This window comes from Oryza glaberrima, chromosome 3 (genome assembly GCF_000147395.1).
Source record: "Oryza glaberrima chromosome 3, OglaRS2, whole genome shotgun sequence".
Lineage (NCBI taxonomy): Eukaryota > Viridiplantae > Streptophyta > Magnoliopsida > Poales > Poaceae > Oryza > Oryza glaberrima.
This window is the reverse complement of record NC_068328.1, coordinates 28,110,228-28,247,142: the sequence shown is the minus strand read 5'-3', so window position 1 is coordinate 28,247,142 and position 136,915 is coordinate 28,110,228. Positions and strand designations below refer to the sequence as shown.

The 136,915-nt window shown below is 42.5% G+C and overlaps 16 protein-coding genes and 1 pseudogene across 22 annotated transcripts; 11 read left to right on the top strand and 6 right to left on the bottom strand.

Moving 5' to 3' along the window:
- Nucleotides 1-2,959: 2,959 nt before the first annotated feature.
- LOC127765515 (probable serine/threonine protein kinase IREH1) lies at nt 2,960-14,844 on the top strand. Its single transcript, XM_052290429.1, has 18 exons — nt 2,960-3,786; nt 4,703-4,770; nt 4,884-5,069; nt 5,166-6,503; nt 7,306-7,478; nt 7,628-7,862; nt 9,474-9,566; nt 9,643-9,783; nt 9,859-9,951; nt 11,103-11,313; nt 11,396-11,481; nt 11,745-11,833; nt 12,624-12,675; nt 12,782-12,838; nt 12,926-13,099; nt 13,212-13,289; nt 14,195-14,360; nt 14,452-14,844. The coding sequence occupies exons 1-17, from the start codon at nt 3,144-3,146 to the stop codon at nt 14,276-14,278; spliced, it is 3,801 nt and encodes a 1,266-aa protein (XP_052146389.1). The 5' UTR covers nt 2,960-3,143; the 3' UTR covers nt 14,279-14,360; nt 14,452-14,844.
- Nucleotides 14,845-16,647: 1,803 nt separating this feature from the next.
- Nucleotides 16,648-18,777, bottom strand: LOC127765516 (DNA-directed RNA polymerase I subunit RPA12-like). Its single transcript, XM_052290430.1, has 5 exons — nt 18,596-18,777; nt 18,465-18,505; nt 17,341-17,427; nt 17,202-17,258; nt 16,648-17,102 (listed from the first exon to the last, which is right to left on the bottom strand). The coding sequence occupies exons 1-5, from the start codon at nt 18,711-18,713 to the stop codon at nt 17,025-17,027; spliced, it is 381 nt and encodes a 126-aa protein (XP_052146390.1). The 5' UTR covers nt 18,714-18,777; the 3' UTR covers nt 16,648-17,024.
- Nucleotides 18,778-19,250: 473 nt separating this feature from the next.
- Nucleotides 19,251-20,492, top strand: LOC127766391 (uncharacterized; annotated as a pseudogene).
- A 2,330-nt stretch (nt 20,493-22,822) lies between these two features.
- LOC127765535 (HMG-Y-related protein A-like) lies at nt 22,823-24,281 on the top strand. Its single transcript, XM_052290451.1, has 2 exons — nt 22,823-23,064; nt 23,168-24,281. Exons 1-2 carry the CDS (start codon nt 23,002-23,004, stop codon nt 23,801-23,803), a joined length of 699 nt encoding a protein of 232 aa, XP_052146411.1. The 5' UTR covers nt 22,823-23,001; the 3' UTR covers nt 23,804-24,281.
- A 4,905-nt stretch (nt 24,282-29,186) lies between these two features.
- Nucleotides 29,187-45,615, top strand: LOC127766808 (coatomer subunit alpha-1). 3 transcript variants are annotated; one of them, XM_052291959.1, is made up of 3 exons: nt 29,187-29,547; nt 30,134-30,628; nt 31,370-34,614. In XM_052291959.1, exons 1-3 carry the CDS (start codon nt 29,340-29,342, stop codon nt 34,321-34,323), a joined length of 3,657 nt encoding a protein of 1,218 aa, XP_052147919.1. In that variant the 5' UTR covers nt 29,187-29,339; the 3' UTR covers nt 34,324-34,614. The 3 variants fall into 3 exon arrangements, with proteins under 3 accessions (XP_052147919.1, XP_052147917.1, XP_052147916.1); XM_052291957.1 differs by lacking the exons at nt 30,134-30,628; nt 31,370-34,614 and adding exons at nt 41,495-41,989; nt 42,403-45,615 and having other exon boundaries at nt 29,188-29,547; XM_052291956.1 differs by lacking the exons at nt 29,187-29,547; nt 30,134-30,628; nt 31,370-34,614 and adding exons at nt 40,466-40,809; nt 41,495-41,989; nt 42,403-45,615.
- Nucleotides 45,616-48,765: 3,150 nt separating this feature from the next.
- Nucleotides 48,766-56,359, top strand: LOC127768690 (serine/threonine-protein kinase GRIK1-like). Its single transcript, XM_052294319.1, has 12 exons — nt 48,766-49,039; nt 49,689-50,103; nt 50,900-50,974; nt 51,050-51,094; nt 51,286-51,360; nt 52,400-52,487; nt 52,632-52,741; nt 53,960-54,055; nt 54,761-54,827; nt 55,250-55,365; nt 55,443-55,521; nt 55,646-56,359. The coding sequence occupies exons 2-12, from the start codon at nt 49,714-49,716 to the stop codon at nt 55,783-55,785; spliced, it is 1,281 nt and encodes a 426-aa protein (XP_052150279.1). The 5' UTR covers nt 48,766-49,039; nt 49,689-49,713; the 3' UTR covers nt 55,786-56,359.
- Nucleotides 56,360-59,601: 3,242 nt separating this feature from the next.
- LOC127767223 (phosphatidylinositol 4-kinase alpha 1) lies at nt 59,602-75,036 on the top strand. The gene is made up of 26 exons (XM_052292489.1): nt 59,602-60,426; nt 60,580-60,921; nt 61,014-61,175; nt 62,067-62,237; nt 62,371-62,529; nt 62,605-62,732; nt 62,863-63,169; nt 63,526-63,694; nt 64,279-64,496; nt 65,170-65,328; nt 65,415-65,597; nt 66,460-66,936; nt 67,011-67,370; nt 67,630-67,844; nt 68,216-68,393; nt 69,367-69,503; nt 69,588-69,741; nt 70,641-70,907; nt 71,055-71,132; nt 71,292-71,339; nt 72,060-72,232; nt 72,347-72,542; nt 72,781-72,921; nt 73,967-74,175; nt 74,253-74,414; nt 74,498-75,036. The coding sequence occupies exons 1-26, from the start codon at nt 59,674-59,676 to the stop codon at nt 74,754-74,756; spliced, it is 5,805 nt and encodes a 1,934-aa protein (XP_052148449.1). The 5' UTR covers nt 59,602-59,673; the 3' UTR covers nt 74,757-75,036.
- A 392-nt stretch (nt 75,037-75,428) lies between these two features.
- LOC127767224 (zinc finger protein CONSTANS-LIKE 16-like) lies at nt 75,429-78,169 on the bottom strand. The gene is made up of 2 exons (XM_052292490.1): nt 77,155-78,169; nt 75,429-76,444 (listed from the first exon to the last, which is right to left on the bottom strand). Exons 1-2 carry the CDS (start codon nt 78,106-78,108, stop codon nt 76,136-76,138), a joined length of 1,263 nt encoding a protein of 420 aa, XP_052148450.1. The 5' UTR covers nt 78,109-78,169; the 3' UTR covers nt 75,429-76,135.
- Nucleotides 78,170-85,778: 7,609 nt separating this feature from the next.
- On the bottom strand, nt 85,779-94,006 carry LOC127767767 (protein CASP). Its single transcript, XM_052293206.1, has 18 exons — nt 93,769-94,006; nt 92,822-93,111; nt 92,086-92,235; nt 91,284-91,372; nt 91,059-91,168; nt 90,860-90,954; nt 90,337-90,389; nt 89,960-90,125; nt 89,498-89,590; nt 89,067-89,195; nt 88,831-88,950; nt 88,557-88,637; nt 87,898-88,005; nt 87,462-87,605; nt 87,282-87,380; nt 87,121-87,200; nt 86,578-86,670; nt 85,779-86,504 (listed from the first exon to the last, which is right to left on the bottom strand). Exons 1-18 carry the CDS (start codon nt 93,902-93,904, stop codon nt 86,438-86,440), a joined length of 2,103 nt encoding a protein of 700 aa, XP_052149166.1. The 5' UTR covers nt 93,905-94,006; the 3' UTR covers nt 85,779-86,437.
- A 2,851-nt stretch (nt 94,007-96,857) lies between these two features.
- LOC127766536 (14-3-3-like protein GF14-F) lies at nt 96,858-100,731 on the bottom strand. Of its 3 annotated transcripts, XM_052291601.1 has the most exons (6): nt 100,523-100,726; nt 98,875-99,330; nt 98,703-98,781; nt 98,229-98,351; nt 97,401-97,517; nt 96,858-97,289 (listed from the first exon to the last, which is right to left on the bottom strand). In XM_052291601.1, exons 2-6 carry the CDS (start codon nt 99,279-99,281, stop codon nt 97,233-97,235), a joined length of 783 nt encoding a protein of 260 aa, XP_052147561.1. In that variant the 5' UTR covers nt 99,282-99,330; nt 100,523-100,726; the 3' UTR covers nt 96,858-97,232. The 3 variants fall into 3 exon arrangements, with proteins under 3 accessions (XP_052147561.1, XP_052147558.1, XP_052147560.1); XM_052291598.1 differs by having other exon boundaries at nt 96,858-97,517; nt 100,523-100,731; XM_052291600.1 differs by lacking the exon at nt 100,523-100,726 and adding an exon at nt 100,313-100,448 and having other exon boundaries at nt 96,858-97,517.
- A 6,734-nt stretch (nt 100,732-107,465) lies between these two features.
- Nucleotides 107,466-109,595, top strand: LOC127765792 (ACD11 homolog protein). Its single transcript, XM_052290751.1, has 4 exons — nt 107,466-108,025; nt 108,488-108,660; nt 109,009-109,154; nt 109,276-109,595. The coding sequence occupies exons 1-4, from the start codon at nt 107,753-107,755 to the stop codon at nt 109,380-109,382; spliced, it is 699 nt and encodes a 232-aa protein (XP_052146711.1). The 5' UTR covers nt 107,466-107,752; the 3' UTR covers nt 109,383-109,595.
- Nucleotides 109,596-112,498: 2,903 nt separating this feature from the next.
- Nucleotides 112,499-114,480, top strand: LOC127765548 (uncharacterized). The gene is made up of 2 exons (XM_052290464.1): nt 112,499-113,057; nt 113,995-114,480. Exons 1-2 carry the CDS (start codon nt 112,632-112,634, stop codon nt 114,166-114,168), a joined length of 600 nt encoding a protein of 199 aa, XP_052146424.1. The 5' UTR covers nt 112,499-112,631; the 3' UTR covers nt 114,169-114,480.
- A 684-nt stretch (nt 114,481-115,164) lies between these two features.
- LOC127768759 (uncharacterized) lies at nt 115,165-115,911 on the top strand. The gene has a single exon (XM_052294394.1). The coding sequence runs from the start codon at nt 115,165-115,167 to the stop codon at nt 115,579-115,581; it is 417 nt and encodes a 138-aa protein (XP_052150354.1). The 3' UTR covers nt 115,582-115,911.
- Nucleotides 115,912-116,017: 106 nt separating this feature from the next.
- LOC127765030 (heat shock 70 kDa protein BIP2) lies at nt 116,018-118,959 on the bottom strand. The gene is made up of 6 exons (XM_052289828.1): nt 118,819-118,959; nt 118,443-118,713; nt 118,112-118,326; nt 117,297-118,025; nt 117,073-117,227; nt 116,018-116,599 (listed from the first exon to the last, which is right to left on the bottom strand). The coding sequence occupies exons 1-6, from the start codon at nt 118,892-118,894 to the stop codon at nt 116,018-116,020; spliced, it is 2,028 nt and encodes a 675-aa protein (XP_052145788.1). The 5' UTR covers nt 118,895-118,959.
- A 2,920-nt stretch (nt 118,960-121,879) lies between these two features.
- LOC127765564 (serine/threonine-protein kinase prp4-like) lies at nt 121,880-127,854 on the top strand. 3 transcript variants are annotated; one of them, XM_052290484.1, is made up of 13 exons: nt 121,880-122,322; nt 123,236-124,140; nt 124,207-124,313; nt 124,683-124,877; nt 124,935-124,957; nt 125,064-125,126; nt 125,295-125,367; nt 125,472-125,628; nt 125,715-126,006; nt 126,190-126,304; nt 126,464-126,627; nt 126,779-126,853; nt 126,944-127,854. In XM_052290484.1, exons 2-13 carry the CDS (start codon nt 123,797-123,799, stop codon nt 127,130-127,132), a joined length of 1,797 nt encoding a protein of 598 aa, XP_052146444.1. In that variant the 5' UTR covers nt 121,880-122,322; nt 123,236-123,796; the 3' UTR covers nt 127,133-127,854. The 3 variants fall into 3 exon arrangements, with proteins under 3 accessions (XP_052146444.1, XP_052146443.1, XP_052146442.1); XM_052290483.1 differs by having other exon boundaries at nt 124,231-124,313; nt 124,683-124,957; XM_052290482.1 differs by having other exon boundaries at nt 124,683-124,957.
- A 1,449-nt stretch (nt 127,855-129,303) lies between these two features.
- On the top strand, nt 129,304-132,511 carry LOC127768743 (homologous-pairing protein 2 homolog). Its single transcript, XM_052294379.1, has 6 exons — nt 129,304-129,422; nt 129,591-129,616; nt 130,987-131,254; nt 131,353-131,423; nt 131,536-131,724; nt 131,925-132,511. The coding sequence occupies exons 1-6, from the start codon at nt 129,395-129,397 to the stop codon at nt 132,024-132,026; spliced, it is 684 nt and encodes a 227-aa protein (XP_052150339.1). The 5' UTR covers nt 129,304-129,394; the 3' UTR covers nt 132,027-132,511.
- On the bottom strand, nt 132,212-134,009 carry LOC127768742 (uncharacterized). The gene is made up of 3 exons (XM_052294378.1): nt 133,525-134,009; nt 133,216-133,387; nt 132,212-133,125 (listed from the first exon to the last, which is right to left on the bottom strand). Exons 1-3 carry the CDS (start codon nt 133,815-133,817, stop codon nt 132,523-132,525), a joined length of 1,068 nt encoding a protein of 355 aa, XP_052150338.1. The 5' UTR covers nt 133,818-134,009; the 3' UTR covers nt 132,212-132,522.
- Nucleotides 134,010-136,915: the final 2,906 nt, after the last annotated feature.

The window sequence follows — 136,915 nt, the reverse complement described above, 5'->3', positions numbered from 1 at the left end:
CATATCTACAAAGATCATTTGATTTCTATTCATGTTTACAAGGTTACCTAGATGTATTTCTCCTTGGTGGTAAGATGCATACAAGTTGAGATCAAAAGGAAGCACATGGTTGGCACCTCCTTGAAAATCACCTCCAGGAAGCTCATGGTTGGCACCTCCCTGGAGATCACCTCTAACCTGGTCATCCTCCTGATCAGCCACTGCTGTTTCTTCAGCCACTGCTTCATTGAGGTTAGGTATAGCATGTTCATCTCCATCATCTAATGCTATATTTAGATCTAAAGTCATGGATGTGTTTTTGCAGAGTTATGAAGGGATAAAGTGGGAAGGAAACTTGTATTTTTGCAGAGTTATGAAGTGATAAAGTGGGAGGGAAACTTCAGATTTGAAACTTGTAGGGTTTGTTGTGGTGGGGTGTGCTAAATTTGTATTACATCCCGCCAATGAAGTGGCGCTTAACTCTTCATTCAAATTATTTGGCACCTTGTCTCCCTGTGTCTCCATGTGTGTTTGAGTATGGAGTACTACTCATATTTTATTAATGTGTGGCAGTAGTAATAGTTTATTTGTACCTAATGATTGGATGTACTAGTACTAAGGTTAGTTTAGTCTTTTACTCTGTGTTCTAAAACTACCTTGGGCTTCCAGGAATCCCTTCTTCCTGGGACGGAGGGAGTAGATCTCAGCTCACACCGGTCCACCTTACCAAAATTAAAATAATTTTCAGATCTCCTAGAAAAGTAAAAGAGAAATTCTCTCTTTCCAAATTCAAACCATGGACCGGGAATCTTTGACTCTCCCAGACCGGGCCCTGAGCTGAGCATCAGCAGCACCACTGCACCAGTGAACAGGCTGACTAGCACAGGCTACCAGCAGCATGGCACTATGGCAGCATCTCGAATCCTCGATGCTGGAAACCAGAAACTCCCCCGGCCCCCACGCCGGAACAGCAAACCCACTCGTCAGGTCTCTCTCAATCCCGTCCACACAGCATACCGACGAATTGTCCCGAGTTGGATTCAAATGTACATTTCGAACTATACCCTTTCAAATGTATCATATTTTATTCAATATTACTACTACTCTGTCGTTTTAGATTTTTGACATTGTAATAGAGTATGATTGACAATTTGAATTATCTAGAGAAGCTGAAAATATTTAAAAAAAACATGATCCAATTTAAGAGCTAGAAATTGTAAGAGAAGTTACCATTACTAGAAACTCACTTACAATTTAAAGCATGATCCAATTTAAAGCGTACATATTTTATGTGATGTATAACTATACAATCTATTTAGAAAATAACTGAAAATTACAAGCTGAGGAACCTTTTTTTTTCATGTTTTTAGAGGCTATAGCTACCAACCAAACCAGCTAGCTTTTAGAATCTTCGTGTCCTCAAACATGATCCATATTTGACAGAAGAGTCCATTAACCCTATCGGGCCACATGCCATCATCTCTCTCCTCCCCCTTCTTCCTCCTCCCTCTCTCTCCATTATCTCTCCCTTTGTCTCCCCTTTTCCACCTTTGGCCGTATGCGAGGAGTAGGGCTGGAGCAGCGGCGGCGGCGCGGGTGTGCGAGGTTGGGAGGAGCCCCCTACCCAGCATCTCAGAGAGCAGCGCGAGTGTGGCGAGCTGGAGGCTGCGGGAGGTGTGGACGTGGATGGCGGAGCTGTAGAACATGGTGGTTGGGTCCAGCGTGAGGCGGAGGAGCGTGACGGCGAGGTCAAGTAGGCCGGATGCAGCATATGTGTGCTGCGGACGAAAGTCCACCGGCTGCTCCAACTCCTGCCCCTTGCAGACGGTCGAAGAGGAGAGAGAGGAAGGAGGAAAGAGGAGAGAGAGGATGATATGTGGGTCCTATTTTTTTGTGAATGACAAATGGGTCCCATATATATATTTTTTTAATTATAATAGAACCAAAGCGCCACGTCGACGCCACAGACCAAGTCAATACTGCCACGTTAGTGAAAACGCCCTCCAAAACTGCCGAGAGAGTTAAATTGCACCTGTTTTAATAGTTGGGGGTCGAGATATCCTGTATTATGTTTCAAGGGTACGAATCAGTTCGGTTAATGCATAAGAGTGAGAGATTAGAAGTGATTTATTCCACGCCTTTTTTTTTACAACAGACAACTTTCATTACCCAACCTGATAACCAAGCCAAAAACATTTAGGCCCTCTTTGTTTAGGCTTAGGCTTATTGGCCTAGACTTTTAAGTCAGCTTATTGGCTTATATGATTTATAAGCCGGTGGATTTAATGTCCTAAGTTTAGTAGTTGACTCATACATCTACCTCACATAAGCCAAAAAAGCTTCTCCAACCTAGCTTTTGGCTTAGGCCCTTTTGTTTAGGCTTAGGTTTATTGGCCTAGACTTTTAAGTCAGCTTATTAACTTATATGATTTATAAGCCAGTGGATTTAATGTCCTAAGTTTAGTGGTTGAGTCATACATCTACCTCACATAAGCCAAAAAAGCTTCTCCAACCTAGCTTTTGGCTTAATAGTGTTAGAGTGGCTTATGGCTTCAAAAAAGCCAAACGGAAAAGCTGCTTGTTTGTTTAGGCTTAGACTTTTCGACTTATAAGTTGGCTTATAAGCCTAAACAAAGAGGGCCTTATTCTACACCTATTGTGATGTGGAATAATTCTCCTCAAACCTCTCCAGTCCCCTTCAACTCCCTCCAAACCAAACAAGGCCGAAGGGAGTCAAAGTGGACTTATTTCCCCGCTGCAACGAACCCCCTCTCCTCCGGCCCACCAAAGCCACCACACTCCCTCGCTGACCCCAGTGGAGCTGCTGTAGCATTAGCATAGCCAGTAGCACTGTAGCTGACCCACTACTGCCCCAGTCAAGCCGCGGTCTCTCGCTCGCACCGTCCCACCCAGAGGCCCGAGCCGTGAGCCGCAAGGGAAGGGGAGGAGGAGGGAGAGCACGCGCCGCGCGCCCCGACCGACCGGCCGAGTCCTCCTCCTCGGCTTCTCTCCTCTCTCCTCTCTCTACATCTGCGGCCTTGTCCCCACTACCACGCTCTCCCTCTCTCTCTCTCTCTCTCTCTCCTTGTGGACTCGCAGTCTCGCTCGCTCGGCCGCCCCCACCACCTGTTCGACCGAACGCCTCCCCGGCGGGCGGCGAGGAGATGGTGTTCAAGGGGAGGTTCTTCTCGTCGCGGCACAAGTCGTCGGAGTCGTCGAGCCCCACGGACGGGAGCAACAGCCCGCGGACGCCCACCTCCGCGCCGCCCGCGGCGGGGTCGCCGGCGGCGGCGTCGTCGTCGTCGTCGTCCAGATCCGACAAGAAGAAGCCCAAATCGGAGACCCCCAGGAAGCGCGACAAGCTCTTCGGCGGCTCCGCGTCCGGGTCCGCCGCCTCCAAGGGCGGCGCGGGGGCGGCGCCTGCGTCGGCCTCGTCGAGCCCGTCGGCGGACGGGAGGAAGGCCGCCGCGGCGCAGCTTCGGGATGGGGGCGCGGGCGGGGCGTCGGCGGCGGCGCTGTCGCCCATCCTGGCGTCCTCGCTGGGCCTCAACCGGATCAAGACGAGATCCGGGCCCCTGCCGCAGGAGGGGCACCGCATCGCTGCCGCGCTCGGGAGCAGTAATCTATCGCGTGGGCAGGCGCAGGCGGACCCGTCGGCTGCATCGGCTGGCGGCGGCGGCGGCGGGAGGAAGGCTGGAAGCTCATGGGCAGATTCGACCAGTGGCAGCCGGGGGAAAGGGAAAGCGGCCGAACATCCAGCGCGGGGCGCCACAGCAACGAGCCTGGAAGGAAAGAGCTCTGCAAAAGGTTGTTGATCCTGCAAGCTGAACATCCTTTAAACTTGTTTTCCAGGTTTTTGCATCATGATCCTGCAAGCCGGCTACAGGTTTTTGGAAGATAGGGGGATTAGCTTATCATTGCCAAGCTCTTGAATTGATAGTAAGGGGAGAACAGCATTAAGCAATTCAATTCAAGCTCCCTTCAGAGCTTACCGTGTCGACGGTAGTTGTTAAAAACAGTAAAAACATAATAATTTCAACTTAGATGTGTTGAGTTATAAGGAGATTGGCGCCCATGATTTTCATTTTGCCGCATGGTGTCTAGATGCTAAACTTGGAACCACCGGTGCTAACGTAAGAATGATTCTTACCATTTAAGTAAGGAATGCCCGCCTAGTTATTAAAAGGTGTAGACAATTTAAATTCAAAGCTAGTAATTGGTTGCTATTTTTAGCAGTTGATCATAAGCTATTCCTGCGATTTCATGATTGAAGTTAATGTAATTGTGCGCACAGCTTCTAATTCTATATACACAGCTCATTGGATATATGACTGGAGTGAGGTGTTCATTTGACTTGTGGCAGATTACTTACTTAAATACCTGTTTATGTCTATCGGAGCTATATCCTTCAGTTTAATTTGCTAGTTCTTAAAAAAAACGAACTTCTTGGAGTCCGCAGCAAACTCTGTAGTAGTTTGCTGAGAAATGTTTTACTATAAAGATTCATATTGTTGCTACAACTGGCTGAATTTATTCTATAATATGTGCTTCCGGTGTTTAATAGTTTCTGCTCCTCTCATGTGAAAATGCATTTCTTTTTGTAGCCTTGTCCATAGCACATTCTACTTTATCCCATATAACAATAGCTAACAATGTATAATCTGTGTGTCTTTTTGTAACTTGAAAATCTGATATGTGTGTGCCCAATCTATCTCATACACAGTTAACCCGAATGCATTGCGGAACCATTCTGGAGATTTGAGGACTCCAACTCACATACCAGATAATGTGGTACTGATGCTTCTACAAGCCCATTTCACATTTTTAAATTAAACAAGCAATGACAAAACCATCTTTTGCTCTTTTCTTACTCCTCCTATCTGTACTGTCATCTTAATCCACAGTGTGCATATGATCCCTGTGAAACACCAAAGGAATCGGAATCTCCACGCTTTAAGGCCATCATGCAGGCTACCAGTGCTCCAAGGAAGAGAGTCCCTGCAGATATAAAAAGTTTTTCGCATGAGTTGAACTCCAAGGGGGTCCGACCATTCCCTTTTTGGAAGCCTCGGGGCATTTACAACTTGAAGGTATTCTCAATTCATGGTCTTCGTGGATAGTGATTAATGACCTTCATATTGCTATTTATGGAGCAAAATTAATCTTGTTTTCTGTCATCAACACAGGAGGTGTTAAAAGTTATTCAGGTGAGATTTGAGAAAGCAAAGGAGGAGGTAAATTCAGATTTGGCAGTATTTGCAGGAGACTTGGTTGGTGTAATGGAAAAGTATGCAGATTCTCATCCTGAGTGGAAGGAAACTTTGGAAGATTTGCTCATACTTGCACGTAGCTGCTGTGTAATGACACCGGGGGAGTTTTGGCTTCAATGTGAAGGCATAGTGCAAGATTTAGATGATCATCGTCAGGAGCTCCCAATGGGTGTGCTGAAGAAACTGTACACTCGGATGCTTTTTATCCTTACGAGATGTACAAGATTGCTTCAATTTCACAAAGAGAGTGGCTTTGCGGAGGATGAAGTTGTTATGGATCAACGTGATAAGATCATACAATCTGCTGATAGGCAGATATTGGCTCAACCAGGTGATGACACTACAACCAGAGGCAGCAAAAGTGATGTACGAAAATCGTACAGTCAAGAGCAACATAATTTAAAATGGAAGAGAAGCCAGGAGATAAAGCCTGTTAAGTTTCTTTCACCGCTTGATACAACAGATGTTAAAAAGGAGGTTGAGTCTCCAACCAGGGAGCGTATATCTTCCTGGAAACCTTTTCCATCACCTGTCCCAAAACCCCCTAAAGATCCTACCCCTATTAAAGAGGAATCACCTAATAAGAAAACAGATACACCCCCTGCAGTTAGTAGCCAGGCTGAATTGAACAGTCCAGTGGAATCTACATCACATCAATCTCTTCCTCCCAAGCATCAACACAAAACTTCATGGGGTCACTGGTCTGACCAGCCAAATATTTCTGAAGAAGGTTCAATAATGTGTCGCATATGTGAAGAATATGTCCCTACTCATTATGTAGAAAATCACTCAGCAATATGTGCAAGTGCTGACAGATGTGATCAAAAAGGTGTAAGCGTTGATGAACGTCTAATTAGAGTTGCTGAAGCACTTGAAAAGTTGGTAGAATCTTATACACAAAAAGACCTTCCAAATGCTGTTGGCAGTCCAGATGTTGCAAAAGTATCAAATTCAAGCATCAATGAAGAATCTGATGGCCCCTCTCCAAAGCTCTCTGATTGGTCTAGAAGAGGCTCAGCTGATATGCTTGACTACCTCCAGGAGGCTGATAGCACTATTTCACTGGATGACATAAAAAACCTTCCTTCCATGACATGTAAGACTCGTTTTGGGCCAAAATCTGATCATGGAATGGCTACATCTTCAGCAGGAAGTATGACCCCTAGATCTCCACTAACAACTCCAAGATCTAATCACATAGACATGCTTTTAGCTGGCCGAAGTGCAATTAATGAGAGCGATGATCTTCCTCAGGTAAGCTCTCTCAATCACACATACATACATACATTAGATAGTTGATTATTTTGCTAGGCTAAACTATAGAAAATAGTCGGTGTTTATTTTTGTACAAGGTACAATGTGCAAAGTGAGCAAAGCTATGGCCATGGTAAAATATTTTGTCTGTTTATGAAAATTTAGTTTCTCTTGTGCAGAATACGTTTGTTGAAAAGGAATGGTAATAATGCCACTATTTTCCCAATCAACTGCTGTGTCATGCGTATATATAATGGTTGGGTGGCTGGAACGAATGTGCCATGTATGATTGTGGGCTTAGCTGCCACTGCCACACGTTAGATGTCGGGCCGGATTGGTTCAGCTTTGCTGCTGCTGCACAGCCGCAGCACTATAGCAGCTTCATCACAAAACCTGTTATTGGTACTGTAGTTACAGCTGCAGCTGCAGCAAGCTATACCAATCAAGCCCTTCATTAGAGATGCTGTTAGTTGGTTAGTTTGCTTTGTTACCAAGTATACCTAGAGATGGTGCTGATTAGATGGCATCTACTATCTCCAATGTCTTAGCTGCACCTTTGGGAGCTCAAGGGGATTTGTTTTCTTTTAAGAATTAAGCAAGAAGAAAGATTAAAAAGTTCACTCCTGTCATGTTTACCTCCCTTTCCAAGCGGACTCCCCCCTTCACACTGGTCCTCAGTGTGGTATTTACCATATAATAATCTAGGTTAGGATCACTATGCATCATCTACCAGTAGTAAATGATTTTGTAATGTAATATAATGCAAGAAGTGCTGATTAACAGTGTCCTTCAATCTGTGCAGATTGTTGAACTTGCTGATATTGCGCGGTGCATTGCAACTACTCCTCTAGATGAAGAAAGGGCACTCTCCCTATTGGTTACCTGCATAGAAGATCTGCAAGAAATTGTCAATCGTAGGAAGCATGAGGCTCTCACGGTGCAGACATTTGGCACACGTATAGAAAAACTCCACCGGTGAGTCTCTGCTGAGTTCACTACACAAGTGGCTTATCTTAGTTGACATTATACTAAATAAGCACATGAAAATAATTCTTGCAGGTCACTTTTAGCACTTATATTAGTTTCCATTTGTAATTTCCCTTCACATTTATATAATTTCTTAGGGAGAAGTACCTACTGCTTTGTGATTCGGTTGATATGGACAAAGTTGATTCAGCGAGTACTGTAATGGATGAAGAAGATGATGTTGTCCGTAGCTTACGAGCTAGTCCTGTTCACCCAGTCAAGGATCGTACTTCGATTGATGACTTCGAAATCATTAAACCTATCAGCCGTGGAGCATTTGGACGTGTTTTCTTGGCCAAGAAAAGAACTACAGGAGACCTCTTTGCTATAAAGGTATTTGTTGCCATATATTTGTTCCCTTATGTACCCAGACTTGCTTTCCTTGGTTGTACCTGTAATGTTGTAGGCATTCTTGACCAAAAACCAAAAATATTGCTATATGACTATCTTTCAGACGCAAACCAGAATTTTAGCATGCAAAAAAGGGGAAAGGAAATTGCTTTTGATGTAAATATGTTGACTTGCCAGTCTTCTTCCCCAAAACTCAATAAAACACACTCAAGAATATTTGTTCTTGTCGATACTCGGCGGTAGTTTTGTTCAGTTGATAACCCCTGCCATTGTGATATTATTGCAATGATACTTTAGAAAGGGCCTTGAGGTTTTTCGTACATTTATGCATACCTTTCTAAACAACACATTTCTATGAGAACCACCAGCTGGAAGTCATTCATTATTTATTATCAAGGACCCCTTGTGATCAACATGACATGGTCAAATTATTGGATTGAAAACTTTTGCAAAAGAAAGGAAATACCTGTGGACCTTCAATGTTCAGAGAAGGAAGATTAGAGAGATGGTATTTCTCGCGTTTGCTTTTTTAATTTGCTCCCAGTTTGACTAGTTGACCACAAAAAAGATTAACACCTTGATATTTATAGTACACATCTTCATATTTGTAGTACACCTCTTCATATTTATAGTACTGTAGTACACTATCCATACTACAAAAACCTGGCTGTACCACTTGTTCCGCTGGTTCATTTGGTACATGTGGTCAATGTTACGAATTATATCACTTGTTCTAAAATTCATTCGAGAAAGAAACTGCACTCGATTTCATTAGTTAGGCATCCCTTGTTTTTTAATCAAATCTGCGTCTTGTTAGATAAGTAACTTATGTGATTACAGGATATGTTAAAATTATATGACTGTTTGCTTTTAAAAAGTTAACTAATATGGAGTCGGTTCCAATGGGATCCATTTAGTTGCTCCCGTTAAATCATTATGCTGTTTTGGCACTATCACATTTTGGTTCGATACCCTACCAAAAGTTTGGTAATGCCGTATCTTTGGCAACTTTTGGCACTACCACATTTTGGTAGGGTAGAGTTGGTAGGTTTGGTTTGGTGCCAATTTGTGCCAACAAGAGACAAATATATGGGCAATGCCAAAGTTTTGGTAGTGGCAAAATTTTGATGGTGTGTTTGCCTGTTTGGTTTGGTAGTTTTTGTTTTCTAGACTATGGTGTAGACTGGACATGATATTGGACTCTAAGTAGTTCTTTTTACCTGCATTAGTCTCCTTGATAGTCATAGCTTACTTATAAAAATGGGATCAGAATGACAGTGGAGCGGCCCATCATGTTCATGCTTTACTTGTGACAACTTGACCATCATAGGTTTTAGATTGAAGTGACTTTAGTTCACATGAATGATGAATTGACTCCTCACAAAAAAGGAAGTAATGATAAATTGGTATAGTAATTTTGGTTTTGCTGAGCACACAACACCTTGCCTCTGCTCAGCATGATAGCTCTAAGATGTAAAGCAATAGTTTGGGGGCTTGACTGCTAAACTCCCTTTATTATTAGCTTTTGTTTTTCGGTTTGGGATGGATGGGGCATCCATGTGGTCTAACAACAGTTGCTTACTTTTGAAACAGGTATTAAGGAAGGCAGATATGATTCGGAAAAATGCTGTTGAGAGTATATTGGCTGAACGTGATATCTTGATTACAGTGAGGAATCCTTTTGTGGTGAGTGAACTTGCAAATGCGACCCTTCATCATTGAAAGCTATACTGTGGTTCTGAATTGGTTATGTTCTTTTAAGGTTCGTTTCTTCTATTCTTTTACCTCCCGGGAAAATTTGTATCTAGTCATGGAGTACCTGAATGGAGGGGACCTGTATTCTCTACTGAGAAATTTAGGGTGCTTGGATGAAGATGTTGCTCGTATATACCTTGCAGAAGTTGTAAGTTTCTTTTACTAACAATTTATTTCTTCCATTTTCACTTTTCCTTTGTCTGATAATCATTTTATTCTGCAGGTGCTAGCTTTGGAATATTTGCACTCTATGCACATAGTTCATAGAGATCTTAAACCTGACAACTTATTGATAGCTCATGACGGGCATATAAAGGTATTTATGTGTGCGCATGATCGTTAAGTTTTCTCTCCATTTTTCTTGTTTTATGTTCAATGTTAGATACTCCCTCCTTCCAAAAGTCTAAGTCCTATTTCTTTTTGCACCAAGACCAATATGTAGTTAACTCATTCATCATGTGACAAAACCAATGAACATGCAACCTATAAGTACTAAAATGACTTCTTGGGTTCCGATAAAAAAATTAATATAGCATATAATGACTACAAATAGGACTTAGACTTTTGGAAAAACCAAAGAATGAAATAGGACTTAGACTTTTGGAAGGAGGGAGTACATGATAAACTAAAAAATCATTCACATGCCTCTCAAAGGTAAGCGCTTTTCTGTTCTCTGATGACTAGAAGATATATTCCTATTTTTGGTTCCAGCAACCAAATGAGATAGTGATGTAGCAGTTCATAGCAATTGCCACAATGGCATCATCTAGTGAGAGATAAAATAAACACATATCCTATGAGAGTTCTGAGGAGAATCAGTTTTTGGAGTTTTTAAACTTTTTGAGGTTTCAAACTGTGTTGTATCAATGTCACGAGTTAGCAAATTGGAAGGAGGAACTCGGCGAAGATTGTATTTGAAAGAGGTGATCGGACGTGGCCCTGGACCTCGACGGCGCGGCGGTGCCGTGATCCGCGACGCGCCCTTGAGGCAGGAACAATGAAATGAGATTGATCTCAAGTTCTGCTTGCATTAATCAACTTCCTTACAGCTTAATATACCCATCTAAGAGATAAGATCATAACAAATCATAGGGCTAAACTAACAAACCAATTTAGCTAAGAAAAAGGATGCTAACAAACTACTGTTCCGTATCTTGCTGTCGTCGCCGGCGCCGGACTTAGTGAGTAGTGACGTCCCCACATGACAATCAGGCAATGCATAAAAACTTTCATGTCATGACATGTTGGTTTCCACATAAATCAAATATATGCTGATTTCAGCTAGCTCTTTTCTAATTAAGTGAATCCATATCTTAATGAATTGATGATAATGCTACACATATTTCCTTCTGAGTTTTCATTTCATTTAACCTGTAATTCAGCAATAAATATTGTTTTCGTTCTTTTTCGAATATGTTCCTTTTTAATGCCTTCTATATGTCCTGCTTATCAATCTTAATTCTCCAGTTGACAGATTTTGGGTTGTCCAAGGTTGGTCTGATCAACAGCACGGATGATCTATCTGGTCCTGCTGTTAGCGGGTCTTCGTTGTATGGAGATGATGAACCTCAGATGAGCGAATTTGAGGAAATGGATCACCGAGCACGGAGACAAAAGCGCTCTGCTGTCGGAACTCCTGATTATTTAGCACCGGAAATCCTTTTGGGGACAGGACATGGTAAAATGCCCGACATAGTTTTCTTTCAACCTCTGCATTGTCTTCTTGTTTTGACTCTCTTGAGTACTGATTGTCCTTGCAGGTACTAGTGCTGATTGGTGGTCTGTGGGTGTTATACTTTTTGAATTAATTGTTGGAATACCTCCATTCAACGCAGAACACCCCCAGGTATCAGACTTTCATGTACTGAATATTTCTCTGCCATTTATGTGACGTTGAGTAAAGTTCTTTCATTAAGCATGCAAAGCTCCCGTTCAGATCTCTTGAGAATATGAGAGAAAGAGGTCTTCTAGAAAATACATGGGTTTTGGTCTGCTAGAAAACACATGGGTTTTCATCTATTTAATGCAAAATGTCGCTATATAAGTCAATGTTGTTTTTTGCTGTATTGAAACTGTGGCAACTTGACATTCTTGTTGTATTTGGTGTAGACAATTTTCGACAACATTCTGAACCGCAAAATACCTTGGCCACATGTCCCAGAAGAGATGAGTTCTGAAGCTCAGGATCTAATTGACAAGTAAGAAATGTTTCGAGTATTCTGAATACACAGTAACTCATGTTTCAGTCTTACAGGATTGCATGTTACTATTTCTTGCTTCCAAGTTTTAATGTGATAGATGATTATGCTAGATTGCACAGCTTTTACGTCACTTTTAGGGTCAATGGACCAATTATATAATAAATTGTTGTCTTTATACTGCATTTTCCTTTGTGTTATCCCAATGACAAGCATGCAATTTCTATACTAAAGTCAATAGGGTTTTTGCCATGATCATCACCATCAATAACAATTGAAGTGAGCTCCCTCATTTGTACTGTAAAATCACCACCCAAAAGTTGCTCGTATCAGCATTGTGAATTAATGTACGTCAGATTGTTAGCTGTATTATTCAGGTTCCAAATAACACAAATGAATGTTGGGATTAATTAGGATTTTGGGTCAAACTAGGCAGGGACACATCTGCTCTAAAATATTACATTTTCTTGCTTGATAACTTGGTACTCACTATATTTTATATTGCCATAGGTCAGTCCCTATCTTTTTTCCAGTTTCAGCTTATAGGGTAACAGTAGCACACTGCTATATTATATGTGTTCAGTTGTGTTCTATGGTTTATAGCATCTGTTTGCTCAAAGGTAGAACTGTTCAATATGATTTGTATTTTTGGAATCTTTACGCATGCAATTTAAGCAGATTATTACAATACTCCCTATCTACTTCATGCTCAATTTCAAAATCCTTTGTGAAGTTTATTGTGGTTATGTTTTTTATGTAACTAATGTGATATTATGACTGCTTTACCCAGATTATTGACAGAAGACCCTCACCAACGGCTAGGTGCAAATGGCGCCTCTGAGGTATTTTGACTTTTGAGGGTTTTAGAAACCTTCATCCGTTGTATGGATTATTCAAAACTTCTTATGATACATAAATGATTGATGCTTATAATCCTATTCCCTTCAGGTTAAGCAGCATCAATTTTTTAAAGACATTAGCTGGGATACCCTTGCTAGGCAAAAGGTGGGATATGGTTAACTATTTATTCTTTAAACATAGTTGCATCTCCATTGTAAAGGCGTACCGAGGATAACACGGAATCATATGCAGGCTGCCTTTGTCCCCTCCTCAGATAGTGCATTTGACACGAGCTACTTCACCAGCCGTTATTCTTGGAATCCATCGGACGAAAACATCTATGAAGCATACGAATTTGAGGATTCCAGTGATAATGGAAGCCTTAGTGGCAGCAGTAGCTGTGTGAGCAATCACCAAGATGATATGGTATGAATCATCAGCATTTATATAAGTAGAGGAAAAGAAAACTACAATTTGTTTGTCTGCCTTTTTATTCTTCAGTCATTTTACTAAACAATTGTGCAAATTGTGCAAATAGGGGGATGAGTCTAGTGGCTTCACTGAGTTTGAATCTAGCTCAAATGTCAACTATTCTTTCAGCAATTTCTCATTCAAGGTAAACCTACAGTTTCACATATTTATATCCTTAAAATAATTGAAGCATGATGGTGTTATCACGGTGGATAACCTATTCCTTTTTTTCTTTACAATTTCTCAGTCAAAGTAAGCCTACGGCTTCACAGTCCACCTATTTTGTTTCATGTTCATAATGTGATTGATTGAAGCATGAGTAACCATGATGGATCCTTTTTTAAAATGAACGTGTAATGTGTAATGCATGTCCTTCACTTACGGGCAGAAAAGTTTACCCACAGCTCCTTACATTTCCCTTGTATTTACTCACGAACAGGTCCTCAGTATTTGCATTACCAAGCAGTAATAACAGCTTTTTCAGTTACAATATGATTCAAATCATAGTAGTCACATCTCTACTTCGCTAGACACAGTACTGTAATATAGCTCAAACCATTGGAATAACTTCGCTAGATATTTAATGCTATTGGTATGAATCATACTAGTAATCCGTCAGTCAACTTATATGCTCACAACTTCACAAGCACGTGCTTTGTAAAATGTAGTTTGATGATTCCCTTGAATGTGGCAAAATTGTTCCACACAGTAAACGATAGTACAATGTTCATTATAAAATAGCACCTAGATCCTTGTGATACATAATCTAAAAATCCACTGAATATTTTATCACTGATGGCTCACTGACATGTGGGCCAGCGAGACAATGAGTGGAAAAAAGGAATTGGGCAAAGTGTCGACAAAGACAAACCAAAGTTCTTAGTGTCTAGCAGTCCAACAAAACAAATACATATTCTTTTTTATTCTCATTAAATTTGTGATGGTCACGTTTCATTGACAGTATCAATCCTTAAAAGTAGGGGTAGAAAACTTATTGTTAGCCCATTTGTGCCTATATTCTGCACACCGTTCTAACTTCTTTTGCTGCAGAATCTATCACAACTTGCCTCTATCAATTACGATTTGCTCACCAAAGGATTGAAGGATGATCCACCAACGAAATCTGAGACGTAGCAGTTCGTGTTATATCGGAATTTATTCATTTGAAGTAACCAAACAATTTACAAGGTGCTCGCGTGGTGTAGATCTTGTACATGTAAGTATTTCCAGTTCTTCTATGAGCAGTCAAATGTCATATTGTGATGCTGTTTCATGGTTTAATCCAGTAGTAACTACAAATGTTGCAGATGAAAGTGTGAGGCATGGGCTTGTTCCTATTGAGGTTGTTCCTACATTTCGCGGAGCCGAGTACAGTTTTGATGTTGCTTGTTTTCGAACAATTCCCGTGTCATCATCGATGAAACATCCTTGACCATAAGTTGGAATGCGTCACCTAGGAGCGCTGTTCTTTTCCCTTCTCTTACCGCACTTCATCGGCCTTGGGTGCCACCAAGATTTGGTCAAGGTTACTGTATGCAAATAGAACCCTTGAAGATGTAGATGGTCTGAGCAATTTTTCATTGTGGCATGTGATTGGGAATGACCGAATGAAGTTCCTGTCATCTCGGAGGTATCCCTGTACTCGGAACTATCAACACTTCAAAATACCATTCACTGGGTATAAATCTGGTTAAATAGCAGTGCTCAAATTTTCTCGGGGCAAGTATACTGCTCTGTTTGGTTCGCTTGGTTGGTCAATGGATTCACTGTATCTTTACCAATCGAGGGAACTCGGGAGACTGCGCGGTCTTGAGTTCTTTTCTCGTAGAGAATGGTGAATGCCTAAGTTTTGCAGTGGAGGTGACTATTACGTCTAATTTCATTCCTGTTAACAACCAATAAATTATGAGGTAATTTCATTCCTGTTAACAACCAATAAATTAAGAGGTAATATGTATAATATAGGTTTGCTACTACTCCCTCTGTCATATAATAATATAAGGGATTTTAAGTTTTTGCTTGCAACGTTTGACCATTCGTCTTATTCAAAATTTTTTAAAATTATTAATTATTTTATTTGTGACTTTTGATTATCTATAGTACTTTAAGCATAATTTTTCGTTTTTTATATTTACAAAAAGAATTTAAATAAGACAAGTGGTCAAATGTTGCAAGTAAAAAACTGAAAATCCCTTATATTATGGGACGAGGACGAAGGGAGCAACATACAACCCCTTGCCTCTAAGGCCTTTCACAGTGACCATCCACGTAGGAGATTCTCATACACGTACACAAATGCTGGGTCTCGCGATGCATTTCGCATCCCTACGGCAATCTGAAATGAGTATGCCTCGCCAAAATTTTAGTGTACAAGTGTTCAGTTTGCTGACCTTGTGTTCGTTTCGGATGGTTGGGAATCAAACTCCTCCGCACGAAAAACATAGCAATCAATTAGCACGTGATTATTTAGTTATTAGTTTTTTTTTAAAAAATAGAATAATATGATTTTTTTAAACAACTTTCATATAGAAACTTTTTATAAAAAACGCACCAAAATAGCAGTTTGAAAAGCGTGCGCGCGGAAAACGAGAAATAGGAGTTGGGAAAAGGGGAAACAAACTGAGCAAAATCTCAAATCCTTCTGAATTCTGATCACGCATGAGCATGACTCATCTGACCTCTTTGGCTCTTTACCACAATCTGCTTTAGCTAATACTACTCCCTCCGTTCCAAAATAAGTAGTTTTATACTATTCATGTTTAATGTTTGACCGTTTGCCTTATTTAAATTTTTTTATAATTAGTATTTTTATTGCTATTAGATGATAAAACATGAATAGTACTTTGTGACTAAATATTTTTAAATTTTTCAAATAAGACGGACGGTCAAACGTTGGGTACGAATATCAATGGCTGCACTTATTTTGGGACGGAGGTAGCACGAGTGCTCGGCACGGCATGAGCAACCAGAACGTGAACCAAACAAGCTGCAGTCTCGAGCTCAAGAACAAGATAGCCAGAAATTCATATAGACCATTAGACCAGGAATTGGGACTGCGAATTTGTCCCAGCTTCATCTCGAACTAGTTAAGAAAAAATTCTCCTTAAAAAAACTAATCACTGGATTTGATAACTTGGTCATAACCTGAAAGTCCCAACAGAAAATGATTTGAAACGACAACAGAAAACCTCTCAAGATGAGCTCTTACCGGGAGTCACAGCGCTACTGATACGCACCCATTTATCGCAAAATTTGGAATCCTGGTGCTGACAAGAGTACACCCCTCAAACTATACGAGCCTTTCTTATACACCTTTTCATTTGCAGTTAGCAAACAATGCCATATCTCCTAGAAGCTGAACATGTATGATTTATGGAACAGGTTGAAATGGCATAGGTTGAGGGCATAAAGGATTTGAGGGAAGTAAGAGAGCTCATATGAGCACCGTAAGGTCCAAAATGCAGTTTCAGGTTAATAATCTTTAGAAAACAGAAACACTTCGGTTATGTGCAATTAGCACCCGCGAAAAACAGCATGATTGAGGATTGGACATGTGGCCCAAAGTAATGTGATTCTTTAGGGTATGTTCTATACTACACTTTACCAAACTTCTTCTCCCTCGTTTTCCAAGCACATACAATGTTTTTGGCAAACTGCTAAACCATGCGTTAAAGTACTTAATTAATAATGCACTAATAAGCCACCCCATTTTCCATGCACGGGGAAGAGGTTCCTAAACCCTTCTCCCGAACACACCATTACTTGTCATAATTCAAGCAAAGGCATAAAAAAAATATTTCAAAATCACTTGTCATGTCAAAGCATGGCCATTTTTTAGACCACAATCGTAGAAGTGATCAAAAAGCTCATTCTAAGGTGACTACTGGTTCTCATTGAACTCATGCCTGCATTTTGCGCACTTATAGAAAACAGTTTGCCCCTCATCTGCTGACCGTAACTGCAATTACACATGTTTCATAAAGTAGTTAAGCATCAAAGCTAGAAAAAGGAAAATTAAGCTTATTGAACATCAAATGTTCAAGGATCGATAGCTGACCTGCTTGGTGTAATACTGAAGTTCAGGATTTTTGCATTTTTCACACTCTTTATTTACCTAATGCAGAAAAGGATTTATGAATATGTGCAGAACTACAAAATACTATCAGACTATATATTGATGAAAAAGCTTAACTTACTGTAGCTCTTTCGACAATTACGTCTTCCTCCTTCAGTGTTGTTTCAAGAATCACATATGGATCAAGTTTTAGCTCTCTTCTAATATCCTGTCAACAGCATGCAAAATGTCAACTACATATAAATAGCCATGGAAATCTTCTTTCATATCTGATATAAATGGTTGGGACAAGATTCAAGAAACCGCACAGTTCATTAAAAAGGCAGGACCTGTGGTCCATAAAATTAAAATGTTCATTTGGCACCTTTTAGGTGCTGTGTCTTTGTTAAGTACTATAAGTGTACAAGTATGGAGCATAGGACTTAATCAGAGACTCAGAGTAGCCTACAAATGCCAAGCCAGAAAATCACTATACATCTTACCTTGCTGCTCCATAAGATGTTTGCCTACAACTCATACTATTCCATTACCACAGTTGATTCATGCATGTGAAAGCATGAGGATATTGCCATTTGAGTCATCTCAGCACATAAAATAAAATCTCAGACCAATACTCCCTCCGTTTCGAAATATAAGGATTTCTAGGATTCAAATGTTGTACCACAATATAAGCATTTCTGCACTGATTCCCATCATTGATTCCCATCACTTCAATGATCTCAGAGCCAATCAGATGCTTCAGAAGGGAATCTAAGAAAATCAAAGTTCAAAAATTGACAACTGCAATGAATAAAGAAAAAAAAAATCTTTTGACCTAATCTTAGTAGAGTACTTGCTAAACAACCTAGAAATCCTTATATTTTGGAACAGAGGGAGTAGCTCCCAAGAGATGCATTGCATTATCCCAAGGAAGGCAGCATGGATATTTGTAAAACTAAAAATCTACTAAAGTGCACTGCCATGTAGATTCAATAATCACCAAGCCATTCCTCTATATGAAATACGATACTGAAGCACGACACAGTGAGACCGTCCTTTTACCTAAACCACAAGACTGGATTGCTCCACCGCACAACCATATATACTCCTCGCGTAAATCAAACTAAACTATATCTCCTAGGATTACTACACTGAATGAATCGCATTATGGATTTTAGATACTTGAGGGGAAACAAAATCGGTCGCGACTGAAACAGACGAGCCCAGGGTTTCGCGCGAGCTAGAGGGTAGAGCAATCGGCCGCACCTCAGCCGTGACCGTGTACCGCGTCTCCTTCCCTTCGATATCTGCGCCGTAAAAAAAGAGAACGAAGGCATCAGCCGCAAGAAGAACACAGCCCAGGGCTTTGCAGGGAGAGAGATGGGGAAGACGACGACCTTTGGCCTTGCGCTTGAAGCCGCAGAGGGGGCAGGAGGCGGAGCGGACGGAGTCGAATTTGAGGAGGGTGCCGCACACGCCGCAGAAGAGGAAGTCCCGCGCCTGCCAGAAGGCCATGCCGCCGCCGCCGCCGCCGCCGGCGAAGTGTTCCTTCTCCTCTAGTCTGTGGTTGGCTGGCGATGGTGGCTTGGGCCGATCAAAACGGCAGGCGTGTTTTAGGGTTTTTTTTCTAGGTGGGCTCGTGGGATGGGCTGATGGGCCTACGAACTCTTGTTTTTCTCGCCGAATTCTTTTGGGAAAAGTACACCGAAGGTCCCTCAACTTGTCAACGGGATAAAAAACATCTTGAACGGCAAATCCAGATATACGGTCTCTTAACTATACAAAACCAGAGGTGCTTCGGCGGTTTTGATCCCAGATTTGGCCTACGTGGTGGCTGAGTTAGCGTGGGACCCACGTGGGTCCCACATGTCAGTATCTCTTTTCCCTCCTCTCCCTTTTCTGCTGTCTCTCTCTCTCACACACTCTTCTCTCCGACGGCCGACGATGCAGCACGGGAGAAGGGGAGGGTGGCGGAAGGGCGAGGCGGCGGCGGCGGGTGAACGCGGTGGCGGGCTCGTCCTCCCCGATCTCACTCTCCGGCATGGGGAAAGGATGGCGCAGGCGGCGGACCGCGCGGGAGACCAGCGGCAGGCGGTCGTGGATGCGGCGCTCACGCGGGGCTGGGCTGGCCGCGCGGTCGTGGTTGGCGGCGGGTGAGGTGTTGGCGGCGAGTGCGCCCGGGAATCGATGGGGCAGAGGCGGCGGCGGTCGTGGTCCGCGAGTCCATGCAGCTGCGTTCGTTGTGGGGGATTGGATTCGGTCGTCAGCTGCGTTCGTTGCTTTGATCGAACCAAGGCCACGCGATTCCGTTCCGATCGACTTGTTCCATTTCATCTACTGTCTCAATCAGTTCAGTTGTTGAGGCGCATTTGATTTTTGATTTGGGTCGAAAATTTGATGGCTCAATCTGATCTGAGTTTTGGGATGGATGGATGGATGCGTGCAGGGCAACGGAGGACAGGGAGAGGAGGAGATGGTTGAGCCAGGGGAGCGCGGGAGGGGGAGTGGCGGCCTCCTCCGGGGTCGCCGTCAACATCACCACCGGGCCCATGACGGAGACGGAGGACGACATGGCCGTCGCCGAGGAGGAGGAGGTGGTGGCGGCGTCGGCGGAGACGGAGGAGCACGTGCAGCGCATCCTCCTCGCCATAGACGCCTTCACTCGCCAGGTCCACCTCTCTCCATTCATTGATTTCGCTATTTGTCATTCTGAATTTTTCATCGATCGATGAGATTGCAATGCCAATGCAGGTGTCGGAGATGCTGGAGGCGGGGCATGAGCTGTTCAAGAACCTCGCCGCGGACTTCGAGGATCGCCTCTGCTCGTAAGACCACCATCCATAGCCATGGCCATGGACACACACACCCGCTAATAAAATAATTGGTTTGGTTGGTTGCTTGATGACGAGCAGCATAATCAATCGATGCAATCTGGTTTGTTTGTGAATTTGGCGTGTGCAGGATCCACAAGGAGAGGAGAGGGTGGAGAGGTGGGAGGACGAGATCCGGGAGCTGCGCGCCCGTGACGTCGCCAATGAGCAGGCACGCTCCCTCCGCCGCCACCGCTCTCGCCTGCCGACGTCGCATCGTTCCAGCCCGCCGATGCCGCACCGCTCTCGCCCGCCGACGCCGCCTCTCCGCAACCGTGCTCGCCCGCCACCGTCGCCGCTTCGCCTGCTCTGGTCGCCATTCTGGTGCGGCGACGGCGCCCGGTTGAAGAGGTGCCCCTTGGGCCGCCCTGCGCCGTCGCCTCCGGCCGGCTTGCCCAGTCGCCAGAAGATAAGAGAAGAGTGAGAGAGAGAGGAGAAAGGGAGAGGGTGATGACGTGCCCAGCTGATATGTGGGGTCCACGTGGATCCCACGCTGACTCAGCCGCCAAGTAGACTAAAATAGGGATAAAAACCGCCGAAGGGCCTCTGATGACCGGTTTTGTATAGTTAAGGGACCCAGTATATTTGGTTTTACGGTTAAGGACGTTTTTAATCCCATTGCCAAGTCGAGGGACCTTCGGTGTACTTTTTCCAATCCTTTTCTCGCGCAGAACGCGGCCCACTGAAGTAATGGACTGCACGTTAAATAAATCTCTTTTTATCTTTTTACATGCGCATAGTTGTTTAAAAAAATGAAGAAAATAACCCCAGTAAATAAGCGCATCATTTTTATACTGCATCGGGAAAATGAGTTATTCTAATTTGTGACAGAATTAGCATTTGTTTCCAATAAATGAGTAGAAGCATTTATTTGGAAAGAGCAAACGGGGATTTAAAAAAAGTGAAATGACTAAAGTTTTTTTTATAATAATACGCACATGTAACATGGATATGCGTTCTCTAACACATTCTTTGCATAATAGACAAAGACTAACCATAAATCCCTAATCCCTAATGTGAGTAAAATACTATTAAAAACGCAGATTGTGTGCGAGTATCTATATATAAAACGGTATGAACAGAGTTGAAAAGGTCTAAAGATGTTCTTACACTTGGCATGAACATTCAAGGTTTTAGTTATAGTAAATATCATGGACATTCGGCTACCTATATCATGTTTGGTATAGATTCATATCTCAGATCCACAGAAAAAAATAAGTTTGCATGTTATAGATATTTAAAATTTTAAATTTCATTTGAAATGAAAGCAGAATGTTTTATTCAAATGTTATCAACGTAATCATAGTTCTAGATCTATGGATTTATTAAGTTAGATCAAGTTTTATAGTAGAGGCGGTGATCAGCTCTTATTTATCGATATTATATACTCTTAAATTTAAAAACTAACATATACATTATATTGCCTGTAGGACACTAGTCCCAATATATTTTTCACCAATCAATTTATCTCTTTCTCTATTATTTTTTAGAGTTTCTATGGAGGTTGTTCCTTGCATAAGAAGTGGATACTCTAGTCATCTCTCTATTCTTTTTCTCTCCTCCACGTTATTATCTAAGTTTACATGATATATTGGGCTTGTGTTTAGAGGCTTCTAGTACTTGCTCTTAGGAAAATCTAACTCAAAAATTTTTTGAATTTAAAGCTGTACAAAGAGAGCACCAGTTACCGCAAATTATGAGCCTCCGCTGATCAAAGTAAATAGGCACTCAAACGATATTGACCCATTCAGAGCTTAAAAGTTTTTTTAATAAAGAAACCAGAGATTAAATAAAATCCACTATTAGCCAAACTAGTAACAAAAAAAGGATCAACCAGCTGTTGCTACCACGCAACACCACCACCGTCACAAGTCACGTGAAAACGACCGCCAAACTCGCCAGCATCTGATGAGACTATCCTTTGCCCAGTTGACACTTTCACAAACCACAAACCAGATGCGACCATACGAGCCAATTAGCCAAACCACTTTACCACTCAAACAATGCTTATCACTGTATATATTAATCCTACTAGTATACTAATCACCAGCTCACTGAACCGAGCTGGCCGAACCAGCCCGATCAGACCGGAGTAAGACCGGAGACTAAGACCGGACTGAGAGGGTATGTTTGGAGAAGTTTTGGTAGCTGCAGTTTCTTCTAAAATCCTCAGCTGCTAGAGGCTCTCTCAAACAATTTAGATTCTTATTTAGATTTTAAAAAATTATAGTTGTAGAATCCATAAAATGAATTAGAAACTAGAAGAAGCTGAGTTTTCTAGCTCATCCAAATTATTACCAACTACTACATCCGTCATATTTTAAATGCAACCATAAGTTTCCGTACCTAACTTTTTATAATTAGTATTTTTATTATTATAAGATAATAAAATATGAATAGTACTTTATGCATGACTTATGTTTTTAATTTTTTTAAAAAATAAATAAGACGAGCGATCAAAGCTAGGTACAAGACTGCACGACAAAGGAGCTTCTCATCAGCTGTTTTTTTCTCTCTTTTAAATTGAGTTTTTTTAGTACATAGGGAGTATAATTTAAGCTTGCGAATAGACTAAGGGGCTGTTTGGGAGAGGGGCTAAACTCTCTCTCTCTCAAAAAAAAAAAAAAAAAGAAGTTCCTATCCCAAACACCCCCTAAACCGGACCGGAGTCACAGGAGGAGTAGAGCGTGCAGCCGCGACCGGTCGTCCGGCCCGGTACCACCCGACAGATTCCTTGTCTAAACTGTACTTGCATTCCATTCCCCCCCACATCCACAACCACAACCCCCCTTCTCCTCTCAGATCCGCGTCGCGGCGGCCCCAAATCCCACACGCGCACAGCGCAGCACCAACGCCGGAAGGAGACAGCGCCCCTCGCCCCCGCCACCCCAACCCTACGAGAGGGAGGGAGCCAGCCAGCCAGCCAGCCAGGCATGGCCACCTCCACTTCCACTGGCCACCGCGCCGCCGACCTCGTCCTCCCCTCCTACCCCGAGGCACGCTCTCTTTCTAAACCCTAGCTGTTCCTGGCCAGATGCCCAGATCTGTGGCGGAATTGACCGGGTTTCTTGGGTTGTCTTCTCCTTCTCTTTGCTGCAGATGATCGTGGAGGCGATCGCGTCGCTGGCGGAGGAGAACGGGTCTAGCCAGGCCGCCATCGCGCGCCGCATCGAGGCGGCCCGCGGCGGCGGCGGCCTCCTCCCGCCGTCGCACCCCGCGCTCGTCGCGGCGCACCTCTCCCGGATGTCAGCCGCCGGGGAGCTCGTCGCCGTCGCGGGTGGGAAGTACGCGCTCCGCCCGACTCCTCCGCCGCCGCCGCCGGCGGATCCGCCGGCGGCGGCGGTGGCGGAGGAGGAGGAGGAGGAGGAGGAGTTCCTCGCCGATGATGACTCGGCCGACGACTTACCGCCGCCTCCTCCGCCCAAGCGAGGCCGCGGCCGTCCCCCGAAGGTGCGCCCCCCGGGCTACCCGGCCGTACCCGCCGCCGCCGCACCCGTCCCCGTCCTCGTTGGTGCGCCGGTCGACGGCTCCGTCGCCGCCGCCGCCCCCGCCGTGCCGCGCCGGCGTGGCCGCCCGCCCAAGCCGCGGGACCCGCACGCGCCGCCCAAGATCCCACGCCCGCGAGGGCGCCCGCGCAAGAACCCTCTCCCGGAAGGGATGGTGCCGCCGCCGCCGACGCGCCCCGGCGCGACGGCCAAGCCGCGCCCGCAGTTCGCCGAGGTCGGCTTCGTGTGAGACGACGACGCCCAAGCCCAAGGCCGAAAGAGGAATCGCTAACATTTCACTCAAGTTTCCTGCTGCTGCTGCTGTTGTTTCATGTGGAGTTCTTTCTCCGTTCGTGTTGTTCTAATTCAGGGAGGAGCGTGTGTAGGTGCTGGACGATGACGATGACGGCGACGACGACGGCGATTGCCGGTTGCCGCCGGAGGTGGTGTGTTTTCAGTTCGTGGTGTTGCTGCTACCCTTTTGTCGCCGGAGCAGCCTTTGCTTCCCGGTGGTGTATCCTGTATCTGTTGTCACGCACGCCCAGAAATTGCAATGCAATTTTTAGTTGATCGTTTTGATTCGGGGGAGATACTGTCCGGGTTTGTGCTTCTTGTTTCAGTGTATGACTGTATTGATCATTGATCATTTTAGCTTCTGCCTAGATCTTTTGACATTGTAGTGGTTGATTTCAAGCAAGAACTGCAAAGGACTCACTGCTTCCCTGTTGTTTGCTGTTGTTCCTGCTGCAAAATTGATGATGGTCAATGCTCATTGTCTTCAGCTTGATCCATAAGGATGATCAATGCCCATCGTCTTCAGCTTGATCCCTCCTATGGAATAAGGATTTTCGGAGGATTTTCTCACGGGAATTGAACTAGTTCCGGTGAAAATCCTGTACAGTTACTAGCTTCCAAAGGTGACCCGAGTTTTGTTGATGAAGTGTTCCAATATCGTTGCTTAGCGTGTCTTGAGCTGTCAATCTATTCGTTTCGTCTCCTGGTAGAAATGTCTGAGCTGTTGGCGTGTGAAGTTACAGTGTGATGAACCGCGGATGTTACAGTTGGACTGTCGAAAGACCTGAACGCAATCTGCAGCATCAATCTGATAAATTCGGACAGACTTACGGACAAGAACACGACCGAAATCGCGGTCACTCGCTCGCTCGCCTGCTCGGCGACCAATTTTTCCACGCAAATTTCCTGTACCACAGACGATGCGGAGAATCTGAGAATGCGATGTCTCTCTCTCTCTCTCTCTTGCTTTTGGACCGAAACTGAGCGATCAGCCTGCTGACGCGGAGAAAGAAAGAAGGCCTCCTTCCATCCACGACGACAACGAGGAGGAGGATCTCAATCAGTTTCTCCAATCTCCACCGGATAAGATACATAACAATGGTGATGATGATGATCAAAGTTGTTGTGTGCTCATGTGCTGCCGGGTGATGGCGACACTGAAGACGAGGTCCTAGGTTCGTCATGGGCGTGCCTTCACGCAGCAGCAGCAGCTGTCGCAGGTGGAGGTAGGTAGGGTCCCTGGGCACTCGGGGGGCATCACACATTCACGGGTCTGTCTCACGCTTGCCTGTCAGGCTGTCACGCAAAAAAAAAAACTAAGATATATCTCCGTTTTAAAATAAATTAAACTAAGGATATATCAATATTTGTTATACTTTCTCTATTTCAAAAAATAAGTATTTATAGGGTTAATATAGATATTAAGAAAATATGTAAGAATGATTAGAGGAAGGGTGTAATTGGTTAAGAAGATAAAAATGGGTGAAAGAAAATGGTTGTGACTGATTGATAGGAGGAGATATGTGGAGAAATATCTTCATTTTACGACAAGGTACTGTTATAGAAATAACACATTATTTATTTTAGTGTAGTTTATTTCGGAACGGATGGATGGAGTGCTGGGCAAAATCTGTTCCAGCTGTTGATTATACTACTTGATTGTGTTTAGCTGATAAGTTCTCTCAGGGATTAGTCATCAGTGAGTGCTTCTTGCTGTGGGTAGGTGACTTTTGTTTATGGTGAAGTCGTAGCAGCCTTTGGAAACGGGCGAAGTTTGTTGGGAATTTTCAGGGGTGTTTGGCTGCATTCACAGGCTGTTACGTGCCCACGTCCATGTTCCTGCCGTTTCCGGAGGGGGCATGTGTTCAGAACGCTTCTCCTGGGCAGTACTCCGCCGCTGGATTAGGCTGCGTTCGGAAGCCTGGCTTCCCAACCCGGATGCGTTCACGGAACGGTCCATTAGCGTGTGATTAATTAAGTATTTGCTTTCGGAAGTCTGGCTTCCCAACCTGGATGTGTTCACGGAACGGTCTATTAGCATGTGATTAATTAAGTATTTGCTATTTTTAAAAAAACGAATCAATATGATTTTTTAAGCAACTTTCGTATTGAAGCTTTTTGAAAAAAAAACACCTTTTAGCAATTTGAAAAGCGTGCGTATGGAAAACGAGAAGAAGATGATGAGATTTTACGCCTAGTGTTGTGCTGTGCAACCGAGAGGAGGCTGGGCCTGGTGGATCTGTCTAAATGGAAAGGAACGTTGAACATGGTTTCGGAAATTCGGGTAGTGTATGACATATGATACTGTAAAAGGGTATTGACGGTTATCGTTTTTATGTAATTAATTAACTTCAATAAAATTTGTTATTATGTAAAAAATATTTAATGTTGTCAATTTCTTTTCTTGTTGAGTCGTCGATAGTCTTGGTTGTGAAGAGTCGAAGGACCATAGCATATTATGTGCTATGAAGTGAGTGTTTCGAGAGCCTGAAAGTTTCAGTATTAGAGTGAGATTTCATTGATCGAGGCGCGAAAACCAGACGGGATTTGAAATCCAATATTCGAGTTTAGATGACTTCTTTGCTTACAATGGATTGGGTCGAGGGGGATAACTTATCCGGTATTAAAAGTTTATGGTGAGAGATATCTGGTTTTTGGGTTTAGGGGGTAATTCGGTCAACCACGATAGTACGGGGTGGGTGAGGGGGTAATTCGTACTCTTTCCAAAGCTAATTGACCAGATGCGGTTTTTGACTTTTTTGACTATTTTTTTAATTTAGAAATTAAATATTCTCATCTCCGATTTCAGTTGATAGTTTTTTTAAATTTGAGTTGAATATTTTGAATTTTGGTATGAAAGTTTTCAAATTTTATTTGAACGTTCTGAATTGTAAGATGAAAGTTTTTAATTTTGATTTAAAAGTTTTCATACCTGAGTTGATATTTTTCAAATCTTGATCTGATTTTGTTTCAAATCCAAAAAGCTTTCAAAATTTTAGTTAAAAGTTTTTAAATTTGAGTTAAGGTTTAAAATCTTCACTTCAAAGTTTTTAAAACTAAGTTAAAAGTTTCAAATCTTGACTTGCAATTTTTTTAAACCTAAGGCCTGGTTTAGTTCCCAACTTTTTCTTCAAACTTCCAACTTTTACATCACATCAAAGCTTTCCTACACACAAACTTCTAACTTTTTCGTCACATCGTTCCAATTTTAGCTTATTTTATATATATATATATATATATATATATATATATATATATATATATATATATATATATATATATATATATATATATATATGTATGTATGTATGTATGTATGTATGTATGTATGTATAGTCCAAACTTCAAAGAGAGCAGCATGCAAGCAATTGCTAAAGTTGGGAAGTTAGTTTTCTTGACGTTGGGACGTTTGAACCTCCGTCACGACGCAAAACAACATGTCTAATTAAAGTCACTAATCCTAATCTTCTACACTGAAGCTTTGGTGTACCATCAAAAATCTGTCTTAAGAAATCATTGACACAACAGAAGCATAGGGTGTTTGCTTAATTTCTACTATACTTTCCAAACTTTTTAAAAGCAGCTGTTCAATCATGCCATGGTTTAATATTTACTATCTTGCCTAAGACGTGGCCACTCTTTAAACAAAATTTTGGCAAGATGGTGGGCTTATTTAGTTTGCTACCATGACAAAATATTAGCAATGTCAACACATGCAAATTTCAGTACTGCCAATTTGTTTTTATCTACTAATTGAATATATATGTTTTGCTACGGATAAAAGAAAATACATTACAATATTTTCTAAAATAAATTTTTCATGAAATGTGTTACTCATCCCTTTTCTATAGGAAATATTCCCCTTATTTTGATTTTATATATGGATATTGTCAACGGGGGATACCCGTAGACCAGATAAATAGGGTATTAGGGTATGTTGGTACGATGATCTACACGATACGACATCAAAACAGACAAAATACAATGATTATATTGGTTAAGGCCCCTCGTAAGATAATAACCCTAATTCAGTTTATATGGGATTGGTATGGAAGACCACAGAATACAGAGAGAACATACAAACTCGTTGAGACCGACGAGATCCTAGTCGAGATTGTTCGATGAGATCTCCCGGCGGCTTCGGCTTGGGTCCTTAGGCTTCGAAAACTATGGTCGGCGTGTTGGCGCTATGATTCGATAATCCCGAACCCCTTCAGGGGTATGCCTTTTATACCGTGGATTGCCTTAGTCTCCAAGTTGAACTCGGAGACAATGAACCCTGCACGATATAGAATAGTACTAGTCCTTCCCGAGTAGGACTCTAGTAGTCTCCAGCTCGTAAGGATATTTCCTATGATATTTTATATATGTCCTTATCGCGTATGGAAACATATCTTGGGATATGAGGTATACCGATCTAGTATACTTGGTTAATTGTAGGATACGAGATATGTCTTATCCGTAATCCTAACAGATATTCATTTAGATTTGATCGTTTCTTAATATTAATACATTTAATAAAGGGTATTTTGTAAAATTTATAATGAGAGTAGGTGATGTGGCAAGTTCACTACGACCACTAACTTTTTTAAAAGCAATATAGACATGTGTTATTGGAACACTTTAATAGCAAACCAAACATTAACCAAAGTGCTTTTTAATAGGAGCTAAAGTACTTTTAAGGTATCGATAATTTGGTAAGGCATATATTTTTTTTTAAACATAGTACAAACACAAGCATTTATAACGTGCACACGGCACTCACCTTACCTCTATGAGCACGTCCGAAAGATTGGGTCGGTAAGATTGACGAAGTCACCACGAGCATTTCGTTGTTGGCGGGTTCATTATCTATCACTGAAAAATAATAACTAGCCATAATTATAAGCACTAACGTCAAGACTAGGACTTAAACTTAGGGGGTTGGTTTTACCACAAGAAATTTAGCCGGTTGAACTACAATAATATCAAATCAAAATGGGCCAACTATACTAATATCAAATCAAAATGGGCCAACTACGCTGATATCAAATCAAAATGGGCCTCTAGCCAGTTTGATTGATACAACAAGCACTCTTTTCGTCCAAAAATAAATCAACATAGATTCAAAGTGGTATTTCACCCGATACCAACATACTGAGTGACATTTTATCCGGTGCATCATATTAAGTGGCATTTCATCGAATCCCCACGTATAGAGTGGCATATTGTCCGTTCTCTCGGTTCTGGTGTTTAGGAAAACAGGGAAATACATCCGCCGTTGATTGCACCTTGAACGGCTAAGATCGGAAGTGACTGCTTAAGTGGCAATCTCACAACCATGCCATCCTCTCTCTCTCTCTCTCCCCTCCCTCCACCCCGCCCCAGATCCAGCGCCTCCCCTCTCCTCCGCTCGCCTCCGCCTCCGGGGCTAGGGGTTCGCCTCCGCCGCCGCTGCCGCCGCGCCCGCCGTCGCCGGAGACGACGATCAGGGGCGGGAGGGCCAAGCGAAGATGCTGACCAAGTTCGAGACGAAGAGCAACCGGGTGAAGGGGCTGAGCTTCCACCCGCGGCGGCCATGGATCCTGGCCAGCCTCCACAGCGGGGTGATCCAGATGTGGGACTACCGCATGGGCACCCTCCTCGACCGCTTCGACGAGCACGACGGCCCCGTCCGCGGCGTCCACTTCCACGCCACGCAGCCGCTCTTCGTCTCCGGAGGTGAGTAGACCCGCTAGATCTCTCTCCCTCGCGGGGCGGCGGGCATGGGCTTCGTGGCGTGTTGCTTGTTTCGCTCGGATCCTGCCCTGGATCGGAGGACGTCTCGAGGCCTCTAGTTGTCTCTGTGATCCGATTAGATCGCGTTTGATTTGGAGTGGTGGTTGGTTGTCAAGGATCCTGGTTGGTGGGTTGGGTTAGTCGGATCTAGTGCTTGCGAGCTTTATCATATCTGCTTACGCTGAACTGTTCGGTGGATTGTTGGTTTGTAACCTTCAGGGGCCATTTGGTTCATGTTTATGACCAGCAGGATGGCAGGATCTCCATCGATTTTACAATCTTTTCATACATGAGAGTCGATCTATAGCTTTAACCGAAGAGTAGCAGCTTCCATGGTTGTATTTCTGATACCATAGCAATGGTGGGGTTGGCAATCATGGAACATTTGGATTGTTGGAACTTGAAACTAAGTCACACACCAGTTTCATCTGTATTGTTGGCATAACAGTGGCCCATATGATTTGGAACTGTCATAAAATAAGATCGAACAACTCCTGAACTCTTCTAAGTTTTCCGTGATGCATTGCAGGTGATGATTACAAGATTAAGGTATGGAATTACAAGACACACCGTTGCCTCTTCACGCTTCATGGCCACCTTGACTACATTCGCACGGTGCAATTCCACCACGAGTGCCCGTGGATCGTAAGTGCCAGTGATGACCAGACAATCCGGATCTGGAACTGGCAGTCACGCACATGTGTGGCTGTGCTCACTGGGCATAACCATTATGTCATGTGTGCATCTTTCCACCCTAAGGAGGATCTGGTTGTTTCAGCATCTCTTGATCAGACTGTCCGTGTCTGGGATATTAGTGCTTTGAGGAAGAAGTCAGTGTCACCTGCGGATGACATCCTGCGCCTCACCCAGATGAACACAGATCTGTTTGGAGGTGTTGACGCGGTTGTAAAATATGTGTTGGAAGGGCATGATCGTGGGGTCAACTGGGCTTCATTTCATCCCACGTTGCCACTAATTGTTTCTGGGGCAGATGATCGGCAAGTGAAGATATGGAGAATGAATGGTAATACTGCTACTACATCCTTTTTTTTTCCTTAGATAAACAACTTCATTATTTTTGTTTGCATCCATCATTTTTCATAGAACAGAGCTACAGAATTATGCATCTGCTTTTATTATGAATTATTTTGTGTTCCTTGATTTGTCTTTCTTTGACAGAAGAACTAATTAGCGTTTCCCCCATGTCTACATTAATCTGAACTAACTTGTCAGCAAACAAGCAGAATGCAAGAGATGTTTCCAGTTAGTAAACTAGTGCCAGTAGGACTAAAGGTGGTTATTGTTGCTGTATAGCACTTTACTTTTCTGTATATTGTTCAAACTTAAAAAAAATAAAAAGTATATGCATGCCAGCAATCAAAATATTTGAACTAGCTAAATAACCATGCATTGCTACTTGCTACAGGCAAGATGAATTGTACATGTGCTAATATTGTTTGAAACAAATGAATTATGAATTTTTCATTCAACACACCCTTCATCTTTGTTATTCTAGGTACAAGTAGCACTAATGATTTTTACATTACTCTACATATATATGTGTCAGTTTTACCACCGTAGACCTTTCTGTGATAAGCTTGATTTAGAGATGAGAATAAGATATTAACAAACTAAAGAACTTCAAGGAAGTAAAAAAGATGTGATGCAAACTTTGTGGGGTGTGGAACATTCACTTCCACTATCACCATTGCATTATTTAAAGGGATAATAGGTGATGCAATCTAAATGTGCTGTTTTTTGACAGACACCAAGGCTTGGGAAGTTGATACTTTGCGGGGGCACATGAATAACGTGTCCTGTGTGATGTTCCATGCAAAGCAAGACATCATAGTGTCCAACTCAGAGGACAAAAGCATTCGCATCTGGGATGCCACAAAGCGAACCGGTATTCAAACGTTCAGGCGGGAGCATGATCGTTTCTGGATTCTTTCTGCTCACCCTGAGATGAATCTTCTTGCCGCTGGTCATGACAGTGGTATGATTGTGTTTAAATTGGAGAGGGAACGTCCAGCTTTCTCTGTGAGTGGTGATACTGTTTTCTATGTGAAGGACCGTTTTCTTCGTTTTTTTGAATTCACCACACAGAAGGAAGTTCAGCTTGCTCCAATAAGAAGACCTGGATCAGTGAGCTTGAACCAGTCACCCAAGACACTATCTTACAGTCCAACTGAAAATGCTGTCCTGATTTGCTCTGATGTGGATGGAGGCTCATACGAACTCTACATTGTTCCCAAGGATTCTGCTGGCAGGGCTGACTATTTGCAGGATGCAAAGAAGGGAGCTGGTGGGTCAGCTGTTTTCGTGGCACGCAACAGGTTTGCAGTCCTTGAGAAGAGTAGCAATCAAGTTTTGGTGAGGAATCTTAAGAACGAAATTGTAAAGAAAAGCCCTCTTCCTATTGCCACGGATGCAATTTATTATGCTGGGACTGGTAGCTTGCTGTGCAAAGCCGAAGACCGAGTGACCATCTTTGATCTGCAGCAAAGGTTAATTCTTGGCGAGCTCCAGGCACCTTCTGTTAAATATGTTGTTTGGTCGAGTGATATGGAATCTGTCGCACTGCTGAGCAAGCATGCGGTGATTATAGCAAACAAGAAGCTCGTCCATCGCTGTACACTCCACGAAACCATTCGTGTGAAAAGTGGTGCCTGGGATGAGAATGGTGTGTTTATTTACACTACCCTGAATCATATCAAGTATTGCCTTCCCAATGGAGATAGTGGAATTATTAAAACCCTCGATGTTCCTATATACATAACAAGGGTTATTGGGAACAATATATTCTGTCTAGATCGTGATGGTAAGAACAAGCTGGTCACAGTTGATGCATCTGAGTACATTTTCAAGCTGGCCCTTCTACGCAAACGGTATGATCATGTGATGAGTATGATCAAGAATTCCCAGCTGTGTGGGCAAGCTGTGATTTCTTATTTACAACAGAAAGGCTTTCCAGAAGTTGCCCTCCACTTTGTGAAAGATGAGAAGACAAGATTTAACCTTGCTCTTGAGAGTGGTAACATCCAAATCGCAGTTGCTTCTGCAAAAGAGATTGATGACAAGGATCACTGGTACAGGTTGGGAATTGAGGCCCTGAGGCAGGGAAATGTTGGTATTGTGGAATATGCATACCAACGTACGAAGAATTTTGAGAGGCTTGCTTTCCTATATCTTATTACTGGTTACATGGACAAGGTGGGGTTCATGTGCAAAATTGCTGGACAGAACAATAACCTGATGGGTCAATTCCACAATGCTCTGTATCTTGGTGATGCTATGAAGAGAGTTGAGATCCTAGAGAATGCTGGACAGCTACCTCTTGCCTATATTACTGCTACCACCCATGGGCTCACAGAAATTGCTGATAGGCTTTCCGCTGAGCTGGGTGAAAATATTCCTTCTCTTCCTGAAGGAAAAGCTCGCTCTCTTTTGATCCCCCCTGCTCCTCTCACAGCCAGTGGTGATTGGCCATTGCTTCGGGTGATGCGTGGTATCTTTGAGGGTGGACTGGATGCTACTGGGAAGGCTGAACTTGAGGAAGACGATGAAGCTGCTGGTGCTGACTGGGGTGATGAGGACCTGGATATTGTTGATGCAAGCGAAGCGATGGCGAATGGTGGTGACGGTTTTGATGCTGAGGAGGGTGAAGCAAATGAGGAGGATGGCGAGGAAGGTGGTTGGGACCTAGAAGATCTGGAACTTCCGCCTGAAGCAGAGACCCCTAAAAATGCTGGCAATGCACGCTCAGCGGTCTTCGTTGCTCCTCCACCAGGCATGCCTGTCAGCCTGATTTGGACTCAGAAATCTTCTCTTGCTGGGGAGCATGCAGCAGCAGGGAACTTTGACACTGCAATGAGGTTGCTTAGTCGCCAGTTGGGCATAAAAAACTTTGCTCCCCTCAAGCCCCTGTTTCTTGATCTGCACATGGGCAGCCACTCATATCTTCGTGCACTTGCAACTGCCCCCATCATACCAGTTGCTGTTGAGAAAGGTTGGAGCGAGTCTGCAAGTCCTAATGTGAGAGGCCCTCCTGCACTTGTTTTCACCTTCCCACAAATGGAAGACAGACTCAAGGCTGCCTATAAGGCCACCACAGATGGTAAGTTCCCAGAAGCCCTGAGGCAGTTCCTTAGCATCTTGCATACCATCCCTCTTATCGTGGTAGACTCGAGGAGGGAAGTGGATGAAGTGAAAGAGTTGATCGAGATTGTGAGGGAGTATGTTCTTGGCCTGAGGATGGAACTTAAGAGGAAGGAGCTGAGAGATGATGTCAACCGCCAACAAGAATTGGCGGCTTACTTCACTAACTGCAAGCTTCAGAGAGTTCATATGAGGCTTGTGCTTGGAAGCGCTATGGGTCTGTGCTACAAGCAAAAGAACTTCGCTACTGCAGAGCACTTTGCAAGGATGCTTCTGGAGAACAACCCTAATGAGGCCCAGGCAAGGAGGGCTCGACAGGTGCAGCAGCAGTGCAGTGGCAAGAAGGATAGCTCTGAGCTGAACTATGACTACAGAAATCCATTTGTTGTCTGTGGCGCCACATATGTTCCAATCTACCGTGGCCAGAAGGATGTTTCCTGCCCGTACTGTGGATCCCGGTTTGTTACTTCGATCGAAGGGCAGCTTTGTACCATATGTGAGCTTGCCGTGGTTGGTGCAGATGCTTCAGGCCTCCTCTGCTCGCCCACACAGTTGAGATAAGTGGTGCTAAGGTAGAGCTCCCCTATTTTCTTTTAGTCTCTTAAAATTCTAGGGATTCTCTATCTCACATTTTAGCTGCATGTTTACTGATTGAGGAGTGTATACATGGTCGTGTTTTTGTATCTTCTCCCCCTCATTTCCCTCGATTTTTGTTTGCCTTGAGGCAGCTGTTACACTTGTCATATATGGACTTTTGATCATCTCATGGTGGCCTATGCGCCTACCCCTGGACAATTGATGTACCAATATTACTTTCACTCTTGGAAATTTTTTGTCGTGGTGTTACTTTCATTGTCATCCTATTGAGCTACTTTCTCGCATTATTTTGTTCATTCTGTTGCTTGTGATTGTCACCGTCCACGCTTGCTTTTGTTACACTGTGTGTTCACAATGTTGATCACCTTAAGATTGTTTGGTTAACAAAGAATTGTGATACTTGTTTATGCTCCTTTTAGGAGTAGCAAATGATCTGTGTGTTGTAAATCTTCAAGAGGGCTGTTCAGTTCCAAATTGGTTGTTCATTGCCAACTTTGGCCTAAACTAGGACCTGCAGGATTATAGTTTGTTAGGTGGTGTTTGGATCCAGGCAATATATCCTATGCACACAGGCCCTCACGTGCACACCAACTAAAAAATGTCACCAAAAAATTTAGAAAAAATCATACACATACTTTCAATTGTATTACACCTAGGGTTAAAATCTTAACGTCAAATTCATTATATTTTAGCCTAAAAAAAACAAAAAATCTGACAGTTTTAAGGTTGTAATTTTGTCAGAATTTTATCTTTTTTGTTATTCTCTATGTAGAATGAATTTGAAGATGCGACTTTGCACGTAGATGTAATACTATTGAAAGTACATGTATGAATTTTTCTAGAATTTTTTGTGATAATTTTTAGTTGGTGTACACGGTGTGTACACGCGAGGGCCTGTGTGCATGGGATACGCTCCCTTGGATCCAGGGACTTAACTTTAGTCCATGTATTTAGACACAATTTAGAGTATTAAATATAGACTACTTACAAAACTAATTACATAAATGAAAGCTAATTTGCGAGACAAATTTTTAAGCCTAATTAATTCATAATTAGAGAATATTTACTGTAGCATCACATAGGCTAATCATGGATTAATTAGGCTCAATAGATTCGTCTCGCGAATTAGTCCAAGATTATGGATGGGTTTTATTAATAGTCTACGTTTAATATTTATAATTAGTGTCCAAACATCCGATATAATATGGATTTAAAAGTTTTAGTACCATCTAACAGGTCCTTAGAACGTACTGCTGCAGTTCTATTTTTCGTTGCTTCTGCTGTGGCACAATAGAACAATGTCGTAGCCTGGACAGTGTTTTGAGCAGTAAACTATGCAATGCCATAGCATGTCATGTGTTAACTTCTGAGAAAAAGTTATATAGGTGAGAAAAAAAAATCCGGTGCTCCCAAGTAGGAGAGAGAACTTTACCCAAATGCTGGGAAAAGATTTCCCTTGTATTGTTGTCGCAGTGTAAACTTGGGTACTGGAAAAAAAAAACAGCAATTCTCCCCCAGCAAACTACCGTTGCACCTAAAAATGCACATATGTAATAGAAACTTATAATTATCATTGATCTAAAAATAAAAAAAATAAATGTATGAGATTTTTTCACGTCATCAAGAGTAAAAAATTTACACTCGGGTGCTATTTTTTGAATCCATCTAGGTTTCTACTGCTTATATGATTTACATTACATATTTTCCCATACTCCCTTCGTACTAAAATATAACCTCATATAGAATTCAAAAGTTATCTCAAATATAAAATTCAAAAGTTATCTCAAATGTAGCATATAACAACTTATAGAATTCAAGATTTGTCTCAAATATAGCAAAATAGTATTAGTAATAGGTTGTATTTTTTCTAGTAAGCTACCCATATTACCTAACTATTCCTTGTTTTAATTATAGTCAGTACATGCACATCATCTATCCTAAGATGGCAAATAAGTCTTTCTACCCTTCTCCTTAATATCTATCCTAAGATGGCAAATAAGTCTTTCTACCCTTCTCCTTAATAGCCATGTCAAGAGTTAAAATTCTCTATATTCTGAGATGGAGGGAGTAAATGACTAAAAAAACACTTTACATCCAAGGTATTGGGCATAGGCTTTTTGGGGGCAAAGTACAAATAGACACATTAAGTTCATGTTAGAAAAGTTAAAAATATATATAGATTGTCCTAACTGAAAAATATAGGCCTAGCTTTGTTCGGCGTCAAACCCCTATGCTCTTAGACGCGGTAATCATTCATTAGTGAACGGATAAATTCCTTCCATGCTACTGGAAATTTACCACATTTTAGTCTCTTGTTTGCTGCTTATTCTCTTATTAACAATGGATAGTGAGACAACTCTAACCAACTCCAACATGCACACAAAGAAATCAAGGAACACAGGCCACTATCTTCACTCCTTTGATAAATCAGCAAATCGGTGACCCTAACCTTAAAGGTGGTGCCATTGATTGCTTCATTGGCGAACTGGGAATCTTGCAAACGAAATAACCTCCAACAAGAGATGTAAAAAGAGCAAAAGAATTTAACCAAACCTGATTCAAGAAACATCATGGGAGAAATATCCTAGATTGATAATAGGAGGATGTAATTGGAATAAATCCTAAGATGGGTACCCTTTCCCTCGTCACCGCTCAGAATGCCGGGGACTGGACCGGGGAGGGGACGCATTTAGCTGCCTTAAAATGTTAAAACTCATTTTAATAGTTTATTTTGGTGCATATAAATGAAAATCAAAACATAGCATACGCAAATATAATAAATCAAACGTCTTTAATCCCAAACCATGCACCCACGTAACAACATTTTATGCAAATGAAATGCAAGGAAAAATATTTTTATCAAAGCAAAATTGATTTTCCTAATCACAAATAAATACTAAGTACATTTTAGTAAATCTTTAGATGTTATTATAATATACGAACAATACATAAAAATGTTAACACTCATGACTATTTTTCATACATGGAGGAAAGGTACAAAGCATGCTGGGGCCTGGGGCTAAGACAACTCGATCCGAAGTAAAACAAACAGACTTCACAAAAACATTTTATAATCTTTACCATTATTGTGATGCCCCAGCAACTCAGTCAAATTAGAATTTTAAACCAAGATCTAAACAAATAATCTTTTCCCACTTATTGTAGTTAAATCACCCATAAATAAACTGTGAAGACTTTTGGCAAAATACATCACATAGCCCGATGACCTTATAGAAAATATTATACTTCAATAAGATTAGCTTAACATGGATTAGAAACTTATTAAATTCTACCATTGAAATAGAAATTTAACTTCATTCAATTTGTTCATCATCGACGCAACATCCAAGAAGAAAATGAAGTAGTGAAAACTTCAAAATGATGTACATAAATTCATATGCGCTAAATTATTTTTGGTTTTTTTTTATTTTCCATTCATGATGACTTGGAAGTAGAGATGTCAATGGGGACCCGTGACCCGACACCCGACGGATTTTTACTCTATTAGGAGCTAATCATGTTCTAACTCTTATACCCATGGGTCTACTGACGGGCGAAAACTCTTAGCCGTTAGGCACATGGGTATGGTCCGTTCTTTACACGCCCGTACCCACCAACCCGTGGGCAAAAAAAACCCCCGTAGATTGAGCCTAAAATTTTGAGTAACATAGGTCTCAACGACTACTAAATCATAGCATAAAACTCCTTTCACCTCTTAAGCTTTGTTCTAGTCTAGTTATATGAAATTATTATTTGATTTTTTTTATTATGCAATGTGGTTGTAGAATTTTTTTACTCGCCTTTGAACACTCATCTCTCACCATATTTCTTTCTCGCTAATCGTTGAACGTATACGGTCCCTCTTGTGCCGACTAAGCCAAACCGACCAAATCTTTCAGGGCTGACCAAAGATTTCAAGCTATCAATCCTCCTAGCTCCTCCCTGATACCACGGTACCCCCGACAATCCCGTTCCATCACCACACGGCTTGAGGTCGCAATATTAGAGTAATGCCATGAAATGAGCTTGCAACCCTCGCATAAACCTTCCTGTTGCACTCCTTTTCCTCAACTCGCCCCATTCTATTCCAACTTGAGGGAGCTCATGGCTCTCTCTCTTGCCAGGAATAAAGGAGCCATCGTTGGTGCTGGTAAGCACAAGAGCCTATCACAACGTCCTCGGTGAAATCACCTTTCAACCATGTGCATCACCTTTTTCCCCATGTTGCACTGATCTCGTTTTCCCCTTCCCGAATAGCCGCGCCTATCAACATTGTTCGTATCGTTGCCGAAGCACCACTGCTACCTCCCGCCATCACTAAGTGCGGGAAAAGCCCTTCTAAGTGAGAAAATCCCTAGCCTGCTTACGGTTTCCCTATTCCCTATGCATGTAGTTGCTAGAGCTATTGCCGTTCTACCACCCGAGCACTGCCTACCCACCACCATAAGCATCATGGCCACAGCTTTTCAGGAGCTCGTCGCCCGTCGTCCTCTAGCCACTCTATGATGTGCCTACTGCACCCGAAGGGACCACGGAGGTCCCCTGGGCATGCCTTGGCTCTTGGCTGAGCGCGCCACTTATTACACTCCTCTTATTTGTGGTTGAAGATAAGGACCTATTCAAGATTTTTAGAAAGCTTAGGGACCAAGTTCCATAATATCTAGCCACTGACATGACATGTAGGCCCAAAGAGTTATATGCAAAGGTGTTAGTCATCTCTAATCGCTAGTCATTGATTACTGAAATTGAATTAGAGCCTAGATGCACTTTAAATTTCATGTGCTAGCTTTTTTATAGTAAATAAACTAGGTGGATATATCTATATATAAAGTATTATATAGATTTGGATGATAAACTGGAATATGTCATAGCGAGAGCATACCATGAATCACCAATTTAATTCATGAAGGCTTTCGTCCTCACAACCCATCTAGTCCCCCTTCCCTTCCCTATTGTCTTTAGCACCCTTGTCGATGGTGAGGAGGCCCTTCTATTTTGTTGTTAGGAATATTTTAGATTTGTTTTTCAAATAAAGTATTTACAAGATTAGATCTAATATAGTGATATACTGTCTAGGTCTTTTGTCCCTTCCATTTATGGAATTATGTTGTTTACCACCTTTAACCTTTTCTGATGTCTATCGTTTTCTCTTGGTTGTTGATGAAGACTCGGGAAGGATCGTCCATCAAGTTATCTTATTCCAATCGATAATGCACTTATTGATTCATCGGCGAAACAATTGCAGTAACCAACGCTCATTCCTATACTACTGTACCTGCCAAAATCGGCAAGTATTATGGTTGTGCTTGTTTGCTTGCATCTGTTGTGACATTTTAAGACATGGAAACTCTTTGTTCTACTAGCATAAGTATAAACCATGGTTATAACCCGCCTTATAAATTCCTTTTTTCTACTAGCATGGTTATAATTTTTTATATGATATATCCTGTTTTTTAAATATAAATGACATAACTACAAAAGGTAAGGCCTCTTGAAACAAAGGATTTATATAGAAATTTCATAGGATTTAAATCCTATAGGAAATTTTCCTATTTAGCCCTTTGATTCAAATAATTGAAGCTTTCCAAAACCTATGAAATTCCTATGGAATGACACATTGCATGTGGATTTTAGAGGAAATTTTTAGCAAGAGCTCCAACCTCTTGGAAAATGTCCTTTGAGTCTATCTCTCTCATTCGATTCATGCGTTTTTTTTCTGCGCTCTAATCAAACGACCATTCATGTGTATTGCAATCCTCTGTTTTACACTTCAATTCCTATCAGAATCCTGTCTTTTTTATATTCCTACATTTCTTTTAACCATGCGATTCAAACGGCCCTAAACCTTTTTTTTTTCTCTACTGCTACTGACAAGTCAAAAACGCTGCCTTCGTACTGAAGCTACAGTATTCATCAGGTACCTTACGGACCAAGCTGACTCACCCCTAAACAAGTCTACCCCAATCTGACAACCCGGCCACACCGGAACCAACGGCCCAGATCTCCCCGTCTCCAGAATCCAACGGCGGCCAAGCCTCCCACCACCTCACCACCGCGTCCGAAACCCAGATCTCTCCCCCCACTTCTTCCTCCTCCCACCCCGAGATCTCAAAAACACCTTCGTCCTCTCCACCCAACGCCATACCACCCCCCCCCTCCCCCCTCTCTCTCCTCCGCGCGCCTCAGCGGCGAGGGGTTTCGCCGCCGCCGCCGCCGTCGCGCCGGGGGGACGGCTAGAGAAGATGCTGACCAAGTTCGAGACGAAGAGCAACCGGGTGAAGGGGCTGAGCTTCCACCCGCGGCGGCCATGGATCCTGGCCAGCCTCCACAGCGGGGTGATCCAGATGTGGGACTACCGCATGGGCACCCTCCTCGACCGCTTCGACGAGCACGACGGCCCCGTCCGCGGCGTCCACTTCCACGCCACGCAGCCGCTCTTCGTCTCCGGAGGTAAACATCGATTCCTCCCTGCCTAGATCTCGCCCGCCTCGAGCATTTTTTTTTTCGCTGTGGTGGTTCGCCGCTCGCGGGGTCGGGTGTGGCGTCGACGCGTGTTTGGTCGAATCCTCCTTCTCGGATTTGGAGGACGTCTCGCGTGGCCGTTAGATTTCCGCGTGATCCATTTCATGGTGCAATGAGGACACTCGAGGTAGATACCACGCGTACATGGTTTGCGATTAGATCGCGTTTCGTGTACAGTGGTGGTTGTGCAAGTGATCCTCGTTGGTTGGATCTGGTGCTGGTTCTATTCTCTTAGCTTAAGATGAACTGTTTGGTGAATTGTTAGTTTGAAACCTTCATGTGACATTTTGTTTCTATTTATGACCGGGATCTCCATCGATTTTGCAATCCTTCCGTAGAAGAGATATGATAGGAAGTAGAATGAGTCGATGTGTAGCCCTCAACCAGAGAGAATCAGCTTTTGTAGTGTGAATCTGATACAAGTAGCAAGTTAGCGATGGCAAGGTGCCATCATGGACCTTTGGAATTTGTTGAAACCTGGACTTTGGGATCTGTTGAAACTTGAAACGAAGTCATACTGGTGTCCGGTCGTATTGCTCGGTGGACTAATATGATTGGGATGCGGAATGGTTGAACTTCTGAATTATTCTAAGATTGCTGTGATGCATTGCAGGTGATGATTACAAGATTAAGGTGTGGAATTACAAGACACATCGCTGCCTCTTCACACTTCACGGGCACCTTGACTATATTCGCACCGTGCAATTCCACCACGAATACCCATGGATAGTAAGTGCTAGTGATGACCAGACAATCCGGATCTGGAACTGGCAGTCACGCACATGTGTAGCTGTGCTGACTGGACATAACCACTATGTCATGTGCGCATCATTCCATCCCAAGGAGGACCTGGTTGTGTCAGCATCACTGGATCAGACTGTCCGTGTTTGGGATATTGGTGCTTTGAGGAAGAAGACGGTGTCACCTGCAGATGACATCCTGCGTCTCACCCAGATGAACACAGATCTGTTTGGAGGTGTTGATGCAGTTGTAAAATATGTGTTGGAAGGGCATGACCGTGGGGTGAACTGGGCATCATTTCACCCCACATTGCCACTCATTGTTTCCGGGGCAGATGACCGACAAGTGAAGCTATGGAGAATGAATGGTAATACTGCTACAAGGCCCTAAACTTTTCTATTACCATTTTCCATGGATAAACGCTTGCATATTTGTGTTTTTATTCATTTGTCCTTCCATATATTATTACTACAAACTATGGATTTGATTTTATTATGAATTCCTTTTGTTTTCTTCAATTTATCATACTTTCACAGAAGTAGTAATTACCGAACAAGCTGAATGCAAGAAACATGCTTCACAATTACTCAATTAGTAACTAGCTCCTGACCTCTAGTTTGTCACTTTGGTTGGAATGAAAGGTGGTCATTCTTGTTGCATAGCACTTCATTCTTCTGCATATTGCTAGACTGGCCAAACACAAAACTATATGCATATGCAGCAAACCGCTATTGAGGTATTTGAATTAATGTAATCTAAATGTGCTATTTTTTTGGACAGACACGAAGGCTTGGGAAGTTGATACTTTGCGGGGACACATGAATAATGTGTCATGCGTGATGTTCCATGCTAAGCAAGACATCATTGTGTCCAACTCAGAGGACAAAAGCATTCGCATCTGGGATGCCACAAAGCGAACCGGTATTCAAACGTTCAGGCGGGAACATGATCGTTTCTGGATTCTTTCTGCTCACCCTGAGATGAATCTTCTTGCCGCTGGTCATGACAGTGGTATGATTGTGTTTAAATTGGAGAGGGAACGTCCAGCTTTCTCTGTGAGTGGAGATACTGTTTTCTATGTGAAGGACCGTTTTCTTCGTTTTTTTGAATTCACCACACAGAAGGAAGTTCAGCTTGCTCCAATAAGAAGACCTGGATCAGTGAGCTTGAACCAGTCACCCAAGACACTATCTTGCAGTCCAACTGAAAATGCTGTCCTGATTTGCTCTGATGTGGATGGAGGCTCATACGAACTCTACATTGTTCCCAAGGATTCTGCTGGCAGGGCTGACTATTTGCAGGATGCAAAGAAGGGAGCTGGTGGGTCAGCTGTTTTCGTGGCACGCAACAGGTTTGCAGTCCTTGAGAAGAGTAGCAATCAAGTTTTGGTGAAGAATCTTAAGAATGAAATCGTAAAGAAAAGCCCTCTTCCTATTGCCACGGATGCAATTTATTATGCTGGGACTGGTAACTTGCTGTGCAAAGCCGAAGACCGAGTGACCATCTTTGATCTGCAGCAAAGGTTAATTCTTGGTGAGCTCCAGGCACCTTCTGTTAAATATGTTGTTTGGTCGAGTGATATGGAATCTGTCGCACTGCTGAGCAAGCATGCGGTGGTTATAGCAAACAAGAAGCTCGTCCATCGCTGTACACTCCACGAAACCATTCGTGTGAAAAGTGGTGCCTGGGATGAGAATGGTGTGTTTATTTACACTACCCTGAATCATATCAAGTATTGCCTTCCCAATGGAGATAGTGGGATTATTAAAACCCTCGATGTTCCTATATACATAACAAGGGTTATTGGGAACAATATATTCTGTCTAGATCGTGATGGTAAGAACAAGCTGGTCACAGTTGATGCATCTGAGTACATTTTCAAGCTGGCCCTTCTACGCAAACGGTATGATCATGTGATGAGTATGATCAAGAATTCCCAGCTGTGTGGGCAAGCTGTGATTTCTTATTTACAACAGAAAGGCTTTCCAGAAGTTGCCCTCCACTTTGTGAAAGATGAGAAGACAAGATTTAACCTTGCTCTTGAGAGTGGTAACATCCAAATCGCAGTTGCTTCTGCAAAAGAGATTGATGACAAGGATCACTGGTACAGGTTGGGAATTGAGGCCCTGAGGCAGGGAAATGTTGGTATTGTGGAATATGCATACCAACGTACGAAGAATTTTGAGAGGCTTGCTTTCCTATATCTTATTACTGGTTACATGGACAAGGTGGGGTTCATGTGCAAAATTGCTGGACAGAACAATAACCTGATGGGTCAATTCCACAATGCTCTGTATCTTGGTGATGCTTTGAAGAGAGTTGAGATCCTAGAGAATGCTGGACAGCTACCTCTTGCTTATATTACTGCTACCACCCATGGGCTCACAGAAATTGCTGATAGGCTTGCCGCTGAGCTGGGTGAAAATATTCCTTCTCTTCCTGAAGGAAAAGCTCGCTCTCTTTTGATCCCCCCTGCTCCTCTCACAGCCAGTGGTGATTGGCCATTGCTTAGGGTGATGCGTGGTATCTTTGAGGGTGGACTGGACGCTACTGGGAAGGCTGAACTTGAGGAAGACGATGAAGCTGCTGGTGCTGACTGGGGTGATGAGGACCTGGATATTGTTGATGCAAGCGAAGCGATGGCGAATGGTGGTGACGGTTTTGATGCTGAGGAGGGTGAAGCAAATGAGGAGGATGGCGAGGAAGGTGGTTGGGACCTAGAAGATCTGGAACTTCCGCCTGAAGCAGAGACCCCTAAAAATGCTGGCAATGCACGCTCAGCGGTCTTCGTTGCTCCTCCACCAGGCATGCCTGTCAGCCTGATTTGGACTCAGAAATCTTCTCTTGCTGGGGAGCATGCAGCAGCAGGGAACTTTGACACTGCAATGAGGTTGCTTAGTCGCCAGTTGGGCATAAAAAACTTTGCTCCCCTCAAGCCCCTGTTTCTTGATCTGCACATGGGCAGCCACTCATATCTTCGTGCACTTGCAACTGCCCCCATCATACCAGTTGCTGTTGAGAAAGGTTGGAGCGAGTCTGCAAGTCCTAATGTGAGAGGCCCTCCTGCACTTGTTTTCACCTTCCCACAAATGGAAGACAGACTCAAGGCTGCCTATAAGGCCACCACAGATGGTAAGTTCCCAGAAGCCCTGAGGCAGTTCCTTAGCATCTTGCATACCATCCCTCTTATCGTGGTAGACTCGAGGAGGGAAGTGGATGAAGTGAAAGAGTTGATCGAGATTGTGAGGGAGTATGTTCTTGGCCTGAGGATGGAACTTAAGAGGAAGGAGCTGAGAGATGATGTCAACCGCCAACAAGAATTGGCGGCTTACTTCACTAACTGCAAGCTTCAGAGAGTTCATATGAGGCTTGTGCTTGGAAGCGCTATGGGTCTGTGCTACAAGCAAAAGAACTTCGCTACTGCAGAGCACTTTGCAAGGATGCTTCTGGAGAACAACCCTAATGAGGCCCAGGCAAGGAGGGCTCGACAGGTGCAGCAGCAGTGCAGTGGCAAGAAGGATAGCTCTGAGCTGAACTATGACTACAGAAATCCATTTGTTGTCTGTGGCGCCACGTATGTTCCAATCTACCGTGGCCAGAAGGATGTTTCCTGCCCGTACTGTGGCTCCCGGTTTGTTCCTTCCATCGAAGGGCAGCTTTGTACCATATGTGAGCTTGCCGTGGTTGGTGCAGATGCTTCAGGCCTCCTCTGCTCCCCTACGCAGTCGAGATAAGCGTCGGTAGATATGCTCCCTTATATTCTTTCTAGTCTCTCTTAAGACTTCGCTATGATATATTTTACCAGGATGTTTACTGATTGTAAGGAATAAGTAGTGTTATACATGGTTGAGTTTTTGTTTCACTTTTTCTCCATTTCCCTTGATTTTTGTTTGCCTCGAGGCTGTTGTTACACTTGATACATGCTTGAGGACTTCTGATCAGCTCATGCAAATGCTATGCTCGGACGTTATGTACCAATGTTTGTTTCACTCATGTAAACATTCGGCGTCGTGTTAGTTACATTCATTAGTAACTATGAATGTAACAGTTGCCAATGACCAAGTTAACAAATTACGCTTAGTGTTGTAAATTTCAATCCAGACGTGTGTGGATTGTGCTCGGGCAAGAACAGTTGATTAGTGAATTTTGCAGTTATTGAGGATAAGAAATGGATCAGTTGTCCTCTTCTTTGGTAAAGAAAAGTCCCAAGAAGATAAAAACAGGTGCATAAATCTACATGTTTGGCTTACCGGCCCGTTGCATTTGGTCCAACAAAAATTAGTTTGCCAGTGACTACCATAGCAATTTTATTGGTATAATAATGCAGTACATATGCTTATTTACACAGATGGTTTTGAAAATTTGAATGGTTCATTCTCTTGTTATGACTAACCTTAGATTTGAGGCTTTGTTTTTAATTATTTACTGGATTGTTGAATGGGATTATTTGCTCCACACTAAAAAAGTACAGTTTCTACCAAAACTTTCTTTTATTATATTAATGAGACCACTTGATTTTGTTAGGTTTATTTATTAAAATATTTAATTTATTCCTATAATGAAGTAGATAATCCGTATAAATAATCTGCTTCATAATCTATTTCATATTGACCGTAGTCAGATTTCACTGAGACTACAAGAGTGCTATGCGTGCCCATTTTTCACCTGGTATTTACACATGTATTGTTTTGCCTGTGTATATATCAAATGCATGATGTGGTAATTGTATAGCATTGAGGTATTCATTCCGAGATAAATATAACAGTTTGATATGTTGATTACCTTAACTAGATTTTTTTTATCTGCCTATTATAGATTGTTATGCTGAGAGGATGGTTTTATGGTTGCTTATTTTTAAAGGTATAGAAGATTCAGTTGGGAGTCAATACCGTAATGCTTTGTTCATGGTTGATTGCCACCAATCTACGTTGGAGGAGAGTTGTACAACACAATACTTACGGGTTGGGTGCACCAAAGCAACCCGGGACTCTGGGGTCACTACAAAAGAGTTGGCGCTAAATTTGGATCAGCCTTTCTACTCCCTGCATCTACGTTGAGCAGGTATCTTTAGGTAACCGCACAATACCTAACCTAATTTATTGATAAGAGTGCTTATTATATGTTGATACCAGCAAGACCCAGCCAGATGATGATGTCTGCAGATTGGTAGTGAGAGGACTCTTAGTACCCGCAAAAAAAGGGCGCTGGTGAAAAAAACAATCATTTGATTTAGTTTCTTGCTCTCCCTTAGCAGCGGGAAAGGAGTCTATCTATCTGCCTTGTGACACAATCGATCTGAAGAACAATATGCGCAGAGCGCAGCCTTGCTTCTTCATGAGGTATTACAAGGATGACGACCACCTGGAATTACTCAATCAGCTTACTTGACGATAGGAAGTGATGGCAGACAGGATACATCACAAAGTAGCGTAGCAGGGAAAGAACTGAACAGAAGAGATCCGCTGCCTACTATACAAGACAAGTCCCCTTACTAAGTTTGCCTTACTCGAAAGAAGCACGAGCGTCACCCTAGCCAGCATTCTTTGGATTTAGTAGAATAAAAGCCATCTTACTCTTAGTAGAGCTCAATTCAATGCTCTAATAAAGCTTGCGAGAGCTGACCCATATCACATAGTTCCCGCAACTACGAAAGTTGCAAAAAAACAGCAGCGATACTACTGGAAAGTACAGTTTCAATATTGCCCATACGTAATCCTTTGTATAGACGTTGAGGTGGACGGACACTAAGATGGAATAGGCCCGCTAATATGCCCAATGTATCGCAGCAATATGATGAGTATCTTTTCAGGTAACAAACTATACTTCAAATAAAGCTAAGAAAATAAAAAGGGTTGCGCTAATGGCAAGGAGCAAGAAAAGGGGCTCGAAATCCAATAAATCAAATACCTCCTAGCTTCAACTTTGAGAGATAACTCTAGGGTAGGACGAAGACTGAGTTAAATTCAGCGGAAATGAAATAACATTCATGGATTGAGTTGAGGCAAAACCTCCTGCTCTCAAAAGTTTATGATTGAAATTAAACATCAAATTCCACTCATTTGCAGCTTAGGATCAAATAGACACAATAGTTTTAATCTAAACTCTTTGCGGATATAGGGAAGAGCCCATACACAACCCTTAAAAAATTGAGCGAGGCCACATCATATATTTAATTCAAAGCTGCATAAGGGACTAACAATGTGGAGAGATTGAGCGTGGGTTCTTAATGATTTCATTTTAGGAGTGAAGCCGTTGTTCCACTAAGGATGTGTTTAAACCATCCCTGGCGCTATTAAATTGGGTCGTAAACGTTTGAATTCTTTACTTTAGGCAAAAGGTGGTACACCTCACATGTTTTATCAAGTAAAGGTAATAAATAAACCGTATCTGCTGGCTAATCCCTATGTCTTGGTACTCTACTCTCCCATTTATATGATAGTGGTAATTATCACCGGAAGCAGGTGAAAGTTGTGAGTTGAGTAAGTCTTGGCAACAATGTTTTGCATAACTAAATACTAACATATTGTTTACTTATGTATTCCACCGCCAAAACACAATGACTTTGGATGCATAGGACGCCGAACGGTGTGAAGGAAAGGAGGCGGGGTCATGCTACTATTGGGCATGTTATCTATTGATCATGCTTACGTAACATTTATTTCAATTGTTTACTAGTTCAAAATTCATATATCAATATGAGCCATAGCACTGGAGTAGTTTTGAACCGAAGTACTACCTCCACCGTCCTAAAATAAATTCAATTTTATCTATTCCACACTTTAAAAAAAACAAAAGAACTAGATTACCCTCTATTTCGTTAAATTCCAATAAACAATATAGATCTGTCTAGTACTCTACTCTAATATAATAATTATTAAAAATAAATTTATTTTTAGTACAGTGAGCTGAAAATATTTTTAAGGCGGGGAGGGTTTACGAGCTCTTGCCCGAACGGTTGGCTCAGACGCACCCAAAATTACCAAAAAAACCGACAGAGCGGTCAGTCCCCCTCCGTGCGATCTCCTCTAACCAAACCCAACCCCCCCCCCCCCCCCCCCCCTCCCCCCAACCGTCAACAGCGACGGCGACGCCCCCACGTTCCCAACGCCCGCGCCCCCGCCCCCGCCGCGCCGGCCGCCAAACGCCCGAACACCCCCACATCTCGCGTCCAAAAAGCCGAACCCCCCACCCCTCGCGTGCCGCACCGTGCGTCCGTGCGTCGCGTGCGCCCTTCGCTAGTTCGATCCCCCCCACCACCTCCGCTCCGCTTTGCTTGCCACCACGGTCTCCCTCCCTCCCTCCCCTCTCCCATCCAAACCCCACAAAACCGCGACGAGGAGACCCCGCCGCGACGCAGCCGCAGCTCCGCAGGGGGGGAAGGAGCAACGCCGCCGCGGAGTCCCCTGCCACCCACGAGGTTCGTCCGATCTGCGCCCCACACACCCGCCGTCGTACATTCACGCTCGCCGGGTGCGGGGGTTTGGGTTAGAATAGGGGTAGGGTAGGGAAGGGAAGGCGTTGGTTTGGTCGCGGGGGGAGCAAGGTGGGGGTAGGCTGGGCGATTCACTATTCCGGTGATTATTCTGTTCTGCCCTAGGATCAACCGGGAGTCGGGACGGTTTTGGGCGGGGATCTGGTCACCTGGGTGCCTCGGGGGCGTGGGAGCTGGTGTTTTTAGCCCGCGTGCGGGTGGTACCAGCAGATACCTGCGTAGTCGTGTTGCTTAGGTGATTTCATCTCTGTGTTCATCTGATGTGAAATCCCAGGGATGTGTTTATCACCTCTTAACTTTGAATATACTAAAGTCTGTGATCAAGTGAGTTTTCCCGCGAGGAATTTGTGTTGTAGTCTTGACTTATTTGTAAGGGAATAAGCCTATGGTTTTACTGTGATGTGTGATCTGGTACAGTAGGTTGGTGTTGCGATAGCCAAATGATGCTAAGTAGAAGAGGAGTAGGCACTTCCCATTTTTGTTTGGTTTCACACCGAACCCTATTAACCGACATACTTCTCAATTCCTACTCTGATGGTGTTTCTTACTACTTCACCTGTTTTTGTTCTACTAGGGTTCCTGGTGCCTACTTGGTCTGAATGGCTGACCTGGCCGACATGGGCTGCTGTAGTTGTTTTGGCTTTTTAAGGAAGCCTAGGGTGTCTGTAAGTCGACCTCGTGACGCTGATGGCATCCTATCTGAAGACTTGTTGAACCATAAATCTGCGGAGGATCCTGATGGAAGCTTCTACACCGGGGATGATCCTGATAGAAGCTTCTACGACAGGGATGATCTCGATAGAAGCTTCTACAATGGCGATGACCCTGACAGAAGCTTCTATGATGGAGATGATCCTGATCATCTTTATGGAAGTGATGATGGGCAGCCAAGGAAGAGATCTGAAGATATTATACTGTCAAGGGCTCAGAATGGCTTTGCATGTAGAGAAAGCCTAGTTAAGGAGACTAAAAAAGTATTTCGCTCAGAGGTACTATCCTCTTAGATTTGAATTCTTTACCACTGTTATTCTATTTTCATTTCCATCTTTCATGCCCATATATAGAGGTATAGTCTTATCTAGTGCAGACTTCTTTTACAAGCTAGCCCGTGCATGAGAAACTGTCACACATGGACCATTGTATTAAAGACAAGGTTAGCTCAGCGGTTAGACTGCAAAATAGGTAAATGTCGTAGTTCAGTCTTGTTCGAGTGATTGGATCTCCATCATGCAGGAATGCAAATTTTGGCGCCTCTGCTAGGTTTTGAACATGGCATCTTCTACGACAACATCAATGCTAATGCCGCACATTATGCCACTTTCCTTTTGGAACAATTAATAATTAATCCATCCTTGTAGAATAACTGCCATTTGTCCTAATTTTGTGCGTCTGCTAGGATTAGAATGTGGGACCTCCTGCTAGGAAAGTGACAACCTGAAGCCCACTAACCAATCATGGAAAGTCTAGATTATTTGGTTGTTGCTATGTAGTATACGATTTTGGAACGATTGGTAATTAATCTATCCTTGTCGTTATATTATTTAGTAGAGTAACATTGTTTAACTTATTATAGAAAATTATAACTGTGTTATAAATGATCGGTTAAAACATCTTTTGCATTATACGTATAAGATGTAAACTTTAATTGTTTAAGGCGCCATGCTCAGATGATCTACTGTTTCAATCAATGTTGTCGTGACCTTTGCAAATCCATAAAGCTGTATGCGATCTATTACCTTTTTGCATTAAACAGTACAATAACTTTTTTCCTTTCGGCACATTTAGGATGAAAATGGCAGCAAGATGGTCAACCAATATGTCCACCTGGGGAAGATTGGTTCTGGAAGCTATGGCAAAGTGGTAAGATAGCTCACATTATGTTATGAAGTGACTTCCCACGGTAAATGTCTAAATCTTTTTTTTTTTGGCTTAAAGGTCTTATACCGAAGCATGAAAGATGGAAAGCTTTACGCAGTGAAGGTAGGGTTTTTCGCTGTCCTTATGTGCTGATTTCTTTATGTTAGTTACTAATTTTTATTTTTTGCTAGTCTGAGTAGTTGGTTTTACTCGTTCAGCACCATTATTCTTATGGTTACAAGGTTAAATTTATGTTGCGTGCACAGTGTCTGCATCTAACTGATGGAACTGTAGCCTTTGCCCTTCTATTGTAGGTTTTGAATAAATCTTACATGATGAAAGTACGTGTTGTGCGATCAGAAACTGCCATGACAGATGTTCTTCGGGAAGTGAGTAACTTTCTCAGTTTACTTGTGATTGTAATACATGTCTTTTTTTTCTTTTTTGTCATGACACGACTTAAGTGCTCTGGAAAAGTAGTGCTGCCCATTCAGCCCTTGACCCAGTTAAGATTTGGGTCAGTGTCTGCACATTCTATTTAAATGGGTAATATGTAAATGTGGTGATATAATTAGCATAGCTCTTGCACTCAATATGGACTTACATAAGTTTCTCAGTACAATAAATAACAAACCAACAAGCCCACTTAGTTCATGCACAATGCATTGTGCATTATTTTTGGCTATTTCTTAAGCTGGGTTTATCGTCTGGCTCATGTTGACTTGTTCACTCTTAAACTAGCCAGTTCAAACATGGTTTCTCCTGATCGAAATGGATGATTATAGAATTGTCTAAGGAAAAACAGTCTACCGGGAGGCTCACTTCAGGTCCTTTTTGGTCAAACTATTGGGCTGGGCTTGGTATGATAACCTTGGTTGTGTGCACTTTGAGGATGCATCGCTACCATAACATTGACACTATCGGGCCAACCACATACATAGTAACCAAGTTGTCATGGTCCGAAATCATGGTGGGTAAACACCACCAGAGGTTAGCTGGGGCGGCGATGGTTGCTGCAGATGAGGAGAGAACTTAGACTTAGATGATGAACATTAGGGAGAGACTATTAACGAATGGACATACAGCCCATCCTTATTTAAATAGGATGGCTTGACCTTGAAGGAGTTTATCTCTAAGATTTTATAAATAGCTAGCAAATCAATCTATTCTATACACCCATGTGAACAATAACCATGCGATACTGGACATGTCCATGTGCACCTCTTCCTCCTCCTTGGCCTAGGGCCTTGGCCCTGAGCCCAATACCCAAGTTGAGTTGATACAAGTTGAGTGTGCTCACTGATTTTGCTCTGTTCAGGACATGAACACAATAAAATAACTGGAATAAACTTTGCTTGCTTAAAGAATCTCTATGTACTGTTTAACGTCTCAATTATCTGACAGCATCACCTTTTGTATTGGTGACAGGTATCCATCATGAAAATGTTGGATCATCCTAATATAGTAAATCTCATTGAAGTGATTGATGACCCAAATGCAGATAAATTCTACATGGGTATGTAATGACATTCTCATTTTTTTTAAAAAAAATAGTTTCCTTTTGTTTAATTGTAGCATGAGATTTTTCTTGCTAACTTTTGAGCATCTTTATTTAATTCTCCATATTATTCTACCTAACATTGTCCATTGGTATTGCCAGTTCTTGAGTATGTTGAAGGAAAAATGGTCTGTGACAATGGTTTAGGAGAAGCTACCTCCAGAAATTACTTGCGCGACATAATCTCTGGTGTTATGTATCTTCATTCTCATGTAAGATTCAAATTTCCTTCACTAAAAGATCTGTTAAATTGTGGTGAACGCCATGCCATATATCAGAATCTACAGCCTATAAACACCAATTGTATATGGATCAAACTATTCATGGTACCATGAATAGTTTGATCCACTAGCAATCATATCAACTGGTCATATCAAAGGAAATTCAAATTTGCCAGTGTGTTCCACTAGCAGTCATATCAACTGGTCATATAATGATAGTTTCTCTGTACAAATATATTTAAGCAGCTTCAAGTTTGTATTGTGCAGATTAATGCAAGCAACATATTTTAACTTCCACATTTTCTAAAAAAGTCTTGCTTAAACTTGGTTAAATCGGTGACCAGGTTGAGCAGAGGTTGAGATCCACTGTTAAGTTATCGTTATTTGTACTATAGTCTTAGTCTATGCTTGTAGGCTGAAGTTCTAATTGCATGTTACTTTCCTTGTTCCTTTAGCTACTTAACTTTCTGTCTTTGAGGTAATTATTGCATTTGCATATGCCAACTTTTTTGGGCCCAGCTAAGTGGTACTATTTGAATGGTTATGGTTTCATAAAGAAAATATTAAATCCCATTTTAGTTCTAGATTAGGATTATTTGTGCCTACACACACATTTCTTCTCTTATCCATTGTTTGATTGTATTGGAAATTGAGTTCATTAGGACCATGGTTCAAGAAAGCACTAGGCGCTAGTTGGGCGGCTGGGGGGCGCCTAGTGCCTAATTGGCGCCAAGGCGGCGCCTAGGTCAGGTCAACTAGTCAAATCCAAAAAAATAGCAGGCATATTGCATAGAAATTAGACTATATAACACTAAAATAGCAAAAAAAAAAAAAACACTAGCCAAGTTAGCTCAGCTGCCTAATACACCATCGAATGCCTAATGGCGGCGGCTACCCGGCGCCTAGAGACGACTTTTAGAACACTGATTAGGACAGTGATATGCATATAAGAAATCTTAATTTATCCATGCTCTTATGTGCATAATGTATCTTGGTAACATGTTACTTGATTCCTTAACATCTGGCAATTCATTACTTCTTAAGTTGGTCCTTGTTGATGTTTCTATTTCCCCAATTTGTACACACTTCTATATTATAATCAGATACATGTTGCTCTAGTCACACATTTATCTACGTTATGCAGTCTGCACTGTGTTATGTGCTTCCTAACTCATCATGTCACTGAATGCTTCCTGTCATTATACGCAGAATATTATTCATGGTGATATCAAACCAGACAATTTGTTGGTCACAAGCACTGGCAGTGTGAAGATAGGGGATTTCAGTGTTAGTCAGATTTTTGAGGTGGGCCTTTATCCTCTAACCTCTGTATTGTAGTAATGAATGCTATTTTCCTTGTCATGGCATAAAGGGCTTTCAGTTGAATGGATCCCCAGAAAATTGTGTGCATCATGATTTAGACTGTAGACTGTATCAAAAATGCAATTTTGGGGCTCAATTTCTAAGACAAGCATTTTTTAATTCAAAAACCTCAAAAGATATTGTTCATTTCCTTCCATCCTGAATATTTTTAAGATTACTCAAGTAGATGATTGCATGCCACCTTTTTTAGTTAAGCAGGCCCATGACTTTATATAGTAAAACAGGATGGTTTCATACCACATTTGATTATCTTTAACTTGATACATGATCTTTTTTATTGTGTGCTAATGTAGAAATGCCTATTAACATGTACTCCCTCCGTCCCAAAATATAACAACTTTTAGCCCTCAGGATTTGTCCCAAAATATAACAACTTCTCCCCAACATTCTCTTCCCAACCAATCACAACCCTCCACCATTCATTTTTCCCACCTACCTCCACTACTCATCCAATCGCAACCCTCCACCATTCATTTCTACCTACTTTCTTAATAACCGTGTCTAACTCTAAAACTTCTTATATTATGGGACGGAGGGAGTAAGTGTTTTTAGGCAATTTCTTCGTACAATTGTGGAGTCTAATGGCTTAGTACTTTACTGATAAAGTGTTATGTGATTGTATTGCAGGATGATGATGATCTGCTTTGGAGGTCTCCAGGTACTCCTGTTTTCACTGCACCAGAATGCTGTCAAGGTACAACTGCCTACCTTTTATATTTGAGTACTAGTATTTACTGCGTGCAGAATCAGTTAGTCACCAAATTATGTGTATGAAGTTCAACAATTGCTAGATAGACAGCAGCTGTAGATGTTCCCCTTTTACTTGATTGCAGAATAGCAGATAAAGTAATCTGTTCTCGACAGAACACCCAACTGCAAACGGAATGAGTCCAACATAAATATGCAATTTAGATTTAGAATATGACAAACGAATTACTTAGATACTGCAACTTTAAGCGGCCAAAGCATGGCTATGAATGTTATGCCAATGATTAAAAACTAAAGAGGGCAAAGACCATGACTCTTTTGCCGTTGGCTCAAATTGCGACATATAGTCTTTGGCCATTGGTGCAGGCTAGCTAAATATGACCAACCTTTCAATCTAATTCACTTCAGGTTCAGCCTACCATGGTCGGGCAGCTGATACATGGGCAGTTGGCGTTACTCTGTATTGTATGATTACTGGTCACTATCCATTTCTAGGAGATACCTTACAGGAAACTTATGATAAGGTACAAAAATACCCCCCTTCCATTTCCTTTTGCTTTACCTTTTCATTCAACTCATTCAAGACATTGCTGTGGAATAGATTGTCAATGATCCGGTGCAGATACCTGACAACATGAACCCCCAACTTGCTGATTTGCTGGAAAGGCTTCTCTGCAAAGGTTCTTTTTTCAAAATAAACTGTTTCACCGCCTTATGATTCTGGCACATTTTGTGTCTTAGTGCCAGATATATTATTCTACTAATGAACATTCTCTTGTGTTTCCACATGTGGTTGTCTTGCAGATCCAGCAAATCGTATCACCCTGCAGGCTGTAGGTGAGCATCCTTGGGTTGCTGGGGACCAGGGGCCAGTTGTTGAATACTTCTGTAGATGTGGGTTTGGCCGAAGAAAGAGAGATGATCTTAAGGGAGAAGTACAATAGCAAAGGCTTGTTCACAGTTTATCATCCGATGGTTTACTGTAGATAGGCGATGAGTGTGGCTAAACAAAGAAAGTGAGATGATCGACAAACCGTGTTACTCTTTTTTGTGTTCTTCCTCCCTTTACCGATTGACCTGTTGGTTGCTCGCCTCACCACCTCTGCAAGTTTTGTTGCCGAACCGAGGGAGCCCCTGTTTCCATTTTTCTGTAGATCAATTTTGGCTGCTGCAACATGTAAGCTTTTTTCATTTGGTTGTTGAATCCAGTATAGCAACCATTCATAGAAAATATAGTGCAAAATTCTTTGTGAAGGCTGTAGTCGGTGTTAGCAATTCATGAGCACCGAGTACAGATGGGTGCAGGCTGATCTGCGGGTACCCTTAAAAGTGAGATTTAGTTTATTTTAGTTTTAGTTGAACTATGGTGGGTTGGAAGATGTGGCCAGCACCATCCTATATTAGATTTTACTTAGGACTCATCCATTCATGGTGAGTGAATCTCTTGTCAACGGAAATTGCTGTAAGTTACTGCATATTTTCCGTAAGGAAGCTTACTGCAATTACAGGCTTACAGCAGTTGATGTGTTTATGTGTGTAATTATGTATTATACACAGTATACACCAGTTAATGGAGAGGTAAGACGGCATACAATACACGCAGAATGGTGGCATCAACGCCAAGAGATCAGCCTTTTCAAAGTTGAAACCCAAGTTTAAATCGATGAGAACGAGCTTTGTTGCTTTGGCTTCCTCTTATATGCAATAGGAGTAAAGAAGATCTACCGATCGATTTTTAAGGTTCAAAGGATCTACTGAAATTACTTGGAACAATTGCTCTATCTAAGACATCGATGATACTACAAGGAAACGAGCAAGATCTGCTTTACAACTCACGTATAGATTTTATATTTGTTCAAACAAAATCTACAGTATAAATTTATCAACAAATCCATAATTACATATACGGTTAAGGATTTACTGCTGGCTTTCGTTTATTTAGACATATGTCAAGCAGATATAATTATAGATGTGTGTTGCGAATGAAGAGCCATGAACAATGTAATTGTAAACTAGAAAAAATGCTACGAAAATATCGTAGCTATTGTCTGCTTTTACCAGTTTTCACCGGAATATTTAAACTATTTTTCACTCTTAGATGTAAGTCTGTAACAATTAACTAAAACCAGACGTCATATATCCGAGAATGCTCAACGTGGGGCGCGCGGGGGGAGGGGAAAAAAATCGGTCGCTTCCCTCTCCCCCCATCACCCCCCATCACGTGCGCACCTGGGTCCCCACCACATATCCCCTGTCCCCACTTGCCACTTATCCACACACGCAACTCCATTGCAACAAATCACCCATATATTTTAGAAACCCTCTATTAAGGGAATTTGGTTTATTTTTTGTTCCACAAAAAATGTTTCACCTAGTGTACTCATAATGTTTCACTATGTATTGGTCTAATGTTGCAGTGAACTGAAATACTCCATTGCAACAAAAAAAAAACCTACATATTTTGAAACCCCCTATTAAGGGAATTCAATTTATTTTTTGTTCCACCGAAAAATATTTGATCTAGTATACTTATAATATTTCACTATGTATGGATCAAATGTTGCAGTAAACTGAAACATTCTTTCGCTATTTGCTGAAACATTGTTTTTATATAAGGTGAAACAACACCCAATTTAAATGAGTGAAACATTCCGATATATCTGGTGGAACATCGTGCAACATTTAAAAATAATTTAATAATAAACTATTTTTTTCCGTCGAAATATATCCATTTGTGGTCTTGTTTTGAAGATTTAATTGCAATAAATTTAATGGTGTAATCGGATCATGATTTGGATAAGTAATTTAAGAGAAAAATCAGTTTAAAATAGTTTTGCACGTAAATCGTGCGCTGACGTCAGCGCCCGATTTTTCTCCAAACCAATCGGGCGCCCGAGTCGTAGACTCGTCCTCATATATCAACACGTGTGTGACAAATGATTAAACATTAAATTTAAAATTGCAAATAGTTAAGGCCTTGTTTAGTTCCTATTTTTTTCCAAAAACATTATATTGAATCTTTGACACATGCATGAAGTATTAAATATAGATAAAAAAAACTAATTGCATAGTTTGCATGGAAATCACGAGACGTATCTTATGAGTATAATTAGTCTACGATTAGCCATAAGTGCTACAATAACCCACATGTGCTAATGACGGATTAATTAGGCTTAATAAATTCGTCTCGCGATTTCAGCATACCTCATCTCAGAGTTGACCTATGAAAAAGAAAGCTTCTATGAAAACATTCTCTATTTCCTTCCTCGATCTGATGCCTTTAGACCTTACTCGGATTCGCGGCTACTCCCCGAAAATGCCCCGCCCCTTGTTCGTTTGTCGTTGGGGATTCATTGCTCGTTCTGCGGTTATAAGTAACGTAGCCAGCCAAATTTCTAGAATAGGGCTGCGGGCAGGAGGGCGGCTGCGGCACAACCTGGGTGTGGAGACATGAATGAGTCGAACCCTATTCATCATGACGTAATGTCAAAGAAGTGGTTCGGCGAGGGGCTTTATGCTGATTCAAGGCCGAAGGACAAAGCTCTTCCTCTTCGTGCTTGTCCTAAATAATGATATTCACTGAGGTGTGCTGGCTCTGCTTCAATCCGTTTTCTTGCTCCATGCCATAGTACCAAAAGCTGTCTCTGATTTAAAAATCTAATTTGGAAAATTGGCTATGGAGATTTTGTGCGGTCAGAGATTCATACAGACACAAAGGGGCCCCCGTTGCTTGTTGGGCACTGAACACTTTTCAAGATCCGGTTTTGGTAGGACGAAGATTTTTCACTTTCGTGAAGGTCGTTCTGAGGTGGAATCGAACCCTCAATCTCCAAAATGGAATTGAAAAGCTCCAATTTAAATAATGGTACCGGGCCTAGGGAAGAATCATTCTTTGAATCATCCAGATCTATCAATTTGCGAATTCAATAAAAAACGGACTGATCCTCAGAATACACCATCATCTTTCGAAGTGCGCTGTTTCAACCCTTCCCGGTAAAATTAAAGTATCCGCTGATACCGGATCGAATCACGAAGAAACGGGAACAGCTTTCGCACTAGCAGAATGGGTACCACCGTCAAAACGGATTGAGAGGCCTGTTTAGTGAAACGAGAAGGCATGTTTGGCTGCCTTCGAAGGTAAGGTGATCTATCATGAGTGGGTCTAACGGGCTTTGTAGGGAGCACACAACTTCTCTTCTTCCCTCTCTAGAAAAGCTCCAACCGGATTCAAAGTAAGATGGTCGAAAGGAAAGGAAGAATAAGAAAAGGAAAAAAGCAATTTCGAGAGGAGAAGGACGAGCTATGAAATTAGTTTTTTTATTCGTGTCCGAAAACTTCTTCTGACATCCGATCAAACGTCCGATGTGAAACTTAAAAATTTGCATTTCGCGAACTAAACAAAGCCTAAATGTCCCGTTTTCACCGAGGGCAAACAGGCAACCAGTCTGGCTCCAGAGAAAACCTGGCATTTGCACGTTGGCATTGCCTGCTTGTCTCTCGCGGCCCTCGGCCCCTCTCACCCTGTCCCAACATTCCGCGGAGTAGAGTCAACCAAAAGAAAATTAAACAAAATAAAATAAATTACTCACCCAAATTACCCTCACCTTTGTCCTCTCCCCCCCTCTGGCTCCGCGAATTACTCTCGCGTCGGAAAAAGGACGGGGAGACCCTCCCCTCCTGTCCTCTCTCCGTCTCCGCTTCTCCGCCTCGTCCCCATCGCCTCGCCTTACCCCCCCCCCCCCCCCCCCCCCCCCCCAATCCCGATCTGCTGCTGCAGCGGCGACGACCTCCCCCCATGATCTGACCCCCGCCATTGCCGCCGCGGAACCCCCATGGAGGCGCTCAACGAGCTCTGCGACCTGGTGGCGGCGCACCCGGATCTCCTCCTCGCCGACAAGCTCGCCTGGCTCTCCTCCCGCTGCGGCGCCCCCCCGGCGTCGGCGTCGGCGTCCGCGCAGCGCGCGTCGCGGGCGCACCTCCACTCCCTCCTCGCCCTCGCGCGCCTCCTCCCCGCCGGCGCCGGGGCCGGATCCTCCCTGCCCGCGCCGCTCCTCGCGTTCCTCGCCTCCCACGCCTTCCTCTCGCCGTCGTTCTGGCCGCAGTCGTTCGCCCCGGCGCCCTTCCTCTCCAGGCTCCTCCCCTTTCTCGCCGCGGCGCCGACCTGCCCGGCGCTCTCGTCGGCGCTCTCCGCGGCGCTCCTCGCCGCGCTCGACGTCGCTGACCCGGCGTCCGCGCCCCTCGCCCGCGCGTTCCTCTCCGCCGCGGCGGCCAGCCCACCGACGCTCCTCCCCGCGGATGCCGCGCCCGTCGCCTCCCGGCTGCTCCTCGAGTTCGCGGGCTCTGAGGAGGCGCCGCCCAAGGCCAAGGGGAAGGGGGAGTACGCGGCGGGAGAGGAAAATGGAGGGGTCAGGGAGGTGGTGCAGAAGTTCGAGGAGGAGGAGGTGGAGGAGCTGGAGCGGAAGGAGGTCGCCTTCAGGCTCATCGTGCATATGTTGGGGGGCGAGGGTGGTCTGGAGTCCGATAATGTTGCCAAGGTCAGGAATGCCGCCGCAAAGCAGGTCCGGTCGCTCTCCGAATTCCTGAAGGTGAGACTAGAATGTGGATGACCCTTCGCGGTTCATGTGCACAACGGAGGTTCCTGCATTTGCATTCGCCGTGTACATGCTGGCGAGTTGGGTGTATTGTGTATGCTTACTTGCTGTTACCTCATGATTGATGTGATGGTTTGCACTCCGCAGATTAGGAAACGGGACTGGAGAGAGCAGGGGGCACAGCTAAAGACAAGGATAAATACCAAATTACTCTGTTGCCAGGCTGCGTTAGTGGTGCTGGTTCGGAGCGTTTCTGCCATGGATGTTGATAGCAAGGCTTCCAAGGATATGCTCCAGCAGACCCTAGCTTGGTTTATCGAGGCCACCAAGTCATGCATCCTCTCATCCTGGCGCAAACTGAAGATCTGCGAGGAGCTATTTTGCACGCTGCTCAATGGTATCAGCCAGATAACTGTCTCACGAGGGGGCCAACTCCTGCCAGTGCTGCTGATCCCTTTGAAACCTCTCGTCGTCAGCACTTGTTCCCAGGCATGTTCTTTTGCACCACTGTCGCTTGGACTCCTGAAATTTATGTGTTTATAGAGATGCTTTCTGATGTGAAACCGGCCACGTTGGTACAGGCTGACATGACAGGTAGTAGCCCTGGGGCTTTGTTCGATGCAGTGGTTAAGTTGAGCTGTGAAATTATAGAGTTTGGCTGGACAAAGGATAGGGCTCTGGTCGACACATTCATTATGCGGTTAGCTGCATATGTCCGTGAACGGAATGATTATGAGGAGGAGGTATTCCTTTATCCTTTTGGAAATTTTCTAGTTAAATAAGATTTGCTACAACACAAGTGTCATTATGCTGGGCACTAGATGAACATGTTGTACCATATATTAAGAAGCATTATATGAGCAATCTCACTATGTGTTATTCATGCATGTTTTATGAAAACACTGTTACTGTTTTTTTAAAAATAACTGCCAGTTAACGTATGAAAGTTATAGCTAAGTTTTTTTAATATATACTAGTACTTGATAGTTAGTACAGTTGCCACCACACTGAAAAAGCTTCAACATAAAAGCAGTTATTATCTACCTTACAATTGTTGAATGGAACATGCCCCAATTATTCCAACAATTATCACTTCAGCAGTCTTTCAACATGCTAAGTTACCATGATGCATCATTTTTAGAGAAAAGGCTTTACGCCCAGCTTTCATTAAAAAGCCAAATAGTTCATACACCATGATGCATCATTGGTAACCTTATAGGTTTGCTTTTTAATTTCATATGAGTAAGGCTGTAAGGGTGTAAGAGAAGATTAGCTTGGTCTTTCTATAAGCAATTTTCATCCATGATGCTGTGGTAAACTCATGATTATACTGTGAAACCAGAGATTCAGGTTAAAATCGGAGTGTTTCTTTTCCTTTTCGCATTCTCCAAAATAAAATTCTGACTGTTAACATCCTTTTATTTTATTGTAGTAAAAAAAATATGGAGTTTGATTATCAGAGAGCATTTCTGGCTACAAATATGTTGGCGTCATTTTCTTGCGGAATTCTAGTTGTTTATGAATATATGCCAATGTTCAAGTTAAACTTGCTTTTGCCTGCCTGCATACAAAGACAATCTTTTTTTAATTAGATTTTAGTTGCTGGTCGTTTTCTTGACCATGAATCCTTTCAGGATGGCAAAGAAAAAGACGCAGTTCCGGTGATGCGACTTAATGTTATCCGCCTTCTTGCTGAGTTATGTGTATGCTTGAAAAAATGGGAAGTTGTAGACATGATTTTGCCTCTTTTCATTGAACATTTAGAAGAGGGTGATGCTTCATCTCCAAGTTTATTGCGACTTCGGGTATGGAACTTCTGTATTGTACCCACTACCATATTTATTTTTGTTCCATATCTCTTGCTCTTAACAGTGTTCAAATTTAGTGGCATTGCTTGTGACTCTTAAACAAAAGCACCCTTTTTGTACTCTACTGCAGTTGTTAGATGCAATATCTCGTGTGGCATGCTTGGGTTTTGAAAAGTCATATCGTGAGAGCATTGTCTTGATGACAAGAAGCTATCTCGATAAGGTTAAAGCTGTAGGATCTGCAGAAAACAACACAGTGCCATCAGAAGCAACAACTGAGAGAATAGAGGTGTGTACTACATAAGAAACTTATTTTACAACTTGTGTTCCAATTTCCATGCTAACCGTGTCTACAAAATTCTAGACTCTTCCTGCAGGGTTTTTGCTTGTTGCTACTAATCTCACCAGCACAAAACTCAGGTCTGATTACCGTCATAGGCTATTATCTCTATGCTCAGATGTGGGCTTAGCTGCTGAGTCTAAAAGTGGGAGGTAACTTGCCATATTGTTGATATATATCGATTTCATGAGTTTTGATGTTAAAACTTGAATGATGTATTTTTATGTCTTAACTAATTAACTGCAGTACTGTGTGCTTAACATAATATTTCCTTTACTGCAGGAGTGGTGCTGATTTGATGGGTCCATTACTTCCTGCAGTTGCTGAAATATGTTCTGATTTTGACCCAGTTTCAACTGTTGAGCCATCATTATTGAAATTGTTCCGTAATTTGTGGTTCTACATTGTCTTGTTTGGACTAGCTCCTCCAATACAAAGCAATCAGACACCTGCAAAACCAGTTTCCACTTCATTGAACACTATGGAGAGCATCAGTGCTATAGCTCTTCAGGCTGTTTCTGGACCCTACATGTGGAATAGCGAATGGTGTGTAGCAGTGCAACGTATTGCACAAGGAACTCCACCACTGGTAGGTTGTTTGGGTCCATAGGGATGGAAAACAGATCGTTTCTTATGCAATAAGTAAATTCAAACTTGTTTTCATTCATTTCCTGGTACTAGAGAGCATATCTTATTATTGAAGAGGTACTTATAACATATTATTGAGTGTTATTAGTTTTAAAGCCTATTGATGTTTTACATAACAATGGATTAGAATTGTCTGATAACTACTGTCCTCAGTCATTCGCATATGTTTGTCTCTCCTTTCATGGAGAAGTTAACAGTTAGGATTCTTAACCCCCTGTTGATCATCCTGTGCTGATGGTTGGCTGTCTTACTTTCTTTAATACCTTGTATCTACCATGTTTGCTTTTCTCATTTCAGGTTGTCAGTTCAGTGAAATGGCTTGAAGATGAGCTAGAGTTAAATGCTCTCCATAACCCAGGTAGTCGCCGTGGCAATAGTAATGAAAAGGCTGCTGTTGGACAGAGAACTGCACTTTCTGCGGCTTTAGGAAGTCGAGTTGAGGTAGCAGCAATGACTACAATTTCAGGTCAACATTTATTCTCTGTCGAGTCATTCGCTGCTTATGCATTTGTTTATTTTGTCTCGCACAAATAAAATATTAACCTCCAATATAGTAAAATTAATGTAGAATTGCATTTAGGTCCTTAAAATTCACAATCATCTGGACAGTCCACTAGCAAAATGTCTTGTGCATGTCTACATAATAGTGACTAGTCCACTTACCAGAAAATGCTAATTTTATGAAAGTTTTTATCGAGAGATTTACATGTAAGATCTTCATATATCAACCTAAATATTTAAAAAGACATTGATACTCAAAAGTTTAAAGTTTGAGTGCATCTATGCCCAAGCCGACATGTATTTGTGACTGGCGGTAGTTCTTTTTGGCCTTGTGCAAGGATTAATTTGTAAAAGCTAGAATCTGCAGTTTTTGAAGAGAGAAGGATGAGATTATGAGAAAAATGTTCAATTTTCATTTTCATCATTAGAAGTTTAGAACTTAACTGGATTATTGGACTCACATACCAGTGGCTTTCTTTATGAAATGTTACATTAGATAAATGGAATTCTTTAAGTATGAAACTGATTTTCTTTTTGCTTTATTTTCAGGGGTTAAAGCTACATATCTCCTCGCAGTTGCTTTCCTTGAGATATTGCGCTTTAGCTGCAATGGCGGCATACTTTCAGCCACCTCTACATTGAATAAATCAAATAGTGCATTCAGTTGTGTGTTCGAATACCTGCTAACCCCGAACTTGACACCAGCAGTATCTCAGTGTTTGACTGCAGTTGTGCATAGAGCTTTTGAAACAGTGTTGTCATGGATGGTACAACTCACACTTCATCAATTTTTTGAGGATATAAGTCATGTATTTTTTGTCCTTTCATTATTGTGTTTAGCTATGTAGTACTGTAGTCCATTATCTCTACAATAGTTCCCTTTTATTGTTAATTCAACTCCTTGTGTAAAAAAGATACACAACTTCCTATTGTGATGAACCACACATTCTTTCCATTGTTTTGCAGCCTTGATCTCTTATGGCAGCACTAATATCTCCTTTTGCTTCAGATATGCCTGTTTGTACATAGGACTATTGTTGAGTAAGCTATAAATTGTAGCGAACATATATTCATTAGAAGTGTACAAACAGCTGCTTTCTTGATCTGCAAATAAAGATATTGTCTCCCACAAGGAAAGGCCTCATGCATTGATGGTGGGATGCTTTTGTTTTCCCCTGAGCAATATTAATGAAGCATCAACCAACAATAGCAATTTTATGTCCAATAATTGGAATCTGCTTTGCATCTTATTTCATACTTTAGGAGTGCTTTAAATTCTGTTTTGTGTAATCTCGAGTTACTTCATCATCCTTTTTTTTTTTTACTTTGCATTGTAGTCAGTTTGGTGATTATTGTTTGTATTGTCTTATTTTTCTAGAGCACATGATAAACTTCTAACTTGTAGATGTGCACTGGAACAATTACCCTTTTTGTGCCCAGGAGGATCGTATATGTGACATAGGAGAAGGAGCTGATATAAGGGAATCTGTTATTTCTGTTCATGCTTGCTTCCTTATAAAGAGCATGTCACAGAGGGATGAAAATGTTCGTGATGTGAGTGTCAAGCTGTTAACTCAGCTAAAGGAAAAGTTTCCACAGGTTTGCTTGGCTGCTTGATTTGGTGTCTCATGCGTTACTTTTTATTGATTTGAGACACACTGACACCTAGTATACTAAATTTTCAGGTCCTCTGGAACTCATCATGTGTAGATTTACTTCTAATATCTGTTCATAATGAGTTGACTTCTGGTCCAGTTAGCGATCCTGCTTGGGTTGCCACTGTACGCTCACTATATCAGAAGATTGCCAGGGAATGGATAACGAGTGCGCTTTCATATGCTCCATGTACAACTCAAGGCCTTATACAGGTTTAGCAAATATAATATTATTTTGTCTTATTTTGTCTAGTAGCATTGTTCTATGATGATGCATTTCTTGTTAGTAGATGGTTATTGTCCTGTCAATGATAAGGTTGCCTATTTCGCTTGTCTGATTAAGATTGAGATTGCTATCTCATAGGTTCTTTTTAACTTCGATTAGATGTTTGCACAGTGGTCACAGGTTCTTCAGAGTTCACAACCAAACTTGAAAAGATTTAAATGTCTGATTGGCAGTTTTTCTACAGGAATACTAAAGATGATTATGGTGATGCATTTCTTGTTAGTAGATGGTTATTGTCATGTTAATGATATACCTATCGCTTCGCTTGTCTGGTTAAGATTGAGATTGCTATCTCATAGGTTATTTTTAACTTCCATTAGATTTTTGCATAGTAGTCATAGGTTCTTCAGAGTTCCCAACCAAACTTGAAAGGATTTAAATGTCTGATTAGCAGTTTTTTATACGGGAATACTAATGAGAGTCAGTATGGTATAAACTAACCATTCAGTTGTACCACCAGAAAGAAATTACCGAAAAAAAATCCTCTAGGAGTGTCTACTGTTGTAAGTTTGTAACGACTGCGTCACTGGCCAGTAGGCTCATATTCATAACATATATTAATGAAAGCATGTCCATTGTTGTCATTCAGTGGTCAAATGATACACACATTTAAATGGTTGACTTAAAAAAGGCTCTGAGACAGCAGCAACTGCTGATCTTTCTGTAATTGTTTATTGCACAAACTTTGTTCCATAGGCACCTTCCTGTTGGCATCAAAAGTTATACTATTTGTTTTATTTTCACCCAAGTCCCATAATGATTGATAGGGGTTTTAATTGTAATGCTTAGGAAAATTTTTGCAAGCCAAGTGGAGCACAAAGATCACAACATACAGCAGATGTTGTATCACTTCTATCTGAAATACGTATTTGTAGTGGAAAGAATGATTGGAATGGCATCAGGACAGCCAATGTACCTGCAGTTATGGATTCTGCTGCAGCAGCATCAGGGGCCAAAAAAGAAGCACCTGACATCACCCTGGAAGTGCTGTCAACTGCAGTAGTGACTGCAACTGTTAAATGCAACCATGCAGGGGAGATTGCTGGTATGAGAAGGTTGTTCAGTTCTATGGGAGGCATGAACACGGGCATGTCCCCCCTTGGTATGCAGTCTGCACAGCCCAATCAATCATTTGATGAAGTTTTTCTGTCAAGATTTGTTCGTCTTCTTCAGGACTTCGTTGTTACGGCAGAGAAAAATCAAATAGATAATACAGTGTTCCGTGAAACTTGTTCTCAGTCTACAGCATTACTTCTTGATCATATGGTAAATTGTTTGAACATATTTCATAATACCTTATTATTGGTTATGATTGCATTTGCTAATGATGTAACACACAGGTGTCTGACTCTAGAGCAAATCTAGATGGATTTTCTCAGCTTATACGTCTTCTATGCTGGTGTCCTGCTTATATATGCACTCCTGATGCAATGGAGACTGGGATATTTATCTGGACCTGGCTAGTATCTGCAGCACCTTCCTTAGGTCCTCTTGTGCTTGCAGAACTTGTTGATGCATGGCTGTGGACAATAGATACAAAACGTGGTCTGTTTGCGTCAGATATGAATTACTGTGGCCCTGATGCAAAATTGAGGCCACATCTCATTTCTGGTGAGCCTGAGGCACCACCAGAAAAGGATCCAGTTGAAGCAATAATAGCCCATAGGCTCTGGCTTGGCTTCTTCATCGATCGGTTTGAGGTGATAATCACACTTTGTTTATTTTATGGATCTCATGCAATTTCTTTCTGCTTTTCTAGGATATTGGCATGCATGCAACCTAGCTTGTACAATTTATGTTTGCCTCTACTTAACACCCTAGACCACAAAACTGTCCACTTTACTCCCTGAACATTTAAGATCAGTGCATTGAACCCTAGGCTGGTTTTTAAGGCACTTTTGCCTCCAGGATAGACAACATGTCTAACTTACGATTACTCTGCAACAATTTTTTACTTAGGTGGTTCGGCATGATAGCATTGAGCAACTTCTACTTCTGGGTCGGATGTTGCAAGGGACAATGAAATCTGCTACTCATTTTTCTCACCATCCTGCTGCAACTGGCACTTTCTTCACTGCAATGCTCCTGGGGCTGAAATTTTGCTCATGCCAGTCTCAGTCTAACTTGCAGAAATGTAATATGGGACTTCAGTTATTAGAGGACAGGGTATACCGGTAATAATCACTCCAATACATATTTTTCATATTTAATACAATGCTCTCTTTCCATACTTCTGAACTATATTTGTACAATTATTTGTTACTTAAGAAATGTTGATACTTCAGGAAAAAACAAAATAAGAGTTACAGGTTGTACTGAAAATTAAGGTAGAATATTGATGCTCGAAATCAATTTCTTATTGTCAAGCATGATAATATGCATCGACCAATGATTTTTTTTGGTTATTCATCTATATCATTAAGAAGGAATGCATGTATATACATTTTTGCTTTACACTTTATTTGCTTGCATCTTCATTTTTTTGTGCCAGCTATAATATGTTATTACTTGTTAATATATTTTAGTAGTACATGTTTTGTTTCAGTGCTGCTTTGGGATGGTTTGCTTATGCACCTGAGTGGTATGAATCTCAAAACAAAAGTTTTGCTCAGAGAGAGGCCCAATCCGTGTCAATATTTGTCCATTGTCTACAAAATGAGCGCCCCAGTGGTTCTGCTGATTCTGCTCCGAAGTCACAGGGACGTGAAGGTGAACCCAATATGGTATGGTGCAACTTGCATCTTTGTTCCCTTTTTGTTTCTTTGCACTTACCCACCTAAATAACTATCAATTGTATGGCGTAGCTGGTTGGGTATGGTTCAAAGACCATGGGTAAGGGGCCATAGGGCTTGCCTCACATCTAGCTTCTGGCAAAGCTTCTCGCTGACGTGGTAGAGAGGTTGTCGGGCTTAGTTCAACTTCAGGTCTCATTGCTTAAACCACAATGGGAGTACATTCCTTTTATGGGAGATTCCCGTGATACAGTACACTTAAGAATACAATTTCAACTTCCCTTACAAGCCATATCTCGAAGACTAACTTCATATTAAACTGATAATTTTCCTAAGTAATTGATAGAGTACTGATTTAACTAACCCCTTTGTTAGGAAACTTATTTATTTATTCAAGGAAATAGGAAATGTAGTATGCTGGTATTTTTCATGCGCAGTACCAGCTACCATAATACTCCGTATAATTTATCGCCACTTGTTGACTGCTTACAGTACAGACCACTAGTGATGACTGTCATTGGTATGTGGATGAGGTCCAAGTATGTTGTGGCCTGGTGCCGTGAACCCATGGTGAGGAGATAGAGAAGAGATGAGTAACAGGCAGATAGAGAACAAGATAAACAGGGCTTGGCAAGAGGGGAAGATGCACAAGTGAGACGGAGAGAGATGGAGATAAATGGCATTTAGTTTGTTCTTCTATGGTTTAAACTGAAGGATAATGGCTTGATTCATAGGAGAGTCCTGATAACCAGTTGATTATTGAATCCAACTAATAGAGAACTAACAGGTAACCTAAGGGATGAATGTGCCTAGTCTGCTGACACATGCTGATGCCTAATGCTGCTGTCGCTGCCCTCCGTGTGCATTGACCTAAAATAATTGCCATGAAAATCACTTCTCATCCATCTTCACTAACTACTTTTAAAACTTTTCTCACCTTGTCGCTTCATTCATTTATTTGCAGCTGGATCAGATCCACCCTGTCTGGGGCTCAGTGGATAACTATACAACTGTACGGGAAAAGCGTAAACAATTACTTCTTATGCTTTCTCAGAATGAGGCAGACAGACTTGAAGTGTGGGCACAACCGATAAATACAAAGTAACTATGGTCGTGATTTTTTTTATTTATTCTTGACTGTGCTTTGAGTTCAAATTTACATGTATAGCATGTTATATATGGCAGAGATGCAGCAACATTTCGTGGTAAAATTAGCTCAGATAAATGGATTGATCATGCCAGAACTGCTTTTGCTGTTGATCCTCGAATTGCATTCTCAATGATTATGAGGTTTCCCACAAACTCGGCATTATCATCAGAAATTACACAATTGGTACAGGTATGGTTCTTGCTGCGTTCAGCTGCTACCTTCTCAGACAACAGTTTCTACCCATTTTTCCTTGTCATGCAAGTTCTGTTTCAAAATCTATTTATTCTTGTTTATCTTTAGGGGTGTTTTCAGGCTTTCAGCTACAGCAAGAGAACTCTTGGTGCATTTCTTCAATTAACTTTAATTCAATATGGCATCTTTATTTATATTTAGAATATATTAAGATGCCATCTTCGAGAATATTATAAAGTAATCTAAAAGATATAGCATCATAAATCCCCTTAAAGCAACCATGCAACCACATTGAGGACAGTAATTGGAGGTGTCAAAAATTATAATAATTTTAGGGTGCTATTACGGTATATTTTACCCCTATGGGCATGTCTACTGGTAAGTCGAAGAATGATATGACAACTGGCGCAGCTACGAGGGTTAAATAGTAATTCAGTCTATTGTTAAGAACGGTAGCTAATGTAACATACTATTGCTTTCCAATATTGCCAGTTTAATTTTTTTTAGTGATATTTTCAGAATGTAAGGGTAGAACCAAATCTTCTTTTGACAACAGTGTGTTGTGCAATGTTTGTTTATTTTTTATTTCTGCTATGTCTTACCTTAAATACTGGAATTTTGGAACTAGCGGATGCTCTCACTGTGTTGAACACTTGAACTTCCACTTGAACTCATGTAACCAAATAAACAGTATCTGAGTGTAGTAAAAGTCAGATTTTCTCCTGGCTTATTTTGTTAGAGTCGAGGTAGTAGGTGTATCTGCTGACTGAGTGATAGTGTTTTGTGTTTGATTTTTTTTCGTGTATTTCGTAAATTGTTCAACTGCTATTTTCTTTCAGTAAGAAGGGTGCCATATGCTGTTATGTCTTACCATGCTCTCTTGTCCTTCCTTGTAGACACATATATTGGAACTCCGTACAATTCCTGAAGCATTACCCTTTTTCATCACTCCAAAGGCAGTAGATGAAAATTCATCATTGTTACAGCAACTTCCACATTGGGCTCCATGCTCTGTTACACAAGCATTGGAGTTTCTTACCCCTCCTTATAAAGGACATCCCCGTGTTATGGCATATGTTCTTCGTGTCCTGGAGACTTACCCACCTGAGACTGTTACCTTCTTTATGCCACAGTTGGTACAGTCTCTCAGATATGATGATGATGTGAGAATTTCTTCCAGTGATATATATTTATTATGTTATGAATGCACCCTAGGAAAACATTTATTGCTTCAATCTGCACCCTTACTTTATTACTCGTAAAGAATGTAATGCATTCATCTCATTTTTTCTTGCCTTTGAACTTATCAGAAATTGGTTGAAGGATACTTGCTTGGAGCTGCTCGGAGAAGTAATATATTTGCTCATATTTTAATATGGCATCTGCAGGTAAATTTTATTTTATTTTTATTCTGTTATACCATGTTATCATATTCTACTCTATTCAAATGAAAAAAAACATGTTTCATTCTTCAATATATGCCTAGTGCGATGTTCGATAACTGAGTTATTTGAATATCTAATTGAGTTAGGAAATGTAAATTGCAGGGAGAATGTGTTCCCGATGAACCTGGGAAGGAAGCAGCTGCACCAAAGGTATCCATGTTTTAAGATTTATGTACCTTTGCTTCGACTTTCATATTCTGTTGCATCATCAACACCACCTTGAAAAAGAAACCATGTCTTTTTTTTTCTTGACCAAACATGTCATTCTATTATATCCCTTGTCTGAAAGTTTATTGAGAAGAGTGGTGCTTTTTAAAGACAAAGTCATATATCTTCATAAGTTAAAATTGAGTTATGTTTGTTTGATAAGGCACATGGCAATTACTTGTTGAAGCCTTTATGCCTTTTTAGTTTTTACCCCATTTTTTAACCTCACGGTGAAGCACCATTTTTCTTTCTTTTGGAACTCTTTTTTTTTTTTTTTGGTGATGGTAATTGATAATCTGAGTTTCCAGAAGTTTTCTAGCCCTTCATGGAACTGTACTATTGTTTCTGTTTGTATTAGTTCATTAATAAAGGGCTTGAACAATTAATTATGCATTATTCTTGTGCGTATGAAGAACTTCATATAATAGTATTACATTTAGACTTGCGGTAGGCATGATGCATTTGAAACATGAGATTATTTGTCCTTGTGCTTCTTGCCCTTCCAATGTGATGCTTTTCTGACTAAAATGGTAACTTTGACTTGTAATTTGTTCATATGAGATGTTTTATAAAACTGTGGCAATGTCATACAGTTTTGTTTCCTGCCCTCCTTCAAGCTCGAAGATATGCAATGTGGTGTTAATAGCTCCAATTATTTTTCAGGTCACTGCATTCCATTCCTTGCTTCCTGCCGTTAGGGAGAAAATTGTTGACGGTTTTACTCCAGAAGCTCGTGACATGTTTGAAAGAGAGTTCGAATTTTTTGACAAGGTCACCTCGATTTCTGGTGTTCTTTTTCCTCTTCCCAAAGAAGAGCGGCGAGCGGGTATTAAAAGGTACGAAGTAAAAACCACTGTAATGTTTCACTGGTATAATTTCAATATTCTCATGTGGGTTCCAATTAAATATGTCCTTATTAGTATCTCATTATCCTAAACTTGTCCTTGCAGGGAGCTGGAGAAGATTACTGTGCCAGGTGATGATCTGTACCTACCTACTGCAACAAACAAGTTTGTACGGGGCATTCAAGTAGACAGTGGCATTCCTCTCCAGTCTGCTGCTAAAGTTCCAATAATGATTACTTTCAATGTGGTTGATCGTGATGGGGACCCAAACGATGTGAAGCCACAGGCTTGCATTTTTAAGGTAAATATATCTTTTGCAGTGAAATCTCATGGTTGTAACCTATGGATATAATGAGTTTATCAGTCTCAATTCATGTTTACTATGGAATTTCAGTTCATAAATTAACTGAACATAAATTAAAACTTGCATTGGATAACTAAATCTATTGAAGGATGCAGCAAATGTGGCAGGAACCATCTTAGTGTCTAGCATCCAACGTGCTTCACAGTTGACATGGGCATTTTCTATGTTACAACAGGTTGGTGATGATTGTAGACAGGATGTGCTGGCACTCCAAGTTATTGCTCTTTTAAGGGACATATTTCAAGCTGTTGGATTAAACCTTTATCTCTTCCCATATGGTGTTTTACCCACTGGACCAGAGCGAGGCATAATTGAGGTAAGCATCCATCTGTAGTTATTTAGTTACTTGTATCTATATGGACTAGGGATCACTTATTACTGATCTTGAACAGCAGTTAATCGACATTTTATTACACCGTTATGTCATGTTTAGCAGTATAATAGTTATGTCATGTTTAGCAGTATAATATCCCTGCAAATGTGAATAGTGAATTCAACAAGAAAACTTTACTTTGTTATTACTCCCTCCGTCCCATAATATAGCTACCTTTCTAGTTCAAATTATGAGTATGTTATACTACCTCCGTTTTTTAATAGATGACGCCGTTGACTTTTTCTCACATGTTTGACCCTTCGTCTTATTCAAAAAATTTACGTAATTATAATTTATTTTGTTATGAGTTGTTTTATCATTCATAGTACTTTAAGTGTGATTTATATCTTATACATTTGCATAAAATTTTTGAATAAGACGAATGGTCAAACATGTAAGAAAAAGTCAACGGCGTCATCTATTAAAAAACGGAGGGAGTATTTGACAATAGAACAACTAAAATGAGCATGGTTCAAAACATGCTCTGGACTCTTTTCTCCAAATTTAATCAAGTGATCTCTAATGTCTAAGGGCCTGTTCACTTTGATGCCATTTTCAACCATACCATTTTTTTTTGGCAAAGTTGCCCAAAAAAATGTCTATATTTAGTTTGTTGCCAAATTTGGTAAATACATAAGAAATCCGGCCAAAATTTTGGCAAATGCCAAAATTTGGTAAGGTTTATTTTGGCTACAATCTGAACAGGCCCTAAGATTTTTTAAAAAAACAACTCTAACTCTGGTTTATTCTTGTATGTTTCCTTTTCTAGATATGTTTAGCGGCCCTTTGGAACATAGGAATTTTACAGGAATTAAACTATAAATAGTTTAAATGAAATATTTGGAGCTACCATTTTTTGACAAGTTGACACCTAAGTAATGAGTCAAGTCTACGTCTTTCATGACTGAGCAATTGTCGTTGTGTATTTGTTGTTTACCTGTTCTATTGGTTTCCTCTTGTCAACCTTCTTGATCTGACCACACTGCAGGTGGTACCAAATACTCGGAGTAGAAATCAAATGGGTGAAACAACTGATGGTGGTTTATTAGAGATATTTCAGCAAGACTATGGCCCTGTAGGTTCACCTTCTTTCGAAGCTGCTCGCGAAATGTTCATGATCAGTAGTGCTGGATATGCTGTTGCTAGCTTGCTTCTTCAGCCAAAGGATCGGCATAATGGCAATCTTCTCTTTGATAGGTACGATTTACTTTTCTGTCCTAATTGTAATGAGTAAACCTGGAATTACCTGGTTAATCATCATCTTGCTTGTGCAGCCACGGGAGACTAGTCCATATTGATTTTGGATTTATTTTGGAGATTTCGCCTGGAGGAAACATGGGGTTTGAAAGTGCACATTTCAAGTTAAGCCATGAGATGACTCAATTGCTTGATCCATCTGGAACAATGAAGAGTGACACTTGGAATCAGTTTCTGAGGTAAATATTTTCCATGCATTTTCTTCTAATTAACTAGAATTGGAGTTGTTGCACATGCTCTGAGTCAAGCATTGTTCTTTCAGATTGTGTGTCAAAGGGTACCTAGCAGGAAGGAGACACATGAATGGGATTATTACTACCGTTAATTTGATGGTGGACAGTGGCCTGCCTTGCTTTAGCAGGGGAGAACCTATCGCTAATCTGCGAAAACGTTTTCATCCAGAGATGAACGAGCGTGAGGCTGCTAATTTTATGGTCAGAACATGTGTGGATGCCTACAACAAATGGACTACCGCAGGGTACGACTTGATTCAATACTTGCAGCAGGGTATTGAGAAATAGTCTATTTCTCCTTTTGTAAATGGGGGGTCGTGTACATCAATTGTATGTAGCCACTAATTCTTTTATGTAGAATTATGTTGTTGAGCGGTTCATTGTATGGTAAGAACGGTGATTTCAAGCGACTCACAGAGGGTGTATCAGTGTAAGTTAAACAGTGCCTATTCATTTTTTTGTTCCTTTTGTAAGACAGCCGAGCTAGTAATTCTATTGGATCGCGTCTTACAGAACGAATGGGTCTTTGTATTGGCATGTGGAAGTATTGTTATCTTCTTTTCGCGAATATGTGAACATCTTTTTCACTATGAGACGGTATTATGCAATGTTAGCATGGGCATGTGGAGTCCTCTATATTGTTTGTTTTATATACAGCCTCAGGATAGATTTGCCAGGTAATGGAGAAGAATGTACGTTCGTACACCACATCATCACTGTGTGGTGATATCTGTAACGATGCAAATATAAAATGTGTTGCGAGTCGTAATTCCTAAATCATACTATATAACTACTCCACTTGGTGAATGGCAAAGTGAAAACGTCATGCTCAGTGTCTTCCCTGATCCCAGATATGTAAATATTGTTACGACTAACCAATTACGAATCTACCATACAGAACATAAGGATAGCAAATAATATAACAGACAAGATCAAATATTCAAATATAGATAGAAAGTATACACTATAAACATGTCTATAGTTTTTTTATCCAAAAATATTTAACACGTGATTACAACAGTTAGTGCCCTTGAGATCACCCAACAAACTAACAAAGCATTGGAAGGCATGCATACAAATAGAAGAACACTAGCCGTTTCCGCTTCAACATCCTCTAGTTACATACTTACATGCTTATAACTATTACAAGCTCCCATTGTAATTTCTCTACTTTGATCTTAAACACTGTATATATACCAGTATATACACATAGGCCTTTACATACATTGATCCGGGATCAAAATCTACAACCTTTATAATTAGCAGGATCTTTCTTACGGAAAACCAAGAAAGTACACATCCTAGCCTAGCTACCACACACATAACTTAACTACTTAATTTGCACATGAAATTGTGCACAAGTACACAACCGGCCGGCTGCTGCTTCAGTGCACATGCATGGTACATTTGGTACGTATAGTAGTGGTAGGGCGCCCTAATTCACAAAGATTAATTCTGCTCAAAACTAACACTACCCCCAAACAATTAAACCTGAAACCAACATGCTACTATCGATGATTCGACGAGTTTGTATGTTTGTATATATATAAATATATATATTTTTACTTATTATTGGATCACGCAAACGGCTATCGCTAGCATGCATGCATGCATGTAGCTAGACGACGCGCGCATGCGCATCGGAAGCCGATCGAGAGCGGTAGCTCTCAAAAACGGTAGCGCCCGTGCGCGGCGCGCGGCGCGAGCATCATCGGCACCGGCGGCAGAGCGCGCGGCGGCGGCGGCGGCGGATGCTGGTGCCTGGGCAGCGGGAGCGGCGGCAGCGCGGCGGCGCGCTTGACGAACCTGCCCTTCATCCGCGGCCGCTTCTCGGCGTTGAGCTTGCGCACCTCGTACCGGATCTTCTTGGCGAACAGCCGCGTCCGCCGCTTCTCCCTGTACCGCGACACCCGCGCCTCCCTCTCGCCGCCGGTCACCGCCGTCACCGCCGCGCCGAGCCCTCCCCGGCTTCCAGCCTGCACGCACGCATAGGATAGTTCAGAACAGTACACAAGCTAGGTCGTGAAGAAAATGGCAGAAAGAGGAAAGTGCTTTTCACCATCTAATAAATAGTTATAAAAATATTAATAAAATAGATTAATTTTAAATATTTCACTTTATAAACATACAGTTTAAATTCAGCTTCTATAAATTTTAACAAACATTAAAAAATATAATTGCAGATGTACGAACTATTTTCAGTTTGATTGGTTCCTTTTGTTGCAATTGTAAAAGTTAAGCCTTGTATGCTTGTGGAGGTGATACATTTCATATTAATATATGTTATCATTTTTTTAAAAAAAATAATAACTATTTACTCCATCCGTTTTAAAACATAAGTATTTTTATACTTCAACACGGTCGTCGAGATATTACTTTGATCAACAATATCTACAAAGCTAGGATGTTATAAATAATAAATAAAAAGAGTCATATATTATGATAGTTTGTTTAATAATACATCCAGTAACATCAAATTTACAGGATCGATCTTTTTTTAATTATTTTTTTTAATATAAATAGTTAAAATTTAAAAACATTGGCTTAACACTATTTTAAAAATTCTTATATTATTGAGCCGGAGGGAGTAGGTAATATGCAAGAAAGGAGCTAAGATGGAGATGTCCATCGAGAGATGAAAATCCAATTCCGGCAGAAAGCTAGAGATCTCTGCGTGAGAGCTTACCGGGAAGTCCGGCCATGACTCGCCGGGATCGAAGCGAGGGCGCTCGCCGTGGAACCACGGCGAGGTTCCGTCGCGGGCCCACGATTCGATGACGCCCTCGTAGTCGAGCTTGAGTATCATCTCCGGCCGCTTCCTCTTCCTGTCCTCCCGCTCCGGCGCCGGCGCCGGCGAGATGGAGGCGAAGTCCATGTCCATGTCCAGGTCCAGTTTCACGTGAGGCTTCTCGTCGTCCAAGAAGCCCAGATCGTCGAACCCCTCGTCGACTCCCATGAGGAGGCTCTCCATGTCCGCCGCGAAGCTGGCGAGCTCCATGTCCGGCACGTCGAAGCCGGAGAGGCCGTCCGCCTCCACCGAGCCGGAGGCGAACTCCGGCGACGGCTCCGAGAACGGCACGACGCGTGCGGGCTTCTGCTCGATCTGCTGCTCCTCGTCGTCGGCCGCCACGGGGTTGTAGAGCTCGGCGAGCATGGGGTCGAACACGGGGACGCGGTACAGCAGGTCCTCGTCGTCTTCTTCCCCGACGTCGTGGTCGGTGTCGCCCACGATCCCGGACCCCTCGGCCTCGAGGTCCGGGACCGCCGACGCCGCCGCCTCGGCCATCGTCGCGGCGGAGGCGTCGTGCTTGCCGCCTCCCCCGGGCTTGGTCCGGGGCGTGCGCGGCCGCCGCTTGAGCCCATACAGCCACGCCGGCGCGTCGGGGTCGTCTGATCCGGCACGTGGAGCGGCCGCCGAGCGAGGGGAGGATGCCAGCGAGGACGACGCCGACGGGAGGCGCACGCGGTGGTGCCGCCGCGCCAGCGGGTTCGCCGAGTGCACGGACGCGTCGCACGCCTGGCACAGGAACGCGTCGTCCGCGGGGCAGTGCCACCGAGCCCGCCGCCGCATGCACCCGTCGCACGCCCGCGCCGTGCGCGCCCCCAGCGCCGCGCCCGTCGCCGCGGCGGCGCTCGCCATTCCGTCGAACACCCTGCCTACCCAAACAACACAACACTTTTCGCGGTTAACAAAAAAAAATGGGAACAGTAGTGTAAGGGCGAGCGCCCGAGCCGTTTCCTTTATAAAATCGCGGACTCGGGTCCTGACCCCCCCGGGCCCACACGTCAGCGACAGTGCGGGTCGGCTGACAGGGAGGTGGGGCCCGTGAACACGCTTTTGCGTCACGTGGCGGGACGGGGGGAGGAGGTGGGGCCCGGGAGGACGGTTATCTGGAAGGTGATTGGCTGGCGGGGGGCGCGGAATCCGGAGGGGCGGAATGCCATTGGGCGGGCTGTCACGCCGTGGGATTTCCGGTGGGGGCCACCCGAGGGGATGGGCACGAGGCGAGAGAGGATTACTACGAGAGGAGGTTCGTGTTAACTCTGTGATCTCCTTGGGTTGGTGACTCATCCATCAGCGAATAAAAGAAAAAAAACTCATATATCGGAGCTATAATCACCAATAATCTTATGGAGTAGTTATTAATTAAGGGGTAATGCATATAACACATTGCCTCCACTCGAATACTACATCTGTTTTTTAATAGATGGCGTTGTTAATTTTTACTCCCTCTCCCAAAAAAGGTAACATAGGTGGTGATTTGACATCACCTAGGACAATGAATCTGGAAGGTTGCCTTTTTTTTGACAGAGTGAGTAGATCATTTGATTTAAATGATCACATAATTTTTTTAATAAGACGGATAATCTAATGTATATACCCAAAATTCAATGGTGTTATCTATTAAAAAACAGAGGTAGTACAACATAATAATTTTATTTATTTATTTGCTTTTAAATCATGGCGTTTAAAAGATTCGTTTCACAATTTACACGCAAACCGTGTAATTGGTTTTTTTTTACATTTAATATTCTATGTATGTGTCTAAACATTCGATGTGATGGGTGAAAAGTTTTTATTTTAGAAACTAAAGAAGGCCTTAATTATACGTGATAATCCTGAGTCTTGTGCTTAAATGCTCATGGTACTTGTTCTCACAGGCGGTAGCCCGACAAGCGTAGGATGCCATGATTGATCTGTATCTTTCGAAACAGTATTTCTGAACAGTGTTTGTCTGTTTGATCGAGCTGATGCCAAATGGAATGGAAATTAATTTAACTATCATTTTGTATAAGACAGTAGACTACGCCTATCCGCACGCGTGCTGTACATAAATCATGGATAATGGTGCCTTGTCAACTGGTCATCTCAGTTTTGTGAGAATATTGTAGTAGGTCGATAAAAACGCCTGAAGCGTACTCTATATCAAACAGCGGGATTGATTGTGATGTATTGGGTAGAATATACATGATGGTTGTTTAATTTTTACCAGAACATAAATTCAAATGTTTTATTTAGATATATGTCCATAAGTTTATCCAACTTCTACGCTTTAGGATACATACATGGTAATTTTGAGCTTGGCGACCTACTTGGGAATTAACTGAGATGAACCATGGCAGTGATCGTGGGTATATGACTCTATCTACTATGTTTAAATCCTAACTAGAAAATGAGCGTGCATGTTGGCACGCATGCTAATTTAGCCTCTAATATTTCATTTAGATATTATTTGGAATATGGGATTTATTTATAGCAATTAGTGTAAAGATTTATATCAAGTATATGCAAATATCTTACATGGAAAGTATCCTTTAGTGTGTTCTAGATAAGTTTGTAGAACACCCAAGAATAACATATATCATGCTATAGAATAATATTGTTTTAAGTTTTAACTTATCAGTGGTGAAGATGATATTTTAATATATAGAAAGGCGTATTTCCTGAATATTCTACATTGCTTTTGTACTTTGTAAAGTTTAGCACCTAAGCTGTTGTGATTAGAATAAAATAGTTTTTATTATATACTTGATTTCTATTTTTTTAAAAAAAATGTTTTACTTTTTTTAAGAAATACATGATAACTTGTTGGAATCTCTCCTTTTTTTGGGGGAAATCTCTCATTTACTTTCTAAGAAGTTAAATTTGCAGATGCGATAGAAAAAATATATATTTATATCCTCAGCTCTTGTATTTGAACCGTCTATATTGAAATTTAATTTTTATATATAATTAATTTGTTTATTGCTTTTCTTCGTACAAGTTACCGGTTTAGTTTATGCAAATGCATGTGACAATATGTGAGCTTACTGCATGGTTGGCTCGGTCGGCATAGTGCAAAAGCACTGCAATTGCCCATGAACCAATGTGGGCAAGCGAGACGTCTAGAAAGTGCATTATTTTTACGCGAGAGGCTCACACCATTACTCCCAGTTATTCCTGAATGGTAACAGAGGCATGCATGCTGCAAGCACGGAGTTTATGCTACGCCTGTTGTCTAAATGGTGGAGAGACACGTGGCAGTAAATAAACGGATAAAAGATGGACCAATCAGCTGGCAAGGAGATTAGCCAGCTTTAGATATATCAATATATAGATGATCCATATTACTTATATATAGGTGCATTTTCAATAGAGATTTAATGAGAATAGAGTTTTTTGCGAGGAAATGAGAATAGAGATTTGTTAGTCTTCACCATCTCTCGAAATGTGCATATGCACTTGTTGGTGTCTGAAATGTGCATACGCACACGCTCATCCGCATGTGTCCCCTAACAAGTCATACTATGGCAGCTGTACATTGATGAATAAGTTAAATAACAATTCTACCCCAAAAATGGTACTATGGCATCTTACAAGGAGAGTCAAAACGAGAAAGTGGGATAGCTGTCAGGACAATCATATTTATTTGTAAATGTGAAAATGGGTATGAGCTATATCGTCTGATAGCATTATTTGACGTTCTAGACAAAGGATTAATCAGCTTTGTTCTTCCAAAAATATATTTTTAAGTTATAATTCAAAGAAACTTCATTGATCATATGGAACAACTGAAGGGGAATTTTTACCCATTCCTGATTCCCACCCACAACCTGCTGCTAGCAAGGCAGCAGGGCTATCTCCCAGCCTATTTCGTTTCATTTTTTTTAGTTATTTGCCTTTTCGGTATACTGGGAGGTTAAGAGAACGTTTTGATGAGCCTCAGATTACTTTACCTGGATCAAATACAGTTTTCTAGGCATATAAATAATTTATATCGATTAGTTGTTTATCAGTTGGAGCAACTATGTCGCTGATATATGTGTAAAAAACGATACCAACAATGACCATAGATTGGAGAAAATATTTTTATTTTGCTACCATGTATGATGATTTTCTTAAAATCTCGTTACAACACACAGACATTTAGCTAGTCAATTATATTTTTTTATTAGGGGAGGAGGGGGGGAGGCTGTGGTATAAACAACTTTTTAGCTAAAAGAAAATTTGTAACTTTAGGAGAAAATATGGCTGTAGTTTTCGGAATTACTAATTAAGGTACAATTCAGAGATCCATATATCTTTGGTAATCCAAAAGGAATTCCGAGATCTTTCTAAAAGTAAAGGAGTATTGTTCTTATTGAAAAATCACATGAAAATCAGCAAGAAAGCTCTGCTCCGTGCGTGCTCCCTCTCGCTCGCGCGCGCGCTCTCTCTCTCTCGGTCTGGTATAAAAATTGATAATAATAAGCTACCTATTTTTACTTTTTTTAATGAAAAAGGCAACAATTACCTATCTAATAGGGCGAATTTCCTCATTAATTGCCAATGGCATGACTCTCTTGGGTGTTCCTATCATACAAGGTCGGCATCTGCTCGCAGACAACACAAATTCGCAAAACTGACACCGATCGATGTGCGCATGAAAGGTCCTCTCATGCGAGAATAATTTTTGTGGAGAATAATTGGCTGGTGAGAATAATTATTGTGGAGAGAGTTGCTCTCCTACATATATTTGAATGTAACTAACTGTGACTTTGTTACACCATATATATACATATTATTCTAACATGAAAAAAAATATATATGTGTGGAGCGTGAGACACTGCCAAGCTAGGTTCACAAAGTGTGAGTGCTTCGACTCCTTGGGCTTGAGGAGATGCATAAGGCACGTATACTATATCCATGAACTTCAGCCGATGGCCTTGGAAGATGTGGCTGTTCCTGATCAGCGATGGACTGATGATGTGGCACGCCAGGTAAGCAGTAGATCTTTGATATGCTATCGACACATGGGTCCTAACAAAGCCAGTTGTTAGATCCTAACCTCACGTATAGAGCAAGTCATGAGGCATGGGATATGGGCAAAGTAGATAGCATGCCGTATGCAACGTCAGCATATCCCTAGAGTGGGTGTTAACTAGGAGTAATTGACACAGCTACTAAATAATAGTATACGAGATGTGCTTCTATGCTCTTCAAAGAAAAAATTGCACAATTTTTAAAGATGAAAGGATAGTATAAACATCATTCAGAAAGGGCAATTTCATCCTTGAGAGGCAGTTAATCTCCGATCCTAAAAGTCTAGAAGCCACACCAAAGCTCACCGGCAACTTGTTCTGCTCGCCGCCGTCACAAACTGAAAGCCACTAAACAACAACCGCGATCACCATTGCATTTGCATCGCATCACAAACACAAATCGTTCATCACTTGAAACAGCATCAAAAGTTATAAGCCGATCTGTTTTTTTTATTTATAGCCTCTGCATCAAACCTGAGAGAACTGGCTGAATTACTTAATCGTGATGCTATTGATTAAAGCAACCAAATCAGATATGATAATGGATCTGCTCAGTGTTGGGATCAGGCTGCAGTGCAGTCCTAACCACGATGACATAATCACGGGCAAGCAGCTTCATCGAGAGGACCAAAGTAGATACTGGCGTCTACGACAACTTTGTTCGGGGGTAACGCCGCCATGGCGATTTTGACAAAATGGTCGAGTGATGGCGCTGGAGGTGGAGAAGAACGGCGGGAGAGAGGGGCGGTGATACAGGGTAATTTTCTCCAAAGACAAAAATGCCCTTGTTAAAACGGTTTAGGCTATTGAAGTACTTCTAATCTAAACCTCTCATCTTCTTTAAAAATTGTGCAATTTTTTCTTTGAAGAGCATAGAAGCACATCTCATAGTATACTCTTTTGAGTAATTCTAGCATAAATTGTATCGCTGGTACGTGAACTTGCGAGGTGAGTGTGATTTAGTATATGGAATTTGTAAATTACTCATTTTAATGTATAAACTTGTCTGGTCCATATAAACCAAAGCAAAAACATGTCGTAACTAATTTCACTAAGTTGGATGCAGATGGATGTTATGTAGGCTCGAATTTCAAGATGATGTTAGTAGATATGCATATCAAACATATAACAAGCCATGTTAATTATACATATTAAAAATGTATATAAAGGGGATATGTAATGGATACGAAATAATATAAGAACAAATTAAGTACAGTGTAAATGTTAATTATTTGCACATACGACATGTCTCATGCTCTCAAATGTGTGTAACATTCTATAATCAGACTAGCTATATAATACATCGTTTTACAAATGTTCGCACGCAAAAGAAAAGTTTATGCATCATAATGTTTATAAGTTGAGTGAAGTGCACGAGCGGTCCCTAAACTTGTACGGATATGTCATCTAGGTCCATAGACTCTCAAAATACATTTTTAGCTCTTTAAACTTGTCATAAGTGTCATATAGGTTCAAATGGGCTCCAACCCGCTCCATGAGACAGCGTGACATGTCATGGTGACGCTTAAGTGTCAGCGGAATCCACATATTAGTCACATAGAAAAAAATAAAAATTATAAAGAGAGGAGAGAGGAGAAAATTATGTTTTTAATTTTGAAAAATAAATAAATAAAGAGAGGAGAAAATTATGTTCTTAATTTTTCTATATATGATTGACATATGGGTTCTACTAACACGTATGCACCATCATGGCATGCTACATCAACACACGGAGTGGGTTGGAGCCCATTTAGAATTATATGGTACCCAAGACAAATTGAGAGACCCAAAAATACATTTTGGGAGTTCAGAAGCCTAGGTAACACACCCACACACGTTTAGAGACTGTTTGTGTACTTCTCTCGTAAGTTTGTGTACTAAATTGCATCCACTTGACAAGTTCGTATATCGTTAACACGGTCTACTCGTAAATGTAAGGCATATCATGGAGACACTTTTTAACCTATTAAATAGTATGACTTTTGAAAAAAAAATATTCATCAGTATAGAACCTTTTTATATCAACTTTGTAGTGCCTAAACTCAGTTTTATCCATCACCAATCATCCATCAACAAAACGCCGTTAGAAGTTGATAGCTGAACTATTTGCAGGGTGATAAGCAACGAGATTCTTTCTTAGCAAAAATGCTCACATAAGTCGCTCACCAAATCAGTGATGTTCAGACATCCCCTCAACCTCAAGTGCGTACGGCCGGTGAAAATCAACACACATTCCACACACAGTGATACTACAGCTGACGTGTCGAGCATAGCTGCAGGGGCTCTCCTTCGTCCGGGCCCCACAGGGGAGAGCCACACCAGCTCGACTCGACGGATAGCCACAGCGCCAGATCGCGCCCGACGGCGACACCCTCCACCTCCGCGGGCGACGTGGCCGGATCCGCCCCATGCGACGCGCCTGTGGCCCGTACGCGACCGCCGCGCGCCCCGCGATGCGGCCGGGCGGCCCCACCCGCGCGCTCTGTGCCGCCGGGAGAGAGAGCCAGGCGAGGCCGCGGCGAGCTCGGCTGTCGGCAGCCTCGCCGTTGTGGCTTTGCCGCCGCGGTGAAGGACAAGTCCGGTCCTTTTCCCGGCTCTTGCAGTCTTGCTGCTACTGTGGCTAATGAGTTATCCTATTGGAAAACAATAGTGATGCGGTGTTGTTGTCGTGGATTTAAAAATATTAGGCATAAGTAAATGAGTTTTTAATAGAAATTCAATGAGATCATGGTTGTATCGATGGTTTTTATCTCTTAAAGCATATGTTAGAGGACTTATTTATGAGGGGGTGTGTGATGTTCCCTGTACAGTGGTGTGCGCAAGTGTACATCTACAGTGTAATCGAAAAAAGAAAATGAGTTATCCTCTAGACTCACCTGCGATGTGATCCCTACGGTCGGCAGCAAAAAGGGCGAAGCACCCGTTTAGATGGGACTAAAACTTTTTAATCCCTATCACATCAAATGTTTGGACACTAATTATAAATATTAAATGTAGACTATTAATAAAACCCATCCATAATCTTGGACTAATTCGCGAAATGAATTTATTGAGCCTAATTAATACATGATTAGCCTATGTGATGCTACAGTAAACATTCTCTAATTATAGATTAATTAGGCTTAAAAAATTTATCTCACGAATTAGTTTTCATTTATGTAATTAGTTTTGTAAGTAGTCTTTATTTAATACTACCTCCGTTTTTTAATAGATAACGCCGTTGACTTTTTCTCACATGTTTGACCATTCGTCTTATTCAAAAAAATTTACGTAATTATAATTTATTTTGTTATGAGTTGTTTTATCACTCATGGTACTTTAAGTGTGATTTATATCTTATACATTTGCATAAATTTTTTGAATAAGACGAATGGTCAAATATGTGAGAAAAAGTCAACGACGTTATCTATTAAAAAATTAGAGGGAGTACTCTAAATTAGTGTCTAAATATAGAGACTTAGTTAAGTCCCTGATCCAAACCCCACCGAAATGAGAAAAAAGGAAAAGTTAGTTTTTACATGTTTTTTTGCTTGTTTTTCTCTTCTTTTTTTTGGGTTAGTTCGAGAGAGCCAGCAGCTCGAGAGAACAGAATTAATGATTGGTGTGGCGAAGACAAGCAAATATACTGTCGATAATGTGACTTTGGACAAGTTGTGTAGTACTGTGTTTGGTGAATCCTGTTCAGGCAAAGCTCATCAGGTCTGGTTTGTAGTTTTCGGAGTAAGGAGCATTAGAGCTGAACCACTAATTCCTCTAAAAAGAATTAGACCACTAGAATTGTAGTGGATGTTCTAAGCATTAAAATTTTTCATTTGAAAATGGTAGTGACAACTTTGATTTCATTACTCAAGTTGTTTGACTTTATCCTTTTGGCATTTGTACAACCATCATTATCAGGCGTGCATTCATTTTACCCACAGAATTGACAATTAGTGATACAACAGTTTACATAATAACGGCTCAAACGCACGACCACGCCTCATCCTGTCATTTCCCATCCACCCCGTCTCCATATCTGGAAAATTTTTATCTACAGAAAACGTATTCAGACGTCTAATGGACATAAAGAATACATGTCAACTATGGCTTCAGTCATATGGTCCTATGCAAAGATTTCCTGAGATCAAACCCCAGATTTTGGTTTTCAGCGTGATGAAGTGATAATACCAGACACATGGAACTTCCATTTAGAGCGCATGTGGTAGCGTCTGATTGCCAGCGTCCAAGATGATTTCATCATTTGCAGGTGTTGTGCTGTGCAAATATTCCATGTTAGCCCATGCTCAGGAACAGAGTTTAAAATTTTGAAAAGGCGATGCATGCATACCTGAGATAGCTCAAAGCTGACATTCTGTACAGCAATGTAAATACAAGGAGATGTAATCCAATAGTGTAGAAGAATATAAATGTCCGGGCATATCTGTGAATACAAATAGAAAAGATGTTACATAAGCTACTTGTCATTCCGCTACATGGATAAGTTTAAAAAAAAAAGGAAAAGTGAACGAAAACTCAACCAGCAGATCTGTTATGCATTATGACAGATTGATAGGTGTTTCCTGGTCCTCCAGAAAAGAATTACTCTCCCATTAAACGGCTAACATTAATAAGAAGCGGCTGGTTTAAACATGCTACCAGGGAGAGTGTCGTTTGCATGGCCGCAAGGCACATTAACTAGACTCATAAGTCCTAACATCATTAAACACAAGATCATAATATTTGGTATGGTCGAAACATAGAAGTTTGCCATGAATAGCTCTAACTAGTGTTTACCAGTTATCATCAAAGATCAGTATGTGCCATGAAAAGGAAGAGGCAAAGCCTGAAATTGAACCCAAAGAAAAAAAGGGAGAAAACGATGGTGTCATACTTGTTACCAAGGAGAAAACGTCCACTGCTAAGAGTGATTTTGTCTCTTAAACCAAGTTCCTTGTACCGTTGATCCTTTTCCTGGATATGGAATTAAATGTATGTATAAGCTATAGAGTAACGTATATAACACGTTCTCATAAAACGTAAACGTTTTGTTACCTTCTTTGAAAAAGCAGCAAAAGGATTTATGTCATCCTCATACATTTTCTTGTACTTCGTCTCAACATCTGAAGAACCACTTTCAACATCTTCTGCATACTGCAAAACACAATGTAACAAAGGTCAAAAGCTAGAATGCTGTGGATTTTGCTATTTTCCCTTGTAAGGATGTGTATAAACCTTCTTTGGTCCTCTGGAAACAATCTTCTCATGGCTGTAGTCCTGCACGTAACGAATCTTCCCATACAGTTGAACATTATCTGCTTTAGTTTTTTCCAATTCTACAACTAGCATTTCATACTTCTCTTTTAGTCTTCTTAGTTCCTAGGAGACACAAAATGGCAATAAGTCAAAACAAAACAAAACAAAGAGGCACATAGATAAAAATGAAATCATAAATAAACATATACAAATCCCCACTTCAAAGAAAAATCAAGGGCATGACCCTCTCATCTCGCTATCCATTAATATAGTAAAAAGGACAACAGATCGAAAAGACTAAAAGAAATTAGCACATCATGTCATTTCACATCTAATTCACATGAGAACTACACTATCATCGTTGCTCTAAATTGTAAACTGGTACAGTCCCTTTTCAAAATTTCATGAAATATACCTCCTCAGTTTCACGTAGACGTGTACGGAAACGATCCCTCTGATTGCAAATGACCTTAAGCATGGAACTTTGGTCTTGGTCTTGTGGTGCATGCCTTGGATCAGTACCCTGAAAATATGTATTAACAAGGGAGTGAAGGCTATTCTATTATAGCAACTAACTGAAAATAACACATGTTTGCTACGAATTGGGAATGAATAGAGAAGGAAATTTTTAGCGCATTTTGTCTAAGTATGGCAAAACAAGGCTACTATAGTTTGTTAGCTTGATTATTGACTTGGAAAGGCAAGACAGGATTTTTAGATTAAAGCATAAGTTTACAAACCAATAGTTACGAAAATAGTGTATACAAAAGACCAGTGATTAATCCATACGTCAGATAAAGAGGTTTAGTACAGCATCTCTGTACACTGACAACATTCATGGTAAATCCAGATCTTTATGACAGCTTCAAGATGTATATAAGAATTTAAAATTGAACTTTTCAATTGAGTTTCTCTTGCATGTTTTGTCCACTGCTGAGTTAAAGCAGGCATTATACATCATATAATAAACAAATATGGTGCTTTGAGGATGGGATTTGGTAGTTTGTATTCCAAAACAAACTTCAACCAGCACAAGCTTTAAACAAATAAGATACTGAACAACCTGGAAATTACCTCTGCTACTTCATTTGAGCCAATTTCTTGAAGATCCCAATCATTCAGAAGTGAAGTCCTCCTATCAGTTGAACTATAGCCCTGCAATAAAGCTAATATATATTAGTTGCATGTCCTTCAGAAGATGAAACTAAAATAATAAATCATTTGGTTTTTCATTTTCTGAATTGTGAGATTACATAATTGTAACAGTATGAATCATGATTCAAATTGACATATTATACTAAAATGGTAAAGTACTATATCCATAAGGATCAATTGCTACTGATTAAACCTTTAGTATGTCATCCTCGAGTTTCAAAATCAACTTCTGCTGCTCTTCAGCCTTTGCAGTTAGCTCAGCAATCTTTTTTTCAGCCTCCTCAAGAAGATTTGACTTCTCTGATATTTTGACCTTCAAGGTATAAGAACATGGCTAGTCAGAACAGAGAAACAAGTTCACCTTGCATTTCTGTATGCACGAGGAATCGCCTAGATGCATTTTAGTATCCAAACTAAAGGCCAACCAACCTTCAGCTGTGTTAGTTCATGCTCCATTTTACGGTTCTTATCAAGAAGCAAAGCTTCCAACTTGCTCATTTCTTCACCATTTGTTGCTAGCTCCCAATCTTCAGCTTCAATGGAGTTGTACCCTACAGCCTGGTATGTCATCAGGAATAAGCATAACAAGGGGGAGAGAGGTCTTCGTAGAGAAATGATGGAAAAGAACATAATGCTACCACGAAGATATTATTTTAGGATCACCACCTGTACAACATGATGAGGGTACTACTTACACAGCTACAGGAAGCAACATAGGAAAGCAGAAATCATGTACAGTTCAGATTTGCAATTACATTAAATGGGCATGCAATGAGTGCAGAACCAACTGGTGGATGTAATACAGGTACTACAGAAAATATCATAAAGAATTTCATGGCATGAGTATTTTCTCTAAATACCTGCAAAATCTGAACCTTTTTCTTGAGATCATCTACTAGTCTTCTTGTTGGTCTTTCTTGAAGTTCTTTCTTCAACTCTGTCAGAGCATTTTCCTACAGATTGGAAGTTAATTAGCAAAGTAAAATAGTGGGTAACAAACAGTTGCAAAGAAAGAAATCATTCCAAATAATATATGCATGGTTTTGATGCTTCAATCCACACCAAAAATGTGACTAATAAATATAATGGTACATTCTATAAAACCCACACATAACAATTGAGGCTAGCATAATAGAAATCGATAGTGATAGAAGCAAAGAAATTAACCTATATTCAACAAAATTTCGACAACGGATTGTGATAAATGAGTAATAGACAGGTAAATGATCGCTTTAAAGTTGTTTTCTACTACAGTCCTGCCATGAGTTATTTCAAGAAACAGTTATCGACTTTACACAGTAAGGTCTTTTGATGACGAGTACCTTCTCACTGAGCAAAGCAGTCAACTTTTTCAGTTCATTAACATGTGTTTCTCTCTCAGAAGATAAAGTACTTTCCATACTACGCAGTTCTGCATTCAGCTCTGAGATGATCTTCTCCTTGGCATTCAAGGAACTCTCAAGTATATCACTTGAGTCCACGTAGTCACTGTAGAATAACATGATTCAGACAATAAGTTCAGCATTTACTTTTGGGTAAGCACAGAAAAAAACAAATAAAATGCTAATAAACAGCAATACTGGTGAAAGGCGCGAGCCACGTGTTACTAATATATGAATTATGGATGCTGACAAATCTACACTTTCGAAATCAATAAGGCTTAATACATCATATATATGGAAAATGCAAATAAACTAACCTACTATTGGTTGCATCTTCATTTGTTGTTTGCAATTGAGATCGTAAATCACCCTGCAGGAAAACAATAAAGGCATAAAACATGGTATTCCAGATCAGACGCTGGCAAGCAATAGCTGTGCAAACTACAGCTACAGTCTCATGTAAGTCCCGCAACTTCTTTCTGATGTAGATATTCTAGATATTTCATTGTCCAATTCCCTAATTTGGTTTACTTAGTAACTCTACTAGTTTTATGCGATTGATTTTCTGATATAAAATTAGACAGTAATTTCAATAATGTTATGTATACCAAATGTCTTAAAAGATTTCTTAATGCAGGAATTGCATGAATCAAGAACCTGTATATGGTTCAATTGCAAAGGTTCAGTGATGATAGAACTTAGTAACATCCATGTATTTGGTTATTGGTAATAATGGTCATTGCATGATTTGTAGAAAACAGATAGCACTGTTATCAATGTTATGTTCAAATATTTGTCTAGTCAAACACATTAAGCTCGCATTTCAAAACAAAAGGCTACCTTTTCTCTCTCAAGACTAACTAAACGTGCTTGGGCCCGTTCAACTTCATCCAACAGAAGATTGACTTCAGTTTCCTTTGCAGCCCGGTCCTCCTCTGAAAGAAACATGATACTTCATCACAACAGCGAAACCTTTGAACATGTTTCTCCCATCAAGTCACAAAGACCTTCAAGGTTACACAGTTGTAATAAAAGTAACCTGATTGAGTACGAAGCTCAAACAATTGACTTTGTGCTGATTCATGTAGCTTCTGCATATTCTTTACACTTTCTGTGGCTTGTCTTAGCTGGTCCTGCAATGCCCGCTCCCTACAACCATGAAAAACTAAAGGTAAAAAAAATATGCTTCAGACAAAAAAAAAAGCATTGGAAACATGATGATCATAGAGCAGTTATATTTCTAGTTACCATTAATTCACAGTACCTGTCTTTCAGGGCTTCAAGAGTTTTCTGGCTATCTTCTGCCAAACTCCTCTGCTTCATTTCAACCATCTCTCTGACTTTTTCCTCCATCTAAAATTATTAAATAGAAGAAAGAATATTGCAAAAAGAAAAGAAGAACTTGAGAACAATGGAAGTTTGGCGTTTGAAATAAATTGGAAGAAATCAGCAGGAATTTAATGAAGAAAAGTTATTGGGCCAATAATAATTATCCGCAACACACATATTTGAAAAAAAAATATTTCACTCTTCATACAAATTAAATAACATAGAAACATTTTTATTATTTTCGATCGATTGTGTTATGCTCAGAAATACATTATTAGTAGGTCAGAATGTCAGGAGAACAAAAACATACTTATGTAAAATAGAGACATGTTTATCGCATAATTTTGATTGACTGTGTTATGCTCAGAAGTACATTATTAATAGGTCAGAATATCAGCAGAACAAAAACATACTTATATTGCTATTAGGTAAAATATTCATTTCTGTCTCTAGAATGTAGAATCTATGCAAAAGAATAGCTAAAATATTGCTCATTGTGAGTTTCTGAAACTAGATTTAAAATAATTTCTACAGATAAAGGTTCCAAATTGTCAGAAAAATGGACTACCATTCAAAGGTATACAGTATGTGGATATAATAAGTCACTATTTACGAGTGAAAAAACAATAGTATCCGACGAACTTATCTTTTTTTACTTCCTTCATGGAAAGAACAAGAAATAGACTTAATTCTAGCTAAGAAAAGAGAGCAAGCAACTGAGTAGAATCAGAACAGACCTGTTGTTCTAGTTGGCGGTTTCGCTCCTCAAGTCGCCTAATTGTTGCTTGTTGGTTCTTTAGGTGGGCGGCTTCTGCCCGGTACTCTTCAAGCTCAAGTTTCATCTTCCGATTTTCAGTCTCCAGTTCAGATAGTTTCTGATCTTGCTCCTGAATGGATTGGATGATAAACAGGACAGGTTGGGGAGAAATGTCAGTGCCATAAAATAATTGAAGCCTATCTATTATACTGAAAGCACCTAAAGTTAGAAATATCTTGCTTTGTTACACGAAATTGCAGTACAAAACAATGAAGTTGAAAGCTCTCCTCTGGAAGCACTTAAAGTTGAGACATCTGGCTTTGTTATACAAAATTGCAGTATCCGGCTTTGTAATTTCAACAATTTACTACTTCTACTATGCTGGAGCAAACTAACTGTTATCTATATTTTGCAATCTGACAAAATTACTATTATAGTTTCAAATTAGTAACTGGACATATTATTGCAACAACTTGCTCAGTTGTACATAGTTACAGAACAATAAGAGTTACTATAACCATTTATGTCACATACAACTACAACTACAATTCTTCAGGCATGTACTTAGGCGTCAATAGGAAATAACAAGATGGAAACTGGCTAAAACAAACAAGGCAAAATGTTAAGCATTGGTGGAAATTTGTGGTTTTGGCAAAAATACTAAGGCGGAAGGGGGGATTAGAAATAAGCTACAGTAGATGATAGATAGAACATACAGCCATAGAAGCAAGAGCTGGGTATGGATCAGGGGCTTCATAGAGCTTCTGGTAGATGTTGAGAAATGCATTTTCTCCAAATTTTGCTCTCTTTGTGAGATTATCAACTTCCTCTTGATAACTCTTCAGCAAAGAATTGAATAAACTAAGCTTATCATCTGAAGACGCCTTCTTGAAATCCCTAGTGCTCTCAGCAAGCCGGCGTCTGTTTTTCTGGCTGGTCTCTTGATTCTCTGCAATCTTTAAACCCTGCTCATCCAAACCACCTCTTTCCTTCTCCAGATCAAAGTCTAAAGTGCAAAGTAAGCAAGAGTCAGATAATCCGCAATAGATAGCATATAACGTTTACATTGTATCAACCTTCATCGACATGCAAGAGAACTTAACAAACTCGCCGTGATTTTCTCCTATAGTGCACGGCCATTCATACTCGGTAGTTATTTCACATTATAAGTCCCTAACAGAAACTACAGTTAGCAGGAAAGCAGCATGCTACCCTCACAAATCATACCTACTAACCTCTTAACATTAAGCAAATGGTGAAAGGCTACATTCATAACTAACTCATTGTACAAAGGCTGTTGCTAGATCGAATGGCTATACAGAACTAGTTTAGGATGATAACTGCATCCTCAAAGCCTATGCTACTGAAATTGCTTCCCACACTTATTGTTAAGCATATCGCAAGTCTTACTCTAATTGAGGAAGTAGAGAGCGCAAATGCTAGCAATAGATTGGAACGGAAGCGCCAATGTAGGCCAACATTTCACCGAGATTAAGATCCCTCCACTTGCGATCAGTAACAAACCCAGACAAATTCTTCTAGAGTCGTGGCAATCACTATCCCCGAAAGCTTGAACGGGAGACGACCCAATCCAACCCAGTCCACCGGTCTCACCAACTCAAACCATCATCATCGCGAGGGGGCGAGTAAGACCAGGGCGGACCTTTCCAGAAGCTGGAGACGACGGCGAGCGGCGACGACATCGCCGCTGCGGCGGCGGCCGACGAGGAAGGGGGCGGGGGAGGCGGCGGCGGCGGCGGCGAGCGGTCGCGCTCCGCCGCGGCCGGCGAGGCCTCCATGGGGCTCGTGGGATCTGGGCGTCCGGATCTGCGCGGGATCCGGTGGGGCGGGCGGCGACGGCGAAGCGATGCGATATCGCGATCTGCTTGCTGCGCGAAGTCCGAAGTGGTTTTGGCGCAGTTGGTGCAGCGAGCCTGGTCTGGTGCGTGCGTCCGGGCCAAACCCGTTGGTTCGGTGGTTCCACCGCAACGCGTCAGTGGCGTACGTTCTGGGCGTGGCTTCTCCCTTCTCAAGCTAAACGAAAGTTGTCCCCTTTTTTATGGGGGAAATAATAAGAAACTGATTGAAGATAAACTCACGACGCAGAAAATAAGAAAGACATTAGTATGGTTAATTAAGTTATAATTTTTAAAAGCTTGAAAATTTGATTTATTTGATATTTTTAAAGCAACTTCTATATAAAAAGTTTTCACACAAAATGCACCGTTTAGCGATATGAAAATCATGGTAATGAGAACAGAGATAAAACATACATCTTATTCAGAAAAGAACGATGCCAAATTTGAGTTGGATTTTGAGATACAAAGTTTTTGTGATTGGAGTTGAGATATCAACATTATGAGCCGATACTTTCTATGGTTCTAAGTTGAAAGTTTGTTTCATATCTTGAAGAGGATTTATTTTTTTTGCAATTTCAATTGAAACTTGAGGTCATTAGTGGAATATTGGGCATTTGAATTGTATGATTGGAATTTTTTGGAAAAATGAACTGAAATTTCTCATATCTAGTCGATAGATCTCCAACCAGCTTACACCGTCATGCAAAGTAGGGCACTCACCATGAACTAAGAGTAAAATGCTCTCTAAATAGAATATTATAGTAAAATAAGAAACAATCTTCTCTTTTACCTATATATCCTTCACACTCCTATGGTAAGAAGATAAAAACACGAATGCTGAGGAGAAGAGGAGAAAAAGAGATACGGGGTTTCCTTTTGGATATGGGAGTAGGTCTTTAATACACTGACGGACATGATATTTGTACAACAACACTTAAAACCCGTGGCATGAGAGCAATTAGGCAAAATCCAACATTTTAATAATTGAAGTAGTATTTGTTCGAAAACTATGTATATGACTTTCGACAGAAAAGCTCTCCAAAAACTTTCAGATGTAATTATACTATAAAGTAGTGTAGTTATAACTATGTTAAGTACAGAGGAGTAGTATATACCACACCTAAAATTGAATATATAAAATGTTATTTGGCTACTCTCCACCTATTCGAGGGCTGGATCTTCACTCGTATAGGTTCAAGACGTCGGCGAAAACAAATTCTTTGATATACAGTTCTCTAATTTTGAGTGGCTGACATGCATACGAGCCTCACAACCAAAAGGTCAAGTGATCCAGAAGAATCATCCACCACCGGCAGCCATAGCTATGTGATGGTGTGAATACTTTGAATCCCCATCTCCCCAATTTCGTAAGGAAAGGAAGCAGCCATGGTTATGGCGGTGACTTGACAATAGCGTTACGATGAGTCCAATTGTGGGTGAGGGCACGAGACATGTCTCGTTCGGTTCTTTGGCTAACTTGTTCGATCAGGTTGTGGGATCAGTTTATCAGAGGAGACAGAATTAAGCGAGCAATGAGCTTAATAATCATGTGACTAAATTGAATGTTTGGCTTGATAGAAGTTCAATGATTTGGTTTAACTGAAACTAGGGCTCTGGTGGAACTCTGTCTACATAAAATGAATAAATAGTAAATATTGGTTGTCAATAAGAGCAAATCCTCTATTCCTCCTACGTAGTTTTAACCCATTAGAGCATTAACTCATGTAAACTTATCATACAAGAAGTCACATCACCTATAAATATAGACTATTAGATTATATCATTTCTCTTATTTGAGCCATCCTAGCTGTTTGATGAGCCATACACCCATAGTGCATTTGGCGTGAGAAGCAACTAAACATTTTTATGCACTTGATATTCACAACCTGATTATATTTAGATATATATGTTTGGTATTTTTATTTCTGTAAACTAAAAGTTATGAAGATGTTTATAACCATAAAGTCTCACGGCAACGCATGGGGTATGAACTAGTACTACAATATAATCATTAACAGCGTACGACTCATCATGTTTGTGATTCAACCTGAAACGAAGCAAGAAGCATAAGAAAAATTCAATCTCATACAATAGCTATGTCAATGGAGGTAAGAGAAGACGAGAGGCTATCAGGGAAGAGGTGTAGGATTGGGTATGGGATCGACGCTTCTGCTTGGAGCAATTGAGCAAAAACAACCATCGCCATCGTCATGATTTTATATGCATTTTATTCAAGTGCTTCCTAGCTGATATATAGATCCGATTAGCCTAAAGGTAGAGACTCGAAATTTTATTATTTATTTGTCTTTGCAATTTTAAAAATAATCCCTCTAAAAACTTATTTCTAAAATTTAAATCTTTTTGTAACGCCAAACCACCTAACATGACAAAATAATAGTCATGTCACCCGTAATATGATAATTTTATGATGCCACGCCAACCATAGTGGCACGACGAAACAATAAAATAATAGTCATGTCACCTGTAATATGATAATTTTATGATGCCACGCCAACCATAGTGGCACGACGAAACAACGTTATCAGGCTAGCCAAATCAGGTGTGATCAAATAACGTATTTACTAGCTGGCATGGTAGCATTACTTTGCCATGCCAAAAGAGCTCTATTTGAAAATAAGTTTTAGGGGAGTTTATTTTTAAAATAAAAAAAGTTAAAAGATCGACTCCTCCCACCGAAAGCCTCCGGGCTGCTGAGATGACAGATTTGTAAGCTTGGCATCCTGCGTCAGGGGGCCAAATGTATTTATGGGTATATTTAGATAAACTGTGTTTATGGTTGTATTTAGATAAACTGAAGAGTTCATGGGTCAAATGAACTAGCCTTCAAAATAACATTGACCCTTGGACGGACAGGATGCCGCCAATCCAAACATCATCTCAACTCTCATGACAATAAGAAAAGCACGAATTCCAACGTGTCCACATCGAGCTTACAAATAAAGGACATGCAATGCCTGGCCTGTATTCTCAATCATAACCAGCCCATGGAAAACGCTAATACAGCGATACTAATAATGTGCTGCAAATACAGGAAGTGGTTGAAAGTTGCTAATTAACTAGTAAATAAGTCACGGAAGCAATGTAGTGCACATAAACTGTGTCCACTGGGAACTTCAGCTCGACACATTTTGACATACGCAGCCCTAATCTTATGATTCCACATAGCAATTGATCCTAGTACATCTTATGATCCAGTAATACAGCAGGTAGCTGAGTAAATGGACTCAGAAATAGACTTCAGGACAGATTAGTGGCCCTCTCCTTCAGGCTTCGCTGCTTCCTTGATCTCGTCACCACCATCCTCCTGAAGGGAGAGAACAGAGGAACATAAGATTAGATGCCAGAAAATCGTTTTGATAACAATTACAGTATAAATGAATGAAAGGAAAAATAATAAGCATATTAGAGCAAATACCGCATTGTCAGAGGTCCAGAGAGTCAGATTGTCACGAAGAAGTTGCATGATCAAGGTGCTGTCCTTGTAAGACTCCTCGCCAAGAGTGTCCAGTTCAGCAATAGCATCGTCGAACGCCTAAAATAAAGACATGAAGTTAGCATCTTTCAGTATATTCCTAGACAAGAGGGCATCAGACTTTACCAAGTGAGAAAACAAGCTCTAGTTTCAAGGGACACGAAGCTTTAATTGGTGATCTTTCAGATTTTTTTTTTAAAAAGCAGTATTATCCGGATCAAAGCTAGGGGACAAAACAATTCAGATATGAACAGAAATTTATTGACAGGATCAACATTTTTCACAGAGGTAACTAGATGAAAAACTGAAGGATTAGCCCGTTCAGTATGTTAATTTGAGCAGTAGCTAATTTAATGTGATGTGCTAAAAACTAGAAAAAGCATGCAACAAACTAGAAGAAACATGGAACACACGCAGCGGAGTAGATAAATACATACTGAAAACAAATCAAGAGGGCGCATCACAGCTGATCTGAATGCATAATAAAACACAGTGAACGGCATTCTTAAGGTTGAACAGAATACAAAGACAGAAGATTTACTTTACTTAGTAACAGGCATACTATAAGCAATCATCAGTTATTTTCCCTCAATTTACCAAACAAAATTAAATTCTATGCTTGCACGTGAATTTTGCTACATAAAAAAAATGCATAACTATTCATGAAAAACTAGCAATCAAGCACCTTCAGTTTCAAATATTCAGGTTATTAAGTAATACAAGACACCAAGAAGATACAAACTTCAAAAGGGAAAAAAATGAAAAACTAACCTGCTTTGCAAGGTTGCAAGCACGGTCTGGTGAGTTCAGGATCTCATAGTAGAACACTGAGAAGTTCAGTGCAAGTCCAAGCCTTATCGGGTGAGTTGTAGGCAGGTCAGCGAGTGCAATATCCTAAAAAGCAATCAAGTGTCATCGTGTGCAGTTTCTGCTGATAAATATGCATCAAAATCCATGAAGCTGCAATAAATAACTCAACGTTGCCACATGATACATGCCATAAATAGCAGCGTATGTCTCAAACATGAGCAAATATGCATCCCATAAATGAAAATTGAACATATAAAATAAATCAAGACTGGAAGTATTTTCCTACAGTGAAGAAGATACAGCATGGAGGATAAAAAATCACTGGTAGGAATGACATAAAAATATCAGAACTTATAAAGCTACTCCAAGAAAAATATAATGATATAGCAAACTAAATATCACCGCTATACACCGCAAAAGTACACGGAGGCCAACCTGGGCAGACTTGTATGCCAGAAGAGTGTTCTCAGCTGCTTCCTTCCTCTCAGCTCCTGACTTAAACTCAGCAAGGTACCTATACATTCAAAACCAGAAAATAAACCTTAGGAAACACAAAAAAGGTAAACTGTTAGATACTGCTAATTCCTGAAACACCAGAAATCAATACCTGTGGTAGTCACCCTTCATTTTCAGGTAGAACACCTTGGACTCTGCAGCAGTGGCAGATGGGACAAGGTGGGAATCCAGAAGCTTAAGGATACCATCACAGATCTTGCTGAGCTCAGTTTCAATCCTGCTACGGTACTCCTTAATTGATGCAACATATGCCTCATTCCCACGGCTCTCCTCCTTCTGCTCAATAGAAGAGATGATCCTCCACGATGCCCTCCGAGCACCAATCACGTTCTTGTAAGCCACAGAAAGCAGGTTCCGCTCCTCAACGGTGAGCTCACCAACATCAGCGGTCTTTGCCACCTTCTCCATGAATTCGACCATTTCCTCGTAACGCTCAGCCTGCTCGGCAAGCTTTGCCATGTACACATTCTCCTCACGCGATGCCTCAGCAGGCGACATTTTTCCTCTCCTTTGTTCTTCAACGCAAACTTAGTCTGACCTTGTGCACCTGCTAATAATGCATATCAGCACTTACACAGATACAACCTACTATATCACTTGTGGACCATTTACAAGAACATATACGGTTCTCGGAAAACTAGCCCAAGTGGAGATAAGCATAATAGACACCATCCACCCAAGGAACAATGGATGAAACCCAAGAAGATCATACAAATCACACGACTTTGCCAGATTCCAACCAAGTGGATGGCACATCATTTTCCCAATTAGACAACAAGCGCGAGCCTTTTCCATGAACGAAAGGAATCATTCTCAGGCAACTAAATATTCTAGTCCATCCCCCTTTCACTAGAGTACTTTCTCCATTTTATTTTCTTACTTTTCGAGTGATTCCGTCAGACAAATCAACAAGAAAGTGGCTGCCAAACCAGTGATCTAGTCCAATACCACCAGACCTCAAGCTAAGAAAACGACAGCGCCACTGCTGCTTCTTCCACAGAAGAGCAAGCAGACAGACTAACAGTTCAAAACAACATGAACAGCAGCGAAATGACTAGATCTGCAGTTCAACGGAGGCATACTGCATCTAATAGGTAAAAAAAAAAAACGATAGATCGATGAACCGAATTAGCTCGAAAGGGGAACAGCTATGCGTGCATATTTCGTGTGAATAATCAAATACAGGCTTCCTCCACGCAGATCTCGAGTCTTCACTACAGTCCCCAACACGATCTCCAGTAAACATGGCAAGAAAATAAAACGAGGTGTGTTTAGTTCCAAAGTTTTTTTCCAAACTTCTAACTTTTCCCATCACATCAACCTGTCATACATACACAAACTTTCAATCACATCGTTCCAATTTTCAACCAAACTTACAACTTCGGCGTGAACTAAACACAGCCACATCTCACAGTCACCAAGAACCCTAAACTTTCGCATCAGATCTGACCTCGAACCCCACACAGCCATACCCTCCAACCCTAGATCTAACACGATTCCAAACAAAAACAACAGCTGCAGATCCGTACCGAGCAATCTCAAATCGAAGTGCAACTGCGGGAAAGATCAAGAACGAACACTCCCCCTCCTTCTCCTCACCCCTCGGATTCACGCAACCACCAACCAACCAACCAACCACCAACTCCCCCAAATCCCAGCAACCGTAAAGGTAGCAAAAAAATAAAAAGCGAGACAAGCAAAAAAAGAAAAAAGAAAAAGGGGGGGAGAGAAGAGATCACCTTTCCTCCTCCTTCCCCCTCGCGCTTTCCCTCTGCTCTCCTCACGAGCTCGCTCTTCCCAACCCGCGCGGGATTTGTTCGCTGCGGCTGTGGGAGTCCGGGGAGATCGGGGGGAAGAGCGGGTAAAAGAGGCGAGGAGCGGAGGAGCGGAGGGAGTGGAGACCGGAGAGAGAGAGAGAGGGTGGGAGAAAAGAAAAAATTAGAAAGCGACGGGTGCGGCTCCTCGGGAAGCTCGCCTGGCCTCTCCTTGGCGCGGCCCCGGCCAATGGTGAGCCGACGCGTGGCGATGCGCGGTCAAACCGGGGAGTCCGCGCGAGGAGAAGAGGGGGGCTGCGTGGGATGGGCGCAGTGGACCGGTGGGGAGGGAGGGGGCACGTGGCAAGGCGCCATTGGACCGGCCGGGCTCTGGCTGGCTGCCCCGGCGGCTTTGACCTGGAGGGGTGGGGGTGGCTGCGGCCTACGGACCGGGGAGGGAACCGTGCGCCGATCGCGTCACGTGGTATGCGCGGCTAAACAAGTGCACCGACCGTGTACCAGCATACTAGTAGTATAAAAACCACTGTTAATTTTTTAAAAAAAACACATTATAAACCCAAAGACATGACGGACATATCGTTATTGACGGGTACCTCGTTTATTACTGAAAGAATAATTAGCCATAAATACGGGTACTAACATCAACTGTCAAGTCTAGAATTTCAATCCATGTAGGCTAGTGCCACAACAAGGATCTAACTAGTCGAGCTACACTCACTTTGTTACTGTTAGATTTGGGTTAAGAGAAACTCGTAAAGGTGCACCTTTGTAACAAGAGAAAATTAAATTGTTTTTTGAAGAGTTTTTGAAGAGTTGGATTCTAATATGCTCCTTTGGAACAAAGGTATATAGATTCATTTGGAATTTCTATGTAATAGGACATTTCATATGAAAACTTTCACTTGTCTTTTATTTCTATATCCGAATTCAATGGGCGTATGACATTTTATCCATGCGCATTTATGTTTTTTTGATTTTACAATCTTGCATTTCAAAGGATCATGGAATGTCTGAACTCTGAAGAAAATAAGTCATCAAAATATAGTACTCATTTGGAACAAAAGGGTTTTAAATGTTTTGTCGCAGGAATCTGCAGTACTTCATTCATGTGTAATTAATCAGAGGCGCGGAAATTTGTGAACGAGATTTCTGTTTGAGTTTGCCAGGAAATCGGCAAATGAAAGAAACCTGTAGCAGAAGTAACCTTTGGAGAGTACCATACAGTGGAGTATTGAGAAATTCTTCGTATGCTAATATTTTTTCCTAATTAATGGCAGCGTGTTTGAGAAGGTATGAATTTGTGCTTCTCTTTTTCTTTTTATTTTCATGGTAGTACTGTAGTGCTATAATTCTAGTAGTAGTACATACTTATATGCATTAGTATGTCTGACTTATAAACCATTTGTATCCGTTTATAAGAAGATGCAGAATGTTTTTAGACTATTAAACGGTTGCTTAGATCTATTGAGGCCAAATTGTCATATGCACAACTCTCGGCCCAATCTGAGAAAGCAACTCTAGATTTCAAACCCACCAGGAGGCAGCGAGGCGAGAGGGTGTCGATGGCCCAAAAAGCGTCATCATGCAGTCCCATTATCAGGACTCTGGTTTTTCGGTTTTCTGAGTTGTGACTGGCTGACTGCTCTGAAAGTCGAAACAAAAACCACACGCTATTGATTGTCTTTGTCAAAGTAACGATTAAAATGTATGCTGTTTTTACATTCGAAAATATTTTCATAAAGGAAAATTCATGTCTAAAATACGTACTTTTGAAATATGAAAACGACATACATTTTGAAAAAAAAAAAGGCTAAAATGACGGAAGTATATATTTGATAGAAGATGTACGCTCCCTCCGTCTCATAAAAACAAAACTAATACTGTAAATCTAAATAAAAGTTTGTGTCATACTATAGTTTTGTATTAGAGATAGAGAGAGAGCACTTACTATCAAGAACCGTGGCAATTGGCATGGCTCACCTCCCAGTCTCCCAGCAGAATTCCCCTCATTTTGTCGAGGTGAGTTGGACACACTTGACGATAGTCTCAAACTCCCAATGCTCCAACTAAAGTATTCAGATCCTGACCAGTATCCCCAATTAAAATGTTTTTATAGTATAATAATATTATATGGCTTGCATGTTTGTAAGGCAATGTTAATAATGAGTGTGATGAAATTGTTTGTGCATATTCTCTTCATTCTATAAAAACCACTTCTAACACGTCAAATAAGTACCTTTAAAGATGTTTTTGCCAGTACTTTGGTACGCCATCCGTGAATAAGTCGTTTTTTAAGTTTGTTCGATTTTAGAAATACAGATCCGTATTTAAATCAGTTTTAAATTCGTTCGCTTTTAAAAATATAGAAGGAATCGTATAATCTCTTTTAAAAAACTCGCATACTAAGTTAAGACGATCGGACTCCTAATTACATCTCATGATATATATATATATATATATATATATATATATATATATATATATATATATATATATATATATATATATATATATATCCAAACGAGTTATCACAATATATTTCACCTTAACTATAACAATAATAAGATTAAAATAATTTTCACCCGTTGTGACGCACAAGTATTTTTTCTAATCTAATAAAAAAATTCAGGTAGAAAATCTCCCCCGATGAACTTTCTAAAAAAATGTCAAACAAGAAATTGTTTTTTTATATAAAAAGTATGGAGTACAGGTGAGCACAAGTGCACAACAGTCAACGTGCAAGCGCTAGCTAGCGTTCAATTTCAAACAAACAGCGTCGAATAGCACGTATACGTATACTGTATACATCGTGACCGGGGAGGTAAATGTGGTTGATGACAGTTTGACACTTTCGGTTGCCGACTTGCCGTGTTGCGTGGTTCGAATTTCGATGCCTCGACGGCACGGCGCTGGGGCGCGTGGCAACGCGTGGATGTACGTATATATTCCCCTCCATCTAAAAATTACATATTTCTTCATTAAAACAAATATCTCGCTCGCATATACTTTCTCCGTCTCTAAAGTCGTTAACTTTTTTAAACATGTTTGACCGTTCGTCTTATTTAAAAAATTTAAGTAATTATTATTTTTTTCCTATCATTTGATTCATGGTTAAATATATTTTTATATATACATGTAGTTTTACATATTTTATAAAAATTTTTAATATGACGAGCGGTCAAACATGTTTAAAAAAGTCAACGGCGTTAAATATTTAAAGACGGGGGAGTAATAAAGAAAACAAAATTGTACATAAATGTAAAAAACAAGTAATAAAATAAATAACTGTACAAGTTTCGATCAATAATTTAATAGCACTATTAAACGAAATGGAAAGATGATTTTTTTAAACACATTTTCTTATCTAAGTCTCGAATACACAAAAACCACATAAATGACCATCTCATTTTATATAGAAACAGAAAAATGAAATATGCTTATGCTTAAGGTTTTCTTTATGAAGGAAGCACTACAATTCACTCCCGGCAAATATTTCCGATTTGGAGTTCCGTTCACTGCTGGAGAAACCATATTTGCTGGGTTGGCCAAAAATCACATTAGTCTCGGTTCCTATGGTAACCGGACTAAAAAAACTCCAAAGGGACTATATGATACCAACCGGTTCAACGGCCTGTCAAGGGGCTAAGGATCTTTAGTCCCGGTTGGCACCAACCGGGACAAAAGATCCTCACTTTAGTCTCGGTTGGTAACACCAACCGGGATTAAAGATTATTTAAATCTTTAGTTTCGATTGGTGTATCCAACTGATACCAAAAATTTAAAAACAAAACCGTTGCCGCTCACCTCTCACTCACCCTTATCTTCTCGGAATCCACTGCGCGCGCCTCCCACACTCTATCTCTCCCTTATCTCCTCCACTCCTCCCTTTCCTCCGCTCTCGCGGGCGTCGGCAGCGGCGGTGGCTCCCCTGCCCTCCTCTCCTTCCCCTCTCGTGGGCCACGGCGGCGGCAGCGGGCGGTGGTAGCGACCCCCTTGCCATCTCCCCCCTCCCCCCTTCCCCCCTCGAGGGCCGCGGCGGTGGCGGCGGGCGTCGGCAGCGACAGTGCCCCCTACCCTCCTCCCCTTCCCCTCTCACGGGCCGCGGCGGCGGCGGCGGGCGGTGTCGCCCTCCCCTCCGTCGGATCTGATGGGAGGGGAGGTACCAGGCGGCGGCACACGAGGGGGGTGGGCGGCGGCAGGCGGCCTGTGAATTTGTGACTTTAGATGTTTTTAGATGAACATTTTTTCATATGTTTTGTGAATCTGTTGTTGTGTCTATTTGATCAGTAAATTTTTTTTATTTGAACTATGATGTTCGATCTATGAATTTGAGTATGTGATGTTCGATTTGTGAGTTTGTGAATTTGATATGTGAATTTAAGAAAAAACAATGAAAAAAAATCTTGATATGTGAATTTGTGATGTTCATTCGATGGAAACAGCAAAAAAAAACAATAAAAAAAAGAAAAAAACCATCAATATGCACGTGGTGCTACCATTTTAGTCCATCAACCGCCAATCGGGACTAAAGATAATCCCAGTTATTTCACTTGGTTCTCGGATTCGTGGTCCCGGTTTGCAACTCGGAACTAATAAAAGGGTTACAAAACGGAACTGATGAGGCATTCTCTTCTCCTGATTTTGTTTCATGCTCCTATTTTGCTTGTTTCAAACTGGGTCTAAAGCACCCCGATGTGAATCACCACTAAACAAAAAGCATATGCGGTCTGAATTTTGCTTCATAGCTAAACCAAACTTAAAAAATAGAACAAATAACCTGTTCATCGATATTTGAATTCGTACCGCTCAATAACAGTTGCCCAGAATTTTTCGCAATAATGCGCAGCATGTGCAGCTGTACACTACCAGCTCATCGACAGTTTAGACGGTTGTGCTTTTCGCGGTGTCACTGGGCCTCGCGCGTGAGCATTCCAGCGTGCAAGTTGCGGTTGCGTCGGAAAAATCATACGACGGCGCCTGCCCGAAGATGCGAAATGTTCAAGAGTTTTTAAGCATTCCGAAACCGATAGGTAGCAAAAAGAAATCCAGGTCGTTGCGAAGCTCTCGAGCATTAAGAAATGCCTGAATCTTCACCTGTTATATCATGTTGTTTTTCATTATTTCGGGTCGTTTTCTTGACTCGTAATCATTTTTGTACACGACAATGATATATCCAGACTGTTTTAGTGGTGCTTCACAACGAGGCGCAGGAGGAGCCGGACCCGTTCTGAAGTTCTGGCACGGTTCCATAAAACTACATTTTTAGTGTAACACATATAATGATTAGTAGTACTGTCTACTGCCTGTTTAGCATTGCTTTCATGCTGGAACGAGTACTCTTGTTTGTTTGTTTTTTCCTTAATATTTTTGGGGGAACGAGTACATTCACGAACATAAGGGGGAGTTTAAATTCAGGCATGTAAAATTTTAGCATATCTGTATAGGGTGGTCGGACACTAATAAAAAAACTAATTATAGAATTCGTCAGTAAATCGTGAGACAAATTTATTAAGCCTAATTAACCCATCATTAGCAAATGTTTACTGTAGCACAACATTATTAAATCATGGAGCAATTAGGCTTAAAAGATTCGTCTCACAAATTAGTAGTAAACTATTCAATTAGTTATTATTTTAGTCTATGTTTAATATCTCATATAGGTGTTTAAACGTTTGATGTGATAGAGTGAAAAAATTTGAAATAGGATCTAGACAGGGCCATAAACATATAAAGGTTTTTGCGCAATCAGAGAAGTATATTCGCTTTGATGCTCCTAGATTACTTTGGGTACAGGTCATGGCTCACACGGTTACACTAGTCAAGGTCACTTTAGGAAGAAGCTCCCAGATGCATCTCCGATTCTCCGTGCTTTATTCAACGGTCAATTCCGGCTCAATGCAAACATCTTCGGAAGCTTCCCTTAGTTTTTTCTTTACTCGTAGAAAAATATGAGTAGCAGTAGTAACAAATTAAGGTCATATACTCTCCTACATTGAAATTAGTGTTTCGATTTTAACCATTAATACATTTAAAATGATTAACTAAAATTCTTGAAAGTTTTATTTATGCTATAATTTATATTGTTAATGCATATCCCCTCTTTTTTGCATAACGTTCAAACAGTCATGAAAAATTTAAAAAGAAACAAAATAAATTAATATATAATATATCGCTTTATAAACATGCAAGGTAAAAATAGAAAAAAATTTGTATATACTGTTTACATATAAATTTGTTCTTTTTATTACAACTCAAATATTATAAATCTGAACTTATATATTTATAAAATGATATATTTAATATTTATTTATCATGTTAATTTTAAATTTTTAAAATTGTTTGAATAATGCGAAAAAGAACGGTGGATATCACATTAAGAAATATTTTTTTCTCAATCTAAGTATATAGTGCTATAAAACTTCTACATAGAAGATGGGTGATAAAGGGCCTGTTCACTTTGATGCCAAAAAAAACTTACCAAATTTTGGTAATGCCAAAATTTAGTTGCCAAAAATTTGGTAACTTGCCAAATTTTAGCAAGATTTCTTATATAGTTATCAAAATTTGGCAGCAAATTAAATGTAGCCATTTTTTTGGCAACTATATCAAAACTTGATAAGGTTGAAAATGTCATTAAAGTGAACATGCCCCAAATGTTAAAAACTGGATAGTAAGGAGTGACAAGTATATGAAAGGCAATGCTTCCCTTTTGTAAGAACATGCACTTTATATTTTTGTGTAAAATTTGCCGACCCCGTGACTTTTGTGTGTTCAACTCTTCACATTTCGCTGGCTGACTCCACCTCGTGCACTCGTGCTCGTGGCACGTACTCCTATATCCCAGCACGAATCTTGACGCTGATGCCTATATAAAGGAAGCGTCCGATCTGCCGACCAGCTCGCCCCCTGTTGTTCCATTCCTCCTCGTCTCCCACACGGGCAAAGAGATTCTCCATTTCTCCCGGCTTCCTCTTCTCCTCCTCCTATACATAGGCGTCGCCGCGTACGCCATTGCCAGCCTCGTCCCAATCCCACCACCTGCGCCACGCGCGCGCGCGTCCTTCGGGCACCCTCGCACCGCACCGTCCGTTGGCGCGCGGTTGGTGGGGCGGTGGTGGTGGTGGTGCCTTGGCTAGTTTGGCCGGCGCGCGCGGGGAGGGAGGGAGGGAAGGAGGGAAGGAGAGGAGGAAGAGGATGCTCGGGTTCAGGTCGCAGACGCCGTGGTCGGGGGCGGGGGCGGAGCCGATTTGCGGCGACGCGGCGGCGGCCGTGGTGGCGGCGCGGAAGGGGATGGAGACGCCGCTGACGGCGGTGGCGGAGGCGTTCGAGGAGCTGGCCCGGAGGATGGAGGCCGACGGCGGGGAGCTCCGCCTCGGGCCCTTCGGCGACACGTGCGCGCTCGTCTCCGTCCTCTTCAGCTGCCTCGGCATGGCCTTCAGGTTCGCCGAGATCGAGTACGTCGCCAAGGTAAACCCTCGTCCATCCCCCACACCGCTCTCGATCTCGTTCGTGGTTGTTGTTCTTGGTAATTTTATTGTCTTTCTCATTCTTTATTTTGTCTCTTGGATCTCTTCATCACAACGCATCAAGAAATTTCGCTTTTGACTCTGGTTAAATTTCGATTTATTCCTGTTTGATCCCCTGTTCCCCATTAGATCTTGCAGCGTTCACCTCCTACCCCTGAATTGGAATATTCCTTTTCCGTTATTTTCTTGCGCTAGAAAAGCAAACCAAGAAAGGAAAAAAAAACCGAAACTTCTCAACGATGCTCCATGAAAACGCGTTTGCGACTTTGCGTCTTTCTTTCTTTCTTTTTTCTGATTGGCCACGAAGAATTCTTGTGGCGGCAAGAAATGTACTTGTGGCGGCAAGAAATGTACTAACGGCGATTTCCCTTGTGAATGACCAATCCTGCTGCTGCTGCTGCAGGTGAACGACCTCATCGGAGCGGCGAAGTCGTACGGCACGCTGAACGACATCCTGGACAAAGACGTCGAGAACGACTGCGTCAAGAAGCAGGGCAGCCACTCCCGCAACCTGCGCAGGGTCCGCCTCGGCCTCGGCCTCATCAAGGTTCTCTTCGAGCAGTTCCTCTCCACCCAGTACGTCGCCTCCCTCTCACCCAAGCACACCATATTTTTTTTCAATTCGAAATGAAATCTGAAGCATATCAGGCGATTCCAGGACAGTCTGAAACTTGTCTCGTACCAATAAATATTCATCAACTTGTTCATTGTGCCTTTTGTCCTCCTCTGAGGCAAGGCTAGCCGGCGACAATTGTTAGTACTACATATACATTCAGATTCAGCCGATGGTGGCTAAGTTGGTAGAATTATTGGCCAGTTGGCATCCGTAACTCATATAAGACACAGTTGACAGGTAGTTCTGTTCTGCTCTAATGGACGACAGCTTACGGCCTTTCTGGCATTCATTTTTTTTCTTTTCTGCAGGGAATGTTCGCTGTATGATGCTGCTACGACAGCTTACGGGCAGGTTTGCGCGCCGTTTCACAGCTGGGCGGTCAGGAAGGCTGTTGGTGCTGGGATGTACACTCTTCCAAGCAGGGAGCAGCTGATCGTGAGGCTCAACGAAACTGGTACGCAAAAATGCGACATCCCTGAATGTTGTTTGTCAGGAATTTAAATGAGTATTTCTCCTTTGGGTGAAGATCTTTCTGCGTTCTTGTGATTTTAAATGGTGCTGTGTTGCTACTGCAGATTGCTCCGTGCAGAAGGAGATGAGGAGATACATCGATGCCTCTAGCCCTATCATAGACTACATCGACAACCTTTTCCTCTCGAGGAGCATTAGCCTAGACTGGTGAAACTGAACTGGAGTTCATATTTGCAGCTGCTGACAAAGCTGTCGTTGATGCCATTGTTTTGTTCTTTTCATAGCTATTATGTAGCCTTGGGTGTGGTTGTCTGGTGGATGCTCACCCTGACTCCCTTCGCAGAGTCATGTGTAATGTTTAACTGTATGGTGATTCAGTACGATCATGGATAACCTGTTTTGCCAGCGATTGGGCACAGAGAAATGGTGGTTGGATGGTGCTATGTGAAAATTATGTGTGTTGCGATGATCTCTTTTTAAATTAAGTGGTATTTGAGAAACTATTGATGCCTTTTTTTTTTCTTGAAGAAGTTTATCTAAATCTTATCATAAACGTCAAATATACCAGAGACAAAAATATATATTATCAGGGCATCAAACTAAAATATTATCATGTCTAGGGCTTCTTTGGAACACATTATTTTCATAGAAAATTCGTAGGATTAAATTCCTATAGGAATTTTTCCGAGCCCTTCCATTTGGAGGATTTGCTAGAAAAATTGCATATGAATCCTTTTTTCCTCTATATTTTGGGGAATTTCAAACATGAGCCCAAACCTCTTGGTTTTGGTTTCCTTTTGGAAGTCCAATGCATCATCTCTCCTTTCAAGTCTAATCTTGATAATATTCTTCCTCTAAAATTCCTACAATACATGTTCGACATATTCTTGTGGATTACATATATTATCACTTTCTATTCCTACATTTTTAAATTATTGCAATTTAAAGGAGCCCTTAGAATCACAATTTTTTATAATCATTCTTCCAATCATGATTATAAAAAATATAAGCACAAATATAATTAGAACGATTTAATACGTCCCTCACCCCCCTCGCGGGCCGCATCAACAGTAGTAAAGGAGGGAGCGTGTCGAGGGGAGAGAGGGAGAACAGGAGAGGAGTGAGAAGAGGAGAGGAGAAATCGGTGGTAAATGGTTCACTGGCTGGTTAGGAAGTGACAACCCGCGCTTCCTCCTTGTGGCATGATACCTGATACCTAGTACTTGGCACCTGATACCTATGGGTATCGGCTGATACCTGGCTATCAAGTCTGATACCAGTGGGTATCAGGCTTGATACCTCGAGGTATCAAGGATATACCCGAGGTATCATGCTTGATACCTAGTACCTGACACCTGAGGTATCAGGCCTGGTACCCGGTATTAACTGAGGATGACGTACCTACAAACAATGGAGACGAGCAGCGAGGAGCACAATGCGGCAAGCTCGAGACGCGTAGGAAGCACCTTGTCGTCAGTGCCCTGGTCCTCGCACTACAACAAAACAACCCAACGGAGACATTTTATTTGTAAGATAGAGACGTTTTATTTCGTCTCCCACAGATAACTGAGACGCTTTTATAAAGCGTCGTAGGATCGTCTCTGTTTGCACTGTCTCAAAATTATGGAGACGTTTTTTAAAGCGTACCTATATTATTTAAGACGTTGCTAGAGACGTGTAAATTGCATCTCTACAAAATATAGAGACGCTTTTATATAGGCACGCACATCTTAATATATTTGATATTAACGCTTTCATCTGGGCTTGAACACAGCACCTGCAGGTTGCAAAGTTCATGCACTAACCAAGTCATTAACGTGAACAATCTTGAAGGTAAATAGATAGTTTTTTTTATATTGCAACTCAAACAAGCGTCCTGTAGCAGATACTCGTCTTTTTTATAATGGTATTTGATGATGACGATTAGGAACAATATGTTTATTTTCTTCTTTCTCTATATAAATAATTATATATTATCTAATAACGATGACACGGATATAATAAAAACGTCTCAAAACTAATTTCTACACATGAGACGTTCCAAAACGTCTCAATATTCCTCTCTAAACGATTTAATTTTGTGCTAACCTGTAAAGCATCTTAAACTATGTCCTCAACTAATAAAGCGTCTCAAACATCGTCTCTATTTCAATTTTACTTATAAAAGAGAGACGACTAATAGAATGACTTAAGTGAAACGTCTTCAAACAATGGTTTTGTTGTAGTGTCGTCCCCCTCACTCTCAGCCTTGCATTCTCCCCTCTTCTCCGTCCTCAACGAAGACAACGCCGATCTTGCTGTCGCAATGACCTTCCGCTTGCTGACGTCACCAATTTCCCGATGGCCCCATGACCTCGCCGATCTCTCTCACCGATGTCCAATCTGGTGTATGAAGGGGGGAGGAGGATGAAGGACGCCTTAGGGTTAGGAACGACGTCAATTGGTTCTCCGGTGACCGGACATGGGATCGATGTGGGTTGGAGGAGTCGGGGAAGGGAGGGAGGTGGAGGATGGCGATCAGCTCAGGGAAAGATGGGGAAGAAAACGGATCTGAGAAATGGATCTAGGAAAACAGTCGTGCTCTATTATATTGAGTCATTCCGTTAGAACGGGAGACAGTTCTATAGTTTTTCTGGTATATTTAAGGAAGGAAGAATGAACTCTTCAACGTAAGCACTATATTTATATTATGATAATAAATCTATCCTCTCCAATCATAAATCCTTGATGTTTTGAATTAGGTCTAGTCAAACTCTAAAATTTTTAACCACTAATGAATTTTACAGTAGTTTAAAAACATAAAAATAACATGTTAGATTTGTTTATTGAAAAATATTTCTATTGGGCCATCTTACAAACTTATTGCATTAAACAAACCTATTTTGATAAAAAAATTGCTACATCCGTTTCATATTATAATTCGTTTTAACTTTTTTTTTAAAAGTCAAGTTTCTTTAGCTTTGATCAATGTTAGATTTAATAAAATTGATTTGGTGGTATATATATATATATTTTTTTCTATAAACCTGCTAGAAGTTTTAAGAAGAATGGTTTAAAAATAAGGCAAAATGACTTATAATATAAAATAGTGAGAGTACTTTAATTATACAAGTACCTAAATCACCGAATGTCATATAATTTTCTCTCTTTTGAAATGGAGTACCAGACAAAACTAGCTCATGATTTTTTTTCGGCGAAATCTAACGCAGTAACACCCGAGTTTCTTTATGGCTTTTAGCGCTCCTGCTACACGACTGAAACGATGAAAAACGAAAAATTGAGAAGCGGAACTAGAAAACAAAAGGAGAAAAAGAAAAAAAATGAAAATCTTATCTCATCTCCCTCCCACTCCCAGCCCTCACAGATCCTGAGAAGCGTCGACAGCCAGTAGGAAGAGGAGTTGCTCGCAGCAGCAGCTCCAGCCTCTCGAGCCTCCACGTCACATCGCCGGCGCCGGCTCATGTCTCTCCTCACCTCGCCCACGCCGTTCGGAGGCGCGGCCGTCCGCCGCCGCGCCCCTCCCGCTTCCGCCGCCGCGGCGACCCGGCTCGACCTCCCGCTGGTGGGCAGCCGGGCCGCGCTGCACGTGGCGCGCGCGCGCAGAGGCGGCGTCTCGTCCCGCACGCAGCGGCGCCTGGAGGAGCGCGGCAAGAATAAGCGCCGGGGAGGCGGTAGCGTCACGGCGCCCGCGCCGCCCGACATGGACGAGGACGCCGCCGCCGGGGAAGGGGTGGACTGGGAAGGGGAGCCGCTGGGGTTCGAGGTGTCGACGACGCCGATGCCCGAGCTGCCGGACCCGGAGAAGCCCGACTTCTGGGAGGGGCCCCAGTGGGACGCCCTCGGCTTCTTCGTGCAGTACATGTGGGCGTTCGGCGTCTTCTTCGGCGTGAGCACCTCCTCCTCCTCCTCCTCCTCCTCCATTACTTTGCCGCTTTACTGCAGTTGATGCGTTTTGTGCACTGCTGTTGGGAAACTAGTAACTTGTTATCAGTAATCCATGCTCAAGTGCTCAGAAGTAAATCTTTAGCTTGGTGCAGTTAGTGAAACTTAGATTTCAGCTAATTGATACGCTTCTATTCTGAAACTTCAAAATGTGCAATTGTGCAAAAAGGAAATCTGCATGCGACAAAACCTTCGATAATGGAAGTACAACTTCCGGACAAGCCCTTCAATGTGATGAGAAGAGATGCCATGGCACTGTCCGGGGCTGAAGTTACAAGTTTCAAATTTTAGAGTGATTGTATGAGCTTGATGTTCCAACTAAACTATAGAGTATCAGACATCATACTCATTCAAATTCATTTACGGTCATTCATATGTAAGATTTGATCTTTAATATATTGACGCACAAAGCTTTTGCGCCTTCTAAAAATATATATAGGATTTGATCGCATTGCTTGTTAGCACTTAGCACACTGATTACTTGCCACAAGTGATTCCATTGCAGTGTCTAGTCATCTAGTGGATGGAAAAGAAAGTGTGTGTTGCTCGGTTGCTGAATACATTTATTTCAATAGTGGAAATAAATCAGCCGCTGAATACATGAAGTTATTTCTTTACATGCTATTTAGCAAGACATCATCTGACATTTCTTAATTGAGTTAAACTGATGATAGCACCTGGTGCTTTTTCATTGACACGCATCAGTTCAACATTATTCTCAGCATGTCTCCGCCTGATCTGCAGAGATAACTTTGCATGCCATTCCATCCTCTTACCATCAATTGATCGATTATATTCATGTTATCTCTCGAGAACCTGATAAAATTACAATTGTATGTTGGTTCTCACTTTGTATCTGTTGACCTTGCATACTTTTGCAGCTGGTTGCATGTGGGTTCGCTGTGGCAACGTATAACGAAGGAGCGACAGACTTCAGAGAAACTCCTTCCTACAAGGAATCGGTCCAAACACAGGAGTTCCCGGAAGAGTCAGAATCATCAGGCTCTGATGTGTTTGAAGGTAACCCAACCGAGGTGGCACCGGCTCTTGATTAGGACGTCGGGAAGACATCGGAAATGGAAAAATGAAGGTTGGCTATTGGAGCTATAGGGTTCTACAAGTCAGCAAGACATGTACGTGATGGTACAAGAACAAGATTCACTCAGCTGGAAAGGGGTAGTTTTTATGATAATTAGCTGGCGATTATTGTGTACTAAATTTCCCCTGGATGATCCTATGTTGGAGATCAGAAAACAAGAATATAGATGATAGCGGTATGAAATTCAGCAGTGGGTTTTATTCATACTTGTTGTGCCTGAATGATTTGCATACTTCAACTGAAAGGGGCTCAGTCAACGAAGCATGTATACTCTGTAGTCTCTCCAGATTTTTTTTAAAAAATGTCGATTTAGAAAAAAAAATTGTTTTAGACGAGAACACGGTATCCTAAAAATGACTCTGAATATATGTAGAGCTATTAATAAATATATATGATTATACTGAAGTAATTTTCAAGATTAATCTATACATATTATCCTATGTTTTTAAAGTAGATATTATTTATAGACAATTTTTAAATGTTTAATATAGTTTAAAAGATAATTATTTTCAAAGTAATTTCCTACTAATTATCGAAAGAATCTGGCAAATCTCCTTCTATACGAAGTGCTTCCGCAGCCGCTGTAGTCACCTGCAGAATCCAATGCAACATTTCGGCGACAGCAACAAAGCAGTCTCGGTTTCTGTTTCATTTCTTGCGAATTCAAGAACTGCATCAGTTTTCAGTCCGTGCGGCTCGTGTATTGCGCGTATCGACTACTACCAAACTCCCAACCAGTAATGAATTGCATCACCCAGTTACCCCATGAGACCGAGGATCACCGGGAGCAGAGTTAATTCCCGCCAACGCAGGCAACCGTAAAGCTGACGACGAGGGACACAAACACGCATGAGAACGCTGCTCTTCTCCATTCCCAGGCTATTGGCTTTACTTTTCATGACCCGGCAAGCCGAAAGACGGCGAGGCGCGCGCTAGCTGCGTCACGCGATCCATGGCGCGGTGGTTGCGCACGAGAAAGCTAACGCGTGGCGAACCTGTATATGTAGTGGGGCGCCGGCCGCCGCCGCCGCCGAGACGCCCGGGAAGAGCAGCCGAACACACGCTGCTGCGACTCCTCTGTGGCGGCTGCGCGCGCTCGCTCGCTGTGACGACGATGATCGCGGAGAGCGCGGCGCAGGTGGTGTCCCTGCTGGCTCCCCTGCTCGTCGTGGTGCTCGTCGCGGCGGTGCTCGCGTCGGCGTCGGGGGCTGGGAGCGCGCGGGAACGGGAGGAGGCCGAGGCGGAGGCGGAGGCGCGGGCAAGGGAGTGGGCGTGGTTCGTGTTCGGCCCGGAGGCCGACGACGAGCGCGCGCCCCCGCCGCCGAGCCGCCGGGTCCTCGTGGTGGCGCGCCATGACGGGTGCGGTTGAGCACGCGACGCGAGTTGCCTTGGCCACGCGGCCGCAGATGCATATCTGTAGATGTCGGTGTGCGTGAGTACGTCCTCGTCATCTCGTGTGTCGGATCGAGTATTACGGATCCAAGATTGTTGCAACTTGCTGGCGTGTTAGCTCGAGCAAGTTAGCTAATTGTATTACGTGGGCCCGTGTAAGTGTAGGAGCAAACACAAAGTTATCGTAGTGGGAGGCTTGCATTTCGTTGATCCTCTAGCTGATGAACAGCTTAGAGACTTAGATAGGGATACCTCAAAATTTGTCCATTGATGCATTTCAGATAAGATTAATGGTAATTAAAACACAAAAAAGATTAGTGTCTAATGATAAGAGATTAAGAGATCCTTTTACACTTCACAACATCTTTCCTTTCTGAAGTGGCGGACACTATACATGGAGCGGCGAAAATGCTCTACAGCTCATTCACGTCGTCGTCGTCTCCGGCGCCGGCCGACGCGTCGCCGCTCTTCTCGTAGACCTGCTTGATGATCGGGCCGCACACCTGCTCCACCTCCTTCAGCTTCTCCTCGTAGTCCTCCTTCTCCGCCGTCCGTGCGCCGCCGTCGTTGTCCTCCAGCCACTCCAGAGCCTCCGTCAGCGCGGACTCCATCCTCTCCCTGTCGTCGTCGCCGATCTTGCCGGCCATGCCGCCGTCCCGCACGGCGCTCCGCATGCGGTACACGTAGTTCTCGAGGCGGTTGCGCGCGTCGACGCGCTCCCGGACGCGGCGGTCCTCCTCCGCGAACTCCTCGGCCTCGCGCACCATCCGGTCGATCTCTTCCTGGCTGAGCCGGCCCTTGTCGTTGGTGATGGTGATCGACTTGGACCGCCCCGCCGCCTTGTCCGACGCCGTCACGTGCAGGATGCCGTTCTCGTCGACCTCGAACGTCACCTCGATCTGCGGCACGCCGCGCGGCGCCGGCGCAATCCCGGATAGGTCGAACCGCCCCAGCTCGCGGCAGTCCTTCGTCAAGCTCCGCTCGCCCTCGAAAACCTGAAAAAGAAATTCAGAGCTTCGTCAGTCTCAAGAACTGAAGAATCAATGTTACCAGGGGGATGGATTCTAATAGCTCGAGTGGACGTCCACCCGTTTATTATATGTCAACTAAATGGCTACGAAAATTTTTTAAAAAAATTAGCAAGATAGATTAATATGTAATATATCACTCCACAAACATGCATGTTAAAATTCAACTTCTACAAGTTATAACAAAAATAATAAATTTAACTGTAAATATACATATAGTAATTTGAGTTTTGTTTGTTATTTTTATTACAATCTGTAGAAGTTGAATTTTAACTTGCATGTTTGTGGATTGATACATTACATATTGATCTATCTTTTTTATATTTTTTTAATTTTTTTCATAACCATTTAGATAACATGCAATAAACGGGTGGACATCCACTAGAGTTAAAATAGTTTCCCATGTTATCAGGTCAATGCACGAGCTGAAATGTGCTTACCTTGATCGAGACCGTGGTCTGGTGATCCTCGTAGGTCGTGAAGACCTGCGACTTCTTCACCGGGATCCTCGTGTTCCGGGGGATCAGCTTGGTCATCACGCCACCGGCGGTCTCGATCCCGAGCGTCAATGGCGTCACGTCGAGCAGCAAGATGTCTGGTCACCAAGAACAGCAATGTGTGTGACCAGCCGAACACGCTGGTAATTCAAACGCATTTGCGTTACCTTTGGTCTCGGCGCCGCCCTCGCCGCTGATGATGCTGCCCTGGACGGCGGCGCCATAGGCGACAGCCTCGTCGGGGTTGATCCCCTTGGTTGGCTCCTTGCCGTCGAACATCTCCTTGAGGAGCTCCTGCACCTTGGGGATCCTGGTGCTGCCGCCGACGAGGACGATCTCGTCGATGTCGGACTTCTTGAGCTTGGCGTCGGCGATGGCCTTCCGGACAGGTCCCAGCGTCTTCTTGAACAGGTCCATGTTGAGCTCCTCGAACTTGGCCCTCGTCAGCGTCTCCGAGAAGTCGACGCCGTCGAACAGCGCCTCGATCTCGACGCGGACCTGGTGCTGGCTGCTGAGCGCGCGCTTGGCGCGCTCGCACTCGCGGCGGAGCTTGCCGAGCGCGCGGCCGTCGCCGCCGATGTCCCTGCCGTGCCGCCGCTTGACGAGGCGGATGAAGTGGTCCATGACGCGGCGGTCGAAGTCCTCGCCGCCGAGGTGCGTGTCGCCGCTGGTGGCGAGCACCTCGAACACGCCGTGGTCGAGGCTCAGCACGCTCACGTCGAACGTCCCGCCGCCGAGGTCGTACACCAGCACGTTCGTCATCTCCCCCGCCCCCTTCCTGTCGAGCCCGTACGCGATCGCCGCCGCCGTCGGCTCGTTGATGATCCGCGGCACGTTCAGCCCGGCGATCGTGCCGGCGTCCTTGGTCGCCTGCCTCTGCGCGTCGTTGAAGTACGCTGCAAATCAAGCAGAGCACACTTAGCATAAGTCGTCGTCGTCGTCAACCTCTGGAGCGGCGGCCAGAAGCTTTCGCATTACAAACCAGGCACGGTGACGACGGCGTCGGTGACGCGCTGGCCGAGGTAGGACTCGGCGGTCTCCTTCATCTTGGCGAGGATCATGGCGCTGATCTCCTCGGGGCTGAACACCTTCACCTCGCCGGCCTTGACCCGCACCTCGACGTACGGCTTCCCGCCCTTGTCCACCACCTTGTACGGGAGATACTTCACGTCTCGCTGCACCTCCTCGTCGTCGAACCTGCCGGCGACAGGCCGGAAAAATCCACCCAAATCAATCAATCAACCACGGCTAGCTTCTCCATTTGCATCGAGAGAGCTCAGGAAGAAGAAGAAAAGCTAGTGAGGAACATTTACCTACGGCCGATGAGGCGCTTGATGTCGAAGATGGTGCGGTCCGGGTTGAGCGCCGCCTGGTTCTTGGCGGCCTCGCCGACGAGGCGCTCGTCGTCGGTGAACGCCACCCACGACGGCGTGATTCGGTTGCCCTGGTCGTTGGCGACGATGTCCACGTGGCTGTTCCGGTACACCCCCACGCACGAGTAGGTCGTTCCGAGGTCGATGCCGATCACCGGCCCTTTCGTCTTCCTCCCTCCCTTCGCCCCATCTGCAACTCCGCACAAACACCCTACAGGAACCAAAAAAAAAAAAAAGAAGTAAAAAACCGATCAAATTTGAGCACATTGCAAATTTTGAAAACAAATCAAACCAAGCATCATTCCATGGTGCTTACCTGAACAGAGGAGTACGAACGCTGCGACGATTAAAGCAGATTGCTTATCTCTCGCCATGTTTCTTGCTCTGCTCATGCAACACTTGTCTCTACGATGTGCGATTTGGTGAAGCTGTGTAATGGAGTATCTAGTCGGTCTTAGGCCTGGAGAATGATCGTGATCGGTCGATGCTTGCTGTACATGCGGGGGGCTTAAATAGGTTCTGGATTATGGTGAGGAGATCGGTGTAGGACTCGCCAGAGTGTTCTGGCCCTGTACGAGCTCCACATCACAAGGCACCGTGAAAACGGTCCACGTGAGGGGTCCAATCGTGGGTGGACACGTAGCGGGGTGGTCTTGGTCTTGGTTTGGTCAGGTCCGGCGATCTAGCCAGAACGTTCGTGTCGCGAGTCACCGACAACTGGAGAAAGAAGGTACAGGTAAAAATGTTTGGGCCGTCATGGCATGGGCTGTTCAGTGGGTTGGGCTGGATGGTCTGCCTTACTGGGCCAAGGATTTTAGACCGTGGAAAGGAAGGAATAAGTTCACTTTGGGTCCCTCTATTTGTCACCCAGTCTGATTTTCGTCCCTTGATCACAAAACCGGGTACAACAAGTCCCCCAACTTACGAAACCGTTTAAATAAGGTCCCTCGGAAGAATTTGACCCTGGTTTTGGCTGAGGTGGCGCCTACGTGGCTAATTTGACTCGGTCTTCATCTGACGTGGCATTGACGTGACGCTTATGTGGCAATTTGATCCGAAAAATATTAAAAACTATGGGATCCACATGCCAGTTTCACACACAATAATTTAAAAAATGGTGGGGCCCACGTGGACCCCACCTGTCATCCTCACTACCCTCTCTCTCTATATCCTCTCTCCTTCCTCTCTCTCTCCTCTTCTCCGCCGCCTTCTTCTCCATCGCTTCGCCACTATCCGTGTCGCCGCCGCCGACCACCCAAACACCCTCCGCGCACCGGGATGGCATCGCCGAGTGCCTCTACACCACGCTCGTCGTCCTCCAGCCGCCGCTCCACAAGCCACCTACCGCCTCTCAAGTCTCTGCTCCGTCGCCGCCCCTGTGCGCCTTCCGCCGCCACTCACCATTCTCAGGGAGAGAGAGGGGGGATAGAGAGAAGAGGAAGGAGAGAGGATAGAGAGAGAGGGATAGAGAGAAGGGGATAGCGAGCACTGCGCCGGAGAAGAAGGTGGCGGCGGGCCGCGGCAGCGCCCCGGGCGGACCCAACAAGGAAGTCTTCCTCCTCCTCGTCGCTGGACTGCACGAAAGCGAGGCGACGAGGCCGAATATGGCGAGCATCTCGGCAAGCAGCGCCTTGGGCCTCCCCATGGCGGCCTACACGAATGCCACCGCCGTGGTGCTGTTCGATGACGCGGCGTCCCTCCACCCCACTGCAGCGTCCGCCACCGCTAAGACGGCGTCCCCGACGGCAGTGAAGGTGGCCGCCACGGCCCTCTCGACGGCTGCTCTGATGGCGCAGAGGAGGAGGCAGCTGAGGTAGCCCGAGAGCTGGACCAGCATGAGCAGGAGCACGACAGCCATGGCGGCGCCCTTGAACACCACCGCGGACGAGTAGGTGATCACCGTGCTTAGCCCTGTGATGAACAGCTTCGCCATGGCCATTGCCATCGATCGCCTCTTGTCTCTGTTGTTCTTTTGCCTGAACACGACATGTTCTTGAGATTTTTTGATGAAAATTTGTTGAACACATAATGTATGTTCTTGAGATTGAGCAGGGAGAAGAGATCAAAGAGGAAGAGATATGAATTTGTTTGGTCGATTGGTTGTGCCATCGATTTGGTTGCCACTTTGAGTGGTAGAGCACGCATTAGACCGGTCGTTTGCGACATTTGTTTATGACAATGTACTACCTCGTGCAGAATGGTTCAGAGTTCAGTGTTCTAGTGTTCCTCTCAAGCTGTCTTTGCAGTTTGTATCATCATTGAATGTTTATTATATATTCAGGTCAACTCCCCATCTCTCTGCGCTGGCGGGAGAGGAGGGAGCGACTCACGCGCGCTCGCCGGTAGACCAGGGAGCTCGCCTAGCCATCCGTCGCCCTTCTAGCTCGCTGGCGGGAGAGGAGGGAGCTGGGCATGGCTCTAGCGCGGCGTAGGCGGTGGGAGGACGACAAGCGCGGTGTATAAGCGCTCAACGATGCCGTCTTGACGCGCGTGGAGGTCGGCGGCGGCGACACGGATGGCGGCGTCGATGGCGTCTTCCAGGGCGCCGCCACGCTGCTCGCCTTCACGCGGACCGGCGACGCTCCGGTCGGGGGGCGGCGCCGACCACGCCCACCGCCGCTGCCGGAGCTCGCCTGCTCCACCGCCCACCCGCGCCGTCCTCTGCCCGGGAAGAAGAGAGAGAGAGGAAAAGGAACAAGAGAGAGAAGAGAGAGGGAAGAAGAGAGGAGTGAGGCTGACATATGGGGCCCACATGGCCCCACCATTTTAAAGTTATTTCTTTTTGCAGCTGACATGTGGGGCCACACTTTTTATTATTTTGCTGAGATATAGTTGCCACGTAAGCGCCACGTCAATGCCACGTGGGACGGAGACCTAAACAAACAAGCCACGTATGCGCCACGTCAGCCAAAACAGCCTTTAAAACCGCTGAGGGACCATGTTTCCCCGGTTTTCGTAAGTTGGGGGACGGGTCATACCCAGTTTTGCGATCAAGGGACGAAAATCGGTCTGGGCGACAAATAGAGGGACCCAAAGTGAACTTATTCCGGAAAGGAAACAATGGCCCAAGCCAATGGTTCCCTTGCTTTCTAAGAAGTCCGTTTGAACGTGAAATTTTTGAAGGATTTTGTACGATTCGAACTATTTTCATATAAAATAATCTTAAGGATCTCTGCGTTTCAATTATCAAAGAACCTCCCAATTTCATTTTTCGAATCGAACTATTTGAAATCTCCCCAAATCTGTAAGCTCGAAGGGAGGCCTCACCGCCTCAATCCTCATCCGTGTCTAACTCGAACGGTCTGCTCCAATCGACCGTTCCTCCTACAAAACGGTGGCCGAATTGATCACGAAGGGAATTCGTTCCCGGGCTCGATCCGATTCCTTCTTCCAACTCCAAACCGACATACCCTTCCTCGCCGCGGCGCGGGATCCCCTCCTCCTCCGTACCAAACCCTAGCCCTAGCTGGTTCCCTCGGGTCTCCATGGCCAGCGAGGAGGCCGCCCGCTCGCACCTCTCCCCGCGCAAGCACCGCCGCTCGCCGCACGACGACGACGACGCGGAGGACGGCGCCTCCTCCCCGAAGCGCCACAAGCGGGGCCACCATCGCCACCGCCATAGGGTCTCGCCGGCTGCGGCGGATCCGGCGGAGGGCGAGGCCGAGGACGGTGAGATACTAGACCAGGCCACCGCGGCCGTGGGTGTGGGTGTGGGGAGGGGGCTGGATGCTGATGCCGGTGAGACGGGCTCAGTGCAAGGTGTTCTACCTGCTCCGGTCTGTTCCAAGCCCCCCATCCATTTTGTTGCCGTTGGTTATAGGTTATTTTCGTTACCCCTTGATCCTTTGTTCCGGAGTTCTTAATTTTCATGTGAATTTGGGCGAATTTTGCTCTGTTTTGTTCTGGACTTAATCGTACACAAAGCGCGTAGGGTATGGCGGTATGCTGTTGTTAGCGATAGGAATACGAGTCATAGGACGAACAATTTTGGATGTAGAGTTTATATTAAGGAAGCAACTAACAAGCAATGAAGGCATGCTCGATCACCTATTCATTTGTGTTTTGTTATCATTTGTCAGAGCACAGGCCAGACCACCCTAGGAAATAGGAACTAAAACAATCAAATTTAATTTAACTTTTGTGAAGAACATGTCTGCATTTGTTACTTATCAACGAAGTCTTTTACTTATAACTTTTATTAGTAACATATGCCTCAGTCTTTGTGGGTAGATGGCATGCACTTTTTTTTGTCCTGAGTTAAAATTAAACACAATTGTTAATTTAATCTAAACTAATTTGTAAGCAATAAGCTAATCTAGCTTGCCATGATTGTTAATTCACGTCCTGTATGAACTATGAATAAGGGAATAACTTTTGTGTAACAGGAATTCAAAGTACTGTATGTCTCACCGCAGCCTATTCTGTTCTTCTATTGCCACATTGATGCAACTTTTAATATTCACTGGTTTGCAAAAAAAAAAAAAAAGTAATTTTAGGCATGTCTGAATTATTATAGACTCCACTGCGCTGCTGATAGCAAATGTTTACCTGAAAGAAGCTCCAAGCTTCCTGACATAAAGCTTGAACTGCTTACGAACAAATTTGTAGTATCATAATCAATGAACATTGTGTTAAGGAGGGAGATCTCCCTTGCTTCCTTTTTTACTGGTCACGTCGTTCTTTTGAATTTTCTCTTCTATGGTGACTTACATTTTAATTCATTTCTAATACAGGAGCATGGTGATAACTCCGATGCAGACTTGAATATACATGTAAATGAGTTGCATACCTCCCAGCTAGCTAGAAACCCATCTCAAGAGCATGATTATCCAGCAAAGTCAGATCATGCTGCTCATGAAGCCATTGTGGAATATCATTCTAGAAGATCTCCTGGCTCAAGAAACCATAATGAAGCTCATTCCAAGGACTGCTTACGATCCTGTCATGCTAGCAGAGAAACTGGCTTTCAAACTGATGGCTCAAGAAACAGTGTGAGGCTTGATTATGAACATGGGATTGATGACAGACATGGTGAGCCGGATAGGTATTCAAACAGGAGGTGGGAGACTGAAGAAAGAGGGTGCTATAAGAAAAGGAAAAAGAGTGGCTGTCACATTGGTAGGCACACTGACATCTGTAATAGCGAGGAAAAACACCTGGACGAGAGAAAACATGGCAGTTTGGTAGAAAAGAAAGTTGATTTGCATGGCCTTGCTTATCATGAGAGACGAAGTGGCGATGGTAGATTTGATCAAAAGGTGAGTGCACATCATGGGCATGGAGAAGGTAGGGAGATGGATAGATGGAATAGTAGCACAAGGAAGAAAGACGAAGAATGGAGAAATCGGAAAAATGATACGGCTAGGAACAGTTACAAAGAAACAGATAGAGTTGGCAGTAGATATGGAGAGGAGAAACTCAATGATAGTATAGATAAGAGAGATAAGAGAGGCTTTAGGGGTAAGGAAATGGATGCTTGTTGGTCTAGAGCAGTAAATGGGAACGAAGGGAGTATCAGCTACACGCATGCAAACTATGGTATGTCTGGCATTTACAAAGATGGATCAAGCTTTGGTGGGGATGATACAAAGGCCAAATGCAAAAGGAGACCTGAAGAAGAGAAGAAAGAACCTTACAGGTGAGGTTTCTCATATGATTAACTCGTATATCATATTTGTTAACTTTAGTTGCTTTATTTTTTTAGTAAATCATCTTCAAACTATGTCAGGGAGGAAGATGAAGAGAACTACCTGGAGAACATCGAGGATCGGAAGCAACAGGAAAAATCTGCTCATTACATTGACAATAAAGGTAACATATTTCCCTAAACTGTCATTTGGATTTAAATTACTGCCCCACACCCTTCTTTTCTTTTTATAAGGCTTATCTTGATTAATGATTAAGGAGAGGAAACCATGTGAGAGATATTCGAATGACTATGCTGTTTGTACCTGAATGTCTTGGAAATAGGAAAGATAATGGTCAGTGATCAATGTAAAATAAAGAATATGTGATAAATTAGTGTAAACAAGGAATGTAAGTAATAGATTCACACAGTGCCTTGTATGTTTGAAATGAGATTGAAGAAACTATATGCCTTATAAAAAGAAACAGTGGGAGTTTGTTCTCTGTTGTTTAAAAGGTGTTCAAGTTTTGTTAACCAATTTTTTTGAATGACAGAAATAAACAATGATCCTGCTGCTACAAAACAGAGATCGAACAATTTAAGAGCCAAGGAAGATATTACAAATGATCATGAATTATCAAATGTATTTGTCGGTGCAAAATTCTACAATGTGAGGAAGTCTCCTACTTTGCCTAAAATTTCAATCAGCTTAGGGACATTAGATAATAAAAGGGCGACAAGTGCTTCAGGTCTTCAGGAGGGAAGCTCGAGGATATCACATAATAAAAGGACGACAAGTGCTTCAGGTCTTCAGGAGGGTATTCCCATGGTAAATGATATTTCTCGTTCAGTTGATTGTTTGTTTAGAATTCTGATGGTAATCGTAACACTAGATCATCCAGAAATTTTACTTGGAATCTTTGATATTTCCACAGAGAGGTAAACAAGTTATTCTTGGCAACATTATTGATGGAGAACAACCTATTGATCGCAAGCTGGTACGTTCTTACTACTTGTACTTCTGAATAATTAACAATTGTTACTACTTACTTCAACAAAAAATTCTTCAAATATTTTTTTCTATTTGCCCCCTTTGTATTTTATGTTATTGCCAAAGTTATCCCATTTACTTTAACTTTTGTGCTCAACTATTTTGTGTTTTGTAGGGCAATGAAAACAGTATGCTCGCCAAGAAAAACACTCTTCATGACAACTGGGAAGATGAAGAGGGATATTACAGTAAGTACTGACTTCTATTTATACCTTATCAATCTTGCAGCTTCTCAAGTTATATACTGGTTTGTTCTATATTATTTGACTTATTTTTGGGGGCAATTTTACAGTTTATCATTTTGGAGAAGTGCTACAGGGCCGTTATGAAATTACAGCACGCCGTGGGAAAGGAGTTTTCTCGACTGTTGTTCATGCGAAGGATCTTAAAACTCAAAAGGATGGATGTAGAGAAGTAGCTATCAAAATTATATGCAACAATATTGAAAAGTAAGTCTTTGAAATTATTCATTATTTGTGGCAATATATCTAATAGAGAGAAGAGTACCATCTGACCTTGGGCATTCACTATACAGGTACAGGTCTGGTAAGAGGGAAATTTCTATATTGGAAAAATTGGGAACTGCAGATCGTGAAGACAAACAACACTGTGTGCGGATTATTTCTAGTTTTATGCATCAAAATCATCTGTGTTTAGTTCTTGAATCTCTTCATATGAATCTTCGTGAGGTTATAAAGAAATTTGGTCATGGCACTGGGCTTAAACTGACTGCTGTAAGGGTGTACGCAAAGCATATTTTTATCGCGTTGAAGCATCTAAGACACTGTGGTGTTCTCCACTGTGACATTAAACCAGACAATATACTGGTATGTAATCTTGCTGAGTATCATAGTCTACTCTTATTGTTTTCCTGGACAAATTATGACTAGTTTTATGTACTTGATGACCGAGAAAGGAAAAGGCTAAAAATGACTTACACCCCCTTTTCTTTTGTATATATGGTAGAAGAATTATTTAGCATAGATTTTTTGATGTTTGTCATTTTGTAGGTAAATAAAGATAACAATTTGCTGAAGCTGTGTGACTTCGGTAGTGCTATGTCTGCTGGAAATAATGAGATCACACCGTATCTTGTGAGCCGCTTCTACCGGGCACCTGAAATAAGTGAGTTACATACTTGTTCAGTGTTCCTTATTTGACTATCTTTCTTGACTTCGACACTGTTTTCTTTTGCAGTCAAACTCAAAACAAATCCCCTCTTTTTCAATGCTTGGTTTCTTAATGGTTTGCAGACAGATTAGTGATTTCTTGTTCTTCCTGCAGTTCTTGGGTTGCCTTATGATCATCCACTGGATATGTGGTCAGCTGGGTGCTGCTTATCTGAACTTTACACAGGAAAAATCTTATTTGATGGTTCAACGAACAATGACATGCTTCGCCTTCACATGGAATTGAAGGGCCCCTTCCCTAAGAAGATGCTTCGAAAGGTAAGAATTTATTTAAAAAAAGTTAGATTTCCATTACTTATTTGGATTTCTGTGTATACCGAGAAGATAATATGTATGGTAGTCTGCATATTTGTTTTAGAATATTAAACTGCTCATACAGTCATACTGAAGTGTGTTCCTAATTAAACAGGGTGCCTTCACAATGCAACACTTCGACCAGAACTTGAACTTTCTTGCTAGAAAGAAGGATCCTATCACGAAAACGGTACGCCTTTTATTTACACTGACAGTGATAACTTTTTACAATTGTCTGTTAAATAAATTTAATTGTTAATTTTACCTTTATCTGTTGCAGGTTGTGAATAGGTTGCTTTTGAACATTAAACCAAAGGGTGTTGGTTCTGCAATTTCAAGCTGCCCCGGCGATGATCCAAAAATGATTTCCAGCTTCAAAGATCTCCTGGAAAAAATATTTGTGCTAGATCCAAAGAAGAGGATTACTGTGCCAGAAGCACTCAGCCATCCATTCATCACTGGCAAGTGAAATTAGTATTATGATACATCTAGGTGTTCTTCTTGCGCCTTTTTTTTTTAACTTAACCAAATAGGGATCTTATAACCTAAAACTTGTCTAATCTGTTGGCATTACTGTCCCTCTCGCGCAGGAGCAGCAATACCCACAGTACTCTGTTATGCCACATACATAATAAGATTGTTCACTTTCGAATTTTTTTTCTGTTTTAATATTTCTTAACTAATCGTACTGAATGAAACACAAGGATGAGAAATTTCATAGCATGGGGCCCTGGAGGCCTCGACCATGGTCATCTCATATTCCCGGTTACCCCTCTCTATATTCTCTAATTAGAATAAGTCTATTTTGCCTCCTCACAGTTGCTAGTTGTCTCCCTCATCCGTAAAATTGGATATGTCTCCCCATCTTCAAAAACCAGTGCAAGTTGACTGTGGTTGACTTGCTAAGTCAGCAGGTGGGGGTCCACATGTTAGGGATCAGAGGAAGGACTTCTCTCCTCCTCTTCTTTGCTCTTCTTCCTCGCGCGAGTGTGACCAGATGAAGCCAGTTGTAGCCGAACAAGTGATGTAGCGATGGCGGGCGGGGTGGATGGTCACCACAGGGCTGTAAACTATAGTTGGCCAACTGGGCTGCTCGGCACGGCACAGCCCAGGCCCGGTCGTGCCTGAGTCGAGGCTAGTCGGGCCGGCACGGCGACACGCCGGGCCGTGCCGTGCCAGCCCACGGGCTAAATAGTGTGGGCTTCTTAATTTTTTTAAAAAACATAGTGTGGGCCCCACCTGTAAGGCTCTCCTCTCTCTCTCTCCCCCCTCTAACCTCTCAATCTCTCTCTACTCTCTCTTCCTAAATCCCCATCCCCTCTCTCCTCCCTCCCCTGATGCAGCGAGCGGCGGCGCCCGTTGGACGGCGGTGTGCAGCCATGGGCGGTGAGCGGCAGCCCGGTGGAGGCGAGGGAGGAGGAGGAGGAGTTGTTGCTGTTATCGCGCTGTGCGGCTTGGACGGAGGCGAGGTTGGAGCGGTGGAGCTTGGCGACGAGCGCCTCGGAGAGGAACGAAGAGGGGGCGACGGCGGCTGCGCGGCCTCGTTGACGTCGTCATGGGGGAAGTTGGTGCGCACGCGCGGGCCAACCAAGAAATCAAACCGCCATGGCCAAGAAACCGCCATGGCGAGGAAAAAACCAAGCAATCACCATTGCTCGCTGCAGCAGGGGAGGGAGGGGAGAGAGAGGGGATGGGGATTTAGGAAGAGAGAGTAGAGAGATTGAGAGGTTAGAGGGGAAAGAGAGACGAGAGCCTTACAGGTGAGGCCCACACTATTTTTTTTTAAAAAAATTGCTGACTGGACTACCACGTAGGACTGAAACCATCCCGGATTGAGCCAGGGGGGTCATTTGTCCGGTTTGCATAGTTAAGTGTGTAAAATATCCGTATTCGAGTTTGGGGGGTAATTCGATCGCCCATAATAGTTCGGGGGTAATTTGTACTTTTTCCATAAACTATTGATACACATGTCTGTTACAAAGACGAGCAAATGCTACTACCTCCGTACTAAAATATAATAAGTTTTAGGAGTGGATACGATTATTAAGAAAGTAGGTAAAATTAAATGGAGAGAGTTTGTGATTGGTTGAAAAGTGCAGATAGGTGGAAAAATTGAATGATAGAGAATTGTGATTTGTTGGGAAGAGAAAGCAAGACATTGATGAAAAGTAGCATAGACTTTGGGAGATATTGCCTTCAGCACCCCTTGACCCTTCTCTTCCTCCCTCTCATCTGCTTTCTCTCTTTAAATTCCGTTTGTGCATAACTGAGATATTGGTCAATCTTCAATCCTAATACATAGGTATATGCGCTTTGCTGGTCATATCCTCAATCCTAATACAAAGATACTCACTTTACGTATAAAAAAAATCATATTCTCTTAAGTTGCCAAACAAGCTGTTAACGGTTGATACTAAGTTTTAAAAAAAATACTAAATGAAACACAACGGTAAGAAAATTGTTAGCATTGGGCCGTCGACCATGGACCGCTCCATGGTGCGTGGGCTTTGATGGGCTTTCACCAAATGTAGCTGCTTCTGGAACCCCGCGCCGCGCCCAAGCGCACCAGCGTTGTCCTTTGGCGGGAAAACCCCAAGGTCACCGATTTCGGTGGGCCCCACCGTGCAGTGACTCTCATCAACAATAGCAAAGGAGTCGCAAAGACCCTCCCCTTTTCATTTCTCCCCCAAACCTTTTCGCCCTTCGCCGGCGGCGGCGCAGCGAGGCGGCGATGCCTCCCAAATCTGATAGCGTCGAAGGTACGTGCCCCGCTCGTACAATCCATCTCCCCATTCTAACCGAAATGGGCTCGAGTTCTAGCTCCCCCGATTTTGCAACAAAACTCGCATCGATTTCGCCTGCTCAATTCCATCGATTGCATCTGACGATCCCTGACGCCCCTGTTCATCCTTTTCTCTCCTTTGCAGGAATCGTCCTCAGCTTCGTCAATGAGGTAACGGCCCCCCTCCTCCAAAACCCCACATGACCACCGGCTAATTTGGCTGCTCTGGTCCTGCCCTGCGCTTGCCCTTGCCTGATTAGATATTTTATGGACTCGGCTAACATGTCATATTGTTATGCGACGGTGATGGGTTTGTTTCAAGTTTTATCTGGTGCCCTGCGCTGCATGATAGTAATAATAATTAATAAATTGCTACACCTTCCATCCCAAAATAGAACACTCTAGAGGTTTTCTTTCTTTTTTTTTTTTTTGTGTGTGTGTGTGTGGAGATTAAGGAGATGTGAAGTTAAATGAGGGATGGTTGTGATTGGTCGAGTTGAGAAAGTAAGATAAATAAATTAAACGAGAGATGGTTAGGATTAGTTGAGATGAGTAAGTAGGCGAAGAAGTTGCTAAATTTTGGAAGGGACGGAGACGTTTGTGTTTTGGGAGGGACGGAGAGAGTAACACATACTCCGTATTGGTTTGTGTTTTGAGGGGTTGTTTCTACTGAGTTACTGTATGTTGGTTCTGAATCTTCTGATCCATGTTAGCTCTGTGAGATGCAAATTGATGATCTACTACTTCAGAGTACGGATTTGTTGAAACCCATGATAATCTGCTTTCTACTATGTGTTCAGATGTGAAACATAGTAGTAACTTAACTAGTCCACTGTTCAGCCATGATATGGTTCGCATGCTCATTGCTAGGCCTAAAATCTGCAAGTTCTTTGATAAGATTGAAGAGTAATGTTTTGTTGTTACCAAATAAGGCCAACTTTGTTTATTTCCTTTTTTGTTGATTTCAAAAAGGTTCAAGTTTTTCAATAGTATCCTCTCTACTCGGCAGCATCCTTGTGTGGAAACTTTTGTGCGAGGTTGTGTATAAGATTGTGCATAGAAAGAAGGCACTGAGGTGCTTATAAATCGAATCTCTGGCATGTGAGCTTTTTTAGGTGAGTTTTTAGTCTTCACTCCTCATGTAGACTGTTCTTGTCACAGGTTCACAGGGTGTCACTTGCTTTAGGAAGCAATAACCCTGTGTATCGCCAGTATGTTTGCTTAACATATCATCCATTTCCTGAGCAGGACAGCAGATTTTTTCCACCTTTTGAGTAGAGATAGGACAGAGAAACTATATTTGGCATCTTTTGTATACCACTCTTACCATGATTTGTTCACAATTAACCCTGTTTTACTTGTATGACTAATAAGTTTGCAGCACTTGGACTTTATGAAATAAAAAAGAAGATTTGAGTAAGAGTACAATGTGATCAAATTAGAGGATTTCAAACTCTTTCTAGTATTGTTGTAAAATAAGTCCAATTGTTTCTTTATTAACTTTGTATACTGTCAAGTTGATTATTGCCTTGACTCTTCAGCAAAATAGGCCATTGAATTCTCAGAATGTAGCCGATGCGTTGCAAAAGTTTAGCCTCAAGAAGACCGCAGTGCAAAAGGCATTGGATGCATTGGCTGACAGTGGACAGATTTCCTTCAAGGAGTATGGCAAGCAGAAAATATATCTTGCTCGTCAAGATCAATTCAACATCCCAAATGGGGAAGAACTTGAGGAGATGAAGAAAGCAAATATCAAGCTACAGGAAGAACTTGCGGATCAAAAGAAAGCAATTAGTGAGGTAGAATCTGGTAGGTTCCATTTCATGCTATGATCTTATTGGTGGTTTATTTCAATGCTGAGTGCCATTATCATAGTATGGAAATGTCTAATACAAACCCTATTGCAGAGGTACGAGGTCTGCAGTCAAACTTGACTTTAGCAGAGATCAAGTCAAAGGAAGCTAAATTGCAAAGAGAAGTATGTGCATAAACGTGTTCCTTTATGTATATATGCGATTTTTCTTATCTTTTATGGTTTCAATGTCTTCCTTGTATTAACTTTTAAGAATGGCTGTCTTGTATTTTTGCAGGTCCAGGAAATGGAAGAGAAACTAAATAAATTGAGGAATGGTGTTATCTTGGTGAAACCTGAGGACAAGAAGATTATTGAAGAGAGCTTCTCTGAGAAAGTTAACCAGTGGAGAAAGCGAAAGAGGATGTTCAAGGAGCTATGGGATAATATCACTGAGAATAGCCCTAAAGACCAGAAGGAATTTAAGGTTTTGATGCACTTCTTTCTTTTACATTTACCTGCACTTAGTAGTTAATACACACTAGATGCTTCTCTTAATCCAACAGGAAAGATAATTTTTAGTTGTCAGATTTTCTCATTTCTGCCCTGCAAAAAAAGATTGAAAAGTTACCAATTGCTAGCATCCAGCGCGGTCATCATTTTAATGAATAATATGTATCTGTGCAGGAAGAGCTTGGTCTCGAGTATGATGAAGATGTCGGTGTTAACTTGCAGTCTTACAGTGACATGCTGACGAGTCTCAGTAAAAGAAGGAAAGTATCCCGCTGATCATCCAGCATGGGAGTTTCTCAAATCAAATGTAGGTTACAGGAGAGAAGTTTTACCAGCTACAGGCCTACAGTTCATGAATACTCGTAGTCCAGACCCGGTCATATCTGCTGTTGAAATTTCTAGTTAATGCATATAAGTTAGTAGTATCGCTGCATTAGTTTATTTCCCCAGAGGCAACGAGATTAGAGGAATATTTTGGTCCCAGTTGTTGTAATATAAAATCAATCCATCCTCTAATATATCTACAATCAATTATGAAACCTGCCATCAATATACAATGCTGACTTTTGCTCCCTCCTACTAACCGATGAACAAAATCTGAATCAAGTTTTTTTTCCTTTTTTTTTGTTTGGCTCCATTTAATTACATGCATGCAATGGCCTACAGGCCTAGGATCTAACGAACGATGAATCTGCAAAAATATAATAGCAGCTGCTAATATCACGAATTCAAGAAATCATCTCCCATCACTCTTGTTGCCATCTGGTTGCAGCTAACTCACCCTCTTTGTTCTGACTGATACCGGCACGCTCCTGGTCAGACCCCGCGGTTTCACCTCGCTCTCTGCAGTGATCTCATGGCGGACCACTTCATCATCCTCAGCTGAATCCTCGATCTCTGAACTGTAGTTCCGGCCGAGGTTGGCACGTCTGATCCTGCCAGATTTCTTGCCATCACCCGAAACCTCGCCGCCGGCGAGCGTCTCTTCGTCGGCCCTGTCGAACTGCGCGCCTCCCGGCCGTCTCCTGTCGTCGTCGCGGCCCCCGGATTCGCCTCGCGAGAGCTCCATGGCGGCCTTCGCGGCGGCCGCTGCGGTGGCCGCCGACTCGAACGCGGCCTGCGCCGCGGCCTCCACGTTCCTGTACCTCGAAGAGCCGTCCTCCTCCAGGTCGACCTGGGGTTGATGGACCCTGTGCCGCCTCTCGCCGTCGCGCCGCCGCCTCCTGTGGCTGAGGCCCGAGTCCTCGTCGTGGGAAGAAGGCTCGTGGACGACGTGCACCACGACGCCGGCGATCCCTTTCTCCGCCGCGATCTCCTGGAGCACCATCTGCCTGCTCTCCAGGCTCGGCTGCTTGGTCGACAGCTTCTGCACGATCTGCAACAACCCGTTCGTTCGTTCAGGGCGTCAGTTACACTCGGCTAGTAGGATCAGACAGAAAATTCTGATCGGTCTCGTGCTCCTCACCTTGGCATTGATCCCGCAGCCGCTGCGGAGCTCGGCCGCGGAGGAGACGAACTCCCTGCCGAACTTGGCCGCCATGAGGCGCTTCACCTCCTGCAGCTCCGGCACGTCACCGCACCTCGCCGCCGCGTAGATCAAACCCGCTGCCGCCTCACGCAGCTCCTCGGGACACTCCCTGCTCGAAAGAGACAAAAAAAACACCGGTGATCAGCACGGCGCAAAGCATAGCCAACAGACGCGATGACATCACGGACATGGCTAGCGTTTGATTTTCTTTTTTGTTTTTTGGCGTGTTCCGGTGATGTCCCTCACCTGTGCGAGTCCACGAGGGCGGCGCGCTCGGTGATGAGATTGCAGTAGGACTCGAGCATGAGGAAGGCGTCGAGCGTGTTCTGCTCGCGGATGACCTGCTCGGCGCGGAGCAGGGCGCGGTCGGGGTGGCCGAGGCGGAGCAGCTGCTCCACGTCGCCGCGCGCCTGCGCGCACCGCACCTGCCTGTGCCCGCGCAGCACGCCGAGCCGCGTCACCGCCAGCCCCAGCATCGACTTGAGCCTCGCCGTCTGCTTCGTCGTCCGCCCCAGCAACACGTCCAGCGTCCTCCCCATCGCCGCCGGCCTCTCCCCTCTCTCACACACAAAAACGAGCAACTGCCTCCTCTTCCACGCTCTCCTGAGACTTCGAGCTCGGTCTTATGTACCCCCTCGTGTGGCGCGGGTGTGTGAAAGTGTGAAAATGGAAGGGAAAATGCGAGGGAACGAAGGACCCGAGGCGAGGGGATGTCACGGTTGATTAGATCGGGTTTGCTTTGTGGCGAAGGCGTCCGTCCGATTTCGGTGTCGACGTCGACGTCGAGCGCGACGTGTATTTAAAGCCGTTCCGAGTAAGCAAGACGCGTGCGGGGCCACTGGGGCCAGGCGGCCCCCGCTCGCGCTCGTGAGTCGTATGACCCGTGCAGCTGCAGGTGCAGCCGTCCTCGCACAGAACTGGTTCACAATCTCCCATGGACCACGTCCCCGCGGCTCGCTCGCACCACGCGGCCTCCCGCGCGCAGGAGATGCCGAGATGCCATCCAGCCCGTTGGTCTCGCGCAGCACGGGGCGCATGCATGCAACGCGCGGCGCGGCCCGCGGGTTTTGTCCGAGCGGAGATTTCGCGGGTCAGAGGCAGCCGCTCGGGACCTCGGGTGACCGTGTGGTCCGTGCGGTGTTGGGGGCGTGCGTGGTGCGCGAGTCGACGCTGCCGGACGCCAAACCGCCGGGCGCCGGCACGTCGTGTGGTGGCGCGTGATTCTGATTTCCTTCGTCTCGGTTTTGAGTTTGACCGGGTAATCGATCGATTGGCAACAGTAAAACGGACTGGTGGGCGGAAAACGACGTTGGAGCGGCTGTGGTTGAAAAATCTGAAAAGCGCGCCAGAAAATTGGGAGTCAACGGTCTAGCAAGGTTCGTTTCCTGTTACTATTACTGCTTTTTTTGCGGGGCATTTGCAAATTTGTAAAATGCCACTCGAATCGAATGACCATTCTAATTGTATTTTGTAATTTTCTAGCGATATTCTTACAATAATAATTTAAATCAGTAGTAAATTCGTAATTACCCTTTTTTTTTTTTGGGGTGGTTGGAACGCCATTCATGCTAGCACTGCTTGTGGTTGGCATCAGGGAAAACGGATGACTACTGTTTCGTACGGTCTTCGTCATTGATGCTGTTACACTTAGTACAATTTGAGGCTGGCGTGTTTGCTACTCTAAGGGCGCGGGGTACGGCTGTGTCCTGACTCATGACACACTGGGCTGTTGAGTGACCGGGATAAATCGTTTGTCTGGGTTACATACGTCGATGATTTGCTTATACTCCCTTCGTACCAGAATATAAAAGAAGTTTTAGGGTTATACACAGTTATTAAAAATATAGGTAGAAGTGAGCGGTAGAAGATTGTGATTAGATTAGTAGTGAAGATAGGTGGAAAAAGTGAATGGTGGAGAGTTGTGATTGGTTGGGAAGAGAATATTGGTGGATAAATTGTTATATTTTGGGACGGAGGGAGTATATGCTAATGTTTAGAGGACTGATTTGGTACTGGTACACATTCAAATGACAACTTTTCATCACCGGAAAAAAAAAACTAAAATACATAAGTCGAACCTTAATTAGAGTCGTGTGAATAATTTCATCGGTGATATGATCTTGGTTGTACGGAGACACTTCAAACAGAAGATGAGTTATGCATCAGCATCCTGTAGGTTTTTGATTCGGATCATGTATGCCCCGAAATTGGAGGTTGTTATTAACTTTCTCTTTGTTCGAGTCGATGCCAGGAGGCCAGGACTAGCAGATAAGTACGTCTTGTTCAGTATGAACGACTGTTATTATGCACACTGGCGATCGATTAAAGTCAAGAAAAGAACAACTGATTGCACGTCCCCGCTACACACTCATTTCTACTTTTCTAAACTATTTAGGAAACTCTACTTCAATTTCAATGTCATTGTCATTTTTGAATGCTTCATGAGATATGCAATCCTGGTTACCTTTCAAAGTTGAAAAAACGAGCCAACTCAGTTAAGGCTACGCTAGCGATCGATCCATAAATAATGCGTCGGAAGTGTCCCTTTCGAAGACACAGTACAGTGGTTTGTTCCGTGCGCCACTTGATCGTTCAGTTGGCACACCTGTGTACCTGACCATTCCCCATCAGTTACCATGTCAATGGCCGCAGTACGCGCAATTGCACGTTTTCTTTGGTCCGTACAGGTCGCCTCTTCTCGTGCCCTTCCACGAACAGCACAGACACGCGTCTAAAAATCTCTAGATCCAACGGTTTATCACTGTGTTTATCACATAAAACGAGAAATATGATTAACATATAATTAATTAAGTATTAATGTATAATATTTTTATGAATAAATTTGTTGGATTTTTTTTAATAACTTCGTTATAAAAAAATTTTCACACGAAATATACCGTTTAACAATGCTAACGGAAAACGAGGAGAATCTAATCCTGAAAAGCTGAAACAATCGCACCTTGGGAGCCCATGTGCCACATGTCAAAGCTGACCTTCTCAACGGATTCAGGGTGCCCTGGTCTCCGGGTCAAGTCGCAAGTCGTGTGCGTCCCCCGCGGGAAAATATTCAGGCCTCCTTTAAACAAAGGAAAAATCATAGGAATTATAGAGGATTTTATCGTATAGAGTCATCTGATACAAAGGATTATTTCTTACTAATTCCTTGAAAATTCCTATGGAATGGATCTTGCTATATCAATTTTGGAGGAAAATAAGCATGAGGTCTCACCTCATGTTTTCCTCTTCATGTGTCTAAAATTCCTGCGTTTTTTCTGTGCGCTAATCAAACGATAGTTTAGAGACTTTTCCGTGTTTTCAAAATCCTATAGAAATCCAATAAACATGACATTCTATTCCTACGTTTTTCCTATCCCTGTGTTTTCTCACTGCGTTTTAAAGGGACCCTCACTTTCGTGTGGTAACAGTAAGCCCAGATTACCAATGAAATGGGGTTACCACGGATAGCGGGCGGTTGCCAGCATGCCACAGCTCACGTCTTCCAGAACGCGAGGCGCGACGGCGCCACGCAACCGCACAGCCGACGCCTCGGCGGCGGACGGCGCTCGCTGCACGGAAGCGAGGCACACCCACCTTTACGCTCCGCGTGGCGCGCGTCCCACGCTGAATTCGCTCGCTA

Bases quoted from the DNA above. Each gene is read 5' to 3' on its own strand.
- LOC127765515 (XM_052290429.1), top strand. From the start codon at position 3,144: ATGGTGTTCAAGGGGAGGTTCTTCTCGTCGCGGCACAAGTCGTCGGAG. The intron at 4,771-4,883 runs GTACTGATGCTT...CTTAATCCACAG, and splicing joins CTCACATACCAGATAATGTG to TGTGCATATGATCCCTGTGA. The intron at 12,676-12,781 runs GTATTTTGACTT...TATTCCCTTCAG, and splicing joins GTGCAAATGGCGCCTCTGAG to GTTAAGCAGCATCAATTTTT.
- LOC127765516 (XM_052290430.1), bottom strand. From the start codon at position 18,713: ATGGCCTTCTGGCAGGCGCGGGACTTCCTCTTCTGCGGCGTGTGCGGC. The intron at 18,506-18,595 runs GTCGTCGTCTTC...TTTACGGCGCAG, and splicing joins CTTCAAGCGCAAGGCCAAAG to ATATCGAAGGGAAGGAGACG. The intron at 17,259-17,340 runs GTAAGTTAAGCT...TTTCTGCATTAG, and splicing joins TAATTGTCGAAAGAGCTACA to GTAAATAAAGAGTGTGAAAA.
- LOC127765535 (XM_052290451.1), top strand. From the start codon at position 23,002: ATGGCCACCTCCACTTCCACTGGCCACCGCGCCGCCGACCTCGTCCTC. The intron at 23,065-23,167 runs GCACGCTCTCTT...TCTTTGCTGCAG, and splicing joins TCCTCCCCTCCTACCCCGAG to ATGATCGTGGAGGCGATCGC.
- LOC127766808 (XM_052291957.1), top strand. From the start codon at position 29,340: ATGCTGACCAAGTTCGAGACGAAGAGCAACCGGGTGAAGGGGCTGAGC. The intron at 29,548-41,494 runs GTGAGTAGACCC...GATGCATTGCAG, and splicing joins GCCGCTCTTCGTCTCCGGAG to GTGATGATTACAAGATTAAG. The intron at 41,990-42,402 runs GTAATACTGCTA...TTTTTTGGACAG, and splicing joins GAAGCTATGGAGAATGAATG to ACACGAAGGCTTGGGAAGTT.
- LOC127768690 (XM_052294319.1), top strand. From the start codon at position 49,714: ATGGCTGACCTGGCCGACATGGGCTGCTGTAGTTGTTTTGGCTTTTTA. The intron at 51,095-51,285 runs GTAGGGTTTTTC...CTTCTATTGTAG, and splicing joins GAAAGCTTTACGCAGTGAAG to GTTTTGAATAAATCTTACAT. The intron at 54,056-54,760 runs GTGGGCCTTTAT...ATTGTATTGCAG, and splicing joins GTGTTAGTCAGATTTTTGAG to GATGATGATGATCTGCTTTG.
- LOC127767223 (XM_052292489.1), top strand. From the start codon at position 59,674: ATGGAGGCGCTCAACGAGCTCTGCGACCTGGTGGCGGCGCACCCGGAT. The intron at 65,329-65,414 runs GTTTGCTTGGCT...CTAAATTTTCAG, and splicing joins TAAAGGAAAAGTTTCCACAG to GTCCTCTGGAACTCATCATG. The intron at 65,598-66,459 runs GTTTAGCAAATA...TGTAATGCTTAG, and splicing joins CAACTCAAGGCCTTATACAG to GAAAATTTTTGCAAGCCAAG.
- LOC127767224 (XM_052292490.1), bottom strand. From the start codon at position 78,108: ATGGCGAGCGCCGCCGCGGCGACGGGCGCGGCGCTGGGGGCGCGCACG. The intron at 76,445-77,154 runs GTAAGCTCTCAC...GCGTGCGTGCAG, and splicing joins AGTCATGGCCGGACTTCCCG to GCTGGAAGCCGGGGAGGGCT.
- LOC127767767 (XM_052293206.1), bottom strand. From the start codon at position 93,904: ATGGAGGCCTCGCCGGCCGCGGCGGAGCGCGACCGCTCGCCGCCGCCG. The intron at 90,955-91,058 runs GTTACTTTTATT...TGTTTCTTTCAG, and splicing joins TGAGCTTCGTACTCAATCAG to AGGAGGACCGGGCTGCAAAG. The intron at 90,126-90,336 runs GTTAGTTTATTT...GTTATTCTACAG, and splicing joins GAAGATGCAACCAATAGTAG to TGACTACGTGGACTCAAGTG.
- LOC127766536 (XM_052291598.1), bottom strand. From the start codon at position 99,281: ATGTCGCCTGCTGAGGCATCGCGTGAGGAGAATGTGTACATGGCAAAG. The intron at 98,782-98,874 runs GTATTGATTTCT...TTGAATGTATAG, and splicing joins ATGAAGGGTGACTACCACAG to GTACCTTGCTGAGTTTAAGT. The intron at 98,352-98,702 runs GTTGGCCTCCGT...ATTGCTTTTTAG, and splicing joins TGGCATACAAGTCTGCCCAG to GATATTGCACTCGCTGACCT.
- LOC127765792 (XM_052290751.1), top strand. From the start codon at position 107,753: ATGCTCGGGTTCAGGTCGCAGACGCCGTGGTCGGGGGCGGGGGCGGAG. The intron at 108,026-108,487 runs GTAAACCCTCGT...CTGCTGCTGCAG, and splicing joins AGATCGAGTACGTCGCCAAG to GTGAACGACCTCATCGGAGC. The intron at 109,155-109,275 runs GTACGCAAAAAT...TTGCTACTGCAG, and splicing joins CGTGAGGCTCAACGAAACTG to ATTGCTCCGTGCAGAAGGAG.
- LOC127765548 (XM_052290464.1), top strand. From the start codon at position 112,632: ATGTCTCTCCTCACCTCGCCCACGCCGTTCGGAGGCGCGGCCGTCCGC. The intron at 113,058-113,994 runs GTGAGCACCTCC...ATACTTTTGCAG, and splicing joins CGTTCGGCGTCTTCTTCGGC to CTGGTTGCATGTGGGTTCGC.
- LOC127768759 (XM_052294394.1), top strand. From the start codon at position 115,165: ATGGCGCGGTGGTTGCGCACGAGAAAGCTAACGCGTGGCGAACCTGTA.
- LOC127765030 (XM_052289828.1), bottom strand. From the start codon at position 118,894: ATGAGCAGAGCAAGAAACATGGCGAGAGATAAGCAATCTGCTTTAATC. The intron at 118,327-118,442 runs GTAAATGTTCCT...TGTCGCCGGCAG, and splicing joins AAGCGCCTCATCGGCCGTAG to GTTCGACGACGAGGAGGTGC. The intron at 117,228-117,296 runs GTAACGCAAATG...CTTGGTGACCAG, and splicing joins GGGCGGCGCCGAGACCAAAG to ACATCTTGCTGCTCGACGTG.
- LOC127765564 (XM_052290482.1), top strand. From the start codon at position 123,797: ATGGATAGATGGAATAGTAGCACAAGGAAGAAAGACGAAGAATGGAGA. The intron at 124,141-124,206 runs GTGAGGTTTCTC...TTATTTTTTTAG, and splicing joins GAGAAGAAAGAACCTTACAG to TAAATCATCTTCAAACTATG. The intron at 126,007-126,189 runs GTATGTAATCTT...GTCATTTTGTAG, and splicing joins TTAAACCAGACAATATACTG to GTAAATAAAGATAACAATTT.
- LOC127768743 (XM_052294379.1), top strand. From the start codon at position 129,395: ATGCCTCCCAAATCTGATAGCGTCGAAG. The intron at 129,617-130,986 runs GTAACGGCCCCC...TTGACTCTTCAG, and splicing joins TCCTCAGCTTCGTCAATGAG to CAAAATAGGCCATTGAATTC. The intron at 131,725-131,924 runs GTTTTGATGCAC...GTATCTGTGCAG, and splicing joins AAGACCAGAAGGAATTTAAG to GAAGAGCTTGGTCTCGAGTA.
- LOC127768742 (XM_052294378.1), bottom strand. From the start codon at position 133,817: ATGGGGAGGACGCTGGACGTGTTGCTGGGGCGGACGACGAAGCAGACG. The intron at 133,388-133,524 runs GTGAGGGACATC...TCTTTCGAGCAG, and splicing joins GCCCTCGTGGACTCGCACAG to GGAGTGTCCCGAGGAGCTGC. The intron at 133,126-133,215 runs GTGAGGAGCACG...GGGTTGTTGCAG, and splicing joins GCTGCGGGATCAATGCCAAG to ATCGTGCAGAAGCTGTCGAC.